At 47.3% G+C, this 144179-nt stretch overlaps 1 protein-coding gene across 1 annotated transcript; it reads right to left on the reverse strand.

Moving 5' to 3' along the window:
• Window positions 1-10423: 10423 nt before the first annotated feature.
• Window positions 10424-98021, reverse strand: LAMTOR5 (late endosomal/lysosomal adaptor, MAPK and MTOR activator 5). The gene is made up of 4 exons (XM_086923594.1): window positions 97919-98021; window positions 95166-95227; window positions 93637-93754; window positions 10424-10692 (listed from the first exon to the last, which is right to left on the reverse strand). Exons 1-4 carry the CDS (start codon window positions 97981-97983, stop codon window positions 10632-10634), a joined length of 306 nt encoding a protein of 101 aa, XP_086779720.1. The 5' UTR covers window positions 97984-98021; the 3' UTR covers window positions 10424-10631.
• Window positions 98022-144179: the final 46158 nt, after the last annotated feature.

Consider the following 144179-nt stretch of genomic DNA (forward strand, 5'->3'; position numbering starts at 1 on the left):
TGTCTCGTCTGTGCTTGAACCAAACAATGTCTTTTGATCAAATGGTTTGTTCAGTAGGGCTGTTTGTACCTCTTGTTTGAATCCTGAGATTCTAAGCCATGCGTGCCTTCTTAGCATGACACTAGTGTTAATTGACCTTGCTGCAGTGTCTGCTGCGTCTAATGCACACTTAATGGAAGTATTTGTTATTATTTTACCTTCCTGTATTAATTGGTCTGCCTTCTTCTGATGTTCCTTTGGGAGATGTGTAAGAAGTTTTTCTAGCTCATCGTAATGTGCCCTGTCATAACGTGCGAGTAGTGCTTGTGTATTGGCTATACGCCAGCTATTCGCTGCCTGTGATGCTACTCTTTTACCTGATGCATCTATTAACTTTGACTCCTTATCTGGTGGAGGAGCCTCTCCTGTAGATAACGAGTTTGCTCTCTTACGAGCGTTTGAGACCACCAGCGAGTCTAGCGGTACATGCCCTCTAATAAATATTGGGTCCTTTGGAGCCGCTTTGTATTTTTTATCAATTCTTGGGTTTAACACCCTGGCTCTCACTGGGTTTTCGAATATCTCATCTGTGTGAGTAAGAAGACCCTTCAACATAGGGAGAGTACCTGATGTTCTTTGTGCATTAGGTAGAGTCTCTAACAAGAAATCCTCTATTTGAGGTTCTGTATGTATATCTACTTTATGGTATTTCGCTGCCCTATTAATGAGCTGCACAAAACCTGTGTTATCATCAGGTGGTGAAGGCTTTGAGGGATATAGCTCTGGGTCGTTGTCTTCATCTGACCCTACATCATAATTTTCCCATGGATCCTCCTCATCTGGGATAGTTTCGTCATCCCCTTGAGGTTCTCCCTCCCCCAGATCACTGTCTACATCTGACTGAGGTGTAGCTGGTCTTGGTGTGGAAGGTGTAGGAATATTTGGCCTATAGTGAGGAATAGGAGAAGAGGGTGTTAGTCTAGGACGAGGAGAAGCAGGAGGAGTTATATTCGTCCCCATTGTTCTCTTTTTTGAAGGAAGAGGTTTATCTTCTGACTGTTCACTCTTTCTCTTCTTCGTGACCACTTTCCCAGTTTGTGGATCAATAAACAAGATCTTTTGTTTGGGATCTGTCTGTTGCTCCTGAATCGGTACCGAGGGTCCTGGTTCCGAGAGGTGCTTTTGTTTTCGATCGTCAGATCTTGTTGTTTTCGAAACCGAATGTTTGCTCGGTTCCGACTTTCTTGGTATCGAGTGTCTCTTGGGCGATAAGTCATATTTATGTTTCGACATGGAATGTTTCGATCCCGAGCTGTCCTTTGTATGTAGCCTCGGTGCCGAAGTCGATGTCGCCCTTTTCTCGGATCCGACATGGTGGGAGTCCGAGTGTTTCGGTTTCAGTTTCGGTTTCGTTGCCGGGCCCGAAGGCGGGGCGTCGGAAACTTTTTTCAGCGGTTTGACCGGGCCCGAGGGCGGGGTCGTTACCGCACGGGGTCGGTTTTTCGGTAAGGGGACGTCGTCACTCACGGTTTGTTGCTCGATGAGTTCTTCAGCCTCCGACTGGTCCCCTTCCGACCCCGACCGGTCCTCTTCTTCCTCGATTTGTTCGTCTCCGAACAGCTCCGGGATTGCTTCCGCCTGCATTCTGGAAACCTCGTGTCTTCGAGCTCGACGATTTCTAATCGTTAGCTTGGAGGAGAATGCTGCGCAGGCTTCGCAGTCCCTGGATTCGTGTTCAGGCGATAGACAGAGGTTGCACACCTCGTGTAGGTCCTTGTGTGGGAACTTAGCACCACACGTTGGACATTTTTTGAATGGAGTCCTTTCCATGGACTCCGGGCTTGACTGCGTCGAGAAAGGCCTCCTGTTCTTCGACGTAGTTCCAAGTTTTTCTCTTCTATTTTGAATTTGTAACGCGTCGGAATGGAAATGAACGCGTTCGAATAACAATACCGTCGAATTGGAAAGGGAATACGCGCCGAAAATCACTTTCTTGCGAAGTTGATCTGGAGCGTCTCGATCTTCATCCGAACCCGATGGCTAAGGATGGAGCCGATGCCCATGCGCACTACCAACCAAGGGAGGAGTCACCAAGAGACAAAAGACTCTCCAAGAGAAAAACAAAGTGCAATCATCCGAGCCCAACACCAGATGGCGATCTATTCATAATGTACCATCTGCAGCCCATATGCCTCGAACAGGTATTTCGCAGTTAATGCTTTTTATGTTGTGTATGTTTAATTTTTTTTAATGTTCCTCCAACGGGGCCACGGCCATCATATTATTTTATTAATGATTTTTTTTATAAACAAAATCTAATACGTTTATTGTATATTTTTATGATGTTCTAATGTGTAGTGTGACCCCTGACCCTCGGGTAGGTCACTTCCCCACCGCTGCAGCTTCGCCTGCCTGCCCGCTGCTTCGCCTGTTTCCTCGCTACGGTTGGCACTCTGCCCGATCGGCAGCTGGACTGCCTGGGCCCTGCACAGTGCCCGTGTGCCTGCCCGCCCCTTCCTCTCTGGCCGAGTGTGTTTGAGTCTGCCTGCCCGCCCTGTTTATCATTTTGTACCCCCTGTGTGTTCTGGTGTGCCTGCCCGCCCCCTTTTCTCCTTCTGTACCCCTTGTGTGTGTTAGCATGCCTGTGATTGCCGGAGTCTTCTCCTCCCACTTCCTCCGTCTTCTCGCCGCTGCCTCCCATGCGGCCCGCCACCCCCGGCACCCATTGGCTATTCCCTCCCGCCTCCCAGCTGACTCCTCCTCCCCTCCTCCTCCTCCTCCCCTCTTATGGCGACCGTGGCGTGACCGCGCAGCGGGTGTGCCGTTTGTGCGCCGAAGGCGCGCCAAAGGCAAGCCCGTCCGTGCTTGGACCGCGCCCAGTGCCAGGACCGCACCCAGCGCCAGGACCCCTGGTCCACGACGATGCCAGCGCACCCGACGAACTTACAACGACGCCGCACTCAACGCCGGCCGGAACACCGCCTGCTACCATGCCACCCCGAGGAGCACACACGGACCCTTCACCTGCCAAGCCTGCAAATTCACCTGCCTCAGGACCTGCACCGCACCCGCCAAGCCGAGCAGCAGCAACAACCACCTCAAGTGCATCCTGCTCAACACCCGCTCAGTCCACAGGCACGCCGTGGAACTCTGGAACCTCCTCGACACAACATCACCAGTCATCGCCTTCTTCACGGAAACCTGAATGAACGACTCCTCGTCCCCAGACATCGCCATAGCCATCCCAGAGGGCTACAAGATCACCCGGAGGGACCGCGTCAACCAAACCGGAAGAGGCATCGCCATCGTCCACAGAAACACCATCCGCATCTTGACCAACTCCGACGACACCCTCACCGCCGCCGATCAACTTCACTTTCAGATACACACCGACCCCAAGACCACCCTCAGAGGCACCCTCATCTAAAGACCCCCGGGACCACGCACACAATTCAGCGAAGCCATTGCAGGCTTAGTCAGTCCACACGCCCTCACCTCCACAGACTACATCCTCTTAGGGGACCTCAACTTCCACCTGGAGAACAACAAGGACTGCAACACCGCCGCCCTGCTGGACAACCTCGCCAACCTCGGACTCAAGCAACTGGTGAACACCCCCACCCACTACGCCGGCCACACGCTTGACCCCGTCTTCTCCTCCAGCAAGCACATCTCCTTCAGCCACTCCACCGGACTACACTGGACAGACCACAGCTGCGTCCACTTCAACTTCAGGAGAACCACGACCCACTACCACCCGCAACAGGTTCCCCGCAGAAGCTGGAGCAAGATCACCGCCGACCAGCTCACCACCTCCCTCAGCCACAACCCACCCACCAACACGACGGACCCTGACGAAGCAGCCCGCAACCTCACACAGGAGCTCACTGACTGCGCCGACGAACTCGCACCACTGAAGAACCCTCCCAACAGACCCGGCAGCAGGAAAGCCTTGTGGTTTACCAACAACCTCAAAAACTCGAGGAAAACCTGCCGCACCCTCGAGAAAGCCTGGCGCCACAACCAGACAGCAGAGCACATGACCGCCCTCAAGAACGCCACCCGTAAACACCACCAGCTGATCCGCACCACCAAGAAGACAGCATTTAAATAACGACTGGACAACAACACCCACAACAGCAAGGAGCATTTCAGCATCGTTAAAGAGCTCTCCAACCCCAGCGCCTGCAACACCGACATCACCCCGTCACAAGACCTCTGCGACTCCCTCGCCTCGTTCTTCCACCGCAAGATCGCCGACATACACCACAGCTTCGGCGCGCTGACCACCCAACCAACCACCGAACCAGCACCCCCCACCACCACCCTCTGCACCTGGACCCCTGTCAGCACCGAAGACACCACCCGCATGATGAACACCATCCACTCCGGCTCCCCTACCGACCCCTGCCCACACCACATCTTCAACAAAGCCGACTCCATCATCCCACGCCAATTCCGGAACATCATCAACAGCTCCTTCGCATCCGCCACATTCCTGGAAAGCTGGAAACATGCCGAGCTGAGCGCCCTGCTGAAGAAACCTACCGCGGACCCCACGGACCTCAAGAACTTCCGCCCCATCTCGCTCCTCCCTTTTCCTGCCAAAGTCATCGAGAAGACCGTCAACAAACAACTCTCTGCCTTCCTCGAGACTAACGGATCCCTCGACCCCTCGCAGTCCGGCTTCCAAGCAAACCACAGCACCGAAACCGCCCTCATCACAGCTACCGACATCAGGACCCTGCTCGACAATGGGGATACAGCTGCCCTCATCCTCCTGGACCTCAGCAGCCTTCGACACCGTATGCCACCGCATCTCATTCCTCGCCGGAAGAACCCAGAGAGTCCGCCTCCTCCCCTTCCGATCTGCGGTCATCGAAGTCATCTGCGGCGTTCCTCAAGGATCCTCGCTCAGCCCCACCCTCTTCAACGTCTACATGAGCCCTCTCGCAGCCATCGCACGCCAACACAACCTTAACATCATCTCCTACGCTGACGACACCCAGCTGATCCTCTCCCTCACCAACGACCCCGCCACCGCCAGAGCCAGCCTCCAGGAAGGAATGAGAGACGTCTCGGAATGGATGAAACTCAGCCGTCTGAAACTGAACTCAGACAAGACAGAAGTTCTCATCCTGGGACCATCCCCCTCTGCCTGGGACGACTCCTGGTGGCCCTCTGCGCTGGGCAGCGCCCCCAAGCCCACGGACCATGCACGCAACCTGGGCTTCATCCTGGACTCATCCCTCACAATGACCAAGCAAGTCAACGCCGTCTCGTCATCCTGTTTCAACACCCTGAGCATGCTCCGAAAGATCTTCCGGTGGATCCCCACCGACACCAGGAAGACGGTCACCCAGGCCCTCATCTCCAGCGGACTGGACTACGGGAACACCCTCTATGCTGGAACCACAGCCAAACTCCAGAAAAGACTCCAGCGCATACAGAACGCCTCTGCACAACTCATCCTGGACATCCCCCGTCACAGCCACATCTCTGCCCATCTGGAAGACCTGCACTGGCTCCCCGTCAGCAAGAGGATCACGTTCAGACTCCTCACCCTCTCCACGACATGGGCCCCAAATACCTCAACAGCCGCCTCACATTCTACACACCCACCCGCCAGCTCCGATCCGCCCGCCTCTCTGTCGCCGCTGTCTCACGAATTCGAAAAGCCACCGCTGGAGGAAGATCCTTCTCCTACCTGGCGGACAAGACATGGAACTCCCTCCCCACCCCCCTACGGCTGACCCAGGACTATCTCTCCTTCAGGAAACAACTCAAGACCTGCTGTTCGAGCAGTAGCGACTACCCTCCCTCCCAGCGCCTTGAGACCCGAACGGGTGAGTAGCGCGCTCAACAAATTCTTTGATTGATTGATTGATTGTATCAGAACCAGTTTGGTGTAGTAGGGGTGCAAATTACTGGTCATTTCCCTAAACACACCTCTGGCTGGCCCACAGCCTTCCTTCAGGCACAGAAGGTCAGTGCTATCATGGATTCCCCTAGAATAGTGCTCTCTGTGATAGTTTGCAGGAAAGCAAATAGGATGTGCGCAAAAATTGGTAAGCTTGCTCCATGGAACTTTTTCCTCGTTTATTGGTCACCTCACCCACTAGGTAGTGAAATTTATAAAGCTGGCACCTCATTCACAGCTCAACAGAACCCTTTCTGGACCTACAGAAGTGGACTGTACCAGCTATCTCAAACCTGTGAAGAGGCCTGAAGGGCTGGACCTGCTCCTACTTGTACCCACGAGAAAGAGGTGCAGTCCATGGGTCTGTTGGCTGACCTGTTTGGCTACAGGGACATCAAAAGCTTCAGGAGGCCTTTTTTTGGAGCAAAAAGTTGCACCAGGAGGAGGACTGGACTCTGCAGCTGGCCTCCGTTGGAGTGAGTCCTGACCCAAACCTGCTGCCCCTGTGGTACTCTGAGCTCGGGTTGCATCCAGAAGGACTTCTTCTGAAATCTCTGAAATATTTGGACTTCCAGACCTTCGAAGTATTGGGACCAACCACCCAAGTCAATCGGCCCAAAGCGCAACCTCGCTGGGTAATAAAATCATGTGAGACTCACTTGGAGAGTTTTGTTGCCTAAAATTCCAGTTCAATGAACCCTCACAGTGGGCCCCCAACTGCGACAACCGCATGCCTTTCCGTGGCAGCAACGCCGCCAAAGAAAGGCTGGTTCCCGAAGGCATTTTAATATGGATGGCGGTGTCTAGAAGACACTGCCGCCATATTGAACACTTTTCTTCCCGTCCACCGCGGTACCCCCGCCATCATAATATGGCAGGGGAAAATGGGAGGAGGGTGGGAGATAGCGTCGGGCGGATCGCCACCATCATGCGAGCGGTGGTGATTCGCCCGACATTGTAATAGACCCCTTAATGTATTTTTAGACAGCATTTGCACTATATCTATACTTTAAGAATAATTTGAGTGTTATTGGTCCTGAACTCCCAGATGTGTTTTGTTGCCTCATAGTGCGAGTAGGCAGATTTGTACAGGAGGGCTTCTGTTTAATATAATGTGTAGGCCTCTAAGAAAAGCATCACATCTACATGGTTCAGGTTGTTGGTTCAGGTTGTTCCCACTCCGAGCTTTTCTGCAGCAGCAATCCATTTCAGCGGGATATCATGGAGTCGTGTTTGGCTACAGCTAGCAGCCTTGCCTCTCAGGAAGAATCTGAGCTTCAAAAAATTGAATATGACAATGTGGCAGATGGCCTTCATGCCACCCTGTCTAAGCCGTACTTAGACTGCCCACCAGATTAGTAGTTTTTTTCTGGTCTGGTGGGCGGTGCTTTGGCAATCCCAGGCGGGGAGGCTTAGAAAAGCACTGCATTGGGAATGCCAAAGAAAGTTCCTGCACAGCGTGGACTTTCAAGTCCATGCCGTGCAGGAACTTGGGGTGCAGGAATACAGGGGGGCACACCATGTGCCCCCTGCATGCTTCCCCTTGACCCTGAGACACCAGGGGGCAGTTTCCTCACCACCACAGTTTTTACGGCTGGCTCACCGCCACAAAAACTGTGGCTGTGAGGAAACTTACAATATGCTTGGCGGTGCTGCAGCAGCACCATCAGCATATAGCTTGGTCAGACTGCCACGCCACACATGCTGTGATCCCTCGGTGGTCGAGGAGATCCTCTGGCAGTGGGACCGCTACACTTGTAATGCAGTGGTAGGACTGCCAGTGCGGTGGTTCGTGCCACGCCGCCGCGAGTTTAGCAGTATTCGTAACCAGCCCCTAAGTCCAAAGAGAGAAAGCGTGGAACCAATCTCAACCACAGCCTGCTACCTTGCCCCATTGCGGATTTTTGACTTCTTCTTCAGAGACCAGTTCAGAAGGTTAAACTTTCCATAGGATGCACCTGATCTCTGTTTCTGAACTGGGCTCAATCACAGTCTGCCTTAAAGCTTACTCATGTCACAGTCTAGCGAGATGACTTGGCGCTATTTTTCTTTAAAACTCTCAAAATTAAATATCTCTGTTTCCCTGATTAGATGTCCATTTTGGCGTCATTTTGTTAATTACAATAGTCTTTAGTTTTTTTAATTGGAGGGGGATTTTTATAGTGTTGTGTTTTTGACTTTTTAACTATTTTGATGCTTCTAAATCCTTTTCACGTTTTCTTAAGTTAAGCCTGTCTGCTCTGTGCCATAGCTACTAGAGGCTGATATCAGGTTTAAATTACTGAAACCTTTATTGAACCGAACAGAAATAGTGACGTTAAATGTGGTGGACTACCATCCACCCCAACTAATAATCCACTTTCTCACACAGTATATTCAATGCACAAAAACCTGGTGGTGGATGAACCAGACAAATTCAGCACGGTTAAAATCAGCTGGTGGAAAAATTGTAACAGTCTGGCCCCAAAGGTGACTTGAAGAAGAGCAAGTCCTGGAAAGCCTCGTTGGTGATGCCAGTCTTGGTTGTCTAATGGAGCAGGATAAAGGTGAAAATGTGGTAGGCCTGCAGTTGTGAAATGACTGACCTAACTATATGCAAGGGGAACAGCTGTATCTTCAGTGATTCAAAAAAAGAAAAAAAAGGAGACTCATGTTCCAAATTAGCTCGTGTTGAGATGGTTGGGCTGTTAACAGACTCTAAATGGCAGATCAGAGGCTTCTGGTTGGTAAGTTTGGGAAAGGGTGGTTAAGAAAAGTAGGTAAATGAGCGACTGTGCAGCATCTTGTGGACTGGTTTTGGAACATGAACAATCCCTGCATGGTGTACAGTCATGTTGCCCTGTCCAGAGTGCCTGGCAGAGTATTTGGAATACTGGTTTTTGATTTAATTTCAGCCATGGCAATCCAGTGTGCATGTGAGGTCACAGGTTATAAAGTCCACTGATCCACTTATTATTTCAGTTGAAAGTTATGTAGCATGAAGAAAGGGAGTGCTCCACAGAGTACTCCGAGGACTGCTGTGCAACCAGAGCTAGTGTCAACCGGAAAACCAGGTTTACTGACTTTAGGGGTCAGCACCCTTACCCCTTGCTGCAAGAGCTGATCACCTGTTCTGAAGTGCCTAGAAGCCAGTCTGCCTGCCTGCTGAGAAAGAAGGAACAAAATCACATGTGTTGTGCTCCTGTAGGAGGAGTGACTGTCCAGTAGGTACATCACGACCCCAGTATAGTGGGTCTCCAGAAATAGAGGACTATGGAAAGCGAACTGCGTGCCCTCTAATCCAGCCCAAAATATCTAGGGTGTGGTTGCACTGCACATCACTGGAAAAAATAGTAAGCCAGATCTCTCCCAAATTGCCATTAACAAGCACGAAGAGGGCCTTGATTATCTACCAGCTCACGCTCAGCCCAGAAGAGGAGGAGAGGCTGAGCTGAAAAAGAATAGGGCAGTCACTGAGATGCCAGCCCGAACGACAAATTCAAATATTTATTGGGTGGCAAACAGTGACTAAACTCAAAGATGAAGTGCTATTGCAAGAGAGTTGGGGGTAATCTAGAGCCTAATCTCGCTACGTTTTGGCCAAAAGAAGGAATTCACCTGAATCAAAGGGGCCAACCAGGAGCAACAGCGGAGAGCGGCAACAGTGCACTCTAGCGCGGAGACACCATAACTGCATTGTGTGCATATGGATGTGTAGCATTGCACGCGTTAACCCCTTCGCTGCGGCGGCTATTCCGCCGCAGCGCTAAGGGGGAGGTGGGGCCGCGTGGCGCTCCCGTACTCATGACGGAACCGCTCCGTCACGCCCCACGGGTGAGCTGTGCTTGTGACGGAACGGTTCCGTCACGGCCCGCCCGCTCTTTAGAACATCAGCGCAGGCACGTATTTTGCGCCGCGCAGGCGCACCGAGCGGGCCGTGACGGAACCGTTCCATCACCAGCACAGCTCACCCGAGGCTCGTTACGGAACGGTTCAGTCACAAGCATGGGAGGGGTTAAAGTTCTTTTCTTTTTGAAATTCATGCACTAGGCTGGACAATCATATATTATCCTGATGTGTGCTTGTTAAATGCAAAGTTCAACAACTCAAACATTACCTCCCTTAGATTCCTGTGACTACTCACCATTGGTACGACAGAGTGTAGTGCTCTGAGTGTTGTACTGAAACAACAAGGCAATGGAGGGAATGCGTGAATTAACCTCAGCCACTTGCACTCACTTGATCTGCATTCCGGTTGATTATTTTCCCCCACCATGTCACTCTAGATAAAGTCCCGTCTTATGAAAATCGGTACTGAAACTGCTCCTCATGGGAACAGACTGTACTGCCTGTACTTGACCCAGTTTGCTCAGCCACAGTAGGACAGACTCCGGGGCATCGGAGGCAAACAACCTCAAACGTATGGCTGAGGTGCAGTAGTCCCTCCTTGGACTGTGCTCCCATGAATGGGACCCAATCAGTGTTCTTCACACGAGTGAAGAGAAGAACGGTGTGGGCCCTTGCAAAACAGACTTTAGACACAGATTAATATTCTCAAGTTTTATACAATTTATTCCAGTTTCCAAAGGAAAGCTCATTCTAAGGAGAGACTATTGTGTCTTAAAATCATCTGGTGTTTCAAAAACCAAGAAAAAGTTAATGCTTGGACATATGAACATTGATCAAATCATTTTAATTCACCATAAACAATGTAAACAGCTGAGAAATGGAGGACGTGAGGAAGGTGGTCGCTTCAGGATGCCACTTTGTGAACTGCCACTGTGATGCTGTCATGTCTCTGGATCATGATGTTTCTGAAAGAAAATAAACAAAGAAGTGTCACACTCTGAAGTTTCGATAATTTTAGTATGTACTATTTTTTATTTTATTCCATTGACGTACTCACAATGTTGGAAAACCATCATCAGCATCTACAATGTCCCTGAATTCGCTAGGACTGTTACATTTATAGACCAATTGGTAAACTTTATTCTGATGGTTATTCATGAGATGAAAACAAAGAGATACCCTTTAGAACTGTCCTAGTAATTATTATATATAGCATAGAGCCTTGGAAGTTTTTGATGGACTCTGTACTCAGCTGTGGAATGTAATAAAGGGTCTTCTGAAAATAGCATGACTACTTCTGTATGACAGTGAAAAAGCAGGATGATTTCTTCAGTTGAGAAAGCACTCTATCCCAGAGTTTTTTGTCAGGTAGCTATGTTTTAGTAGGAAGACCTAGGGGAAAGCCACTTTACAGCTAGCTCTACAACCCTGACTGCTGAGATGGGAGGAGTCCTGGTGAATACATTTAAGGCTGTTGTCCTGTGAGAGTTCCACGGAAGAGTTCTGGAGCAAATGTGAAGTAATTCACCTTGCCATGCTCGCTCACAGAGCTGAATGTAAGCGACCTCAGGTGAGTTCACAAATGGAAGATGCTAGATTGCTCTTAGAATAAGTTCTAATATTTCACAAGAGGCCTTCTTGAAGCGAAAGGTAAAACCTAAACAGAGTACCTGGGGTGTAAGAAATCTGTTTGCTTGGGATCCGGATCACCCCCAAGAAGAGGTCAGTGCCCAGGAAGGAGGTTACAATCTTTTCTTTTTTTTATATTTCTTTTTATTGGAACTTAACACAGTAAACAGTCAGCGTTAATATACAGTGTATGATTACATTTTCAGACATAGAGGAGTTCATACAGTTACAGATTACGAAAAAGGGCTGCATGTTACATTTCCTATAAAAGTTAATATGTACTGAATAATTTAGTTCCTGATCATCAAGGTCGCTGCTGCGGGGTGGGACTACAAATGTCGCCGCAGTATGTGTTCCAGGTCCCCCAAATTAACGACCACTTCTTCGGGCACCCCCTCACTACGTAGACAGTCTTTTCCCTAAACATGCACCAGTCCATGCTTTTCTCCCACTCTGCCAGCCCAGGAGGCTGGGTGGCACCCCAGTGTTGGTCTATGTTTCTTTTCGCAATCATCAGTCCCAATGTTACCCAGATCTCTCCCATTCTTCCCACGTCCGTAGGCTCCCATACGTTCAGTAGACTTTGTTTCGCCTTTAGGCGCAATTCTAGTATTTTGAGCCGGACAAGTCGCAGTCTGGCTGATATGGCTACTTCCCTTGGGGAGGAGCGGGCCTCCAGCTACTCCTTGTCGTCCAGGTCAAGTCCGTCTCTTTCCCACTTTGCCCTAAGATCTTTTAACGGCTCGGCTACGTTAGTAACCAATTTGCTATAAGTACGGGATATCGTCTTTTCAGGTAGGTAACCGTCTAACAATCTGTTTTCAAGTGGAGTATATTCCGGGACAGAGAGCCCGATGGTATGTATGCCTGCAATGCGTGGCGGACCTGCAGAAATCGTAAGTACTCTATGTGTGAGAGTTTGTATTTCTGCTGCAGTTCAGGAAATGTTATCACTGCCCCCCTAACCCATAAGTCGCCAATGTTCGAGATCCCGATAAGGTCCCACCTAATGAAACCCTTTGTCTTCCAAAGAGCCCCTAGAATCTCAGAGTACCAAAGAGGTGTAGCTGCAGTTAATTTACGCTCCCAAACTATAATCTTAGTGGCCTTATGCCAGATTTGTGCTGAGTGTTTCGTCGGTCCCATCAGGGGAAAGCGTTTCGGTTTGGAGTAAAGTTCACTGTAATAATTCCCTCCCGGGAGTATCCAGCGGTCCATGGCAAAACCAGGATCATCTACTCTATGGTAGGTGCAGTGATTGATTGCCACTAGGTGGGCCACCCAATAGTATTTTCTAAGATCAGGGAGACTGATACCCCCATCCTACCAGTTAACACTATCCTAGGCTTACCATCCCACATAGCTCTCTGCAACCCTTTAATCTCTCTAAAAATTGCTGTCCGGGTCCGGGAAGTTCTGTAGGACGTACAAAGAGCGGGGCAGAGACATCCTTTTGAAGAGCGCCGCCCTCCCTAGGAGTGAGAGTGGGAGCGCCTTCCAAGCCACTCTGTCTCGTTTTAACCGTTGCAATGGTGGGGTCAAGTTCCGACTAGTTCGGAGTCAGACGTCACGTATATTCCCAAATATACAAAGCCCTCCGTGTTGACTTGCATTTGGCAGTCCCTTGAAATCGTGGGACAGTCTCCGTGCAGCACATATAGTAGAGATTTACTCCATCTGACTGAGTAACTAGAGAATCTCTTCAAAATTGTGAATATGTCTAGTAATGCTATCAGCGACTTTTTGGGGGCGGGCAGGAACAACTGGATATCATCCGCATATAAGGATATGCGGTTCTCCCACGACTGGGCCCATTTTAAACGTCGAATGACAGGATCCCTTCGGATCCACGCCGCTAGAGGCTCGAGTGCCAGAGCAAAGAGAAGAGGGGATTGGGGGCAGGGGGGGGGGCGGGGGGGGGGGGGGGGGGGTACACCCCTGCCTGGTGCAACGTCCCAGCTCGAATGACGCGGACCGTTTGTTATTCACTACAACCTGCGCCAGGGGCTTAGCCAATAGGAGACTTATCCTCTGGATGAACCCCTCCCCAAATTTAAACTTCTTTAGTACAGCAAACAGATCGGGCCACTCAATAGTATCAAATGCCATTGTGGCGTCTAATGAGACTAGAGTTGCCGGCTCTCTCAACGTGTCCAACCTTCCCTTCACTCCATGCAATCGCTGGAGGTTCAGGGCTGTATTCCGGCTGGCCATGAAGCCAAACTGATCCGGGTGGACCAGATCCCCGATCACTTTGATCAGTCGGTTGGCTAGCGCCTTTGCGAGAATTTTGGGTTTTGCATTGAGAAGTGAGATGGGTCTGCATGATGCACATGTCAGTCTGGACTTGCCCTCTTTGTATATTGTTACTATTATGGCTACTCGCTGGTCTAGTGGCAGGTCTCCACGCTCGCTACTTTCCATGACAATAGCCCTTAGTCGTGGGGACAGTTTTTCCAGCGCTAATTTATACAGTTCTATGGGTGCCCGCCTGCAGGCTTCTAATCGCTATTGCTATTTCATCATTGGTGAATTCGCCGCCTAGGAGTGTTTGCTCCTCGGTTGACAGCCAAGGGAGGACAATGTCCCTGAACATTGACTGGGATTCCTCCTCAGTTTGCTGCATGTGCGATTCGTAGATGGTACTATAATGGGCTGCGAAGTTGTTCACGATTGCTTGCAGGTCCGTGAACGTGTGACCATCTGTGTCCTGTATTTCTGGCACTAATCTGGGAGCCATTTCTCTTTTGTCTAACCACGCAAGGAGTTTCCCGGCCTTGTCTCCAAGGTCATAAACTCTATCCTCCGATTCCCTTGCAGTGGATTTAGCCCTATCCGTTGCTATGGCCTTGTATTCGTCTTTTTGGAGCAATAGGGCGTGGGTCTTTTTGGTCGTAATCCCCTCCCCCAAACATATCTCTAGGTCAAGGACTGCACTTTTCACACTCAACAGGTCCTTCATTTTGTCTCTCCGTTTACCCGCTATGAGGGAGAGCGCCTGCCCTCGGAGCACCGTTTTAAATGCTTCCCACAGTGTCTGAGAGGAGTCAACTGTGCCTTTGTTCCCTTTGAAATAGTTATCTATGCTCTCTACTAGGACCTTACGAACGGGGGGGGGGGGTCTCAGAGGTGCCACGGAATGATCGGGTCCACCCTGCCCTCCTCCTTCCAGCCCAGCGCAACCTGCATCCAGACTGGAGAGTGATTGGAGATACCCCTAGCTAGGTGATGTATTTCGTGAATATGCGTTAGTTGCGTGGAGGGGACGATAATTTAGTCTATTTGTGAAAAACTGTTGTGTGCCCCAGAATAGAATGAGTGTTGGGTACTGTCTGGATGGCACACTATCCATGCGTCAGCTAAACCAAGTGTTTCCAGAAAATCTGGTAGACATCTCGCCCCCGTTCCCACATCTCACAGAGGACTTCTGTCTTGTACTCCCGAAACCACTGAGTTCAAATCTCCTCCCATTACCACTAGGCTGTCTGGCAGCGAGAGCAGTACCGCTCCAAGGTCCTCGACATAGACTGACAGGCAGGAGATCGTGTCTCACTCCCACTGACCCGTAATGCCTATGTATCTCCCTAAGTCGTCTGTCCAAGTGGATTGGATCATGAGGGGAAGGGAGTAGCGCACCATTATTCCTTCTTTCCGGGAGCTGGTGGTAAAGCCCGCGTGTGCCGCTAACTTATACCCCCATCTGTTTAGTGCCCTACAAGTGTTGTCCACCAGATGGGTCTCTTGAAGAAGGACCATGTCTGGCGCCAGTCTCTTGATGTACTGCAACACCACACTGCGTTTGATCTGGTCTTGCATTGTCCCCCATTTACGTTTCAGCTCAGTACCTTAAGATTTGGGACCTTCCCCATGAGTATTCAAAGTATCCATGCTGAATTTCTCTCCTCCTATTGCCGTCTTATTTTGTGCTGACTTCAAACATACAATACACTCCCCTGTGATCCAAACCCAACGACCCCCCTCCCTGCCCCCCTGCACTTTGGGCACCAATCCACCCATATTCGAAACTTACAGAGTGCCTGTCGCCCAACTTAAACTAAAAGTAGTAATACAGGTGTGTAGGAGTTGGTCCATCCCTCCATCTCCCCCCCCAAAAAATATAATTAAAATGTCTCATCTGCTCCTCCGGATAGCTAGTCCCTAGATCCGGGTCTCTCCTTGCTCTGCTGGAACCCTTGAGGACGCCGTCCCTCTTGTGTTGAGTCCGGAGGCCTTCGTCCCCATCTGAAACCATACAATAACATCTTGGGTATTTTGCGTCCTGATCCCTTGTCCAGATTTTAGTCGGGTTAGTCTTTTAGTCCGCCGCTCCGGTGCTGTGCTCCCTGTCTCTCCGCCAGACCTCCAGCCAGCCCGATGCAGATTCCGGGGTGTCGAAGAACCACGTTTTACCACAAATTACCTCATCTGTAGAATCCTGGGGAGCACTCTTTCAAACTGCGAAAACCTTCATTTCTCAAAAGGATTCACACCTACGCTAACTCTCTCCGGGATCCTGATCTATCGCCCCCAGGATCTGTAGGCCAATTCTGTAACTCACTTACAGACACCGTCTCCAAACTAGCAAGTTCCACTGGTAACTTTACCATTCTTGGAGATTTTAATATTCATTTAGACGATGTAACCTCTAAAAATGCAAACAAATTGAATTCAGATCTAGCTGCCTTACAGTTTACTCAAAAAGTACTGTCAGCAACACACTTAAAAGACACCTCCTAGACCCTATTTTTTCAGGTCCCCAGTACCTATTCCTTGGTCAGATCACTTCCTCATCACCTTCTCCTGGTCTCCTACCCAAGCCACTAGTACAAACTAAGTCCCGATGCTGGTCAAAACTCCCAATAGACACTTGGATATCAACTGAGGTGAGATCTAGGCCTGCTCCTGACTCTGATCTGATAGTGGCTATTGAGAAATTTGGCAACTGGATTAATAACTCACTGGATTCAGTCCTTCCCAAAACAACAATCAAGCTGCATAAAGGACCTAATAACCTAATAAAGCGGCTTGGTACACTCCAAAGCTCAGAGAACTGAAACAAATTTGTAAAAAGACAGAGGCTGGAGAAGGAATTTTTCCCCAGACAAGAAGCAGGAATATAAGAATGCCATCAAAACTTATAAAACTGAAATCAAACACCCGAGCTCGATTATGAGAAAATCATAGCTTCTTCCACTAACTCATCTAGTGAAACTTTCCAAACGGTCAAGAAATTAATGAATGTTCCCTCTCTTCCAGACACCCCCACTATCTCAGATCTACGCTGTAATGAAATGGCAGAATTTTTTCACAACAAAATTAAGAATATCGATGGATCCTTCTCTTCCACTGAAGACCCCAATCGTATCTAGTATGATAAGCCCTATACAGAGGACAAGGAAACGTGCCTAGAAGCCTTTCCTACAATGGACTATAATTGTCTGTTATGACTGCCAGCTGAGTAAAAAGCAGATCACCTAGTGACCCTGCCCTATTTAGGATTCTCAAACAAGTAACAGAGACAGTTGGCCTGGTCATTCTAGACTTGGTTAATTCTTCCATCTTATCCGGAGTAGTCCCCTTCCCCCTCCTGGAAAAAAGCTATGGTCCGGGCTCTTTTGAAGAATCATACAGCCCTATGGAGTGAACATCGTAACATACCCTGATGATACTCAACCAGTGGTTTCACTTAACCATCCTGATCCATCCACATCCCGCCTCTGTACTTGTCTCGAAGAAGTGGCTATTTGGATAAACTATTCCTATTTGAAGCTGAAGGGGAAAAGACAGAGCTCATGCTCCTCGGTGACCCGTCACTATTTAGACCAAATGAGATGTGACCGACTGCAATGGGACCAGCACCCATTCCAAATAAAATATAAAGAGTTTGGGGCTCTGGCTGAACTCACACCTTACTCTTAAAGTCCAAACCAGATAAGTAGTCGCTGCCTGCTTTAGCATGCTTAGAATGCTATGTAAAGTAGTTCCTCTACTTACATTTCAAGCCAGGAAACTTGCAGTCCAAGCGCTTATTCTATCACGCTTGAACTTCGGAAATTTACTTTACCTGGGTGCCCCAGAGGCAGTATTTTCTTAACTCCAAATGATTCTGAACTGTGCGGCAAGAACCCTTATGGGAATGCCCTACTGACAGTCAGCCAAACCTACCATTAAAGGTCTACACTGGCTGCCCATTCGGGAGAGAGTCCATTTTAAAGCTCTTTGTATCACTCACAAATTGCTTGGAGGGAATGGACCTAAAATTATCTCCCCGTTAGTCAAACCCTATCAAGCCAATAGGCCTTTACAATCGGATGAACTGCACCTGGCCTTTGTACCAAGGATCAAAAGAGCCAGAAGCGGAGGTCGGCTTTTTTCCTAGAATGCCGCCAAGCTCTGGAATTCTCTTCCTCCTTCAGCTGCGGAAAGAAACCAACCATCTGGCCTTTCGCAAGCTGCTGAAAACCTGGCTCTTTCCCAGATAAGTTTCAGAAGCTTCCTTCACTTCCTAGCGCTGGGATGCCCATGGGTAGCCATGCACTCTATAAATGCCACTTCTATTCTATTCCATCACCTTCAACTCTTAGTTTACCAGGAAACAGCATAGCGTATTTCAGACCTCCGTCCCTAAGCATTTTCTTTACCCAGGTTGGATCTACGTTGCCGCTGTACTGCCTGTGTGAAATCCAAGAAAAAGGAGATCGTTGCGTTGTCATCCCAGAGTGGTGGACCTGCTCTAGCATTCTGGAGGATCACATCCCTGTCACGATAGTTTAACACCCGCGCTAACATTGGCATTGGAGGGGCTCTCAGTTTTGGCCGACCACCAGGGACTCTGTGTACCCTTTCTATAACAAAGAATGTTGAGAGGCTTTTAGGTTGGAGGTGCTGGAGTATGAGGTCTTCAACAAATATGTCCGGGGTCTGCCCCTCCGCGCGCTCCGGCATGCCCAAAATGTGCACGTTGTTGCAACAAGTGCGCTCTTTGTAATTGTCGAGTTTGCTTTCTGCGAACTTGCGAAAGGTTTGAAGCTCCCGTTTGTCAGCTTGCAACTGGGAGGTGTCGTCGACCAGGCTCGTTGTAGTGATCTCCAGCTGTTTGACCTTCTTGCCCATTTTCGCCAGATCCGCTCTTATCATCGTGACATCAGTCCATCCTTTGCTCCAGGGACGCCCTTACTCCAGAGATGGCCGCCATAACGTGTTTGAGCGTGGGCTTCATTGGATTATCCTCCACTCCGCTTCCCGCCTTCTCCTTGGTCCGCTGGTCCTGGGGTGAGGCTTTCAGGCATGTGCAGCGGTCCAATTTATTTTGCTGGACCATTCTGGACCTCTTTGAGTTCAACATGTCGTGGGGGTGTTGCTGCGTCACTAGGGTTACTCTGGACGGTTCCTTCTGTGGTCTCTGGCGCCTCCACGCAACTGTACTGACCTTGGTGTCCTGTGTTCTTCATCCCAATACCGCTGTTATGCTGTGTCCTCTTCCAGCTGGCACTGTGGGCGTGTCAGTACTGCTTGACCCTATAGGCCCTCCTTACATATTCCTCAAAGCCTCTGAAGTGGACGGCCAGGTTCCCTGTCGCCTTCTCTTGTGGCCAGTCCCTGGTTGCTGCTCTTGAATGAGGTGCTCCCCTTACTGGTGAGTGGCTGATTGGGGTCTGGACTCAGTGGGGGAGCTCCTCTGGCAGACCCGACCCGACCTCCGGGGTCCGCTCCCAGACAGCGCCGGCATGCTTGATCATGCACGCGGCCGCCTTCGCCACTACAGCTCCCAGCTTCTGTCCCTTGGAGGCCTCCACCAATACTCTGCAAATCTCCGAGTTCCCAGCTTGCACAGTCGCGGTGAAGACTGCGTCTTATGTAGCAGATGTTCCGGTTTAATTTTGGTGATGTTTGGTTTGGATAAGTGAGGCGGATCAATGTGGGGGAAGGGGTTCAAAGTTGGAGCTCGCCGAACCAGTGTCTGCCATCGATCGCCGCTTGGCCACGCCCCCTACAATCTTTTCGCAGAGTGTGTCAAAATACTATGAAAGTTGGTCAAAGTCTCTAGTGTACCACCACTATCTATTTCAGTAGAAGAGCTTTGCTCTCAGACAGTGAAAGGGAACCTCTAGAAAGCCATTATCTTCTCTTCCCAATTTATACAATATTACCCGAGATTAATTTGCATGAACAATTTCTGAAACTACATCAATGCTATCACTTACAGAAAGCAGATGTCAATCCTCAAAGGCACCCTACTTGGGTGCGGAGCACACTATACAAATACAAAACCAAGTTCACAAAGGAGCACAAAATGCACAGCACGTTAAAAGATTGAGGAAGGAGTCTGTACTGGTTTGCTCAAACATTGCTTTCATACGTGCTGGTTAGCACATTTGCGGTTAATGACAATAGGAAGTGAAGCATTTCACGTTCAAAGTCAAAAATGTTATCTGTAATCATGTACTTTGGTCTATTGCTTTATTCTGGCTAGATCTATTGACTCCCAACTCAATGCACATGACACACAAGTGTATACTGTTGTTACAATGACTTGTACTAATACTAACTGTCCATATACCAAACAGCAGAACTCTTAACCCCTTCGACGCTCATGACGAGCTGAGCTCGTCATGTAACGCAGGTTTTTTTTTTAAACTCAGCGCACAGCGGGAAAACGGCCCGCGCGCATGAGGTTACGTAACCTAGGAGGACCAACCTACCAATCCAATCAATTCTTTGGGAAAAATGAGTGAAATATATGTGAAGGGTATGTGCTTAATATTTTATGTTGTGATTTTTTTTCACAGCTTCAGGCACCTCACCTATAGAACACCAGTGTTGTATAGCCTAATTCGTTTTTGCACAGCCTCTGAAATGCTTAGGCTCCATGTGACAACCCGGGTTATGCAGCTAGCATGTAATGGAATATGTTATTATAATTAGTTTGAGTTTGCACATGCTGTACAGTCTTTTTCCACCTAGTATTATGTTTGGAATAGAAGTTTTTCTTCAAAGAATGCTTTTGATGATGCAGCAAATGACTCATGAACACGTCCTGAAAACCACAATGCCATGAGACAAAGACTCATCCTTAGAGTGCGTGTTTACCTCTGCTATTGGGAACATGATCTGTGTTAGGAGTGCATAATGCAAAAATTAGGTCAATTTCTAGCTGTCTTGCACCCAGGGAGAAGGGAAAGTGAATGTACAATGCTACAATTTGAAGCAGGAGTAGTTTTAAATCGCATGCTGCATTTAGACTGCTAAGTAGTGAATTTCCTTATTTAAAGTGTTGTCTTACAGAAGTAGAGGATGTGGTCTCAACAAGTCCACTATAGCATTCTTTGGGGATGCTCAGTAATATATGTTTGGCTCTAACACAAAGTTGAATACACATAATTCCAACATTAAAAACCGCATATTCTAAATGCAGCTAGCTAAACGCTACAAAACATTGGTTAGTCCGTTAACATGCATGTGTAGGCTCAAAATACTTATGAGCTCTTCTTGTGCCTAGAGTGTAAATATCTTAGCAAGAGCTTGTGGTCTTGTGAAAAAGATTGGTAGCTCAACGGACAGGTTGATTTGAAAACAGTGAAAACTTTTGGCTATAAACATGGATTAATTTATACTGTTACCATGCCTTTGTGTAACTGAACGTAAAGTTATTCCACTGATAAAGCGTGCAACTCACTCTGTTAAGATATAATTACAACTGAGAGCAAAGTTTCATGAAAGGAACATAAGTAGAATGTATGGGCTGAAAATATGGGCCCATAAGATGAGTTAGTACGACATTCAAGTTCCATACTGGTACTGGGAATTACCTGTGTCGGACTATTCTCTACAATCTCTGCTACTGAGACTTTAACAATGGACTAGAATTCCCTTGGATGCAAGTATGCTGCTACTGATGCCAAATGAATTCTTACAGATGTGTATTGAATTAGATCTTGTATTGTCACTTGCAAAGGTCTTGCTGCAAACTAGTATCATACGGTTCCTAATAATTCAGTAACACGGTGTGTTCGGGCAACATAAGTGTCAAGAAGACTAAGGGCACTATGTCCACTCATACCATCCAAATATGCGGACCTTGTTCCTGGCTAGCTCACAGTGCACCATCTGGGCCCCTAAACTTATAGGTGTACCTGATGGTGTCTGCTTCCTCAGAAAAGGAAAACCCTAATTCCCCCAATGAAATTGTGGAAACAGATTTACCCTTTCGTTGTTATCTCAGGTAATCCCAAAGGGAAGCCACTAGGATGGCTTGGGCCCGGTCATTCTTGATCTTCTTGATACTCTGGACAGTGTGGTATCGGTAGAAAGGTATACTGGAATCCTGAGCTCCACTAGAGATGAAATGCGCCTCGGAATGAGAGCCGCCTTGGAAACTCCAGCACGACCAAGTGCTGACATTGCACGCTCTCTGCAGTAGATGTAACCAAGGTTCTACCCTATGTTTGAAGAGACCATACACCATCTCCGATGGAGACGCCATTTGTGATATGCCATATGCGACGGCTGAGTACATCTGCTCTGGCGTTTAGAGAGCCCGCTAGATGTTGACCCACCAGGAAAATTTCCTGTCGATCCAGCCATGTCCAGGGCCTCTTGTCACCGGGTCCACGACCCTACCCTACCTAGCTTGTTGCAAAACTACAAGGCGTGATATTGTCTGTCAGCAACTGCACCAGTCTTCCCTTGAGGTTTACTGGCAAGATGCAGGAGGCCATGAGACCCAGCAGCCTCAGAGTCAGTCTCACTGAAATCCAGGCTTAAACAATCGGAATCTGAATATCCTGCACTTACTGTCCTGGAGGATAAGCTCAATACTGCACAGTATCCGGAATAGCCGATGAAAGGGAGCACCTGAGAGGGATTCAGGTGGGACTTTGGCCTGTTGATAGAGTTTGGCCCTTGGAATCTGATGGCATCGGCCTACAAGAGGAAGAGGAGGAGCTTCAGACGAGCTGAGCCGTGGGCAGCCAGTGAACCAGCGACCCCGTGCCCCAGCCAGTGTCTGAACAAAGAACGCACTACCAGAGAAGACCTTGAGTGGTGGCCGGTGGGCCCAGCAGGCTGGTCGCAGGCTGTGGGCAGGGGCAAGGGCAAGGGCAAGGGAACCAGTAGCAAGGGCACCAGTGGCTACGGTTGCTGGGAGTTGTTGACCGGCATTTGATGGTTGGCAAACGCTAGTGGCGATGGATGAAGGTAGTGGGCAAAAGGGGGGTAGTGAGAGCGTGTAGGGTTGAATGATATCCCCTCCTCCGACCACTCTCTCTCTCTCTCTCTCTCCCAGTGATCTCCAGGTGCCGGTCTAGCCTCTGTCCAGCCTCCACTGCCCCACTTACGTCCCCTGCCTCCACGTGATAACCACTAGCCACCTAACTAAGGAGCAGGGAGTGAGGAGCAGGGTGCAAGGTCCTGCGAGAGAGAATTACCACTAGTAGTGACTGGAGAAGTTTGTGGTGTTAGTCCCCACACGGACAGTTGGTAAAACCCAGTGTTGTGGAAGCGGTTCAGCCAGGCCTGGGTGCGGCTTGCAACCAGGTGAGCTTCCTCCCTCCCTCCCCAGCAGAGCAGTTCAAGCGGCCAAACAGAGGCTGAAGAGATCAACCCAACGTTACACTGTTCCAACAGGCATTCTGGACTGAGCACAGAGTAGCTCCTAGCATGCTCCTGCCCCCCCACATCCTGCCCCAACACACAATTGAGTAAGTGGCTTTCAGGAGAAAAGAGGCCTGAACAAAAGTACACAATTTAAATTTGACTTAACCAGGAAGCAATAAGCCTGCAAGACAATCCTTGCATGATCCTTTTTCTCTGTACTAGCAGGCACATTCATTAGGTATCACATCTCCCTCACATAACGCAAACAGAATGAGATAAGGCAGAATGAGAGGCCAAGCTTTAGTATCCAATAAAAGGAAGCAGGAGGCAAAGACCAGTGAAATAGCGATGAAAAGGACAGCTAAAGGAGCAATAGCCAAGAACTCCTCAAAGGGCAAACGTTATCTGGTCGTAGAGGGGGACATGGATGTAGCAGGTTGTCCACAGGGTAAAGAAATTGTGGAAGTTAGCCAAAATTCAGGATGGTCTAAAGGACTGGCTATTTCACTAAAAATGACAAAAATATCAGACTTTTTCCAGTAACTAAGCATTGAAGGCGGAAGTGACTCAGTGTAGGCAAGTAACAGCCAGCCTGATGAGACAGAGGTTAATTCTGCCATTAACCTTATACCATTTTCTCGAGTGGCATCTGATCTCAAAATTAATTGGAACAGCTTGGCCATAAATGGAGAATCCCTCTCAGATTCCTTGGTCACCCATTGCTGTGATCTTTAAGGACCAATTTCTCAGTAGCTGGTCCTCTATGATTGAGCTGATTGGGGCAGAGTTATGTGGCGATCCACCCAAGGGGTTGGAGACCACTGTGGGCTGGCACTGCACCCAGACAACTCCTGAACAAGTCATAAGCCTGACCTGGATACCACAAAAAGTTCCTAGCCCACCTTCTGCTCTTTCCCAGTGTTTAAGGCTAGCAAAGCCAGGGGGTTCAACCTGCTGGAGGACAGTAGCAGCATAGGCAGCCCTTGTTATATGAAGATACCGGAGCATGGCTGTGCAAACGCACCCCCAGAGTGGTGCCCAAGCTGAAAGGCAGGGATGGAGGAGCACAGTGCAGGCATTTAAAGTGCGACTGAAACTAATCCGTTTTGGGCAACACTTTTGAATTCTATGCAAGCATTGGCAATGGCACTAAATCATCAGGAAACAAAATGGATATCCAGGTGGATCTACTCAATACCATGACAATCTTTGTATTAGGAATCTATGATAAACTCTAAAAGCTAAACACCCTAATTACTTGCCAGCGAATCAGTTTAATGACTTCACCTTATGTTCTTGCAAGGAGGTGGTCGATAAGATGGTGCTTCTTCTGGTGATTTTGGAAAGAATACAAGGAGAAGTTAAATCCAACATTGCTTCAAGGGATGCTCACTCAAGCCCTTGCTTAGGCGTTACACTGCCAATATATCCCCAGGACATCAGGATCCCCTTGAGAAGAGGGATAGAAGCCCCCCCGACCCCCCCAACACACACCTGTGGACCCCGTAGGCGATAGGGCAGGTCAAATAGAAGACCCTAGCCCACACCGGAACCCAGTGCGTGCACCTAGCCTACATCATAACACCAGGATGAACCCATATGACAAAGAGGGAATGGAAGCAAGTGAGGCAGGACAGAAATAAAACCGCCCCAAGGCCTGCCTGAACCTCAATTGCAACCTCAACCTGGCCACCAAGGGAGAAAGAGCCCAGATCAGTTGAGCCTGTGCCAGCAAATAATGTAGGGTTCCAAATGCAGCAGGGCGAATTCCGAAAGATAAGGAGCGCAACAAGGGCGGTAGCCCGGTATGAAAGCTCAAGGAAGTGGCAATTTAAACCACAAACAATGTAGACCTCATTTACTCTCGAGGGTGGGTTGACATCCTGTAAGGAAGTGGCCCCCTGTAAAAGTGAAGGGGTGCCCAGAAGCCAATCGAGTCAGTAATCCCAGACCAAACATCAGGAAAGGACTACATCACAGCAGGCCCCAGCCCCTCCAGGCTATGGGACAGGCCTTGCGGCATGTGAAGACCAAATGATCCCAAACATTTACCTACTGAGTATAAGAACCAGGGGCGTCTGCTCCTATGGATCCCAGACTTCAAATCCAGGGGCTTGCAAGACGTATTAAATTGTGCAAATGTTCTAAAAGTGATATGAGCATTACCAGGTCTGGATCATGTGGTAGCAGATGACATTCTTTCCAGAAAGTTTCTACCAGCTAGAGGAAGACAGATCTCGGAGCCTATGCTTGCTACATTCTCCGCACCGGATCTGCCAGCCCAGATTCTATGATCAACAATAGAGGGTTCTGACCCATAACCAGTAAGGCTAGGCCAATCTACATAAGCTAACAGCAGGACGCATGCCAGTACTGATACAAGTTCAACCAATTACTTCCTCAAATCACACCTCATTGTGACTGGAAAGAAACCCATTTTTTTTCCTTTGGTTTCCAAAGGAATTTGAGATCCGATTTAGTCAAGCAATCTTATTAGTTTGCACAATAGTCTATTATACGATTTTTCATAGACCACAACAAATTACGTCACATACATAACATATATTACATATGATGTTTTTACATATATTTTAGACAATACTAGACATTACGTAGACAACAAATTTGTTCTAAATAAACAACGATAAAGCAAGCTAAGGTTCAAGAACGAATTCTTGCAAAACAAAGAAATAACAAAAATTAAAAGGAAAAATGAAAGGGAAAAAGACCAGATAGGTTGGAGAGTATTTTTTTGGAAATTCAAATACTAATTTTCAACCCAATACAGGTCTAAACAGTGGCTAAATACTGTACTATTCAGTTAACCTTGGTGGTTTCTTTAGTGAAGTGTTAACATTTTTTTTAACAAAAGTACATAAAAGGGTTAGCCTGATAATGAATGCATGTTCACTCATTTGGTCCAAAATAGTGGTCAACACGTTTCAAACCTATTAGATTTGGGGGTCTCTAGTTGGCAGAGGTAAGTACCTTTGTCCAAATAGGGAACCTTGCGTCTAGTCAGGGTAAGGGGGTACACTCCTAAAATAACCCCTGCTCACCCCCTTGGTAGCTTGGCACGAGCAGACAGGCTTATCTCCGAGGCAGTGCGTAAAGCATTTGTGAACACATACAGTCACGCAGTGACAACACTACAGATGGACATCACAAAAGTTGTAGTATACAAATAAGTATTTTTATATAGATTTAACTAAAGACCACAAAATACAAAAATCCACAATACTGTACTTGGAAAATGGTAGAATTAGCTTAGTTCTCTTAAGATGTAAAATGCAACACTTTGAGTCTTAGGATGAGTAACGCTATACAACGAAAGTGCTGCAGGGAAGGTGATGCGTTGGGTCCCTACTGATGGGGAGGTGATGCGTCTGTTTCCTACTGCGCTTCTGTGACTATGTGACCAGCAGTGCCGTGATGCGATGAAGATCTGGTGCAATGAAACAAAAATTACGTTGTTTTCTTGATGCAGCACGATGCGTGCACGCCCGACGGCTGTGCGGCGACTCAACGTTTCTTCTGAGCCGCGACAGGCCATGGGACACACTTCCCGGTGATGCAGCAGCATCTGGTGCGACGTCGATCCTCTTCTCCGGCGATACGCTTTCCCAGCAATGCTAGGACAACGGCTGCTGCGGCGACACGCTTCTCCCATGATGTGGGGGCATCTGGTGCAACGTGGATCCTCTTCTCCGGCAACGCGAGGAGCTTTCGCGTTGTGGAGCGACAGTGGCAGTTCAGCGAAACGCTTCTTCGTGAGTCGCGCTTCCAGCTTCTTGTGACACGCAGTCCCTCAGAAAGCCCCACACAACTGCAGGCACTTCGAAAGAGCTCTTGGGGAGCTGGTGGGCGAAGTCTGTTGTCCCTGAGACTTCACAAGTTGAATGAAAGTAGCACAAAGCTCCTCTCTCCTTTCTTTGGCAGTCAGGCAACCATTCCAGGCCAATCCCCCAAGGAGCACTTCAGCCGAGGGATAGTGTCTCCTCAGTCTCTCTGGTTCCTCTCCTCCGCAAAGGGTTCTTCTTGTTTCCCAAAAATGATCTAAAGTTTTCAAGTCTGGGTCCCAATATTTATACTAGCAAATCCTTTGTCCTGTACCCAGTCGAAACCAGTTCTGTGCAGTCCTGGAGCACTTTGTTTACAAGAGTCCTTCTTCCCCTTCACAGTGCAGAGCAGGGACATCAGACGTACCACAGGCGGTGGAGCCAGCATTGTGGAGGGAAGGCACAGCCTTATTCAGGTCCCAGGTGCAACTCCTCCCTCCTGTCTGTATGCAGATCTCTCTATTCAGCCCTATGCTGATTCGCCCTGTCTCCTGGAATCCCCCAGCCCCTGTCACTCAAATTCCAGGCAAGGAATACACAACCTAGCAGAAGCAGGCTTGGATGGTTAGACAAAAAAATACCTACTTTCTAAAAGTGGTATTTTCAAACACAGAAAGTTAAAACCAACTTCACTAAAAGATGTATTTTATCATTCGGAGTTCAGGCATACTAAACTCGAATTTCTACCTAGTTCCCCGAGTCAGTTAGGATTATAAGATGTAATAATCAAACTGCCCATTCTGGCCTGTGGGGAACAGGAAGCCTTGCAATAGTGAAAAACGAAAATGGCTGTAATTCACTATTAGGACATGCCATACACATCAGGGCTTATCCTACCTTTTACCTATCAATCAATCAGTCAATCGGAGTACTTGTAAAGCGCGCTACTTACCCGTGAGGGTCTCAAGGCGCTGAGGGGAGGGGGTGCCGCTACTGCTCGAAGAGCCAGGTCTTGAGGAGTCTTCTGAAGGGGAGTAGGTCTTGGGTCTGCCATCGGTGGGTAGGGAGGGTGTTCCAGGTCTTGGCGGCGAGGTAGGAGAAGGATCTGCCGCCGGAGGTTGTTCGTTGGATGCGGGGGACAGCGGCGAGGGCGTGGCTGGCGGAGCTGGCAGGTGGGGGTGTAGAAGCGGAGTCTGCTGTTCAGGTAGGCTGGTCCGGCATTGTGGAGTGCTTTGTGTGCGTGGGTGAGGAGCTTGAAGGTGATTCTCTTGTCGACGGGGAGCCAGAGTGGGTCTCTCAGGTGGGGGGGTGATGTGGCTGCGGCGGGGGACGTTGACGATCAGTCGGGCGGAGACGTTTTGGATGCGTTGTAGTCGTCGTAGGTGTTTGGCTGGGATTCCTGTGTAGAGTGCGTTGCCGTAGTCCAGTCTGCTGCTGACAAGGGCCTGTGTCACCGTTCTTCTTGTTTCGGTCGGGATCCACTTGTAGATCCTGCGGAGAATGCGGAGGGTGTTGTAGCAGGAGGAGGAGACGGCGTTGACCTGTTTAGACATGGAGAGGGAGGAGTCGAGGATGAATCCTAGGTTGCGTGCATGGTCTGTGGGTGTCAGTGCTGTTCCCAGTGTGGTCGGCCACCAGGAGTCGTCCCAGGCTGAGGGGGTGGGTCCGAGGAGTACCTCCGTCTTGTCAGAGTTCAGCTTCAGACGGCTTTTCCTCATCCAGTCAGCGACGGCCTTCCTTCCCTCTTGGAGGTTGGTTTTGGCGGTGTGCGGGTCCTTGGTGAGGGAGAGGATGAGCTGGGTGTCGTCGGTGTAGAAGATGATGTTGAGGTTGTGTTGGCGGGTCACTAGTGCGAGGGGGGCCATGTAGACGTTGAACAGCGTCGGGCTGATGGATGAGTCCTGGGGGAACGCCGCAGATGATGTCGGTGGGCTCGGATCGGAATGGCGGGAGGCGGACACTCTGGGTTCTGCCGGAGAGGAAGGACGTGGACCAGTCAAGGGCCTTCTCTTGGATTCCGGCTTCTAGGAGGCGTGTCTTTAGAGTGCAATGGCAGACCGTGTCGAAGGCGGCTGACAGGTCCAGGAGGATTAGGGCTGATGTTTCGCCGTTGTCTAATTGGCGCCTGATGTCTTCTGTGGCGGCGAGGAGGGCTGTCTTGGAGCTTTCGTTTCGTCTGAACCCAGACTGGGACGGGTCCAAGATGTTGTTGTCTTCCAGGTGGCGGGCCAGTTGCATGTTGACAATTTTCTCGATGACCTTCCCCGGGAACGGGAGCAGGGAGGTGGGCCGGAAGTTCTTGAGGGCCTTGGGGTCCGCCTTGGGCTTCTTGAGGAGGGTGTTGATTTCGGCGTTTTTCCAGCTTTCCGGGAATGTTTCTGTTTCAAACGAGATGTAGATGACCTTCCGTAGTTGGGGTGCGATGGCCGCGTCTTCTTTGTTGAATACGTGGTGTGGCCACGGGTCTGACGGAGAGCCTGAGTGGATGGAGTTCATGGCCTTGCGTGTCTCGTCATCGTTGATGTTGGACCAGGAGGTTAGGCTGTTGGTGTTCACAGGGGAGGTGGGGTCTGACGTAGTCAGGGCGGTCATGGTGTTGAAGCTGTCCTGGATGTCAGCGAACTTGCGGTGGAAGAAGATGGCTAGTGAGTTGCACAGTTCTTGTGAGGGGCGGTATGTCGTTGGTGTTGGCGCTGGGGTTGGAGAGTTCCTTTACGATGCTGAAAAGCTCTTTGCTGTCGTGTGCTTTATTATCCAGGCGGTCTTTGAAGGAGGATCTCTTGGCTAATCTGATGAGGTGGTGATGTGTGCCGGTGGCGTCCTTTTGGGCTGCATGGTTGCCCGGAATGCGTTCGTGGAGCCATATCTTCTCCAGTTTCCGGCATGCGCGTTTGGAGGTCTGGAGCTAGTCGGTGAACCAGGTGGCTCTCTTGCTGGTGTGGTTGTTGGAGGGTTTCTTGAGTGGGGTGAGGGTGTTGGCGCAGTCGTCGATCCATTGTCTCAGGTTGCGGGCTGCGGTGTCTGGGTTGGTGGGTGGGTTTTGGGCAAGGGTGGTGATCAGCTTGTCTTCGGTGACTTTGCTCTAGCAGTGGCGAGGTAGCTGTTGGGTGCGGTGGTGCGTGGTTGGTTTATTGAAGGTGAAATGGATGCAGCGGTGGTCGGTCCAGTGGAGTTCGGTGGTGTGGTTAAAGGTGACGTGGGCGCCTGTGGAGAAGACTGGGTCCAGCGCGTGGCCAGCGGCGTGAGTGGGTGCGGTGACGAGTTGTCTGAGGACGAGGTTGGCGATCAGGGTGGCGGAGATGGCGCTGTTGTTGTTCTCGAGGTGGAAATTCAGGTCCCCGAGGAGGATGTAGTCCGTGGAGGCGAGAGCGTGGGTGCTGGCGAGGTCGGCGATGGAGTCGCTGAATTGAGCTCTGTTATAAAGTAAATCGACAAGCATGAACATCACCGGCGCCATCTTGCCTAACAAGAAGCCACTGTCCACGCGTAAACGGCATCCATTTTAGGTGCCGCGGCCATCTCGCGCTTTGCAAGTCACCTGTGATTCACCCTGACCCTGCAACCATCTCCGGTGCCCTGATTCAGCATGACCAAATGCACTAAGTTCATAAAACCTTGTCAGCCTGACAAAGCCCCGGAGCCACTTCCCACCCTAAAGCACATTTGTCCTTTCATCCCCTGCACATTAGCCAGGCCTTCTGATAACCCCCAACTGCACCTGGCCACTTTACCTTGTCCCAGGCTGTAAACCAACCCTTGCGGATGTACTTTGTTGCCCCCACGCAGCAAGACTTGTTGCACAAACAGAAATGCTTGATCTTATCACTTGCACAACCTTTAGATCTGACCGATCCCACACACTTCTGTCCTGTTGGAAAGTCCAGCTGCAAGATGGCAATCATCGGTTAGATTTGGGAGGGGGAACGACAGCTGGTGGGTCTGTGTGGGAACCGTTTGGAGGCAGGAATTCCTAGGATGTTTGACCACCAATAAAGTCACTGCAAAATGTATAAAAAGGAGGGCAGCAGAGAAATTGTTAGAGCACCCCGAGAAGACATTTCGTTTGTCCGAATTGACGGGTTCTCCTCCGGAGAAATAAACCTGTTCATCGCTTTCCAGTTTCCAGCGCCTGCCTCTTTATTTGATTAGCTGATAATCGAGTAGATCAGATGTGATTAACGCCAAAGCAGTGATTGATGATAACTAGAGAAAATCTGCTTTTCTACAGCTCAGGGTCAGGGGGGTCTGTAGATGTTCCTCTGAGGGTGGTGTTGGGGTCGGTGTGGATCTGGAAGTGCGGGTGTTCGGCGGTGTTGAGGGTGTCGTCTGCATGGGTGGCGACCTTGAGGGTGGACTTGTGGACGATGGCTATTCCTCCTCTGGTTCCGTTGGCGTGATCGCTGTGGGTGATCTTGTAGCCGTCCGGGATGGCTATGGCGATGTTGGGCGCCGAGCAATCGTTCCATCAGGTCTCGGTCAGGAAGGCTACGTCTAGGGCGGAGGTGTCTAGCAGATCCCAGAGCTCGACGGCGTGTTTGCGTGCAGAGCGGATGTTGAGGAGTATGCAGCGGAAGTGGTTGGGTCCAGTCCTTGGAGGTTTGGTGGGTCTGTCGCAGGTGTCGCTGCAGGTGTGGTAGGAGTCCGCAAGTCCGTTTCGGGGCGGTTTGGAAGCAGGTGTGGTTTCAGCCGGCGTTGAGTGCGTGGCGGGAGCTGGCGTCGTAGCGGAGTCTGGTGTTGTGGCGTTACCGGGTTCCAGGGACTCTGGTGGTGGGCGCGGTCCAGACGCGGACGGGCGCAGAAGGGCTTGCCTTTGGCGTGCCAGCGGAGAGCCCGCTGCGCGCATCTGTAGCGCGCCCTCCATAAGATGGGGGTAGGGAGAGAGGAGCAGCTGGGAGGCGGGAGCGGGTGGCCAATGGGGAGCAGGGGGGGTGGGGCCTCAGGGACGCAGCAGCTGGAAGGAGCAGGAAAACAGCGGCAAAACAGGCGGGCGGCAGGGAGAAGGCCCGAGGCAGCTGGCGGCCGTGTGGTGACGTGGGGAGTGACCTGCCTGCGAGCAGGGTAAGAGGTCGCTCCTACACCACTGCGCGGCCTCTTTAAGAGGGGGAGAGGGAGCGAGGAGCAGCTGGGAGGCGGGAGAGGGGTGGCCAATGGGGAGCAGGGGGGCAGGGCCGCAGCGGTGGGAAGGAGCAGGAAAACGGCGACAAAACAGGCGGGTGGCAGGGAGCAGGCCCGAGGCAGCTGGCGGCCATGTGGTGGCGTGGGGAGCGACCTGCCTGCGAGCAATGCACCCTGCCCCTGGGCCTCCCATAGGGGAGACTAACATGTAGAAAAGGCGAGGTTTAGCAACTGGCAAGTGGGTGTACTTGCTCAGTCAACATGGCAGTACCAGACTGCACACAGGCTCTGCAATGGCAGACCTGAAACACCCTTTTATAGGCTGCTTCTGTGGGGGGCACAACCAGTGCTGCAAGCCCACCAGCAGCATTTGGTTTACAAGCCCTGGGTGCACTCAGTGCCCTGTACTTGGGTCTGACAGTAAATCAAATAAAACAATCATGGAGTCACTAATCTGTACATCAATTTACAATAGGAAGAGCACATGCACTTTAGCACTGATCAGCAGTGATAAAGTGCCCAGAGTCATAAAACAGCCAACAACAGGTCAGGAAAAATACAGGAGTTGGCAAAAAGTTCAGGGATGACCCTGCAAAAAGGGCCAAGTCCAACAGAACCCCTAAATACTTGGGGGGGAGGGGGGTTCTCCTCAGGACATGGAACAAAAACAAAGCTAAAAAGAAGAAAGGGGTAGTAAAAAGTGATGTGTTATCACTTGCAACACCAATTGTTCAAGCCTCACCTGCCCTATGAACTCCAACTATAATGTCCCTTGTGCAAGATTGTCCAATGTCTAGCCAAAAAATGAACGTTTTTGGTTATACCGTCTGGGTTTTGTTTCAAGCCTGTGAAAACGTGAAAAGAAGAAAGCCAAGCCATTTCGTTTTTTTACTGTGAGGGAGATTCCAATGTTGTCCATGCTTTGGAGATGCACTTACTTCAGGTAAGCTAAATTTGGCTGAGAATTGTGGAATTCCTATTTGGCGCTTCAGTTATGTTCAGTGTGGTAGGGAAAACACTGTGCTTTTTGAAGAAAGATGCTTTGGAAAGAAGAAAAAAAATTGAAGATTTTACAAAAGCTATAATACTTTTGTAAAGTTGAATTGAAGGGGTATGGTGTGCCCATAACTTGTGGCATACATCAGTTTCCTTAGGCTCTGGCGTGAGGGTGCGTTTATAATCCTTTGATTGCATTGTGGTGTAAGGCGCATTTAATGGTGTTTGCTAAAAGAGACAAGGGAAAACATGTAAAACCTCTGTTTGAGTGTAAAAGGAACTCAGTACCTTTGTTTGGGTAAAAGAACGGTTCCAAATGAGTGAGGGCACTAAGTGTCGCGTGTTCAAAGTAAATTTGTTGTGATCATTGGTTTGACACGATTAAGATGAGTGAGAGCACAGTGCGTAGCATGTTAAAAACAAGCGTTATGCTTTTGTTATGCTCATTGGGTTTACACGATTAGCTTTGGTTGTGCTAGACATTTAATAACACAGTCCACTTTAGGTCGTTTACGGTGCGATTGTTGTCTAACCAATGATTCACTAATGGGGCATTAACTGTTTTCTTGCGAATCCTTGATTTATGCGGTGTTAATTGTGGTCTTATCTCCTGATTCGTTTTTCCTGTGTAGAGCTTAGGGCATGGGCACAATATGCCATAGACTACATTTCTCATTATAAAATTGGAGAAAACGTCATGTTTCCATTTGGTGCTTTTAAATGAAAATAGTGATCCTTAGATCGTTTGAGGGCAACAGGTGCCACTTTTGTGGTGTCCAACAATCGGTGGTAAGCTTAGTTATTCCCTTAGTGTGCTTCTATTTGGTGCTCGTGGCAACGCTGCATGAGTAATTTGGTTGCCAATGCTTCTCTCCTTTTTTAGGGAAAACAGTGGTTTGTGAACGAAGTATATAGATTTTGAAATAGGTGCCAATTCTGAGTAATCACTTTTTTCAAAGAGTTGGTGCATGGGCAAAAGGTGGTTACACATGTAAGACGTTCAATGTTAGCTTTTACTTTTTTCTGCAAGAGGACTTCTCTCGGTGTCCACCAACCGTTTTCAAAGCATGCTTCAACAGTCTTTTGGGGGAAGCCTTGTAGTTTTAGTTTCTCAAGCAAAATGGTTGCATGATGTATGTATTCTGATTTTAGTGTGCAATTGCGTTTGATCCTAAGAAATTGCCCCAACGGGAGGTTATCTCGAAGACTTCGTGGGTGGTGACTTGTGTAGTGCAAAGCTTTGTTCCTATCGGTTGTTTTTCTATGGAGCATTGTGATAAGCATTCCATCCGAGACGTATATCTCAACATCTAAAAATGTCATCCTGTTTGAGTTCTAGTTTAAACTGAATTTGATGGGGCGTGGCCAAGATGGCGGAGTGAGCGGACGCATCTCCCCATCTCCTCCGACACAACCAGGCCCGGACCGTAATCCCCAGCATTTCTCCCCCCGTTGAAGCATAGCAGTGGGGGGGATAACCTGTAGTGAACCCCTAGCAGCCTGGAAGACGGCAGAGGCAGCGGGCTGAGAGGCGAAAGCGGTATCCCGGCGGCGCCATCAGAGACCGGGGACGAAGCGCGGGTGACCTTTAACGAGCGGCAGGTACTGGGCTGCCTCGCACGGAAGGGGGAGCCTTTCAACTGTTCCGCCGCCCCCTGCGGCAACTCTGGTGGCGGCTGGGGCCCCTCCCGGGGTCCCGGAGATGCGGCGCCCATAGACAGGAGAGCGGCGCGGCCCAGCAGCTGAAGGCACCTGGCGCGGGCAGCGCCAAATCGAGGCCGGGGTTGAGGCCTGGCACGGCAGGAATCCAGGCCGGCAGAATCTCCGGCGGACGCTTGAGGCACAGCCCTGCGCGTGGCGCCCCCACGACGGAATCACGGCCTCAAAGATTCACCACTACGGCGTGGGCAGCAGCGGCAGTCCCGGTTGCCTGGGGGTGCCGCGGCGGACCGGCGGGGGCCGCGCTGGGGTGCCGCCATCTTGACCGCCCTAGTGCTCCGGTCCTGTTGGGCTCGAGGCTGAGGTCGCGGCCTGGTGTCGGTGGTGGCTGTGTTTGCCACGAGGCCTGGACTGGTTTGGTCAAGAGAACGGCCCCCACACTGCAGAGCAGTGCAGCGGCCCCCGACCCAGCAGCGTAACAATGGGGAGAGCCGGGCACACAGGACCTTTTACCCCCCACGGACTGGCCTTGTCAAGCAAGGTGAGGAGCGGTGGAGAGTGCGGCAACAGACGTGGGGGGCTCTACATCGCCGCCGGGACCCAGGCCGGGGGCGGCACGCACCGAGAAGTGGCGGGACTGAGGAACCCCATTGCCCACCCGATAGCGGAGGAGCCCACCATTCGACATAACCCCATCTCCCCTTAAAGCGGTGGGACGGAGCCCGGGTCCCCGAGCAGGGAGGAAGTAACGGAAGAGAGCCAACTCCGCGACTCACTGCAGAAGTTTTATACCACCTACACCCATAGACCAGGGATACAGGGAGCCTGGAAGGGGACCAGTCCGGCAGACACGCGCCTTTGACTCTACCGCTCCCCCCTCATAGTCGCACGGGGAGGTCCTCTCCAGAGGGGCATCAGCGGTGGCCCCCTTCACACACAGCGCTCTGGTCTGGGGGTCGTCGGGGACCCGCCTGGGGCACAAAACAGCATCAAAGTTCAGCACGATCTGTGACCGAACGGACAGTGCCCAATGGCGGGCCTGCGCAAAAAGGGGAAGCGCACTCTCCCGGAGATGCTCGGCAGAGGATAACTTAAGGGAGACAAGGGACAGGTGTCCCCAGGCGCACCCAAACAAACCGTTGACTCTACAGAGGGCGAAGTACCCATAACCAGATCCTTTCTTGAAAGCCTATTTAATTCCCTTCTGGAGGATTTCCACACCCTGAAACAGGAAGTAGCTGGGGAAGTCCGCGAGATCAGAAGAGAGGTGGACAGTCTGGGGGAGCGAGTAGCCGCCATCAAGGAAATGGACACGGCCCGCGGCGAGGAAGTGGAGCAGCTGCAACAGGAGGTGTTGAGATTGAAAGAGCAGCACGTGGACCTGCAGGCCCACGCAGAGGATCTGGAGAACAGATCGCGACGGAACACAACGGTCCGGAGTGTACCATCGAAGGAAGAGGGGTCGGACATCATGTGCTACTTACAGGCCTTATTGCGCGAGATCCTTGGAGAATCTAGGGGGGCTTTGAAATCCAAATTGACAGAGCGCATAGAGTGGGTATGGCGCGCCGAGCGTCGGGACCCCCCAGATATCTTAGCTTTCCTGCCTGACTTTCCTCTTAAAGAACGTATCCTAAGAGAAGCCAGGAGGCAGCAACCCCTGAGGTTCCGTGACCGCCCAGTTGCACTCTTTCAGGACCTGTCGGCAATCACGCTTTAGAAGCGCAAGGCCTTCAAGGTTGCCACGTACTTCTTGAGGAGCAAGGGAGTTTCCTACTCATGGGGACACCCATTCCGCCTCAACTTTAAGTGGGATGGCGCGGTACAACAGATGCGCTCCGTTCAGGAGACGTGTGCATTATTGGGCATCGACCAGAAGGAAGACAACACGCCGTCTGAGGCTTCCCGGAAGCCCCCCGGAGATGGCTGGCAGCAAGTCACCCGGCGACGGTCATCGCCACTGAACTCGAAACCGGACGCACAGACCATTAAAAAGGAGATGGTCAATGCCATTCAGGAGGTAGTCAGAGACACGGGGTCCGCAGAATGACAATCTCGACGGGGAGAACACTTCAGCTTTGTTATTGCACGAGTCTGGGGGGTGGTTGGAGGGGCGGAGGGTTGCAACATGGCTGCACGTTCCAGTGAGTACTTTACCACAGCCCTGTGCGACGACTGAACAGGTCTGGGACAATGCCTTTTTTCGGGGGCATTGAGTTGGGGTTTGTGGGGGGAGAGGGGGAAGAGACGGGAGAGGGAGGCGAGGGGAGGGGGGAGTTGAAGTTGGGGGAGTTTCGTGGGGGGGAGGAGAGAGGGGGTGAGAGTTGGGGAGGGTGAGTAGGTGCTTGGGGGGGAGTGGAGGGGAGAGGGGGGAGGTATGTCCAGTGCTCTGCATAGGATTATGATGCTCAAATTGACGGGTTAACCCCAATGCTGCAACCGACTTTCCATTGCTCATTCACACACATACCTCATACTCACTCGGGCCCGGAGATTAGCATGTCCCTTCACCAAGTGATTCATGCCACCCACAACTTTTAGGGTTCTGACTCTCAATGTGCGAGGCCTAAACAACCCCATTAAACGGCGCGCGATTCTGTCCCATTCAGAAAATGCCCAGGGAGATGTTTGCTTACTGCAGGAGACCCACTTGTTAGCCCGTGACTGCCACAGGCTCCGCTCACGCAAATTTCCAACTCAATTTTTCTCCTCTTGCTCCACTAAGACAGCGGGGGTGGGGATATTGGTGGCACGACATTTTAGAGGTGAGGTCCTTCATAAGAGTCCTGAACTGAAAGGGAGATTGCTTGCATACCGCTTTGCGATAGGGGCATGACGCTTACGATTGTGTCTCTTTATAGCCCTAATGAAGGCCAGGAACACTTTCTACACTCTGCCCTTACAGACATCACGGACACATCAGATAGGCATAATATACTGGGGGGAGACTTCAATATGGTGTTTGACACGAATCTGGATAGGTCCGCTCAACGCAGCCATCAAGCTGGGACGTTTTCGTCCAGCTGCATTGATCGACTGGCCGAGCTGGATCTTCATGATCTTTGGCGACGCTCACACCCACGCGACAGAGAATACACTTACTACTCAAGACCTATGCCAGACTGGACCATCTTTTGGTCTCTAGTCCTGTTCGCACCCTCTCCACCTCAACAGAGATAGGGGAGAGTGAGATGACGGGTGCATGGTCCGAGAGACCATGCACCCGTCACCACAACACTCTCCTTGCCACCAGCGTCGAATCCTCCTAGGGTCTGGCGCCTTAGAGACACCTTACTGCATAAGAAAGAGTTAGTGAAACATGTGCAAGACACAATCCAGGACTACCTATCTCACAACGCTAACTCCGACACGACTCTAGCGACACAATGGGCGGTCATGAAGGCGGTTGTTCGGGGGGAATTTCTGGCTCTTGCCTCCGCAGTGAACAGGTTCAGGAAATGCAAGCGTGAAGAACTCACGCAGCAGGTGCATGAGCTTGAGCAAATACACCAACGCACCTCTGATTTGGAAGCAACTGAAAGTCGCACAACAACTTCTGGCAGTCCTAGACACGTACCGAGCGGAGTTCGCGGCCTTGCGGCAGCGCCATGCCTATTACACTGTGGGGGACAGGTGCGGCCGTCTTCTGGGGAACAGACTGCGAGCAGTACGCCAACTCCAAGGGGTTAAAGAGCTCTCACGCCCAGATGGGTCCATGGCCACGGAGGACGCCCAGATCGCGGAGACTTTCTGTAGCTTTTACGCCACTCTTTACGCTGGCAGCCCATTGGTCGCTCCAGCAGCGGCCGAATATCTGGACTCTGTTAAACTCCCCTGTTTTGAGCCCTCTCTGGCGGAATATCTTGAAAGAGATAACCGCATTGAAGAAGTGATTTCGGCAATCGCCAAGCTCAAGCTGGCGAAAGCTCCAGGCCCGGATGGCTTTACAGCCCTCTTTTACAAAACATTCTGCACTACGCTAGCACCAATCCTTACTCGTCTTTTTAACACCTTCTCGGACCCAGGCGCCATTCCGCCTAATCTCTTGCGTGCATCCCTTACGGTCATCCCCAAACCGGGAAAGGACAAGGCCAAGTGTGGTTCCTACAGGCCGATATCGCTGCTAAATGTGGACCTAAAACTATGCACGGGAATTCTAGCGGCCCGGCTGGCTCCCCACCTGCCGAGCCTTACAGACCCTGATCAGGCGGGATTCATCCCAGAGCGCCAGACAGTAGATAATACCAAAAGGGTCGTCCACCTCATAGAAAAAGCCTCCCGTATACCTGGGGAGAGAATGCTGTTAGCGGTGGACGCCGAGAAGGCATTCAACCGGCTCCACTGGCCCTATCTGGAACAGGTTCTGGCGAAGGTTGGCGTCAGGGAGAAATTCCGCACCCTCATATTTAATTGCTATAAGTTCCCCTCAGCTGTAGTACGAGTCAATGGTTACAGCTTGGAGAGTTTTAATACAGAGAGGGGTACGAGGCAGGGTTGCCTGCTGTCGCCACTATTATTTGCCCTCTATATGGAGCCGTTCGCTCAGAAAATCCGCCAGAATCGGGACGCAACAGGGATAAGATTTGGTGGCTTTACGCATACCATTAGTCTCTATGCAGACGATGTCCTGTTGTCCCTGGAGAACCCGCGGACGGCCCTGCCGGCTTGCATGGCGGCGCTAGATACCTTCGCTAACGTGGCCGGGTTCAAGATGAACATGGACAAATCCATAGCCCTCGATCTGTCTCTGGACCCCTCCACACGGGCCCACTTGCAACACCTCTTCTCTCTCCAATGGGCATCCGACACAGTGCCATATCTGGGGATCCAGCTAGACCCTACGCTTCCAGCTATGGTACAGGCCAAATCCTTTATCTTTTCCGGGCATTACCGCTGCAACCGCCGATGGGGTGGATCCAACAAATGCAGGCGGACCTCGCTCACTTTATCTGGCAGGGCCGAAGGCCGAGAATGAAGAAGGCTCTAGCAATGCTGAGTCCAGAAGCAGCAGGCCTGGGGTTACCGAACCTGCTTAAATACTTCCAGGCGGCACAACTACGCTGATTGGTGGAATGGAGCAAGTGGGAGTCGGGTTCGGCACTGGCTCTTTCAGGACCAGGCGATTGCAGAGCGCCCGCTCCAAGAGATACCCTTTGTTCGTAAAGCCCACAAACCTGCTAATCTTTACGCCTCGTTCGTCACACGGGTCCCCTTGGTAGTGTGGGTTGCCACTAACGATTCTTAGCGTGCTTATTGCACGGGAACCCCTCGATTTAGGTTACCTCGCTTTAGGTTACCACTGGTGAAGAATTTTCACCTTGTTGGACCACCACGTGTCAGTATTTACTGCGAAAGAGTACCATTGACTACACTCTGAGCTGGTTAGCATAGTCCTAGGCACCAAATCCTCACCCTTTACCAACATGGAGGATATCCCGGGTCTAAGCTTCAATGAGGACACCATAGCCGAGGCATTAAGAACAACGCCATCAATACTTACCAACCCCCCAGTCTCCACATCTGGTGCATCTTCCGATGAATGGGCCACACTGACAGAGATGAAGAAGGAACTTATAAGAATAACGATCCATGGGATCATGATGACGGAATATTTGAGAAGCAACATAGCACCGCAAGGCCTAATTGTCAACATAATCCCAAGACTCTTTCTGGATGATAAACGTTTTAAAGTAGACTGGTGCCAAGTTTCTTGGAAGTGCACCAAGGATCTACTTTTTTTGATCAGCCAAACAGCGAAACGTCTCTCTGATGCATTGCAAGAGAAGATCTCAGCCCTAGAAGCCACTATGAAAAACGCAATCTCTAAGAATAACAAGACAGCTTTCACTACCAAATTATCGGAGATCAACCAAGAAATGGCTGACCACCATGAGTTTTTACTCAAACAAAAGACAACAAAACTTGAAAAGGATATTGCCAAATTTGCGAAAGAAAAAGTATACCCCTACCTGAAAGATGACTTCAAAGGGAAGAAGAACAACTACTCGTCTGATGAGAACTCAGGGAGTGATAACAGACGCGGATCGACAAGCAGTGATTCCAGTGGCGGCTATCCTTCTAGGAACTCACGACCACCACGTACATGGCAGCAAGGCTACCATCAAGGCCCAGTATTCCACGGACCACCCCATATGACACCACCGTGGCAATACCCCTTCTACCCACAGGGCCCCCCGCAATTCTACCCCCTTAATGCGCCACCTTTTCAAGGCAGAGGTTGGGGCAGAGGAAGAGGGCGAAAGCGAGGCGGGCAGAAAGGAGTACAATGGCAGGACCAAACACCAGTACCAACTGCGATGGAGAACAGGAGCACAACATCCAGAGGGAGACGAGTCTGATCGTTAATTTGTCAAACAGGATTCTTTCACCAACGGAAAAGAATGTTTTGGAGAAAGGCCTTGGGTTTGTCCCCACCCCTACCCCGGATACCTTCCAGGAAATGATTGAGCTCAAACAATTCTTTAGGAAAATACGCCTTCGTGCCTTCTTCGAGAATCGACCCGAACTTCCCAGTCAAGACACAGGTCTAAAAAAGCCCTCCACCTTCACCCCCACTGATGGGATGGTACCACCAGAAGTCTTAACTTTTGAGCGAGCGGTGCTCAGGAGCCTGCGGAACAAACCAACCATCAAACCTTCCCACAATTTATCAGCTGCAGAAAGACTTGCATCCAACTGCCTGGGCAGGGATGACTCCATTGTCATCAAGCAGGCAGATAAAGGGGGAGCCACGGTCATACAAAACTACGAGGATTATGATCGTGAATGCAGACGACAACTGGCAAATACGACACATTACAGACCACTCACGGAGGACCCCACCAAACGGCTCACCACGACCATCATGAGTCTTGTCATTGAAGCTGAGACAAATGAGTGGATAAGTAAGAAGGAAGCAGAATTCCTGGTGACATTGGACCCTGTCACACCTTACTTTTATACCCTTCCCAAAATACACAAGGGTATCTCCCCAGTCCCGGGGAGACCAATTGTCTCCGGCATTGGATCAGTGTTAGAGCCTTTGTCCCAATTCTGTGACGCTTTTTTCCAACCTTTGGTGAAACAAATCCCATCTTACTTACAAGATACCAGAGACGTCCTTCGTCTGATCGCTGATATTGATGGAAGAGAAGACATCGACCTACTTCTAACCCTTGATGTAGAGGCGTTGTACACTAATATTCCGCAACAAGCCACCTTAGAAGCGGTTGACTCACTGATGCGAGAAGAAGAATGGCTGTCTCCTACACCTATAGCGTTCATTATGGAGCTAGCCCACATTGCCCTCACTGAAAATTTCTTTAGATACGAATCCCAGCTGTATCATCAAGTCAGTGGGACCTCGATGGGTTCAACATTCGCGCCGAGCTTGGCATGTATCTACATGGCCTCGTTCGAAAAGAATCATATCTACCCTCCAGAACATAACCCATTTCGAGAAAATCTTACCTTCTGGCGTCGATACATCGATGACATTTTGGTTTTCTGGAAGGGGGACCGACCCAGTTGCGAGGCCTTTTGCGTTTGGATCAACCAACAAGACCCATTCCTAAAATTCACGGGTACAATCTCTGAAACATCGATACCATTTCTAGATCTAACGATCTGCTTAGATCCGGCAACAATCAGTACCACCCTCTTCAAGAAGGAGACTGACAGAAACAGTTTACTCCTCTACAAAAGCCACCACACGAGAGCTCTGAGGGACAACATGCCCTTCGGGCAATTCCTCCGCTTGCGGAGAAACTGTAGTTCTGTCCAAAACTTCAAACAAGAAGCAAGGATTCTGCAACACAAGCTCCAGGACAGGGGATACCCCACACGCCTTTTGAAGACATCATTCAAAAGAGCCTTGAATAACAACAGAGAGTCCTTACTTGAAGTTCATCCAAAAGAGCAAGATGACACAATCACCTGTGTGACATCTTACACCAAGCACTCGACGTTCATTAAAAAGACTGTGAACTCACACTGGGGGATCCTAAAGTCCGCAGGGATGGAACTATCGCGCCCACGCTTTGCATTCAAGAGAACAGCGAACCTGAAAGACACACTGATCCAGCACTCAACCGGTCAGGACCCTTTGGGACCTCCCACCAGTAACTGGACATTACCGCTGTGGCTCTTGTGCTCTATGCCCCCAAACTATCCAGGGGAAAACCATTGAATTGCAAGGGGACTTCACCTGGACCATCAACAGACACACCAATTGTAACAGCTCAAGATGTATCTATGTCCTTGTTTGCCCATGTAAGATGCTCTACATTGGGATGACGATGCGCCCTGTGAAACAGCGCATCATGGAGCACAATAGTAACATCCGTTGTCTAAAGACACATACTACACTCTATGACCACTGCAAAGAACACAACCACTCTACGGAGAATATGCGATGGACTGTCCTTGAGTGTCAAGCTGGAATAAACCAACAAGCCCTCTTCAGATTGGAGCAAAGATGGGTTCATCGTCTACGTACCGACGAACTCGGCTTTAATGATGCGGTGCCTTGGACAATGCTAACCAGATAGCCCGAGACTCGGACTTGTTTGTCCTTCTCCCAGCAATGACTAATGCCATCCAGCAAACTATTTTCCCGTTCCAAGATGGCGCCCATCGTTACCCTCCCAGCCAGGCGGGGTAATCATCGCTTTCCACACCCGCGTCACGTTGCTTAGCAACACGCTTTGGACACGCCTCTACGGAGCCCGCGCTACTCGCTCTCTTAAGAGGCGATTGCACTTCACGGCTACAACGGCTGTCCTGCGATCATACCGACGTGGGTGGAGTAGGTGACTAGATGCCTTCTGCCAGCAACTAATAAGGTAAGGTGCACTGATCCAACGTAAGGACCTCCGCGAGCGTTTCACACTGATCGCCGTGGTTATACTCCATGCGGCACCACACCAGACGGTAAGCCTCACCGCTAAATAACCCCCTGACCTTGCAGTGATTTTTTACTCGTTTTTAGGTGTTTTACATATAGTTCTGGCCCCACCAGGTCAGCCTGTGGGATCTCCAACCGGGGACTACGGGTAAGATTACCATTCTTTACTGTTTACTACTTCCTTGCGAGCCTAATGGAACGTTTACCACACTGGTGCGAGGCACTATTTGCCGTATTCCATTAGTCAGAGTGTTAATACGGTTCTCTTTCCCTAATTTTCTTATTTTTCTTTATTCTTTCGCGTATGAATGCACACACTCACTGATGCCTGTGTGTCACAGATACAACACACAGCATGTTGTGGCATGCGTCATCTGTAAAGACTATTGTGCATGCCAATTTCAGGGCACACATGTCGCATGCCTTCTTCAATGCACACCTATCACATATAGAACGCGGCAACTCCTCGTTCATACCATCCTCTAACCTACTCTCTCACACGAGTGCCACCTCATTAATGGGGTCCTTGAATACCCCTCCACATCCCGTAGTACATCACCAGCATTTAATCTTTGCATATCAGGATGTTCTCAGGCAACAGACATATTAATGACTTTACCCTTCTTTTGTTTCCTTCCTAGTTCCAGGTAGGGCCTCATTGAAGGGTTGATCCTACGACATACACCAGGTCGTATACTTGATTTCTCCAATCACTGAGAGATCGACAGCAATTATATGAGCACTTTTGGTCCTGATGAATTGCCTTAGAGGCAAGAAACATGTCGACCACACTTTCACTAAGGGTGGAATGAGGCTTGATTACTTAACCGTCTCGCCTCAATACCCCTTAACTTTTAATAAAGCAGTGAGCCATGCTATTAAAATTTCGCCCAATGGACTCCACTGACTTTTTTTAAACCACACTCACGCTTGCACTTTTTTAGGCCCCTCACACTCACACACCCATTGGCAAAGGAATAAAAGAACTCCGCCAAAGTGCAGCATCCTGTGCTGCCCGACGGGCATTGCACCGCCAGCCTGTCGCAGGGGCAGGATACCGATGATGACGCTGGACTAACATCGGGTGGGATGACAAAAGTCGTTCAACCGGTGACTTGTGTGAGGTATCCTTAATTCCGCAAAGGGTTCACAACATTCACTTTTTCTGTTAATGCCAATGAGAGAGAGGTTAGTTGTAGTCATTTAGTTGACTCTCTCCGGGGAACTCTGTACTCTTTCTGTTGTTTATTACTTTATAGGACATGTACATTGGACCCCGTTAAAAATTGTCCATTTCTGTTCCCCCTCTTTGATACAATGCCACTAACGATCACAACCTTACCACATTCTCTTCCCCACTCACCCCACTGGTTGATAATCAGGATTTCACTCCAGGCCTGGCGAGGGGTGCATTCACACATTGGAGGCCCGCGGAGTGTCGAGTTCTTCACCATGTCTACGGCCCGGACGGGGTTCTTCCTTTTTCGCTCTTTAAACAGGAATATAACCTCTCGGAGACGGACCGGCTGCGTTACATGCAGGTTCGACACTGGGCACTCTAGCCGCAGATACGGGAGTCGGCGGATAGGAAACTCCGACCTTATGAACGATGGCTTCTAAACTGATTTCAGTCCTCTACAAATTCCTACAGCCCTCCGCACTACATTTCTATAACCCAGGCAGGGAACGCTGGTAAAGCGAATTAGGCAGGGCACCGAGTCATAGGGAATGGGACCAGATCTCGTATAGGGCGCGCTACTCCGCATACCATACCGGACTTACGGAGACACTCACTAAGGTCTCCACGTACTGGTATTACACCCCAGAACGGATGCAGGAGATGGATCGCAGTAGAGACAAGCACTGTTGGCGGGGTTGCGGACACACAGGCACCTTGTTGCATCTCTTGTGGGACTGCCCACTCCTCCAGGATTACTGGAAGCAGGTGATAGACGACATTGAGACTCACTTTCAAACGGAACTGCCCCGCTTCCCTGCCTATGCTTTTGTAGGGATCCCTAATCTGTTGACATATCCCTTGCGCTCGTGTAGGGGGCGCCAGATGTCCATCGCCCTGGGTTCTGCTGTACAGAACATTCTTACACATTGGCGTACAGCTACAGTCCCCTCCGCTACAGGCTGGTTGCATAAATTGTGGTGTGTGTTGGGGATGGAGAAACTCTCGCTCACCCTAGCGGGAGACATAGACCAATTTGACGACCTCTGGCAACCGTTTCATTCTCTGTTGGTCACTGAATTTAGGGAGCTCACCTGCCCGAGATACTTTCGCCTGTTGCAGCTTACAGAGCCCAAAAAGGTAGACTCCTAAGGAGGTACGGATGAAGGATCACTCACGAAAGGCTGTGCGGGAACTACAGGTTGGCGAATATGAGCACTGGACGGGGGGGCATGGGGCGGGGGGGAGATGGGGAAGGAGGGGAGGTAGGGGGGGAGGGCTTTCTTTTTGGGGATAATTGCTGCACGTATGGTCTTTGCATGCCTTTGCTGGTCAAGTTGGCCATTGAATATTATGCCCACCCCCCTTGGGGTTGTACTTAGCTTCCACTTGCTTTCTGTCGCTACTGGACCGCATAACCTGTGCAGTGTATGTTTTGTCTTGATGGTGTTGCTCTCAATAAAAAGATTTAAACCTAAACTGAATTTGATGTCCAGTGTGGGTACACTCAACCAGATGTGAAATTGTAATAGTTTGCTTTCATCACCGGTCCATATTAAAAACACATTGTCGATGTAACATATCCAATTTGAAATATGTTGAAAAAATGGGTTGTTGTAAACAAATCTATCCTCAAATTTTGCCATGTACAACACTGCTAACTGGCGCAAAGGGCCAGCCCATGGCAGTCCCTTTGGTTTGAAAATAGTAATCATTGTTAAATCTGAAGTAATTTTTCTTAAGGCCAAAGCTGGCCAGTTTCAAAATTAAATCAGTTGGAACACTCAAAGGTTTTTGGTATTTGCTCCCAAAAAGTCTCAATTGCAGACAGCCTGTCATATTGAGGAATCTGGGTGTATAATGACAACGTCTAACGTGACCAAGATTTGATCACTGGATCTGAACTCTTGGGTTTCCATTTTATTTATAAAATCTGTGGTGTCCCGAAGGTAAGATGGCCCCTTTTGTAGGAATGGCTTTAGGGGAAAAAAAATTAACATATTTTGATATAGCCTCTAATGCGGACCCATACCCAGAGACAATTGGTCGACTTGGAGGATGGGTGTATTGTGTATTTTCGGCAGAATGTACAACAAGGGAATCCTAGGGTGTTTTTTGTTTAAGAAGTCAAATTCTTTTGGTTCGATTATTCCTTTGTCTAAACAATGTTTGAGACGTACCAATAATTCTCCCTGAATTTCAGGTGTAGGAACTTTTTCGATTTTGCTGTGACATTGTGTGTCCTGTAACTGTCTTAATACTCGTCTGGTAGACTGACGTTCCCATAATCACTTTGGAACCTCCCTTGTCCGCCGGCTTAATTGTTATAGACGGATCAGTCTTCAATGTAGATATTGCATCTTTTCCAACTTTTGAGATATTGAGTTTGACAAAGTTTATTTTACCCTCCATGTGGATTATTGCAGACAAAACCATGTGTTCAAAAGTTAATATCTCCTTTGGAACTGTGTTGGTTGGAGGACAAAAAGTTGATTTATTTCTCAATCCAGTTGGTTCCATAGTCATTGCAGAATAATTTTTTTAAAAGAAGGACTTCAGTCAAATTTTTCTACAGAACTCAATGACCTCCGTTTTCATTTTGACGGTTAGTTGTTTATGTGGGAACAAATGAGACCCTTTCTCAAAATAGATTCTTCCACCTCTGAGAGAGGGCGATTGGATAAGTTAACAAGCATTTGCAATGCAATCGGTCTCGCTATTGGGACCTTATATGCATTTAGCTATGTAGCACATTAGCCTGGGTGCTGAAACATCTAGTGTTCTTTAACATGGAAGGAAAGTAAGCACCAAACTGCGAAACATGCCAGGTATGGGAACACATGGAGAGAAATATTGCCTTTTAGCGGGACATTTTATAGTCCAAATCTCTGTTTTTAATATAAAATAAGGGCCTTCCGTGGTCATATCACTGAAAATACAAGATTTGAAAAAAATATTATTGTCTACGGGTGTTTGAAGAAGACAATTTCTATGGACTGGAATCTAGAGAATGCTGAAGTGATTCTGGTATAATACTGACTTCTACTGGTCGTTTCTAACAAGACAGTTAACTAGAGGCAGTTGCCAGAAATGTTTTAAAAATAAATTCCCGCAGCAGAAAGCAATTCTGGTATTTCACTGCCATCTACTGGTCGTTTTCTATCAAGACAGTTAAACAGAGGCAGTTGAACAGAAAGCCAAAAGTCCCTAAGTGGAAGCAGACAAGTAGTAGGGCTCATCTCCAGAGCCCACAAAGTACATAAACATATAAGTATATAATAAAGTATATTCAAGAGGTCTCGAATGCTTGACCTAAAAATAGGGGATGGATCTATGTCTTGTAATATTGTCGTCTGGTTGACATCTCCCATGGCTGGTTTTGGTACCTATTTCGTTCTCATGGCTTCTGTTGGCCTCTTCCTAAAAAAGACCCAGATTGCTGTTGTTGATTATTGGTTCGGGGGGTTGACTGTTGGTTACCTTCTGAGGTATCAGTTTCACTACCAGAGGAGGATGATGTATCAGAAAAGGAAATTAACTTATTCCTCGACCTTCCTTGGAAATCAGAGAGATATCTTCTTTAATCTGGACGGGAATAAAAATAGGCTTTTAAATAAGGATATGTTGTTTCCAGTGAGAAGTTATTTTTATCTTTTTCAAATTTTGACCCTTTTTGATTTATCGTTAAACCCTTGTATTCCGCAACCTCTTTTTCCACTTTAACCAATAAAGTCTTTGCATCTGTAATTGGTTGGCTGTCCTTTATTTCTTGCTCTAAAGTAGACATTTCAAATAGTTGTTGTTGTTGTGAGAGTCGTTGTGCTGTCTCAATGGTCAAGACCATTAGATCCCTGCTGCATTTGGACCTAGATGAAACTGTAGCCTTTTTATGTTAATCGGGACTTCGGTGAAAATTACAGGAATAATCCGTATTTGTAATCATGCTGGGATTGTGCCTGCTTTCAAAAGTTCAAATAAATGACTGATTAAATCAGTCCTAATTTGCTTCTTCTTCTTATTATTATAGGAGTTTATAAAGCGCCTGGTGACGCCTCCCGGCGTGTCCCCGCGCTAAGGAGAGAGTGTTGCTTGGGTGGAGGGGCAGCGGGCAGTGACTAGATAGTGAAAAGATAAGTTTTTAGTTGTTTCCTAAAGGATGTTTCGTTTTTTTCCTGTCTGATATTCATGGGGAGGGTGTTCCACTTTTTGGCTGCGAGAGTACGAAAGGACCTGCCTCCAAGTCTGGCCTTTTTAGGGCGCGTTGTTTTAAGCAGACCTGTTCCCTTAGAACGTAGGGATCTGTGGGGTTCGTAGAGTGAGGCTAAGTCAGACAAGTAGGAGGGGGCTCTTTGATGAATGATCCTGTGGCACCATAGAAGTGCCTTGAATACTATCCTCTTGCTGATGGGCAGCCAATGCAGAGAATCCAAAGAAGGTTTCGAGGGAGCTCTGCGCGGGAGTCTTAGCACGAGACGTGCCGCTGAATTTTGCAGGACTTGCAGTTTTCTAATATTTTTTTCGGAAGTGCCCAGCAGCAGCACATTCCCATAGTCTATACGGGAAGTGATAAGAGCCTGCGTTAGGGTACGCCTGGAACTCAATGGAAGCAGATCCATGATGCGGCTAAGCGTCTTCATAACTCCAAAGCACTTTCCAACTGTTTTTTCGACATGACTGTCATAGGAGAGTTTGTTGTCTATCCAGACACCCAAATTCTTGGCCTCCTGACTAGGGGTAGGTACTGGTCCCAGACATGTGGGCCACCAATCTTTGGTCCATTTGGTGTTGTTCCCCCCTATTATGAGCACCTCTGTTTTTGTTCCATTTAATTTGAGACAGTGCTCATTCATCCACACAGCCAGCTTGCACATGCTTCTACTTAAGTCTTTCAGATTAGTTTTGTTGTTTAGCAGTAGCACTAAGGGAAAGGGAAGAAAATAGGGAAGGTGTACTCAAAAGTTTTTGAATGTGGTCTTCTGTGTAAGCAAAAGTGTATTGTTCTGTCATGGTCAATTGAAAACTGTGGTGGTGCAAAAGTGTACCATGAAAGGAAGTGATTTAGAGAAAAAAGGATATTTCGTTTAAACTCCAAAATTCAAGTGGAGTGGAAGAACCTCGCGAGTTGGCACCCGCTACACTATGATCAACAATAGAAGGCTCTCGCCCATAATCAGTAAGACTAGGCCAATCGATATAAGCAAACAACAACACGCATGCCAGTACTGATACAAGATCAAAAAATTATTTCCTCAAATCACACGTGACACTCATTGTGACCGGAAAGAAACTAGTTTATTTTTTCTTTGGTTTCCAAAGGAATTGGAAACCAAACCCACAAGGTATAACCAAGAACTTTCATTTTTTGGCTAGACATTGGACAATCTTGCACAAGGGAAATTATAGTTTTAGTTCATAGGGTAAGTGAGGATTAAACAATTGGTGTTGCAAGGGAGAACACAAGCACTTTTTCCTCCCCCTTCCTTCTTTTTAGTTCCGTTTTGGTTCCTTGTCCTGAGAAGAACCCCCCTCCTCAAAGTATTTAGGGGTTCGAAAAACGTTGACCACTATTTTGGCCCAAATGAGTGAACACACATTCATTATCAGGCTAACCATTTTATGTACTTATGTTAAAAAAACGTTTACAATTCACTGAAGAAACCACCTGGGTTAACTGAATAGTACACTGTTTGGCCACTGTTCAGACCAGCATTGTGTTGAAAAAGTAATATTTGAACTTCACAAAAAATACTCTCCAACCTATCTGGTCTTTTTCTCTTTCTTTTTTTCGTTTCATTTTTGTTATTTCTTTGTTTTGCAAGAATTAATTTTGGAACCTTAGCTTGCTTCATCGTTGTTTATTTAGTACAAATTTGTTGTCTATGTAAGGTCAAGTATTGTCCAAAATATATGTACAAACACCATATGTAATATAGGTTATGTATGTGACGTAATTTATTGTGGTCTATGAAAAATTGATTAAAAGACTATTGTGCAAACTAATAAGATTGCTTGACTAAATCGGATCTCAAATTCCCTTGGAAACCAAAGAAAAATTTAATTAGTTTCTTTCGAGTCACAATGAGTGTTACATGCATGTGATTTGAGGAAGTAATTTGTTGATCTTGCCTTAGTACAGGAATGGGTGTTGTTGTTAGCTTAGCCCAGGTTCTAGAGAGAAAGAAACTGCTGAAGTCCTGGGGCATAGAAGTGATCGTGTTCAGGGGGACCGGTAACCACACCCACTGATAGATCAGCAGCACTTCACCAAGGAGGCAGACCCTTCAACATCTGTTCTGAAAGGTGCGATTGCGGGTCATCCATCCATGGTGCAACCCTCAAGTGCTGCAATGAACTCCCGTTTTACTGTTCAAATAAGCAGAATTGAGGGACCTATCAAGCATCAAAGGACTATAACAATGCAAGATTCTCAGACTGGCTGGAGCGGGTTGCTGGCTGACCAATCAGTAAAGATTGAATGGTGGCTCAACCAACTGCCTATGTACAGTGTGGCTTAACCATCTTATCTTGGAATATGGGGGTGGGGGGTTGGAGGGGGCGTGGGTGCAGACAAAAAGAACCCTCCGTAGGGGACTACCCGAGTTCACTTGATATAATAATGATACAGGAAACATGGGCCCAAGTTAGTGTTCCAATTTGCTGTGTTCTTAAAACCCTATAAGTGAAGCAGAAAATGTGACCCTTTGGAAGGGCAAAGGGCTGTTTGGCAGATTATGTGCGCTCCAACCTGTCTGCAAAGGTCACAAAAGTAAAACTAAATGAACCTTAGCTTCTGGCCTTGTGCCTGGATAGAGGAGTTCAGCCTTCATACGAATCCCTTGTGCTTGTGAATGTGTACATCATTCCTAAGCGGAAAGCCACAACAACAGATGCGACTTACATGCTGCACTAGCCAGTACTTTGTACTGGCTAGTTACTGGAGATTTTATTTGAAACTTGTTTCACAAACCAAGTGAGGAGTATGTTGAGGTAATTAGGCCCCTTCCAGTCCAGAGTTTGCTGTGTTACAAGTGAGGAGATCAGGTCAGAGAAAAACTAGCCAGAGTGTGTGAGTTATCTAGCCTTTTCGTCCTGAACGGACGCACGCCCTGTGATATTCTGCCAACATGGTGTGTCCCTCCTTAATCCTAATGCAAATAATGTAACGTTTTACACATCCAACCTTATCGTAGTACACCAGAGGAAATTCCAATTGGAACTGCTCAGTCACCGTATCCACTAACCTTACAAGCACCTGAGGAGTTAAGCTGGGATCAAGAAAAATTCCCAAATGTTTCTGGTGTGGCCAACTCAAAATAGAATCCCCTTAACCGGTACATATACTTTTCCCAAAGCACAATTCCTTTGAAATTCAAACTCTGCAACAAAGTAACCCATCAGTTCTGCAGGTTTACCCCCATAACTATAAGTCATAACATCAGGAGGATTGAGAGTAATTTTCCATTTGAAACAAGAATCGTACTCCTCATCAGAAATCAAGGTCAACTTGGGCCCCGAGTCCATTATCATGACTACATAATCCATTGTGCTTTGTACATGTGGGTTCACATCCCATCCTTGTCGCCAGCGTGGAAATCAAAGTGTCATGAAGGTAAGGTAGGAAACAAATGCTCCACGCAAGCTGTAATGAGAACTTCTTGTTTATTCCATGAAATAAACTCGAGCCACCGCCATCAACTGCTACACATAACTTCTCTTTCCAGTTTCCTTAACAACCGTTTCCAACTCAGAACTCTCTCCCATAGAGAAGGAGTTTGTCATGGAGACTGGGTTATAATGAAAACATATCCCAGTCCATATGAGAACTACTTACAAATATATAGATTACCAGACACTAGGTCATCCAGCAAATCTGTATCTTACCTAGATTGCACAATGGTAAACCATTCATTATACAACCGGGCAGTAGACCGTAGAATAACTCTCAGTCAAGAGAGCGACCACCATTCACAGGAAATCTTGATTGGGATCACCAAGTGTAACCACAAGCCAGCAACAGCCCTGTTGGCAGATGTCCACACTGAAAATCGCCTAACGTGGTGTTCCAGAACAGTAAAAGATCTGGCTAAAGAGGCTGTGGAATCCCTCAAGTTCATTGCCCATGGGGATCCCAACCCAATATCAGCCTGGGAAACCTTGATTGATTACTTGAGAACTAAAATACCCAGCCAAATGTGTCAACAAGGAGAGCACCGTGGGCACTGTAAAGTCCCAGTCATGCCGAGACCTGTCCACTTGATGAGAGCGAACGTTTGAAGAATGGTTAGGCAATTATGGTGCTCTGCAAAGGACCAGTGACCTACTACAGTCCCTGCGAAAGGAGAGACGGTTACCAAACAAGATATACTATGGGCCGAACTGCACGCTTCAAGGTCAGATGACTAAGAAATTCTGGAAGATGATCAATGACATCGATAAAGTCAAAGGGCCAATACAAATATAAGCGAGAATGGCTGGGTGGATCACCTGATGTCACATCTAAGACAGTGCGCATGACGCAGCTGCCTAGAGTGGTCACAGGTGAATAACCGGGTAAATTATGCCACTAGAGTACACAGACATAGCAATAACCAAACTCATCGAGAAATCCCAGCCTGACTGCGCCCCCGGCCCAAATGGAATCCCACAAGCTCTCTTTAAACATAAAACCTCACGGTAGGCCAACTTCTTAGTCAGGATATTTAACACCATACTGACAGAAGATCTATCCTGGGAAGTTGGAAAGGTGCAATTATACACTTAGACTTTAAAGGAGGAGTTGCCTCAACACCAAGTAACTACAGTTTAATTGCCCTACTGGATGTAGATCTAAAGAATTTCTCAACCTTACAACTTCAAGACCTAGAAGCATGGGTGTTAGATTCAAACAGACTCCCGCCAAACCAGACAGGGTTTACGAAGAAGCAAGACCCAGTAACAAACCTCATGGCAGTAGGTCTCACTCTCAGCAGAGCAAAGGCCACTGGCACACAGCTATATAGGTGCTTTGTGGACTTTAAGGCTGCATTTAACCGTGTTCCATATGACAAACTGTCGGCAAAAACTCCAGCAGTGGTGAATCCTGCCTAACCAATTGAGTGCTATCAGGTTGCTTTTAACAGACACTTGAGTCAAAATTAAGATCAGGGATAGTACCCATCCATCAGGAGAAGGGAGAACCTCGACTGACCTAAAGTAGGGGTGCGTGCTTGTACCCCTCTCATTTAATCTATGCATCATGTATCTTTCTCTGCCATTAGATGAGTTGGTATCACATGCCCGAGCCTGGGCAGCCACCTGCTGTCGAACATCCTGTACACGGACGACTTGCTATTGCTTAGTAAAATCAGGATAGGTCTGCAGAGATTACTAATTTGTCTGAGAAAATATGCAGAGGCCAATGGGTTGGAGATAAACCCTAACAAGACTAAAGTCATCTTGTTAAATCGCTGTATCTTATATCATCGCAAATGGCACCTCAGTGGAGCTATGATTGATGAGACACCCACTTACGTCTATCTCGGCATAAAAGATAGACTCAAAGGCCTCATCAATGCCCCAAAGATTAAATTAAAGAAAAAGTCCTAGCCCTAAATTTTGCTTTCGCAATATTTGCAAATCCCTCTATGGGCACAACCTTCAACCACTGGCTGCAGTAATACCGGCAAAATGGATACCCACCCTTTCTTACAGGGACGAAATGATGATGGGCACAGAAGCCAGTCTTTTGGACAAAATTGTGACATAAACCTACAAGCAAGTATTTCAGCTGCCGAGATCAGCATTGCCTGTTCAACTTAGGCAGGAGTTTTCATTGGCAAAGCCGGTTCTAGGTAGGCCTGGAGCATTTGTTAAATGTTCTCATAAATTGATGTCCGCTGCTGAAGGTTCACAAGCTAGCCTGGTTTGGTCTGAAATTAACCTCAAAAGAGGAAAGGGCGAATACCCAAAATACCTCTAAGAAGTATAGAAAAAGTTAGGTTGAACGAGCTATGGAGACTAGACACACCCACCCTAGTATTTGTAGGGGCGCTAAAAAAACCCACTAAGCTGCAAAGCAGCAGTGCCTAAATGGACACATGGGTGGCTGGTGCTTAAATCTTATGACAATTAAAAGGCGCTTCCCCTACTGGAGGCCACCTATTCCCTGTAGGTCAGGCACATACTACTGTTGCTGAGATTGGGAGAGATCCCCACTCTGAACCTCATACCAAATTGGCATGTAGAAGGCCAAAGCGGGGACATGAAATGTTTGTGTAACCAGACAAATAAGATACTGCGGCATCAGCCCCCCATACAGGCCACCAGCATAAAACCCGGTGAAGGAAAGAATTTAAGGGATTAGGAGCTGCAGAACTTCAGTAACAGTCATTGAACCCACTGAATACAATGCTCTACACCCGTCTGGTACAATGTTTGAATATTTTCAAGGTATTTGTTAAGGACTTCCATGTTCAGTCAAGGGCCAAGTCTGTTGGCTAAGAGGGGTTCCCCAACAACCTATGGAAACTCCCCATGTTAAGGCGGGCTGCTAGGGAGAATCAAGGCTCATCGGTTCCCTATCATACAACACTGGGTGTTGGTACCCGTACAACCAGACACTTGCACTGATGTACTTTACGCGTAAATTTGCACATATGGGCAGGGCTCAGTTAACTACGCAATGGTAAATGCTCAATTGCTAGATGTACCCGTTACAAAATTCTTTACATCTGGTGCCATTTTTTTTTTTTATTGTGTGTGCCCGTGGGTTTATTCCCTAGCATTTTATGCCATATTGGGTGTCAGCAGTACTATTATCAGACACTGTCGAGCTTTTTTCGTGATTTTGCGCATATGGGTAGGGCTTGGTTAACTACGCAAAATTGACCAAGAATATGGGTCAAAACCATGCAACGGTGTCACTTTTGATAGACTCCGAATCTCTTGGAGAGAATTACTCCACTCACGTTTTATTCTTGTTGAGCCACTATCTTACCTCAAAAATGTTCTTGCCAGAGTCTTTTACAAATCTGAAGTAAAATTCAGTTAACGAAAGAAACACCTTACATCGTCCTCGCATGTAGGTGGAGGCACATTACTAATAGCTTCCAGTAGTTCTATTTGTTTGGCAAAATACTAGAATTACTAAATTTAGGTCCTAGATATATATAATTTTGAACTGCAGTTATAAGTTTTCTAATTCTGCAGTCAATCCTTTGCTTTCCAACACATGACATTAAAATGCTTCATCCTCTACTGGAATTGTTTCCCCAACATAGCTGAAGAAATAGTAGGTGACATCACTTGTGAGTCTCTTAAGTGGCTGAGACAGTTCTTAAAGGTTTTATACTGGGAAGTCTAACTATATTTTGTTAGCTAGAGAAAGGAGTTTTATATGCAAGGCTGGACTATGAATTGTTGCATACTTTAATAAGAAACAAAACATTGTGTAAGCTTATTGTCCAATGGATGTTTCGTCTGCAGGGTGTGCATACTGTGAAAGAATGGTTGCCCATTGTCTGTTAGGTAACAATTTACACCTAGGTAGCTGTTTGGTAAAACTCTGTAAGACTGTCTCCACCCAATTAGCACTTCGACCTACCACTTGTGAGTTTTGCAATTTAAAAATTTGAGTACATTGGCTAACTAACACATTTTAAAACCTGTTACAGTATTTTAACTGGGAGTGTTATTTATTTTTTAAAGTAGATTAATGTGGATATTAGGCTGTGTTAAATCATGTTAAAGTATGGCTACAGGTAGCTTTAGAAGCCTGGATGAACTATGCCGTTCATTCTGATTTAGCAGAGCTACATTTCATGTTTATGACAAGTACATGCGCATGGTAAGAGGTTGATAGTGTGAGCCAGTGGAGTGTGTGGACTGTGCTAGCATCTGTTAGAGGAAACAATGTTGGATTACCATTGAATGAATGCTGCACAAGATGGAGGTCAGAGGCACTCTGGTAGATCAGCATAGTTCATTACTAGCATTCCTGGTGATTTTTATGATACAACCACTGTTATGTCTAAGGTATGCTCCTAGGCGGCAGCGCACACAGCAATCAATCTCTACGAAGGGGGCACACTGTATCACACATTTTAATGGAGAGACCTTTAACCCCCTCGCTGCGGAGGGAATTCTTCCGCAGCGCTAAGGGGGCGGGGGGGCCGAGCGGCGCTCGCATGCTCGTGACGGAGCCGCTCCGTCACGAGCCGCGGTTGAGCTGTGCTCGTGACGGAGCGGTTCCCTCATGGCCCGCCCCGCTCAATGGAACGTCCAGCGCAGGCGCGAAATTCGCGCCGCGCAGGCGCGCCGAGCGGGCCATGACGGAACTGCTCCGTCATGAGTGCAGCTCAACCGAGGCTCATGACGGAGCGGCTCCGTCATGAGCATAGAACGGGTTAAGGTCTAAGTGGAGAAATCAGGCACACAAGTAATAAACACAAACAGGGCTAATTACACCTGAAAAGAAATATCTTTGGATGCAGCGATCTCCATCATATTTGGCGGTATTTAACTTTAATTGCCAACAGACTGGAATGCAAAGACAAACGTTGCCAAATATGATGGATATCACCTCATTCACAGAAGCAAAGTATTTCTTTTAAATACTGGCAGCGCTCAGACCCCTTATTGCATTACTAGGGCTGATGGAGGAGGTGGGGGGGTCTGAGGACGGAGGATGTCATGTTTGGTTGCCAAGCGAGATGTGGTCCGTGCCTGGAAGAAAAAACAACTACTGACTGTTAGAGGTTGGCGTTCAAGAGTGGACTGGTGTGCACACCACAAGAAGCCAATATTTTAGGCCTCTGGTTAGCCACAGAAGCATGCCAGGAAATAGTGGGTGGGACTACTATGGCATAACCATACGATGAACTGCTGTTACCAGAGTTTGGTGCTGGAGCGGGATACTATACCGTACTTGTATGTGAATCAAACATTGTACTATGTTATGCAATTTTTTGCCCCAAAACTTTCTATAAACGCTGGTTATATAAAGAAAAAGTATATATTTTCAGCGCTCAGCTTTTGTAGGGTCATTCCCCATTAATTTATTAGCTCCCTGTAATGGCTGACCTTTTCTGGCTCCTTTAAGAGGGAGAATGATGGAGTGACTCCAGTCTATCACCCTTATAGCATAGGGATTAGGACTATAGATAGGATCTCTGCCTTTTATATAGTAGAGTATTTTCGTGTCCCTTTCTTTAGGGTAGGGCTTATGAATTCAAGCTAGGGGATAGATATATAAGTATTAATCATGATTTGCCCATTTGCTAACGTGTTAGGATATTTTCCATGGAGTTATGCGTATTGTGGGCCCTGTAGGCCTTAAACGAGACAGACTCCATCTTGCCCTCTGCCTGGTAGCTCGAGAGGCCTTCTAGGTCAAGTGTAATGTTTTAGTTTCAAGCTGTTGTTCGCTTGGAGAGAACCGGCTCAGGCTGGCCCTTATCGAAGGAATGTATTTTTCTCCACTCCGAAGACACAACTTCAGGCCGGCCGGCTGGGAACGTGTCCTTGGTACGGGGAGGTACAAGAATTTGGTGGGCGGCAGGTTACTGGCCGTAGCTTTCCATGAAGGAACAGGCTTTGATATTAGCGAAGGTGTTAGTTAGTCGACAGTCAGTTCGTAGGCGGCATCTAGCCGTTAGCATCTCTGCCATTAATTATTTCATGGCGGACAGTCGCCATCTTTGAAGTCCGAGAAAGATTTAAGACCGAGACTCTCTGAGAAAGACTGAAGGAGAATTAGCGCGGAGCGCACTGAAACAGAGAGAGAGAGAGATACGGTAGCTAATAACCAGCAAGGTTCCAGTGGCCTGGAGGGAAGCAGACGAGGTTGAGCCTAGCGGTGCAGACGTGTACTTGTGACGGCTGGGGTGTGACTGCGAGACGAGCCAGGACACAGAGACGAGAAGGGAACCTAGATGACTGCAGAGTCCCGACTTCACATTAATAAGGTGATATCCGCCCTTTTCATAATAAGTGCGCATTCTAATCTTTGCCTTTTCTTTGCATAATCCGTGTTGCATAGTACTGTGTTATATGTTTATTGACAATAAATACCCTAGTTCCTAGTGAACTGATATGTGCCGTGTATTCTTGTTCAATCTTGGTAAACGTGGTTCCTAGGTGGTTGTTGTTTATATGAATGGATGAGTAACCCCAATCAGGTAAGTGGTGATCACATAAATAGGGAGCGAAGTGGACCTTTGATGCCAAGGATAAGAGGCACATTATACTATTTGGAAATCGTACTAAATTCTATTATTATAGTTTTATCCCAAGTAGACAAAGGAGAAATTGTTCCGATAGGTGCTCATAGGAATGTGGTCGTCGTTGATATACGGCGTTAGTGAGAGCGTTGGGGTGGATTACCAGCGCGTATACCCACAGGATTGGGGCTTGTGTAAGTGAGAGCGCTGGGGTGGATTACCAGCGTCTAGGTTTGCCGGATTGTAAACCGTTTGGAAAAGAGAGCATTGGGTTCTGCAGGCCCATGTGTAGACACACCGGATTGTGTGTCATATCTGCCTGGGGTAGATCGGTCTGGGTCGGAGTGGCCGCGAGACTAACTGATGTGAATAAGATATGGTAGAAAACCTATGCATGTTTATTGCTATTCCCCATCCTTAGGTACGACTTGTACATACATATATATATATATATATATATATATATATATATATATCTATATCCATTGTGAATACGTTCTAAGGAGGGAGGTGAGTACGTTCTGGCTGGGTTATAGGGGCCCCTAGGGGCTGATCCCATCTAAACGGAAAATCCGGCCATTACACTCCCCCACCTGTACAAAACTTTGGGATTTAATGACACATCTAATGTTTAAAAAATAAATACATTTGGAAAGTGAAATTTCACTGTAGCGTTCAGTGAAACTGAAAGAAACCAGCAGATTTTAGCAAACCTCTAGGAGCATACAATAAGGAATCAACTTCACTGCACGCTACACTGAGATTTCCATTTCCACATAGGTTTTTGGGACGAGCCTGCAAGCGCATGTGCTTGCTTGCAACACTATTGTGTTCAGTAAAGGACTGTAAGCCCGCCTTTGCTTACCATTTGCTGTTAGAGCTTCAGTCTGCTTTGCTGCCAGAGCAGACTAAAAGTCAGTTCCGCTTGTCTCGGTGGAGCAGGGACCAAGCACAGATTAATCAATCTAAATCAGTGCCTGTCCACTGCTACCGACGTGATGGAGGTACTATTTCTCCTCCCTACTCCCCCACCACGCTCAGTTCTTCCCCTCGCCGAACAGCACCGAACAATTGCTGCCCATTGTGCACAAAACATGAGGGAGAACTAATCGACTAACCGGAAGCTTAGGTGACGGTCCATTGAAGTTTCTAGTGGGTCAAAGCCAGTGAGAGGTCTCTGTTGTGCAACTTATGACCCCCAAATTTCAGCTTTATTAGTCTTTAACCTTCAAGACAAAGAGATCACAAAGTATGAGTCTGTTCAGTGAGCAGTTTCTGTATGGAAGCAATACAAATCTTTACATGTGGACTTTTAAATAATAAGCAAACGCCAACTTATTTAAAGATACTTCATTTTTTCCTTCAAAATATGAAAACAATTTTAGCACGTTTTAGCGTTGGATAAATGCAGTCTTACATAATAATAATTTTTAAAATCATCGTTTTTTTTCTCTTATTGCTTTTTGATTTGCTTCTGTGTGAATTGAAAATAGACCGGTAAGCGGCCGCCATGGCATGGCGACTCCAATTTTTGAGATATAGACGGCTGTTTGTTTTTGTATGTCTTTCTTTTATGTTTTTCAAAGGCAATACTTAAACACAGCATGCGTTAAGAACTAGACTGCATTAACTCTTCTGAATGATTCTGGAGGTCTTTTTGGTTGCCTGACTCCGTGATACCCATCATAGCCTCTGGGTAAAAGTGTGTCTGGGGTCAAGAGGAAGAATGCATACATTTGTGCTGAAGAGAAGGTTCACGTCTAATTTTCTGGCAGAATCCCTGAAAAAGAAAAGTGGACCCGCTTGGGCAGAGGAGAGTTGAAGATTCCCATACGGATATCTGCCTCGCATCAGACATTATCTCTCAAGCCTTTTATCATCAGTGTGTTTTGCTCTGCAGTCTGCTACGTTCTTGAAAGGACTATCTGCATTTTTCATCTAAAAATGAATATGTGCTATTCGGTTTATTTCACTTTTTATCCCCTGATCAGATTAACAGCCACATCTCTGACATGCCTTTGCAGCAAGAGGAGCAGGGCCAGTTGTCCTAAAGACAGTTGTGGTTTGATGAGATCCTGTCAGCTGTGGACAGCTTGTGGTGTATCCATAGAAATTAAAGAAAATAGAATGTCTAGGAGTGGGCAATGTGAGCAAGTTTTGAAAAAATAAACGTATTATTGAAATTAAGCTATTCCTCTGCTTTAAAAAAAGAGTAGGATCTTTTCTTTTAGATTTATCAACTGTCAAAGCCAAAGTTCTTTGAAACATATGCCTTTCAAATTACAAAAACAATCTTAGACTGTGCTTCAGCTTGTTACTTCTACGCAGAGGAAATTGATCAAAGGACCCTCTGACCTGCGAGAGACCCGCGAGAAAGCCTACCTCGCCCCAGAAAGCCGCCGTGAATCCTGGTGCCTGCCTGTTCGCGTCCCCCTCCCGCCGCTGCAATTAAGATCGAGTAGCGGCCGCCGAGCGGAGGGGGGCTCAGAACTACATCTCCCGCCAGGCTGTTCAGCGGGAGACGCCCAGCACATCGCGCCAGGCGGCGCATAAGACCAGCATCACCCCACGTCGCGGGAACGCCCGGGGCTAAGCCCGGGCAAAGGGCGGGCCCTCTACGGCCCTCATCGGCAGGAAGAGACAGGGACAGGGCCCTGAACTCTGCTCAAACCAATTCCAGTAAGTCATTTATACCCACATCGTATCTGCATTTGTTATAAAGCCGCCTAGAGCTCTGTCACTACAGTATTATCCTGGAGCCATCCCCCACGTTACTTATCATCATGTCAAAGGCAAAACCGACCCCAACAGTCAATACTATTGATAACTACATGGTCCAGCAGGTTGCCAAGATAAATAGCGACAGGAGATCCTCGTTGGGGTTGAGTCTCTCTCCTGAACTGCCTTTGACGACACGCCTCTACCTACTCCTGCTTTCGATATCAGCAACGAGGTATTCCAGACACCTGAAACTAATCCCTTAACCCAGTTATGGTAGCTATTGCAGATTCAGCTTCTGAGAATACACCTGAGGAGGAAATAATAATGCTAGAAGAGGAGCCCCCAGCCCCGGTACCAGCTCCTAGAGCTATCAAAGGGGGGGAAAAGAGTCTTTCAAAACGGGGCGGCTTGCGCTCAAGTAAAAAACGCCCTGATGTATCCCCTTTAGAAAACATTGGAGAAGAAACAAGGGGAATCCCTGGAGGGAAGATACTCTTGGATGAAGACCAATTCAAAAAATTGCTACACGCCCTAGATAGTAAAATTAAAACTATCACTAAACCTCTCCTAAGTAAAATAGACCATCTCGCAGAAGAAGTGAATAGACTGGGGGGTCTTCTGCAAAAATCTCTTGAAGAAACTGCAAATATTGCTAAGCAGAAAACACTTAGAGTTGAATCTAAATTCACACAGACCGCTCCAAGGATAGAATTGTTGGAAAACATTCCCCCTATCCCTATGTTGACTATTGATACAGATGGGGGGGTTGCTAGGGGTTCAGTCATTAATATCGGTGATCCTGAAGGACCAGGTCAAAGGGGTAAGGAGGCAGACTCAAATGTAGAGAAGGGGCATGTAGAACTAATTGTAGAGGCATCTCCTCTGATACTCGTCCTGGCAAACGTTCCCCTCTTAGAACCTGGGCAAGTAGAGAACACTCCCTCCTTGATAAATAAATCACTCCACTGGTTATCAAGGAATATGGCCTTCACCCCGGGAGGTATGGACCAGCTGGCAGAAGAAGTAGTAAAAGCTAGAAGAGTAGAATGGATCGGGGGTGGCACTTAAAAATTCAAAGGGGACTGCGTGGTGCTACACCTTTCTGATCCAGAAGTGCTCCCAAACATCCTTGCAAATATATATCCCCCGCAGCGTAGATCCACAGAAATAGTACCACTAACATTAGACTTCTTCTATGCAAAAAAAGGGAACTTATTAAACCAGACAGTCCTTAAAACAAAATGGAACCCTGTAACAAAAAAAGGTAAAATCGCTCATTATAAGAAATAACTGGGGCATACCGATAGAGAACAGATTCTCCGCCCTTTCTGGTCTCAATGAGTGTGATTGACTGAAAGGTCGGATGAGTATAGCCATGGATAATACTGCAGGGATCCAAGAAGGGGGTGTAGGTATTGTTATGAAGTCTATTATAACAAAACCTAGTAATGAGGGGACACTCAGCTTTAGTGGGGATTATTCCAGTAATGTGGGGCACCTGACATCGTTCCAGCGCAGTATTGAATGCAGTGGGGAAACAAGCGCCCCATCCAATCTGATCAACACCCCGCATGCAATACCACTACATGGGAGGGATAGGCAGTTAAAGACAGGTCTCAAAATTCTTTCGTGGAATCTGGTGGGAATCCATCATAAACTAGAGTCCCCTGAATGGTGTGAATTCATAGATAGTCATGATGTAATCATGTTCCAGGAGACTTGTAATCATGTTCAGGGGGTTTAATTATATGGGTACGCCAATCATTGCAATGTTCCATTAAAGTGAGGCCAGTTAACAACTATGATTTACTTCCAATCGTGATATCATGGGCCGATGGTCAAGACATGGCCCTCTATAACATCTACGCCAGGGGAACTCAAGGGGGTAAAGCTGCCGAGGTGGTAGTAGTATTAGATAATGATCTAGAGAATCTTCCACCGCACACCACCATCTTAGTGGGGGAGACATGAATACTACATTTGAACCACTAGGCAATGAGGATAATGAAATGTCCCTAGAAGAAGATATCAAATGGGGACTTCCTCATTTGGATCTACCAGTGATTAAGAAATGGACTGAGGTGGCTATACAGGTCAAGAGTATGTGCTTGGCTAGGGGGTTGAGGGCAATAAACGGCCGCACCCCCTCAGATCTACAGGGTGTGCACACCTTTGACAATACAAGGTCAAGTAGTCGGATAGACTACATCCTAGTAGATGTCAGAGTCTGGAGCAGGATAATAGACATGAAAGTGACGCCTAGATTGGAGAGCGACCACAACCCACTGTGCTTGCTCTTTAAACTGGACCACAGTAAAAGCTCACCTAACCAGGAAGGGGGTGTCATGCCGCTAGATGTCATCCCAACTAATAACCTTCGACATATCAAATGGGCAACACTGATGGATAAGCCAGGGGATATGCAGGAACTACTGGAGGCTGTCGGAAATGAGGTTAGCAGATTGCAGGGTTACTGTAATGAACTGAATTTTAACAAAATAATTGAAGAGTCACATCCTAAGTTTTTTGTTAAGTTACAGGGGTTTTTCCTAAAAAAGGTACATAAGGGGAAAGGTGCTGGCCCCCAGAGACATCAAGGATGGTACAACCTTTCTTGTAGAAAGGCACGACAGAACCTTAGCCTAGCGCTGAGGACCAAAGAAGGTGTACTGAAGCCCAGGGATGACTATAGGAAAGCTCAAGCTAGGGCAAAAAGGTTGTGGGACGAGAATCGATGGTTAGATCTTAAAAAAGCCTGCGCAGCTAAACAACAGAAAGAGTTTTGGGCCATTTTAAAATGGGGTAGGGGGGGGGAATGGCAGAGTGTCCGAAAAATCATGTTGCAAAGGAAGCATGGGTGGATTTCTTTAAACCACAATATGCTGATAACCTGACCTCCACACCCCTTCTGCTCCCTAAAATGGTCTTTTTTAGCCATGAAATATTCTCTTTGAAAGATGTAGATGTTGCATTGGACGGGGTGACCAGAGGCAGAGCTCCAGGCATTGATGGAATACCGGCAGATGTCTTTTTATCTGAACGGGCTAACTGGTGCCAATACTTCGTATGGCTTGCGAATTCTATCGCACAAGGAGCCATGATATCATCCTCATGGAAGGGTGCGGAGATCATTCCTGTTTATAGAAAAGGGGATAAGGCTTTACCAAGTAATTATAGGCCCATCAGCCTTATCGACTCCGCACAAAAGCTGATGGGTAGAATGATACAGAACAAAATACAAGCCTGAATAGATAAGGATTTCCTTTCCCCGTATCAAGCTGGCTTCCGACCCTTAACCAGTTCCGTTGATCAGGTATTCCATTTCTTACCTCTTTATTGGAAAAACGTGTCTTTGACAAATGGTCCATTATACGCGGTCTTCGTAGACTTGAAGGCAGCATTTGATCTAGTACCCAGACAAAAACTATGGATTGTTTTGAGTGATCTTGGCATCAGCCCCCAGCTTTTGACTCTGCTCGTGCGTATGCTCGAAAATATCTACGCAAGAATTAGGTGGGGAGCACAGGGAGACGTCACAGATTCCTTCCCCGTGGAGCGTGGGGTAAGGCAGGGATGTGTCCTGGCCCCCGCCCTATTCTCTCTCTATATTAATGACGTAGTAGACTTTTTAAAGAAATCTCCAACAGATGCTCCATTGCTAGATGGGGAGCGGGTTCCAGTATTAATGTTTGCTGATGACACTTTACTGGTCTCACGAACCCCCAGTGGTTTACAAAAGACAATTGATGCATTTGGAGAATTCTGTCGGATTCGGGGGTTGGAACTAAATACTACAAAGACCAAGTTTATGAATTTGAATCTCGCTAAGCAATTCAAGGGAAAAATATACTTTAATGGGTGCTCTTTGGAAGAAGTGAACGCTTTTACTTACCTTGGTATTTCTCTCCAGGGTAACATGAATTGGAAATCTCACATGGATCTCGTGGTATTAAAGTTCCACCAACTGGCTGGGGCCATTGCACTGAAATATAAATCCTCATTAACAAAACCAATTCAGCCCATAATGGAGATTTATAGTATGAAAGTGCTGGGCACCTGTCTCTATGGATCAGAGCTATGGGGCTTCACCAATCTGAGCGCTTTGACATTAGCAGAGAAAAAATTTCTTCGCCGGTTGGTTGGTGTCCCACAGAGTACTCCATCGATTCCGCTCCTTTACGATCTTGGGGGGAAAAAGATAGAGGATATGGCTCGATTGCGCCCACTTCTATACTGGAGGCGCATAAAGAAAACGCCAGAACTGAGTCACTATGCAACAGCTCTTATGGACGTTATTAATTCTGACCGGTTCCATAAAAAAGCTTGGCTCAACGAAATCAGGAACTTGCTTCTAAAGTTGCATCTACTGCCACTGACCCTAACGCCTTTCCATCTAAGGCCATACTGAAAAAAATGTATTGGAACAATGTATGTCATTCTGCTCTTATTTCCAATCATCCGTCCGTGATGGTATCCCAGTACCTGGAGACCAAAATAACCCCAAAATATGAACAGTACTGGGACGATCACAAAACCCATGGACCGAAAGCTGTACTTCCAGTTTAGAGTTGGTTCCCTACCATTAAATGCTTTTACTTTTAAATGGTCACCAGGCAATGTAAAAACATGTTGTTACTGCAAGATACATATTGAAGATATCCCACACTTTCTGTTTGTTTGCCCACTATATGCTGCCCCAAGAAGTAGATGGTTAAAACCAGCTTGCAGGAATCTGGGTGTAAGAAAGCACTTAGAAGCACTGAGAATATAAAGATCAGATTGTGCTCCCAATCTTGCAATCGCTATGGCCAAATACTTGGGATGGGCCTGGATAATTCGCTTGCGTACTTTAAGTGAAATTGATTAATTACGATGGACAATATTTATTTTAGGATCAGCCCTACTACTATGAACTAGGTATTGCGACTCCGATTTTCTTTTTAAATGTATGTATTTTTAAACTGTAAGTACTCGCCAGCATTTTTTGCATCTGATTGTATTTAATCTGTATTTTAGGTCGATCTTAAGTTTAGCATAGCATTTATATTTGTATAGGATAGGGTAAAATGCTTTTATGACAATGCTGTTGAATAAAGTATTGAAACTTGAACTTGTTACTTCTACATGTATGGTAAAGTCTGGTAAGTGAGATTTTTTTTATTTACTCTTTTGACTGTTAGTAAATGGGGCGTAGGCACGGCAAGGGGGGCTTGTTTCTTGCTGCTTTTTCACCAAGAAGTGTTTTCTTATAGAATACAGCTAAAACCAGTTAGAGGTAAGCTCTTTCTTTAAACAAGAAAAGAAAAAAAGAACGCAGGCTCGGTCAGTGACTGATCTTTCTTTAATGTTTAATATGCACCAGCTGGAGATAAGAAGAGGGCCATTTCAAACTGAAGTTTGTGGGCTCCTTTATCATACCAAACACTACCCCTATGAATAATCCCACGCAAAAAATGTCCATTGATTTTGCTCATCGCTTTCTTTTGAACGAATGGGGTATGTTAGGACCACATTTTACAATCTTCCTTTCACTCCTTGTCGCTCTTCTCATTTAGTGTTTATTTTTTAATAGAGGCATTCTTTTCCTTCAATTCCTGTATCTCTACTAGCGTAGTTGATTTTCTCTTTCACTCGGGCTCTAACTATGTAGTGCTGATTTTATCTATTTACCCTTTTTCTTTCTGCGTTTCTCTGACTTTTCTGTCACTATCGCTCAGCCACTTTAACCTCTATCTAAGTCACAAATGGGGGTGGGGTCGCACACTATTCACACACCGGCGGTGTCGCCCCTAAGGACTCTGGTCAATGTAGGAAAGTGTTCGCGATGCATCATCTTTCGATCTTCTGCTATCTTCGCTGTCTTCGCCATCCCTGGACACGTGTTTCGGGGTATTACCCCTCATCAGCAGGGATGGGCAGTGTTCTGGGGTGGCCGATGGCTGCCAATATCTGCCAGGTATAGTACCACTCCGGCGCGTAGGTGCGGAATCCCAGGCTCGTCAGCCCGCTGCTCAAGGGAGCTTTAAAGTTACAAATGGGGGTGGGGTACTATACCTGGCAGATATTGGCAGCCATCGGCAACCCCAGAACACTGCCTATCCCTGCTGATGAGGGGTAATACCCCGAAACACGTGTCCAGGGATGGCGAAGACAGCGAAGATAGCAAAAGATCGAAAGATGAGGCATCGCAAACACTTTCCTACATTGACCAGAGTCCTTAGGGGCGACACCGCCGGTGTGTGAGTAGTGTGCGACCCCACCCCCATTTGTAACTTTAAAGCTCCCTTGAGCAGCGGGCTGACGAGCCTGGGATCCCGCACCTACGCGCCGGAGTGGTACTATACCTGGCAGATATTGGCAGCCATCGGCAACCCCAGAACACTGCCTATCCCTGCTGATGAGGGGTAATACCCCGAAACACGTGTCCAGGGATGGCGAAGACAGCGAAGATAGCAGAAGATCGAAAGATGATGCATCGCGAACACTTTCCTACATTGACCAGAGTCCTTAGGGGCGACACCGCCGGTGTGTGAGTAGTGTGCGACCCCACCCCCATTTGTAACTCTATCCAAGTCACTCTACCTTTATATTTTACAGTCCCCTCACCCTACACTCTTTCGTCCTTTCACTATGTACCGGTTACTGTCATATCTTTCTGACACTACTCTGTAACACAACCTCTCATTTGGGTGAATCACAGAATGGGAGCAAGGCTACAAGAGGTGTGCACCGATCCGAGAGACTGTTTGTAGTGGCTCACTGCTATAGGGCGGAGTTGGCAGTTCTGATTGTGGGGGTATATGGACCCAACTATAATGACACACAGTTCTATCAGTCACTTAGCGCTTGTTCGCACCAATGGGGTGACCTAACACAGATTTGGGGTGTGGGGGTAGACTTTAATTGCATACAAGATCCTGCACAAGACCAGTCAGGTGGCCTACCAGGAAGACACTCTGCAAAGACAATACAAGATATAGCGGATCACATGGGATTATTGGATATATGGAGGCACCGCCAAGTGTGAACCATTACCGCGCACCTACCCGGACCACTCACTGGTAGTATTGGACATGGAACTCCACATATGTAAGGCCTCTGCTTTCACCTGGCGCTTCCACCCGTATTCACTACTGGACGCACCCTTTAAGGCTGAAATCGTGCAAGCCATACTTGAATTCTTTCCCAATAACATAGGATCGGTCAACAGTTTTGCCACAGTATGGGAAACCTTTAAGGTGTATACTAGAGGCATCACAAACTCAAAACATAAGGGGGTCCTCAGATCGCTAAGGATTAGACTGGCATACTTGGAATAGGAAATCGCAGAAATGGAGGGGAAGCTTCAGAGTTCGGGTGATGACCATATCCTCAGCGACATCAAGGCTAAGATATTGAAATATTACGACACTGACAATCGTGACGTCAAACACATGGGTAAATATGCAATTGCAAGGACGTATGGGAAGCGGGAACACCCAGGGGCCAGCCTGGCAGCGTGGATGCGCCCAAAGAGGGAGACAGAGGTGATCAAGGAAGTGCTGGACGAGAGCGGACAGCGGTTGCACAACATAGACCAAATAGCAGAAAGATTCCGCCGCTACAATGCTCACACGGGATGGTACAGCCACTACTGATTATCTAGAACATACAGCAATGACATGGGTCACTGTAGAGCACAGGGAGCATCTGATGGTGCCACTGAACCCCGTGGAAGCATGCAGGCCTTCCAAAATTTACTCATAAAAGCACTTAGTCACACTATACGAGGAAATGCTACAGTAAGGAATATTGCTCCTGGCGATGCGCGAGACCCCGAAAGCTGGCAAACAACCTAACAATTGCTCCTCGTATAGGCACTTGTCTTTATTAAATGTTGACACCACATTATTTGCCAAAGTGCTAGCTAACAGGCTGGGCCCCACTTTTGCTGGGACTAGTGCGCCCTGAGCAGGACGGATTTGTGCCAGGCTGTAGTTTAACTAGTAATCTCTGAACATTGTTTGGGGCGTTGCAGCACGTAGACTTGGGGTGAGGAAAGGCGCCATCTTTTTAAACACTGACAAAGACATCAACTCTGTGGAGTAGGAGTTTACGCGGGTGCTCAAGCAGATTGGAGTGGGAGAGGTATTTGTACAATTAATCACAGTACTGTACACTGCCCCGGTAGACCGGTCACCCGTATTCATGTTGCTAATGTCATTAAGCCCACAATTTAGATTACAAGAGATACCAGACAGGGTGCCCACTATCGCCATTGCTGTATGCAATGGTGGCAGAGCCACTGGTGTGTCTTACGTGTGCCCTCTGAGAATACCATGGGCACAGGGGGTTAGGCTTCCCTGGCTACAATCTTATAATATCAGCATATGTGGATGATGTTCGCGACCCGGAGAAAGCTCTCTCCTCTGTACTTAGGGAAGTGGGGAGGTTCGGGGGACTCTCAGGTCTCAGTACATTATTTTCCACCTGCCCCCTCTATGACACTAACAACACTAGAGTTCCTCCTGGACAATGGTCTCGGTGCATTATCTGGGTATACAGATTCATACTAACCAGGCGATAGTTCTTTTGGACAACTATGGGAAAGCGGTACATAAACTGGAAGACAATGTAAATCCTTGGATTAAGCTGCCATTGTCTCGAATGGATGTATAGCCCTCATGAAAACGACTGTTCTCCCAGATCCCTATTTCTATTCCAAACCATCCCCATACGCCCTCTGCCTATGGCTTTTACCGTTTTACTCTCTTTGCTGATTAAACTGGCCTGGGCAGGGAAACAGCCGAGAGTGAGATGGGAAGTCCTCGCTCTGCCCTATGATATGGGTGGTCTCAACGGACCACATTTGGAATTATATTACAAAGCAGCAAAGTGTTGGTTTGCCTATTACTTGTAACATGGCCCACATGACCTGCCACATCTCTAAACTGAAAGAGGTGCTGCAGCCCCTCACACGCTCCCTCAGATATTACTGCACAACCGGAAATGATGACAGAGTGTAGTTGACTTCTTGAACACTACAACACATTCTTGGTGGGGGTTATTGGAGAAACAGTTTGACTCCCAGCTATACTCCCGCACATCACACTAGAATGGTGCTCCTGGTTTCCGGTGGGACAGGAGAAAGGCGTTAGGATTGTCTTGCACACATTGAGAATAACTAATAAGGGGGATCTTTTCCAGGGTGGTGTGGGTGGTGAATGGGAGACAATGTAAGATAAGGAAAACTCGCCATCAACCCTCACTCGCTATCATTATTATAGTGTCAGACATGCACTGCAGGACTTACTGGGGAATGAGAGACAAGAACCACCACAAATGCTAGCACTCATTTTTTAGTCAGAAAGACGGCCCTGCTAAATTAGTAGCGTCACTCTACACATATGCGCAAGACGCGCGCAGGCCTAGTTTGACAAAAGCGAGATTAGAATGGTAGAGAGACCTCGACAAGGCCATTCATAATAATTTCTGGTGGTACTGTTGCTCTAAGATGGAAGAGATATTGTTGAATGGGAGGCACCGTTTAACACACATTAAATATGTAAACTGTGTTTACTATACACCAGAAAGACTGTTACGATACGGATTGCGCGACGCAATAGGAGGCCAACAATGCCATATGCAAGTGCTGGGTTTATACACACTTTTGGTACTGTCCAGGGGTACAGGAATTCTGTAGAAAGGTATTTTAAGAGCTGGGAGTTATTGTTGGTTCTTTCCTAGAGATGGATCCAATGCTAGCTCTGCCAGGTTGCAACAAGAAAATAGACAAGACGGCTAGGAAGCTGGTAGCTATTGGTTTATTACTCGCTAAGCACCAAGTGGCTATAAGATGGGCTAGAGGCCCCGCCTGACACTATAGGAATGGAACACAGACATGATATATTGCAACACGCAATCAGATATATATAGCGAGCGTCCTCCGCCACAGAACCAAAACAAGGATTACTGGGGGCCATATAAAAAGTATTTAGTGGGAAAAGAAATGGGAGAAGCGGAAAGAGGGCAAGAGTAGATACTGCACAGTGCTGAATGACGGGGGGAATTTAACAATGAGTTATCACGGTTTCAATGGCACATTACCACATGTGTTTAACAGTACCCCCATCCTCTTAATTGACCTGTTTGGTTGTAGAAACTTGGAGAGGAAGAGAATGTTTAAGTATTTGTCTGACATTGCTGCACAGTACGGTATTGAGTATTATGACATTCTGAACATTTTCATTGCGGATCAGAGTCTGATTTAGTTTTGGAGTTATGCTCTCTGTAGCATGCAGGTGCAAGTTCTTATTCACTGTGACTTTTGGTGACTGGGTGAGACTGGAGTGCATAACCATATTCCTCATTTGATATGGATGTCCATTGCCCAGCAAATAAAGGATGTTGTAGTTAGCTGACAATAGCAAGTACAATTAGATTTAAGTATAACTGATTTTGAACAAGTGAAATAGTAGGTAAAATAAATAGTAAGCTGGAAAGTGAAGACGAATGAGGGCCTTATTATCACACTTTTGTGCCAATCCAGATTTCAAACCCATAATCACAAGGGGTGTGGTAAGTAGTCAGTGTATAATTTGCACCCAGTTAGGAGTTGCAATCCTCTGAATAAGGAAGGAGTGCAAATTGCACATGATATGATGATGGACGCAGGTGGTAGAGCTGGTCTGATCCTACTGGACTTGTCCGCGGCCTTCGATACGGTCCACCACAAATTATTGGTGGACCGATTGAGGGCCTGTGGGATCCAAGGAAAGGCACTTAAAATCTTGCAAGCCTTTATATCCAGCAGGGGAACCTGGGGGATTTTGAGTCGGACCCATTTGTGCTCCCCTGTGGAGTCCCGCAGGGGTCTTCCCGAGTCGGACTCTTTTTAACGTGCAGGTCTCCACCCTCGCCCCAATCATCAGATCCTTTGGTTTTAATCTTACATCCTACGCTGACGACACGCAGATTGTGGGCTCGTTGCTTCCGGGTGAAATGGAGAGCACGGCAGATAGGTTCAGAGGCTGCATGCAGGAGATCAGCATCTGGATGGCAGCAAACTGCCTTAAGCTCAATTCAGCAAAAACCGAAGTGTTGCTGTTTGGGTCCAGAGAGGACTTCTGGTCCCCTCGTTGGTGGCCAGAGGAAATGGGGGCTCCTCCCTCCCCGGTTTCAAAGGTCAAAAACCTGGGTGTTGTGATGGATGAATCACTCTCTTTCAGGCCACATATCAATGCACTGTCCTCAGCCACCCACTGTGTGTAGAAAACTATTCGGAAAGTCCTACCGTTTCTGGCGGATGAACACAGGAAGACAGTGGTCACTGGTCTGGTGATGTCCCGACTAGATTACTGGAACAGCTTGCTGCTGAATGCCCAACAGGGGCTGTTAAATAAACTTCAAATCCTACAGAATGCAGCAGCTCGTCTGATTACGGGCACACCCAAGTTTGCTTCGGTAGCTCCAGACTTGGTGAAGCTACACTGGTTACCAGTAAGTAAAAGAATAATTTTTAAAACGCTCTGCGTAATTTTTAAGGCTTTGCATGGTCTAGGCCCCCAATGCATGATGAAGCTCTTCCAATGGTACAAGCCTGTAAGAGCATTAAGGTCAGCAGAGCAGGAGCTGGTGGTAGTCCCAAGAGTCAGACAAGCCCGGTGGGGAGGTAGGAGCTTCTCCCTGGGAGCGGCGAAGACATGGAATGCGCTGCCACTGAGCCTTAGACAGCTTCCAGATCTGCTTTCATTTAGGAAAGCCCTTAAAACATGGCTCTTTACACACTAACTCCCCATTTTATGTGCACTAGTGATCACTCAGCGCCAGGACACCTTCGGGTAACAGTGCGCTTTAAAAATGTAATAAATAAATAAATAAATAAATAAATATCACCCAGTCTGAGGTGTGCAAGGCATTATTTTGCACTCTAACCCCCAATTTGTGCAAGATTTTTCTTGCCATAAACTAAGGGTTCAACCCCACATCTCACACAGTTTGCCCCAGAGCTGGAAACCCAGTTCCGGAGCAAAGGGAAATTTGCACACGAAAAAGTATTGGCTGCCATATGGTAATCAGGACCTGAGTGAGCTAACAACTAAAAGACTATGGGTGAATCCATTACAGTGTTAGTTATGAGACAGAAAGCAAACAAGAGCGACTTAGAATAAGAAATACATTTTGAGCATGTTTAGTACCAAAATGACACATGGATCTCAGCAGTACCTAATTTGAGTTGGTGGTGGCCTGCAGGTAGTGATACTGATTGTTAAATCTTAGAAGTATTTTACTAGTTTGGCCAAGAACCAAAATTGCGAGAACAGCCAGTCAGTCTGCATGGAGTCTAAATGCATGTACGCATTCCACTCAGAAACAGACCATGTACCATGCTGCACTGGTGTCTTATTTTTCTCTCAGAGGTCTAGCCCATGACCCCTCTCCAAATGGGAATATGAAAGAGACCTTTACAGTGATCTTTGGGCGAATAAGAGTTTTTTGGTAAATATATGTCAAAATTGGGTGTAAGATGCACTATTGGACACTATGGGGCTTATTAAGATGTCGATCAGAGTTGCCTCTGACCGACACCGTCTCGGGCCCACCAACCTCCAGTCGGCAGTTACGACATGTACGATGAGACCGAACAACTCACATTTCTCTAAGGGAGTTTGTGTTACAGCAGTAAACCAGCCATATTAAAGGCTCCCATAAAGAAATGGGTGTGTGTAAAACCCTGCACCCTGTGACAGGCACCCCGTGGAGCCTGCCACATAGTGCACAGATTTACAGAGGGGCACCCTAGGTACCCCCTCGCCCAACAACCGTAGGCTACAGGGACCCCAACGGATAAAAAACTTTATTTGCCACTAATCCGCAAATCTGTGGCAAAAAAAACACATCCGGGCTCCCGTGCTTTCTTTAAAATAACCCCCAGTGACAAGGTCCCAGAGGCATATACTTATTATAGGAGGGGAGCGCAAGAGGACCCCTGCCTAGGGCGTATCAAAGCCCCAGGGACCACCATCACCCCAGGGGCACTTTTGATAATGAATATTAGTGGGCCCACTAGGCCTGCCCGCAGCTCCCGGGACCGCCAGCTCGCCAGGGCTATTTCAATGGGGTGGAGGCCCTCCTGCTTCGGGGACCCTTACCTCCCTGTGGCTCATTAAATCGATATGGGGGTCCTCCGCCCTGCACCCTGCCTTGGGGACTGGCACCTTCCTGTGGCCAATTAAAATTATGAGGGGGGGCCTTGTGGACCCCCGTGCCCCGTGGGCCTCCACCTCCCCGGGGCACAAATGCACTCACTAAGGGCATCCGTTGTGGCCCCCAGGGGACCACAACCTCCCTGGGGCAAATGTGATTTGAAGAGGGGGGCTCTAGGGCCCCCCTCCACTGCCATCCCCGAGGGCCGGCTCCAGTGGTACCCTGGGTTCAGACCCCCGGTTCATTGCAGTTTACTACGGCTCTATGGCACTACTCCTGCAATGCCATAGCAAACAGTGTGCTCCATTTTGAGCAAGCAAAGCTTTTTGCTCTCGCTTGCTCAAAGCGAAGCACTTCACTTTTTACACACAGGGAGCTGCATGTCAGAAGCTCCCTGTGTCTAAAACACAATACCAGCTCCTGCAGGACGCAGGGAGCTGGCAGGAATAGCGAGCCCTTCATGCTCTTCTCGCAGTCCCCAATGAGGTGGCCATGCCCCGGCTGATGGGGTCCCCGGAGACTGAAAATGGCCTCAGGAGGGAGGCTGCGCAGCCCCCATCCCATTTAAAAAATATTATTTTTTTTTTAAAAAGGGTAGGCCCCGGGGGATGGGGTCCTTTGGGCCAAAAATGACCGGGAGGGGTGCCATGCCCCCCCCTCCCCTCCTGTGTTTGTTATGAAAAAATTGAAAAAGGGTCAGTGCCTAGGGGATCGGCACCCCGGGGCGCAACATGACCCAGGGAACGGGGCCAAGCAGCCCCACTCCTGTTTTTGTTATTAAAAAAGTGGAAAAAGGGTCAGGCAAATGCAGCCCCACTTCCTAAGATAGAAAGAAAAAACAACTGGAACTTGCCGGAGGGCGCGCCCCTTTTTTCCACTGCTCTGCCAATGCGCATCCCGACACGCTTCTGGTTGAAGGATGAAGTTCCCATCACTGCTGAGGGTCCTTAGGGGCCAACAAGACCTCCTGTTACCTACATTAAGCTCCACACAGCGGGATTGCGGAGAGGTGGTAGGAGGCCACGCCCCCTTTCTCCACCACTCTGCAAATACGCCTCTCAGCACAAATCTGATGTGGGGGATGTGGGGGGGGGGATGTGGTCCACTTGCCTCCTGAGGGTCTTAGAACTAAAGTGGACTTCTTCCCCCAACATATAGTGAGCCAAGAGGCATGTCTGCAGAGTGGTGGAGAAACGGGGCATGGCCTCCGACCACCTCTCAGCAATCCCACTGTGTGGGTCTTACAGGAGGTAACAGAAGGGCTAGTTGGCCTACAAGGGCACTCAAGAGCCAAGTGGACATTATCCCCCCAACTAGTAGTGTGCCAGGAGGCTTGTTTAGTGAGTGGTGGAAAAAGAGGGCATGGCCACCAAAATTATCCTAGCAAACCCACTGTGTGGTACTTGCTGGAGGTAACGGGAGGGGTAGCTGGCCCTCAAGGACTCTCAATAGCCAAGGGGACTAGTAGTGCGCCAGGAGGCGTGTTTGCAGAGCGGTGGAGAAAGGGTGTGTGGCCTCCGATCAGGTCTCAGCAATCCTGTTGTGTGGGAATTACTGGAGGTAATAAGATTGGTAGTTGGCCCCAAAGGATATCCTTGGGGGCCAACTACCCCTCCTGTTCTTTCCAATAAGTCCCAGATAGAGGGACTGCTAAGTGGTCTTCGGAGGCCACGCACCCCTTCTCCACCATTCTGCAAACTCTGCTTGTGGTGCACTACTGGTTGGTGGATGAAGTCCACTTTACTCTTGAGGGACCTCGGGGGATAAGAAGCCCTCCTGGCACCTCCTATAAGTCCTACACAGCATCATTCCTGAGAGCTGGTCAGCTGCCCAGCCCCTTTCTCCACCACTCTGCAAACGTGTTACTAGTTTTAAAAAAAAACATACAAATTCACTGAAAAAAAATAAAGGTTACAGGGATGTTATAGATAGGAATTGGCATTTAAAAAAAATTATACATTCATACAAAAAACCAAAGGTTACAGGGACATATAATCATTAGGAAATTAAATAAAAAAATAAACAGTAATTTACTGAAAAAAGCAAAGGTTACAGAAACGTTCTAGTTAGCCTCAGGTTTCACTTGTACAAAACCAGAGAAATTCAGCAATACACCGCTCATGACCTCACATATTACTTCACTCATAACATAGTCAGTGACATCACAGATGACATCATTCAGTGACTATGAGTGTTTTTAAATAGTTTAATTTATATACGAAGGTGTATTGGTGAATCAGTGGGTGCAGGAGTATCTGTATCGATGATTCAGTGGGTGCGCAAATGACTAATTTATATTTATTTATTTAAGGAGTTTTTTATAGCTTTGTCGGGCCTGAAAGTTAACTGGGCCAAGGCTATAGTTCTTCCGCTAACGCCTGTCACGGAGGAAATCGAGATGGAATATCCTCTGCAATGGACCACAGACTCGGTCCGATATCTAGGGATTCAACTACATACAGACTCTGAGACGGTATTGCAGGAGAACTATGGCAAAGCAATAGATAAACTGGAGGACGATGTGGAGGCTTGGTGCAGAATTCCTCTTGTCCTGGATGGGAAGGATTTCAATTATAAAGATGGTGGTGATGCCTAGGATGCCGTTTCTCTTCCTTAATATACCAATAGTACTATCACATGCCTTTTTCCAAAGACTTACACAGTTGATGCTGAAGCTGGTGTGGGCGGGCAAGCAGGCGAGGGTTAAATGGCGGGTTCTTATACTACCTTACAGTATGGGGGATCTAGGAGCACCAGATTTTGAGCTTTACTATATGGTGGCACAGTGCTCGCATCTACATGCTTGGATCCACGGCGAGGCAGGTACACCATTCCTGCATATGGAAAAGTTGTTTGCCGCCCCACACTTGCCACCGGCGACTATATTTGAAGACCCTGATCATAGAACCGGCTTCCTTGATTCTATGAATGCTACCAGGCATGCATGGCACTGCCTGTTACAACAATAGGCGGCAGCATTACTATACACAATGTCCATGCCCATAGAGTGGGCTCGCTGGCTGACCCCATGCAGGGACAGAGGAGTTATTCGGGCACTGCGAGAGCTGAATATAAGGGTTGTGGGCAATCTTTTTAACGAACGGATAACAAAAACCTGGGAACAGGTGGAGGAGGATGTGGAAGCGGCCACACAATTGCAGCGCTTTCAGTTTCACAGGGGGAGCCCGGCCATGCTAGAACAGTTCGGAGAGGATATGCAGGAACCTCCGGCAATCCCTGAACTAATGTATGTCATCAAATCCAGCTCCGCTCGCAAGATAGTAACCAATATCTACAGAATTGCGATGACGCATAGAGAACACGAATACACAACAGCTAGGTTGGCATGGCAGAGGGACTTGCAAACAGCAATAGATGAAAAGATGTGGCAATACTGCTGCTTGAACAAGCAGCGGGTTTCACTTCATGGAAAACACAGGCTAATTCATTTTACATTTCTTAACAGAGTATACTACACGCCAGAACGGCTATGTAGGTATGGACTCAGAGAAGAGGCGAAGTGTGAGCGGTGTAGTGCACAGAGAGCGGATTTCATGCACCTAGCTTGGAACTGCCCTGGTATACTATCATACTGGGAAGAGGTTTTCCGGGGGCTGGGGAGGATAGTGGAGATGGAGCTTTCCCCGGACCCAGCCCTGGCCTTGTTGGGATACTCCAAACCACTGCCCAAGGCCGTACGAAGACTTGTAGACATGGGACTTTTAATAGCAAAAAGGGTAGTGGCACTACGTTGGATGAGGGGCCGGTACCAACAGTGACGAGATGGTCACATGACATGCTATACTGCTGCACCCAGACAGAGACTTATAGTGAACTGCTCCCACCACGTAGTAGACCTAAGAATTTTTGGGGATTATATAGTACGTATGAACAAGGGGAGACGGGAGTGGTTGCAGACGCACACACAGGGAATTCCAATCTCAGTGACGAGGAGACGGCAAAGGGTCGAGACGACAGTCGCTGAGCTACGACATTTCACAATAGAGAATGGGGACACCAGCCCAGGGAAGAGTGTGTCATAGTATTGTGTAATAAATGTCGCCTGGATCAGATGGTACTGAGACTTGTGGAAGTCGCTGCCTGCCGATGCTGGGTTGTTGGCCCAAAAGCTGTGTAATTAAGAGACTCATGGGAATTTTCCGTAACAGAGAGCTATGGGAATGTATGTGCTGAAGGTGTGCAAAAAGTGTGACACATGGCAATAATGTGCTGAACGTTTTATGTCTTGAATCTTTACAAATACATTAATAAAAAATATATATATATATATATATATATATTTTTTTTTTAAAGTGTGCTGAGCAAGATCCATACAATAAACAGTATTCGGACATATATGTTTGGTAGTCCAAGTGTGCTGAGCAGCATTAAGGTAGTACGCGAGTCCTGGGATAACCTCGTATTGTGCATGTTGTCTTGGGGTTGATACAATATAGCTGGGTTAAACAAAATAGGTTCGGAAATCCAAGTGTGCTGAGCAGCATGGAGGACATCCGTGAGTCCTAAGATAACCTCATAGAGAGCACGTTGTCTTGGGGTTGAAACCAATTTAGGGCGTTGGGAGTAATTGGAATAGCAGGAAGGAGGAGAGTCTTAGAGCTACTATGTCAGGAAGAGTTGAGCAGCATTAAGGTAGTACGTGAGTCCAGAGATAATCTCTTAGTGCACATGTTGTCTTGGGGTTGAAACCAATTCAGGGCAGTGAGAGTATTTGGAATAGCAGGGAGGAGGAGAGTCTTAGAGCTACTATGTCAGGAAGAGTGGAGCAGCATTAAGGTAGTACGTGAGTCCTGAGATAACCTCTTAGTGTGCAGGTTGTCTTGGGGTTGATACAATAAAGCAGGGTTTAACAAGATAGGTTCGGAAATCCAAGTGTCCTGAGCAGCATTGAGGTCGTCCGCGAGTCCTGAAATAACCTCCTAGAGAGCACGTTGTCTTGGGGTTAAACCAATTAAGGGGGGGGCAATTGGAATAGCAGGGAGGAGAAAGTCTTAGAGCTACAATGTCAGGAAGGGATGACGAGCAGGGAAAAGTGTATTGATGGCAGCTATCCATTCTGGAGGGAGTGGTTGAGGAAAAGGATTTTAAGTTGCTTTTAGAATTTTTTGAAGAACGGGATGGTCCTGATGTCGGCTGGAATGTCGTTCCAAATTTTGGGTGCATTACCGGTGAAGGATCTTGCAGCAGTTTTTTGTTTGCGTGTTTTGAAGGGGAGGAGTAGTAGGGTACTGGAGCTCCCGAGGGTCCTTATCTGACCAGCCCTCTTGAGTTTGGCAGTCAAGTACTCAGGTTTACCTGTGTGAATGGCTTTGTGTGTGAGGCAGGCAGTTCTGTATCGGACATGCAGTTCTATTGGGAGTCATTTTAGTTCTCAGAGTGCTGGTGAGATGTGATCGTACTTCCCGATTCCAGTGACCATTCTGGCTGCTGCATTGAGAGTGGTTTTGAGGGGTGCTAGGTGCGATATTGCTGTACCAGTGAGGGTGGCATTCCCATAGTCGAATCTGGATAGCACCAGTGATTGGCTGGCTTGTTTGAGGTCATTGGTTGGGATGAATGGCTTTTTTTTGTTAAGTAACTTCAAGTTGATAAAGGCACTCTTTGCAGAGTTCTTGGTGTGATTAGACATGTTGAGTTTTGAGTCTAGGGTAATTCCTAATGACTTAATGGAGTGGGTCAGAGTGTGATTGCTGTTGAGAGCATCCAAAGCTTTCAGCCATTCTGAATGAGTATTTTGGTTTTGTCTTGTTTAAGTTTTAGGTGGTTAAGTGACAGCCAATGTTGTATTTCTTTTAGAGTGGCATTTAGTCTGTGGATGTCCTCGATGGAGGTGGTTTCAAGATAGATTTGGGTGTCATCTGCATGGAGGTGGAAAGGGATGTTTGCCTTTTTGAGTATGGTGGTGAGGTGTTCTATATATATGTTGACCAGTTGGGTTGAAAGCACTGAACCTTGGGGGACGCCCCTTTTGATCTGGTGTAGGTCGGAGGTAAAGTTTTTTATTTTTATCCTTTGTGAGCGGCTGTGTAGGAAGGAGGAGAACCAGCGTAGGACCACCTCATCAGCTCCGAACCTTTCTTGAAGCGCCTCGATGAGAAGTTGGTGATCAACCGTGTCAAAAGCTGCCGAAAGGTCTAGGAGAATCAGGAGGCAGCATTTGTCAGTATCGAGGCATTTGTGGATGTCGTCAGTGATGTTAAGGATCGCAGTCTCAGTGCTGTAGCCTTTTCCGAAACCTGATTGGTGGGGGTCAAGAAGGTTGATGTTGTCCATGTGCTGAGTCAGTTGTTGGAGGACACATTTTTCCAGTATTTTGGATAGGAGGGGGAGATTGGAGACGGGTCTGAATTTGTTCAGTTCCTTTGAGTCAAGGTCTGTTTTTTTTAGTAGTGGTGTGACTTAGCCAACTTTGAGGCATTCATGTATGATGCCGGTTCTCAGGCAGCTGTTAATGATCTTGCACCAGAACGGAGCTATGGAGAGACTCCGTTTTTTGGTCAGTTCGGTAGTAATCGGGTCAAGGACCTGAGAGGCTGGTTTGGAGGGGGAGATTAGTTTGAGGATCTCTGATTCCGGGATGGGAATGAAGGACTTCCAGGTTTTAGAGGGGTGCTTGGATGAGCTATCTATTGTCACTGGAGGCAGGTTTTTGCAGACAGGGTTGACGTTGATTTCCAGTGAGAGCTCAATCGTGGTGATTTTTTCTTCAAAGAAGTTGGCGAAGTTTTCACACGTCTTTGGAGGCCTCTAGGGAGGATTCCAGGGGGTTGAAGGTTTGTTGTTTGAGGATTCTGAACAGTTCGTTGGGCCTGTTTTTTGCGTTGTCCAGGGCCTCACAGAAGAAGGTTGATTTTTCATTGCTGATGTGTTTTTAGGTCTCGCGACCTATCAATGCGCGCAAGCGCATTGAGCGGAGAGAGAATTCATGTCTTGAAAATACTCGTCAAACCAAGGGCTTTGTTCCTGCGGTTTCCTTGAAGTTCACATGAGCAAACAATCACGCGCATTCACGGCCAGCCCAGCACATCAAAGGGCTTCTCCTCCCCTAATTATTCATGGCCGGCCGCAGGCCGGCCGTACTTTCAGTTTGCCGGCATTATCAGGTACGTGTTGCTTTTTTTCCATTCACTTTGTCTCCGTGCTTTTAGCTTCACTTCAAAGGCTGCTTCACACCGCATTTCTCCTCCCCCCTCCCCTTCTCTGCCTTCCCTCAGCATGTGCTTTCATTCGCTCTGTTTCTGCTTTCCTGTTTTTGAACGCGATTTCATTTGGCTTCAGCATTGTTTGAGTGTCTTTACAATTGTTATGCGCTATGCTCACTAGAACATTGATTTTAGGTATTGTGCATTTATTTGGTTTTCTCTCCACATTTGGTGCTTTGTTTGGGATCGGCATGTTTCTGCCGTAACACCATTGTTTAAATTTGAATTAAATTATTATTCTATAGTTCCAGAGCACAGCGAGTGGTGATTGATCACTAATTTTCTTTTAAAACTCATTGGTAGTATCAATTAATGGGGTTTGGGCATCTGCCCTAACCCGAGCAACTACTCAACATTACAGGACTGCCAGAATGCTATGGTGAATGCTTTTTAACTCCAGTATGGACCGTACGATTATCACTTTTGAATAGTTTTGACACAACTTGTTTTTCCATTCTGGTATTCTTAAGGCTACAGGCATGCATAGGTTGCGTGTCTAGTAATCATACCAACAAAAGGTGTCTGTTGAACCCTGTATTTTGAGATTTTTTTTAAAAAAACACTGGCTGAGCTAAAGTGATGTAAATAATGTGCAGTGCTCCAAAAGTGATAGATTAAAATAGACTACCAGGGCTTCGCAGAGCGTTGTCAAAGGAAGAAATCAGCGCCAGAGAGTAGTCTCACCATTTGGCGTGTTTTTAATTGTTGACACTTGGATTTCTTCCTTTGACAACGCTCTGCGAAGCCCTGGTAGTCAATTTTAATCTATCACTTTTGGAGCACTGCACATTATTTACATCACTTTAGGGTGTCACAACAAGACCATGTTCTTTTCAACCCCTTACGCATTGACACTATATGGTCAAACGTGGGGTGGTAAGATAAGTAATTCCCACGTGACGTAAACTCCACCACATGGGTGGTCTGATGGGAATTACCTTAGCCTTCTGTGACCAATAGTCTCAATACATTTATTAGTTATGTGTACAGCCCTTGGTCTACATACACTCACCTCCAGTGCCTCACGGTTAACATTACAGTTACACACTGTTTTCAGACCTGGTCTGCTCTTTTGTATGTTTTGCATCTTGTTCAGGGGAGTGAGCAGAAAGGTCATTAAATATTCCCCCCGACCCCCCCACACACCTGTTTTTTCTATATGCTCCCAAGCACAGCGATAGGATTTTCTTATCCGCGCGCGTCTGGTGCTCAAGACCGGGGTCCCGTAGGCCCAGGAGCACAAAGGCCAAAGAGTTCTCAATAGGGTATCGCAGGATATCCTTGATATGGGAAAGAATTTCATCCCAGAACGGCCTGATTATTGGGCAATCCCACCAAATGTGGCGGAAGTCCCCCAGAAGGCCACAACCCCTCCAGCACTTGTCCGAGGTAGCCGGGTAGATACGATGGAGCCGAGTCGGAACCATATACCACTGCGTGAGAGTCTTTAAATGAGCCTCCCGTAAGTGGATCGAGTGGTTGAATTGGGTCATATCTCTCCACAGCGCTGACCATTCGGCGTCGGCGATATACCTCCCCACCATCTCCTCCCACTGCTCCATGTAACATGGCCTAGGTGACAATTCAGATTGATGAGGCAGCTGAGATAAGTAATTCCCACGTGACGTAAACTCCACCACATGGGTGGTCTGATGGGAATTACCTTAGCCTTCTGTGACCAATAGTCTCAATACATTTATTAGTTATGTGTACAGCCCTTGGTCTACATACACTCACCTCCAGTGCCTCACGGTTAACATTACAGTTACACACTGTTTTCAGACCTGGTCTGCTCTCTTGTATGTTTTGCATCTTGTTCAGGGGAGTGAGCAGACAGGTCATTAAATATTCCCCCCGAGCCCCCCACACACCTGTTTTTTCTATATGCTCCCAAGCACAGCGATAGGATTTTCTTATCCGCGCGCGTCTGGTGCTCAAGACCGGGGTCCCGTAGGCCCAGGAGCACAAAGGCCAAAGAGTTCTCAATAGGGTATCGCAGGATATCCTTGATATGGGAAAGAATTTCATCCCAGAACGGCCTGATTATTGGGCAATCCCACCAAATGTGGCGGAAGTCCCCCAGAAGGCCACAACCCCTCCAGCACTTGTCCGAGGTAGCCGGGTAGATACGATGGAGCCGAGTCGGAACCATATACCACTGCGTGAGAGTCTTTAAATGAGCCTCCCGTAAGTGGATCGAGTGGTTGAATTGGGTCATATCTCTCCACAGCGCTGACCATTCGGCGTCGGCGATATCCCTCCCCACCATCTCCTCCCACTGCTCCATGTAACATGGCCTAGGTGACAATTCAGATTGATGAGGCAGCTGATATAGGAAGGAGATGGCTCCCTTCATGGTGGATGTCCTTAGTAGAAAAGCCTCAAATTTCGAAGGAGGCCTCGTGGCTGCCTCCAGCACTCCTGGCGAAGGGCCCAATGTAGCAGTTGGACATGCCTATATCTATCAGTTTGCGGCACCTGGTAGTCCCGCATGCAATTAGCAAAGGTCAAAGGATCAGAGCCGTGAAACAAGTGAAGCAGCGCCCTGCATCCACCCTCCCTCCATGCGTCAAAGGGCCCCTCGGCAAGCGCCGGCGGGAAGGCCGGGTTGAAATGCAATGGTGTGAACGGAGATGGGAAGGTCGTCCATCGCTCATCGCCAGCCAAGGTGTCCCATACCTTCAGCGTAGTGCCCGTGGGGGTACTGATGTAAGCATTCACGGGGCGATCTTTCTTCGGTTTCCAGGCTAAGTCCCAGATGGACCGACCCGCCACGCTCCGGTCCATATGCAGCCAGTGTTTTTCAGAGAACTGCTGCGACCATTCCACCATGACCCTCAGTTGGGCAGCCTTATAATAGAGGCGCAGGTCCGGGAGACCAACCCCACCTTCCGACCGAGGTCGGCGTAGAACCGCGAAGGACAGACGCGCTCGGCCCCCTTGCCAGACAAATTTCAATACCATCGTTTTGAGTTGCCGGAAGTAAGCGCTATCCAGCGGAATAGGCAAGGCCTGGAATAGATACAAATATTTGGGAGAAGAACCATTTTAATCGCATGCACCCTACCTAACCAGGACAGGAATTTAGGTTTCCACCTCTCCAATTCCGCCCGGGTCTTCCCCAGGAGGGGCGGGAAGTTGGCCGCGAATAGCCTACCCACCGTCGAAGTCAGGTGGACTCCCAGATAGACAATCGAACCCGAAGCCCAAGCCAACGGCGTCAACGCCCGCACCTGAGCAACATCAGCCTGCGATAAAGTCAAATTCAGAATGTAAGACTTGCCACAATTTACTTTAAAGCCAGCCACATCCTCAAATTCAAGCAAAATGTCCCTAACACAGGGCAGAGAACCAGCCGGATCAGCCACTGAGAGCAGGACGTCGTCCGCGAAGAGAGAGATTTTGTGTTGCTCTCCCGTGAACGGTATGCCCTTCACACCTTCGTGTTCCCTCACCGCCATCGCCAGGGGCTCAATGCTGAGTGCGAATAACAAGGGGGAGAGGGGACACCCCTGTCTGGTGCCCCGCGAGTGTGCGAAGAAGGCCGACAGGTGGCCATTCACTGCCACCCTCGAACGTGGGCTGCAAAAGTTCGCCTGCACCATGGTAATGAATTTATCAGAGAAGCCGAAAGCTCGCAGCGTATTAAACAGAAAGCCCCAATCCACGCAGTCGAAGGCCTTCTCCGCGTCCAGACCCACCAACACAGCCGGAATGCGGAACCTGTCCGCTTTTTCGATGAGGTGAACCACTCTACGGGTATTATCGTGGGTCTGGCGACCCTTAATAAAGCTAGACTGGTCTGGGTGTATGATCGCCGGCAGCAGATCTTGTAGGCGGCCAGCCAGAATCGCCGAGTACAGCTTTGCGTCAATGTTAAGCAAGGCTATGGGACGAAACGAAGCACATTGCTCCGGGTCCTTCCCAGGTTTCGGCAAAACCGTAATCACCGCCTCGGCCAGGGTCCCCGCGTTCATCCTGGACGTCGCCATATCATTAAAGAGGGCAACCAGAAAGTCACACAACTCAGTAGCGTACGTCTTGTAGAAGACCGCTGTGTAACCATCCGGACCCGGGGCCTTGTGTAATTTCAAATTTTTGATGGCGGAGAGAACCTCTTCTCTCGAGATCGGTGCTTCTAACAGTTCGTTCCATTCCCTAGACACTCGGGGTAACGGCAAACGTTGTAGGAACTCCCGCTGTGACTCCGCATCCAGGGCGTCGCCCGTATACAACTCGGCGTAAAAGCGCCCAAAAATGTCCGCCTTCGCTCCATCCCGATGGTGCAACACTCCTGCGGCATCTCTGATCCCTCCTATGTATTCCCGCTCCCTCCTATCCCGCAATTGTCGCGCTAAGTGTCTACCAACCTTGTTGCCGCAAGAATACGTTTGACGCCCCAGCCGCAGAAGCGTAAGCTCGGCCCTATTGGTATAGTGTGCCTTTAATTTGCCCCTCACTGCCGTCAACGGGCGGAGAGTCACTCTCGAGGGGTTGAGTTTGTGAGCTCGTTCGAGCTCGACCACCTCAGCCTCCAATGCCTCACGTTCCTTCCTCCGCAATGTATTAATCTGCGAGTTGAGTCCCAGGCATGTGCCCCTGATCGTAGCCTTAAAGGCGTCCCACGTGGTCGACAGTGAGGTGTCCGATGGGGGATTGAGGTCAAAGAATTCTCGGATAGCGAGGCGCAATGCCTGATGAGATACTTCGTCCCTAACCACCGACGCTGGGAAATACCACTTCCGATGCAATGCATCAGGTGGCGACCAACGAAGATTAAGCACCAAGAGACTGTGGTCCGATACCGAGATTGGAAGAATGGCGGCATCCATCACGTCCCCGCGTAGGGACTGACTAAGGAAAATGAAATCTAAACGGGAGTAGGAATGATGCACGTGGGAGAAAAATGTGTAATCCTTCGTGGTAGGGTGGAAAAATCGCCAGCCATCAACTAGTCTCAGCTCCCCCACCCCTTGCTGTGCCAAATCAGAAAACACTCCCGTACCCGCCCTATGTCCCCCTGAGCTATCCAGATCCCTGTCCCACACCAGATTGAAATCCCCCAACAGGAATAAGTGACCTTCTGCAAAGTCCCCCACCTTCACCAACAGATCCTGCAAATACTTATTTTGACCAACATTGGGTAAATACACCACCACGAAGGTGCACAATCGACCTTGTTTAAGCCCTTTGACCATCAACCAACGGCCCTCCTTATCGTGACGGACCTCCACAGGCTGAAAGTGCAGCGCAGCCCGGAAAAGGAGTGCCACCCCCCTGTGTTTCGTAGCAGCGGAAGATCTATAAATAATGGGATAGGCCCTATGGCGGAGCCGCATCTCATCTTTCCGCGCCAGGTGGGTTTCTTGCAACCCAACAATGTCAAGGTGGTGGTCCACTACATACTTCAAAACCTTCTACCGCTTCTGTGGCAAATTCATGCCCTTAATATTCCATGTCCCTATGCTAATCGGCATAACAAAGACGAACCCAGAAAACTGCTCTCATCACTCCAAGTGTCCCACTCCCCACAACTAGGCCAACACTCATACAAGAGACGTCCAACCCCCGCCAGCCAACCATTGCAGTGATATCTACAACGCCATTGTAAACACACACCCGCAGCCACACATCAAACAACCCCCCATTCCAACCGTCACGGGTCCCCCCCCCCCAACACCCCAAACTCCCCAACTCCCACCCCTCCCCCAGTCGAAACACAACCAAAAACAAGAGCAAAGGCAAAAGTGTGAAAGCAAATACAGTACTCATCGTGTCCAGAAGGCCGGAGTCCGTAAGAGGCCTTCCCTCCAGGAAGCAGGCCGGGGGGATTAATACACTATCCCCCATGACCACAGTCGAGGGTGTCTCCTCCAAGAGTACATTCATACCCCCAGACCAGAAGGCCTGAACCCCTCCGGCGCCGATCCATCAATGATAAGGAGGTCACGCCGCTCCGGAGCTTTGCTGCGTATCAGCCAATGTGGCCGAAGCCACCGATGCCACAGCGTTGCCCCGCTCCTGCAGGCTGGTAGTGAGGTCCGGCCGCCGCCGGTCAGGTGAAGCGCCCACCCTATGCCAGGAAGACGAGCGGTGGCGCCTCCGAGATGGAGAAGTAGATGTGTCCTGCGAGGGCGGCACATCCTCCAGGCCCAGAAGGTCTTTTGCTGCCTGAAGCGTGCAAATTTGTGCGAGACGATTCTGCCACCGAAAGATGATCCGAAATGGATGCCCCCAGGAATAAGCGATGCCCCGTTCTCTCAGAAAGGCAGTCACTGGGCGGAACTCCCTTCTTTTCCGCAGGGTGGAGGCCGCCAGATCCTGGTACAGTTGAGGGCGGTGGTCCCTAAATTGCAATGACGTGAGTGTTCTGGCCTTGCGGAGGATCCGCTCTTTCACCTGGAAGTCATGGACGCACACAAGGATATCGGGGGGACCCCCCCGCGCCTGGGCAGCTCCACTCTATGCACTCTGTCCATTTGGATTTCCCGTGTATCCTCCTCAACAGATCCTGGACATAACCACGCAGGTCCCCTGCCTCACCATCTCAGGGCACAGCCCGGATACGAATGTTATTCCTGCGGGAACGGTTTTCCAAATCCTCCGTGTGCGTCTGTAAGTCCAGGTTCTGCTCAGTGAGGCGAATGATATCCTGCTGCAGCAAGTGCACGTCGTTGGCCATACTTAGATCATGGTCTTCCAGGGTCGCCACCCTCTCGCCTAAACCGTCCACATCTCTCCGCACCTCCCGCAGATCAGAGGCCAATTGCGCCCGGAGCTCGGAGATATCCTCCTTAATGGAGGCAAAGAGTTCAGTCATGAAAGCTTTCGTTGCCGGCGCTTCATCGTCCGATTGCTTCGACGACCCACTAGCTCCAGGGGACGCCGGCTGTTGGGAGGATTTCGAAGTGCCATCCTTCCCCGGGCGCCCTTTGCGCTGCGCGTTAGACATGGTGGCAAGCAGCGCTCCACCCAAGCGCCACGGGGCCGAACAAGATGGCGGGTCTTGTCGCTCGGCCTGCGATATCAAGTGCCAGGCCTCAAACTCTAGTCCGCAGCACCCCTGATATGACTGATATGACTGATACAACGTTCACAGTATATACCGCAGCTCGTGCCTTAGGCGTCACAGGTGCACGGGGCAAAGCTCAGGCCCGCGGATGAGCAGGAGTCCAATGGCGGCCATGCATGAGTGCCGTCGCTATCCCCTAAACTGCTTCCGTCCCACACGTGGCCCGGGCTTCACCGGAATCCGCTGATCTGGCACCGCTCACCACCACAGGTCTCGGCCAGGGTAATCGCCACCGCTCAGGTTCACCGCCTCCGGCGTTCAGACATCTCGGGCCACCTCTCGACCACCACCGCCGGCCGCTGTGGAGCCTTCTCAGCCAAGCCCCGTGGGTCTGCTGCACCTCACAAGCCAGGGGACTCCAAGCCACCTCCGTAGCAAAACCCTCCGCTTCGCCGATTCAACGCGACTCTCCACCTTCCACCAGCTCCGGGGTCTCCAGGCGGGTTCTCAGGAGCTCCGCCCTCCTCCTACACCAGCCGCCGAGATCAAGAGAGGCCGGGGTCGCGCAGGCCGCGGAGTTCAATCGATCTCGTGGGCGATCTCGGAGGTTCTCCGCCCCACCGACAGCACCAAACCCCTCCGCCACACCAGGGAGACTACCACACCACTTTTGAAGCGGGCCACTCCCTCAGGACCGTGCTATTAGATGCTTTTGCCGGAGCGGCACGGAAAGGCGTCCTACTCCGCCGCCATCTTCTGAAAAGTCTGCATTCCTTTTTAGTAGATTATAAGGAGCAGTCTGAAAATGAATGCCATATAATACTACTGGGGGACTTTAATATCCATAGATGTCCAGATAAATGCCTGTCCAATGATCCCTTTGCCCCCATCGAACAGGTTGATTCCCACTTCGAGCATACGGAGCAGGGGATCCTATTGGAATACATCTTAGCTGAAAATGGTTTAATGTTACCCATGGGGGACGAGGTGAACATACCAACTTTTAAGGGAAATGGTAGTGGGTCAACCATTGACTTTATTTTCACAAATCTAACATTAGGGAGTAACATAGTTGATTATTTTCCTGTCTGGTCCCATTTTAGCAACCATAATCCCATTTTTTTGCGTGTTGGAGGCGTTTTTAGTAGATCCGGGACGCAATTAAACGGGGTTGATAAACAAGATATTTGGGCCACAGATCAGGCGCAGAGAATTAAATGGTGTAAAATCATCCCTGAGGATTTCCTAGGCAACCTCTTCAATAATAGAAGGGAGGAGCTGCGCATATGCATGGACAAGGAAGCAGGGGATAGTGAGGTAGTGGAGGCATACCAAAAGGTTTGCCAGCAGATATCGTCTGATTTAACGCATCCCAGAAAAGCTAAAGAATCAGGGCCATTTGGCTGGTTTAATAATAATTGCTCAGTAGCAAACCACAAACTGAAGGAGGCCCTGAAACGTAAGCCTGTTGATAGAAAATGTGTGGCACTCCTAAGGAAAGCATACAAAGCAGCAGTTGAACAGAGGAGGCGGGAGATCAGGGAAGATGCCTGGGCAGAACTGACCTCTATTGACGTTATAAAAAATAGCGCCAAATTCTGGGAGGTGATAAATCAACCCTATTTTATCCACATCAGTGCTAATGCAATTCCCCTTGAGTGCTGCAGATCCATGAATCCCATTGTTCATGACGAGCTCAGCTCATCATGAGCACACAATCAGTGTACTGCATGACAAGCTGAGCTCGTCATGAGCAGCGAAGGGGTTATAGATTCGAGTAATAATGTTTTAGATTGTGGCATACAGGAGGATAAGTGGTTCTCACATTTTAAGTCAGTCTACAAACATGTGTCCGCAAGGGCTGACAATTCAATCTTAGGGGCTACTCATCCATATACGCGGAGGTAACAGAAGCCATCTGTAAAATGACAAGCAATAAGGCCCCCGGCACTGATGGCGTACCAGCCGACCTCTTTAAGTCTAATACAGAAATATGGTCTAAAGTTTTATCTAATGTTTTTAATAGAATTTCCATAACTGGTATCCCAATGACTTGGTCACAGTCGGTAATTGTACCCATCTTTAAAAATGGTAATAGAGGAGAGCCAAGCAATTACCGTCCAATTTCCCTTATAGATTCTGCTGTGAAGGTCCTAGGCAGAGTGGTTCTGTGTAAATTATCTGACTGGCTTGAGGACACAAACTCTCCGTCAGCTTTACAGTACGGGTTTCGAAAGGGGCCTAGCACTATAGACCAGTGCCTCAACCTCCAATTACTGATTGGGAAGTATACCCTAGTGAAGCAAGGTTGTTTGTACATAGCATTTATGGACCTGTCCTCGGCCTTTGACAGAGTTAACAGGTCCATGCTATGGGATTTGCTTTTAAAGATGGGTATTGACGAAAACATAGTATACTTTCTAGCTGATCTTCATAGGGACCTCACAGCCACAGTGAGATATGATCGCAATGGAAATTGTACGGGCAAGATAGGTATAACTAATGGGGTCAGACAAGGCTGCATTTTAGCTCCCTTATCATTTACATTATATATTAACGAGCTAGCTAGTGTTTTGGGAGCAGCTTGCAAGGACATCCCTAAGGCGGGTAAGTTGTCTCTTCCCGCGTTACTATATGCGGATGATGCCGCACTTATAGCGCGCACACCAGTAGGTTTACAAAGTCTTTTAAATTCTTTTTATGAGTTTATGTCCTCTTTGGATCTTAGCATTAATTACACCAAATCTCACGTCATGGCTGTGGGTACAAAGGGTAGGCATAGGAAGCTGATGTCACTCCACTGTAATGGGAACAAGTTAACTAGGGTAACCAGATTCCCATACCTTGGGGTGGTGTTTGATGAAAGTTCCACCTGGCTTCCCCAACTGTCCGAGAAAAGAAATGCGTTTGTACGGTCCATCTCTGCTGTCTTGGGTTTTTCCCGCAAATTGGGGGTGAAGCCACTACAAGCAGTGTTAAAGGTTTACGACGCAAAATGTGTGTCGATAGCAATGTATGGCGCAGACTTATGGGGTTTTAAGAACGTTAAGCTGTTACAGGTGGCAGAGGACACATTTTTAAAGTCTATCTTATCCGTACCACAATCGACCCCAGGCTTTATAGTTCACCAAGAATGTAGAGGTGGAATACCTAGAAGATCGGATCGCCATTGCGCCCCTTTTAAAGTGGATTATGGTCTGGTTGAACCCACAAGTGGATGTGAATAATGAGATCCTGGCGGACTGTTTTAGCCTAGAACATTGGGAATCTATCCCGTGGTTAAACTATGTCAGAAATATTGCAGTCTTACTGGGGCGTCCAGAAATATTTGAGGAACCATCTAAACTGGTTAAAGGAGATATGAAATGGGTCAAGACAGCTTTTAAACGGCATAGAGAGATGGATAGAGAGGGCTTTGAATTGACCAAGCCAACTGTGAGAGCCCATCAGTTAGTTGTAACATCAGAGAATGACCTAGAATTATATCTGAAAATTGTTAACAATGCCAACCACAGATATCTACTAACCAAGTTTAGATTAAACAAAATCCATTTACTCATTTCAGGGCGCCCTTGTTGGACTAAGGCTATAGACTTGAAATGATGTACTTGTGATGGTTTTTCTATAATGGACACTGCCCACTTCATGTTCTTTTGTGGTTTTTTTAAGGATATACGGAAAAAAATTATTGTACCCCTACTAAAGGATAAAGGGTTCAAACAAGTGAAACCTGCCCTATTATATTTCCAACTGTTGTCCAATACGTGGGAAATTTTTAATGTTGCCACTTTTTTAAATATAGCTATGAGACTGAGGAAAAAATGAGTTAGTCTTAGATAATATTTCTCTTTTATGTGATTTATTCTTAGAGTCTGTCATTTACTGAATTTTTAACTAAGATGAATTGTGTATGTTTTTAAATTTACATATGAATTTGCTACTTAACTCTTATTGTTTTAAACTTTTGTCACATATTCCTTCCTTAGTCGATGTGCTGTTGTCATTAGTTATCCATATTGCAATTTGAATGTCTTCTCCCTTTTTTTGGACCTATGTATACTTTTGTGGTTTTTGTTATGAACCGTATAAAGTATTTTGACTGATTGATGTAAAAAAAAAAAAAAAGTGCTCCACCACTTCAGTGTGTGCCCCACACCACCACCCTGATTACGCCTTGAACTGCTTGCCTTTTTTACCCCGAGAGTCAAGATCTAAAGGGGTGTACTTGGACATCAGTTTTTAGTGGCTATAGGAGGTCAGACCCTAGGAAATCAGGGGTAAAAAGACTCAGCCCCCACAGTTGAGGAGCAATAACCCACGAGTGCCACCAATTCCCAAAAAGGTTCTGACAAACAACAACAGTTTAAGATGTAATTTTAGGTCCTGTAAAGTTATGAATCGAAATCATTAAATCAATTCATAAAAGACTGGGAGCAAAAGCACATAATAAGTAGTAAGCGCCTGCATCATAAAACTAGTCAGGGAAACAAAGACTAGATTGTCAGACGAACCGTACCTAGAATGAAATATTTCAATTTTTTACTAAATATTGGAAGGTTATAGCAGCAAGCTATTTAACATGGTTCTCCCCACCCTTCGTAGAAAAAGCACTCTAAAGTACTCAGACAGCAGTAAAAAGGAAAAAGTAACACAGGTTGCATAACAGAGTTCAGTGTAAACTTAGCAACCAGGTGGGAACACAACAAAAAACTCACCCACTATCCGACTCAAGGCAAACCACTGGTACATCAGTAGGGTCGGACGAGAGTTGGGCGGCTTGCTGAGCAAGAACAGAGATCACACCAGCATGCTCATCCGAAAGGCTCCCTCGACCTAGGACAAAAAGCAAATCAATATGGGTATGCATATACTAAATAGCTATTAAACTGTTGTACAATGATCGAGGTTTCTCAGGGCTAAGACTAATATGTAGCTGTTCTTTGCCCCATCTGTTAAATAAATCTCTATTGTTTAGTAAGAAATGAGGATATGACTCGTGTTGTGTGACATGTAGTGTTTATACCAATATAGCCACAGCCCCTAAACAAAATACATGGCAAACATTTTGTGCATGCGATTTTCCAGGCACATGGTTTGACATCAATCGCTTTCTGGTCAAGAAGATATGAACTGTCAGAAAGATGGAAGTTTGTTTTTTTGATGTTAAGATAATCCTTTAATTGTTCCAAGTATCAAGACTGCTCCGTACCGAGGCACTCCTTCACAATACGACCTGTGGAGCTGAACAAGAAGTTAACTACCTAGAATCAGAAGTCTTTATAACCCATTTGATAAGGTTGGAAATTTTATAAAATATTTTAAATTTAACATTTATCTATGGAACGTATGACAAAGTAGCATCCAAAGTAAAACATTTTAATATGACTCAAGTCATAGATAGAGTGAATTTAAATAAAATCATGGAATACTAGTGCCTGAATCCTACTACAACCTTCCATTATTTAAACTCACATAAATATAAAATGAGCAACGAGCCCAATTAACAGCACCGCCCCTTTGCCACAAAATAAATAATTTCCAAAAGAACGCTGTGCACCACCTATGAGCACCAGCTGCTCAAAGGTGCGACCTAAGGCCACAATGGAGAAAAATACATATCGTTGTGCACCCTTATTGAAACCCATACAGTCATCAGATCTGACCTCTGAGAGATTGCAGTGAAGCTGTGGGCTTCAAGATGGGTTCCATTACTGTAACTGTAACCATTACTCCAACATACACAATCTTTTAATGTAGTACTGGTACCATATACTGCCTTCTGAAAGTAGTTCAGAGCATTGCATGGTCTTACACATGACCATCCTCCTTCACTTGGTGAGGACGTACGTCTTCAACAGCTCCACCCTTATACCCAGATTGGTGTTCACAGAATCCTGCTTCTCTCACACTCATCACAATTCTGTAGTACTGGGTATTTGCATTATCTGTGTATTTCCTGCCCCACCCAGTCTTCGCTCCCTAATACTTGGCACAATCAGTCTATGCAGCAACGATCAGGTTCAAGTCATGCACAAAGTGCCTCAGTTATGTGCAGCAGCAGGTTTGCAAAATGTTGTATAGTCTAGCCAGGAAATAACCATCTGTCACATTACTGATACTTTTTTCACTTCTTACATACATTTCATTTAATCGCTAATGCCTGGTAGGAATTGAGTGTAGTGTAGTGCCGCCTGTTAATGATTGTGAACATATTACGTGGTGTGGTAAGAACATGGACACTTACAACCCAGATTCAGCCCTTGTGAGTCAGTACACAAGATCCCAACGATGGAGGGATTCTTCATCCTAAGGAGAAAGACAAGTTTCAGACATAAAAGGCGATCCTTTCTTCCATTTGTATCATACCTTCACAGTAATAAAGTGTTTTAATAGCAGTATAAGTCAGCAAGATGTTGCCAAAGTCAATATACAGAATGCATGAAATAATCACTGCTGTCTTCTACAGAGGGTTCTACGCGATATCAAATAGGCAATAGTGAAGCTCGAACTGTCTAGGTCTTCACCTGGAACTGAAAAGTGGGAAAACACAGGTTATTGACAGCTATCCATGCACAGTCCTATGCTCCCTCCCTCAAATCATGTTCTGCTCCCGAGACGATGCATTTAATCAGCTGGACAAGGGTAAATGAGTAAGGGGATCCATGACAACATGGCCTAACCTCCTCCACTCTCTCCTACCTAAAAAATATAATATAAACCACAATCAGCTGCTTCTGGCATTCTCCCTCACTCAAATAATTTTAGAAATACCTCACATCCAGCCATGCTCCTTTAGCACCCTAGTCTCCGCCAAAAACACTTCGCATCCTGGCACCATCCATCTGTTTTGCCACCAGTATTTACATATTTGTAATGATATTTTTTGCATTTAGCTTTGTGTTCATTAAAGTAAATTTCGGTTTTGAACGAAAAGACATTGCCTATCCAATGATTTATTGAGTGATTATTATATGTGCTTTGGAATGCTAAATTTCCAACCCACATCAACTTCCTGAATAAGCCTTGGACTGCTCTGATCTACCCTCCTCAAGAATCAAGCGTTGAAGGCATATGCTTGGTTTTTCAATTTGGGTTGACAACAGTATGAGAAGCCTGGGACATCAGTGGTAAACAACCTTACTTAATACAATTGATGCCCTGTGACCCGAGAATGCTTAAGCTCTCTACCCTACCAAACTCACAAAACACATCCTTAGAGTCACACATATCTATTTGTTATACGATGGCTCAGTGGGTTAATACCTCAGTTCCGAGATCTTTATTTAACCTGCATGCCCCTAATTATGATCATATGAAATAGTTCAGTAAGTTCGGCAACCACCTAGATGATTTACATGGAAACTACAGGGCATACTTTTTGAATCCTTATAGGATTTAAACAATTGTTTGTTAAGTCAGTTAAAATGTGATCCATTGGGTAGTAATACAATCTAGGTAATAAGTGTTGAAAGTATTCACTTGTAATGTGTCTTATATAAATGGGTATTGGCGTACTTACACACGTAGAAACACTCAACATTATCACAATGTACATATTCCTACTTTTACACAGAGCTTGCCTCAAAATTACTTTTAAACCTCAGTGTATCCCTTGTACCTCAAACCACTTCAAGGAGTACAGAGAACCCAGACAAATTAAATTAGGGATTTCCAAGAAGTGAGCGATTTACCACAAGCTTTGTGGAAAGATAAGCGTCTCGCCTTCATCGCCACTCCCCCTTATTCGCTGACCTGGCAGCCCAGATTTGCCGGGACAGTCAGGGTTTTTCACCAAATTTGGAACATGTCCTAGTTTTCAGAGAGGGTTGACTCAAACAGTGGGAGGCATGTTTTTATGTGTTCCAAAGCTGAACTAGTTAGCCGCCGTTGTCGGAGAGCATTTTAAATACCAGATATGAAATAAGGTTTAAACATTGGATTACATTTATTTCCCAAAAGCCTTGTCTGTGTTTTAATGTCAGACATGCCAATAGACCCAATTCAGGCAGGAAACTCCAAAAATGGGTTTTATTTTGGTTGCTCCAGTCTGAAATTGCTCCTCCTTCAATAGAAGTCAATGGGAGAAATGCTTTCGCCAGACTATTTTTTCAAAATCTCCCGCTTTCCTCTTCTAAAATGTTAGCATGTGTGTTTAGTTGATGAGCTCTGTCCTTCTGTGCCTGATGTAAAGTTGTAGTCCTCCTAATTTTGCGAAATGCCACGCTTTTTGGTTTTAAACATCTGGTCACCCTAACTACATGGCGAAGGAACTGAATGTGTGCGAGTCCCTCCATGTCTTACATTGTTAGAACACAGCAGTCGGGACACTGTCTAGCAGATTCACTTTGGGTGGAGCAGAACAGGTTCTAGAACAGCTGCTGGACACAGAATTCAGCTGGTCTCAGCACTACATCCCAGCTGCTTCATCTCATAACCTGCCTACCACCAGCACCCACGCGACCGAACAAATACAACTGCTATAGCAGTACGAGTTTCCCTCTGTGTGGAGGGCTAAGCATCTTAAGTCTAAGGTCACCCAAATATGATTTTTTTCATGTATTAACACACTACATTTTCAATACGGAAAATAAATATCAACTGGTTTCACACAGGCTTGCTTTCCCTTATCCGGTTTCCCACCCCTTAACTCAATTTCCGTAGATACCTCTTCAGCCGCCTCCTTCCACAGCACAGCTACTAGAGCTGCCTGCATGGTGCTGTCATTTCTACGGTTCGTGCAGCGTCCTACCCATAATCCGTATACTTAATGCCTTCCGACTTGTTCTCAATCTCACACCTCCTCCAGCGTAGTCCTGCACCTCATCTCCTTTATGTTACCCTCTCGAGTTTCCTAAACGCTTCCATCACTCCTCACCCCCATCGCACCCGCCACTCTTCCTCCTTCTACCTTCATTTATCTATCCCTCGCTTTCCGCACGCCTATTTCAACCAGACGCTGCTACCATGCCTCCATGCCTCCCCCTGCCCCGTCCTCACGTCTCCTCCAGATGCTGCTCCAGAGCTGATTCCATGCTCTCAACACCACTTCTCCGCCTGACCATGTATCAGCTGACTGCACACAGTTAGTTCCTATTCAACCCACAATTCTTTGCGAAACGTCATCTGTCACTCGTAAAGGACCGAGGTCCAGCGCCATCTTTGAGTGGGAAAGTGCGTCGTATTTCTTGTCGTACTTCTGTTTTTCTAAATCTCTCTCAGTGATGGCCCTACGGGTCTTCCCAATAGAGTAACAATACACTGCTATTGTACTACTTTTTGGTAGTCCTGAACGGTCAAAGTGTCCTAACTCTCGTATTTGCTACTGAAGGTATTTTTAACATGGAAAAGGCAAAAAAACAACAACAATTGGTACTACCAATGCTTGCTTTTCCGCCCCCTTGCACCAACCATTAGTCTTTCAATTTCCGTTGATCCTTCTTCAGCCTACTCCTCCTCTCTTTCCACCTCATGTCTCTACTACAGGTGCCTGCAGGGTCGCAACTCGAATCGAACTTAATTGGGGTGGTGGTGGTGGGGCCTAAGAGGTCGGCCAATTGAGGAGGGACTGACACCAAGAGCCAATAAAGGATAACAGAGTGATACATTGTGTACATTGTGCATTTGTAACATCTTGCTTAAACCTGGCAGGATTACATAGCTGCCAACTTTTCAGAACGCCAATGTGTGACATTTTAGGGCTAAGGATAATAAAGATGACCGGTAAGTAAGACATTACTCAGAAGTAATGACTTCCTGTTGCATAATTGATTTCAACATTGTCAAAAAATTGCTGGAACCATTAAATGAATTAAGCTCTATCTAGCTGCTGGAAATTGGACCTGAACTATAGCCTGTGTGTTTCTGATGAATTGGCACCACCCTGTGGTCGCTGTCACACACTGCAGATATGTAGAATGACGGTACTCTTGTTTCTTCCCGCCTATGCTGCCTAAATGTTTTCATGCAACAGCGAAATGGACAAGATTGAACTCAGTTCCACTCGAAATCCTACACTTGCCAAACAGTTTAGCCAAAGAAAAAATTGCGAGGCGAAGATTCTGAATTAGTTTTGAGACCATATGAATACATTCGTTCTGGAAATGAATAAAAAATTTGACAGCATTCACACAAAGAATTTTCAATTCTATTAAAGACACAGAGGTGAAGATTATGCTTCTTTACGGTCAAATTTTCAGCAGTCAATAAAACATTCAAAAACCAAAACAAACTACATTTCCCATGACACCATGCTGTGTAACCACCAGTTCTTCTGTTCATACAAGTAACATTAACCACATCTCGCAAGCCTCCTTCTTTGCAGCAAACAATCAATCAATCATAACATTTGCAAAGTGCACTACTCACCCGTGAGGGTCTCAAGGTGCTGGGGGGAGGGGTGCTGCTACTGCTCGAAAAGCCAGGTCTTGAGTAGCCTCCTGAAGGCAAGTAGGTCTTGGGTCTGCCGTAGGAGGATGGGGAGGGTGTTCCAGGTTTTGGCGGCAAGGTGGGAGAACGATCTGCTGCCGGTGGTCGCTCTTCGGATGCGGGGACGGTGGCGAGGGCGAGGTCGGCGGAGCGAGGTGTAGAAGGGGAGACATCTGTTGAGGTATGCCGGTCCGTTGTTGTGGACTGCTTTGTGAGCGTGGGTGTGGAGCTTGAAGGTGATCCTCTTGTTGACGGGTAGCCAGTGCAGGTCTTTCAGGTGGGGTGTGATGTGGCTGCAGCGAGGGTTGTCAAGGATCAAGCATGCAGAGGCGTTCTGTATGCGTTGGAGTTGTTTCAGGAGTTTGGCCGAGGCTCCTGCGTAGAGGGCGTTACCGTCGTCCAACCTGCTGCTGACGAGGGCCTGGGTGACCGTTTTTCTTGTTTCGGTAGGGATCCACCTGTAGATCTTGCGGAGCATGCGGAGGGTGTTGAAGGAGGAGGACAAGATGGTGTTGAATTGCTTGGTCATGGAGAGTGTTGAGTCGAGGATGAACCCTATGTTGCGTGCGTGGTTGGTCGGTGTTGGTGCACTCCCAGTGAGGTCGGGCACCAGGAGTCATCCCACACCGAGGGGATGGAGCCGAGGATGATGACTTCAGTCTTGTCTGAGTTCAGCTTCAGACAGTAGTTCATCATCCACTCGTCGACGGTTTTCATTCCTTCGTCAAGGTTGGTTTTGGCGGTGAGGGGGTCCTTGGTGAGGGAGAGATCAGCTGGGTGTCGGCGTAAGAGATGATGTTAAGGTCGTGCAGTCGAGCGACGTGAGTGAGTGGTGCCATGTAGATGTTGAACCATGTCAGGCTGAAGGATGATCCTTGGGTTATGCCTCAGATGATCTCAGTGGCTTCGGATCGAAAAGAGGGGAGGCGGACGCTCTGGGTTCTGCCGGAGAGGAAGGAGGTGGTCCAGTCCAGTGCTTTGTCTCGGATCCCTGCGTTTTGGAGGCGTGTGCGTAGGGTGCAGTGGCAGACAGTGTCGAAGGCGGCTGACAAGTCCAGGAGGATAAGGGCCGCAGTTTCGCCGTTGTCCAGTAGGTGCTCTGGTTGCTGCGAACCCGGACTGGGACGTATCCAGGATGCTGTTCTCCTCGAGGTAGCGGGTCAGTTGTCTGTTGACGGTCTTCTCGATTATCTTCACCGGGCACGGGAGCAGGGAGATGGGTCGGAAGTTCTTGAGGTCCTTGGTATCAGCCTTGGTTTTTTTGAGTAATGCGTTGATCTGGGCATGCTTCCAGCTTTCCGGGAAGCTCACGGTCTCGAAGGGGATGTTGATGGCCTTGCGGAGATGGAGTGCAATGGTGGTGCTGGCTTTGTTGAAGATGGTGTGTGAGCATGGGTTTGATGGAGAGCCAGAGTGGATGGTGTTCATGATTTTGATGGTGTCGTCGTTTATGCTGGTCCAGGTGAGCAGGTGGTCGGTGAGGGATGGTGGCCGTGAGGTCGGAGGTCTTGGTGATTGTTGGGGCAGTCAGGGTGCTGAAGCTGTCGTGGATGTCTGCAAACTCACGATGGAAGAAGGTGGTGTGGGCGCCGCACAGGTCTTGCGAAGGCGGGATGTTGTTGGTGTTGGAGCTGCAGTTGGAGAGCTCCTTCACGATGTTGAAGAGCGCTTTGCTGTTGTGTGCGTTGTTGTCTAGGCGGTCTTTGAAGGAGACCCTTTTGGCAGATCTGATGAGGTGATGGTGTCTGCGGATGGCATTCTTGTGGGCTGTGTAGCTGTCTGGTGTCTGTTCGCTGTGCCATTTCTTCTCTAGTTTTCAGCAGGTTTGCTTGGAGGCCTGGAGGTCCGCGGTGAACCAACTGGCTTTCTTGTTGGTGTGTCTGTTGGAGGGTTTCTTGAGCGGGCGACGGTGTTGGCGCAGTCGTCGATCCATTGTCTGAGGTTGCGGGTGGCGCAGTAGGGGACGGTGGGGTCAACGGGTGGGTTTCGGGTGAGGGTGGTGTTTAGCTGGTCTTCGGTGACTTTGCTCCAGCATCGGTGAGGGATCTGTTGAGTGCGGTGGTGCATGGTGGGTTTCCGGAAGGTGAAGTGCATGAAGAGATGGTCGGTCAAATGGAGTTCGGTGGTGTGGCTGACAGAGACGTGGGAGCTTGCGGGTAAGATGGGGTCAAGCGTGTGGCCAGCAGAGTGAGTGGGTGTTATGACGAGCTGTCTGAGTCCGAGATTGTCAATCAAGGTGAAGGAGTTAGTGTCGTTGTTGTTCTCGAGGTGGAAGTTCAGGTCCCCCAGGAGAATGTAGTCTTTGGAGGCGAGCGCGTGCGTACTGACGAAGTCGGCAATGGCGTCGCTGAACTGTGGTCGTGGTCCGGGGGGTCTGTAGATAAGGGTTCCTCTGAGGGTGGTTTTGGGATCAGTGTGGATCTGGAAGTGCAGGTGTTTGGCGGTGCTGAGGGTGTTGTTGGTGCTGGTCGAGACTCTGAGGGTGTTCCTGTGGACAATGGCGATTCCTCCTCCTGTTCCATTGGTGCGGTCCCTGCCGGTGATCTTGTAGCCGTCAGGGATGGCTATGGTGAAGTTGGGTGCAGAGGGATTCATCCAGGTCTCCGTCAGGAAGGCGACGTCTGGGGAGGTGGAGTTGAGTAGGTCCCAGAGTTCGTTGGGAGTGTTTCCTGGCAGAGCGGGTGTTGAGTAAAATGCATCTGAGGTGGTTGCGTCCTTTCTCGGTGGGCGGTTTGGTAGCTCAGAGGCTGGTGAAGCTGCAGCTCCGGCAGGAGAAGGGTCCTTGGGTGCACTTTGGGGTGGCTAGGAGGCAGGTGTGTGATCGGCCGGTGTTGAGTGCGTGACGGGGTGCTGGCATCGTAGCGGAGACGGGCGTCATGCCATTCGCGGGGGCCAGGTGTTCTGCCACTGGGCACAGTCGGGGTGCGGATGGGCGCAGACGGTCTTGCCATTGGTGCGCCTTTAGCGCCCCAGCGGCGCGACTGCTGCGCGCGTCTGCCATAAGAAGGGGACGTGGGAGGGAGGAGCAGCTAGGAGGTGGGAGCGAACAAATGGGCGAACAAGGAGGCGGGGCCGCAGGGGACACAGTGGTGGGAAAACGGGCAAAGGGTACAGAAGGCAAAAGAGAGAATAACAAAATCGGGAAAAGGGGAAATAAAACTGCACAAACCAGAGAAGCATTACAATATAATGTAAGGCAATAGCAATACAATACAATGTAAGGCAACAGAGACAAACTAGAAAAACACTATAACAACAATACCTACGGTCTACCACTGGCCACCAGGGATGAGGTGCAGGTGGTAGCCTGTAGGTGGAGGAGGACCTCGAACTCTTGTCAGCAGCAGCAGCTGGGGCTCAAGGGCACGGACACAAAGGTGGTGCTGTGTGGCTTGGGGAGCGACCTGCCAGGAAGGGTCAAGGGTCAGGGGTCACTGTAAAAATGCCAGCATTGATAGCCCTCTCAGCAGCCATCCTCGATGTGAACAATAGTTCAAACGTGAACCAGGACACAAAGTATCAACCTTGACCAAGGACTTGAAAAGGATCACTCTCCGTTTTGTTCTGCACCTGAAGGAAAACAGGGACCTGTAATGTCAGTGGAAAAAACCTCCCAGAATATATGGGCAGGAAACATATTATAATAGGTATGATAATGACAAATGGGCGGTTTAATCTTCGCCTCTGTGTCCTTAATAGAATTGAAAATTCTTGGCTCGAATGCTAGCACATTTTTAGGTCTCGAGTGGTGTGGCAGCGCATGCGCTGCTCGCCTCGCGAGACTTATGGTTAACAAGGACATTCATTGGCTGGCGTCATCGTTTATGCTAAACAGTGGCCTGTCATTGGAAATGAGGGTTTTCTGTAGACGCCCTTTCGCCTCCGAGTCGGACTCGGTGGCCTGCTTTGCTCCTGTCGTAGACAAGAGATTGATGCTTGTTGCAAAAGTGAACTTTTTTTAAAGGAAGCTACAGTCTTCAGATGATGGTAGGTGCATAGGTATGTGCTCAATCTTTTAAAGCTTTATTGAGACTGAGAGTATGAGAGTAACAAAAAGATTGTGCCAGAGAATGAGACGCTCCTGGTGATGGTGGAATGATAGATATGTAGCATTGCCATTTTTTCCAGGAGGCAGTCCAGAAGGCGGAACGTCAATTTGTAGACAAAATCACCTTGCTCCTTCCCGCTTCTAGTATCATTACAGGGTGACCAGACTATTACGAGGTTTGTCGCCAGGTCAGGTAATATGTAGTAGTTTGCGCTCGTTTATAATCGGAATCACTGTGATTTGGTTCTGGTCTTATCAAAGCACTTGTGCTCTTTTTAAATTCACTACCCAATCACCGCACCATGCACAGTGACCAATGGCACTCAATTTCAATGTAACACTAAAGTGCACCGTCACCAATGGCTCCTGCCGCCCGCTTTCATCTCAACACGGGCGAGCACCGTCAACAATGGCACCCACTTTCACTTTGACCAGTAGCACGCCGCCCGCTTTTATATCAACATTATGCAGTGGAAACAAATATTTTTCCTTTCACAAAAGATGATTACATAGTCCCATACATGCTTGCATAATTTAGCATTGAGTAAGTCATTGAGTGTGATGCTTTGCATAGTCTCAAACACGGCTTCAGGGCGCTTCGGACTGAGACGTTTATACAACAATTAAAGGCCTGCACAACAGGATGGATTCTCTCCTCACGGAAACAGAATGGAGAAGGCTTCCTTGGCCCTTACAGAGCCAGTACAATGTCGAGACAGTCTGCTTCCCGATGAGGGTTTATTGGCCAGCAGCCATAGTACGTTGCGGGGCTTCACGGTATGTGCTGTACCCATTTTTCAGACCTCCAGGGAGATTTTGATTAGGGTTGCAAATTGGTATTATTAACCAGCTCAGTGTCCCAGTCCTGGAAGCAGGAACAACTGAGTCAGCTCTGGTATGCTTGCTGGTGGATTAAGCAGCATCTCAGTAGCAACAATGTTACCTGCAAGCAGCGGCATTCTGAGGATGGAGGTTAGAGCTTGCGCTAAAGTTGGGATGACTCATTTTCATAGCTTGTAACCATGCATGATAAAATGTATACTAGGACAGATTGTGAACTTGTCAGTAAAGGCGTAATTTATATTGCTGTTTTATTTCAAACACGTGCTATCAGTGGTGCTGGAACATAGGGTGTAGGCCATCGACATCACTGGACCTTAGTGCCTTGATTGTACTTTCAAAGTAGCTGATATAGCTTTAAAGATAGATGTACTTTACTTTGTAACGCATGCACATCTATTTTTTTTCCCCTGTTACAAAACCTCTGAAGTGCTCTGACTTTCTCTGTTCCCCTTTATCCCATTAAGAATGTCACTAGTAAAATAACAAAATATCCTAAAAAAGCGGTTTGAGACCCGAATAGTAGACACACCTTCCTGCGTTTAAATAATTAGCAGCACTCAAAGGTGCCTGTCACGAGGCAGTTTGAACTTCAGCACACAGTAAATGCCTCAGGACTGATAAATTAAGGGATGTCCATTGATAATTCTCTATCTGAACTACAAGGATGTATGAGTGGGCTGCAGCACCCCCTCTTCCAGGGTCACTGTGTGCTGTTAAACAATAATACACAGCCCCCCAGTTCCATCGACTCTCATTTTCAATGCTGGGCCCTGGTGCATTAATTTGTTAATTCCAGGCCCCCTGGCAACAGCGCATTCAGAGGTAGACACTTGCCTTTTTTTTCAAAGAAAAACTACAAACTGGGCCTTTTCCCATAAACTAGCGAATTTAAGCTGACAAAAGACATTGTGTGCCCGGCTGTGTGTAGTGTCGTCAGCCCTAGTGCGCACTCCAGCCGAGCCCTCGCATCTTTCCTTAACCCTGACCTGTCAGACTGATTTCAGTGTCTCTCCCGTAGAGCAGCTCTGTTACTGACAGGCCATCCGTATGTTGACTTTGTCAATACAATGTGAAAAAGATTTGAAGTACCGAAAAATAAATTACAACCCAATAGAGCTATACCTACAAATAGCCCTAATACCAATTACCAATAATCAGTCAGTTGGCAGTGTAGAAGGCCCAATCGTTTATTATAACAAAAAAACTCTGCCAGAGGAGCTTCTCGCGACCTAACCCCTCGAGGTCCGCCGAGAAGACTGCTGGCACATTATCAACAGATCACATATATACTGTTACATTTCGAAACCGTTACCTAAGAAGGAAAAATACAAGTTGGTACAGGTTGGTGCAAAGGAAAGACCATATATGGAACACAAAGCTTCCTTAGTTTAGCTCAGCTCGTTATAGCAAGGTCGAGAGGGTGACTCCCTTCTGCTAGCTCCAAGAGAGTCCGCACAGTGCCTCCTGCAATGTGCTTATCCAGCCTACCCCCACCTATAACCTTGACAGGCCTAACGTACAGAAGCAGCAGCTTGTTACATTTGTCAGACTATTTCTCAGGAGAACGGTTTTAGCTAAGTGTAATGGTAGGTTTCCACTAATGCTGCAAGCAGACTAGGCCACAAAACGGCGCTGATCGGGTCAAGCTATATTGCCTATAAGTAGATGAAAACGTGTAATAAGGCATATATTAATCCCTAAGATATTACATATGTGAGCTTATTAATGTTTGAATCCCTATATGTGCCTAATAGGTGCATCACGCTAATTACTAATAGTGGCTACATGTTTTACCGGGATTAATTCAAATTCGGTTCCTCAGATTTTGTTAGCCATAAATAGTAAACAAAACTCCTTCCAGAGTGAATACTTTACCTGTCAAGCCGAGAAATCTCACATCCGAAGTACGGCGACAAGCGGACAAGCACAAGAGCTTGGCCAATTTGTCTGACAATTGTTTTTTGGACAGCTGATGGTTGTCCGTCCATTGGATGAATAAAGTTAATACCAGGGAAACATTCCACAAAAAAGAATACTTAGCCTTAGGAAGATTCACCACTCGAATACCAAGAAATGGCAGTTCGAAAGTTATTCACCGACCTGTACATAGACCCTCCGAGGCCTTAAAAAAAAATTATTATCAGGGGTAGCTCAGCCTCCACGGGCTCCACCTGTCGTTCCAGGCACCAACCCATCCAGCCTAGCCAGGCTGAAGAACATCGCTACCGGTTAGAAGCTGCTCAGGTTTTTTAGATGATTTCGGAAGCTGTCTCCCAAATACCTGGCAGCGTCCACTTTTGCCTGAAAGCCTCCAGGCCATCAGGGACAATTGCCCCGACATTATCATCGGGTGTAATTCCCTCTGAGGGCCCTGGAGCATCGTCTGAGACCAGGAAAGAAGTGGGTAATCGCATGCTAGCTCCAACAGCATCGAAAGCCAGGGTTGAGACTTCCACAGAGACATGACCAGAACTATATCTGCCAATTGAAGGATGATCTGAGCCGCCACTCTGGGGATAAGGATAAATAGGGAAAACACGTAATTCAGAGTCGCCGACCAGTTCTGCGAGAATGCATCTGTGGCTTTCCCTATAGGATCCAGTCTCCAGCTGAAAAAGATCTGTAGCTGGTGATTCAATCTGGAGGCAAAATTGTCTATTACACATGGGTACCAGGTTGACTGGATCATTTGAAACAGAGATGGATGAAACTGCCAATTGCTGTAATCCTTCAGATGCCTGGAGTTCCAGTCCTCCATTGTGTTGGATTGGCCCGGGATGCACTCCGCTACTCCGGGGATTTGATTGGTTAAACAGTAGTGCCAGAAATCCTTAGTAATCACCTCCAACAAAGGGTACCTCATGCCCGCCCAGTATGTTGATGTATCTTACTGCTGAAATGTTGTCCATCCGAAGGAGGATGCAAAAAGAGACTGACTTGGGTGAAAGTGTCCGCATCGCGAAAGACCATGCCAAAAGTTCCAGGCAATTGATGTGAAGGGACAATCGGCAAAAGTTCCAGGCAATTGATGTGAAGGGACAATTCCTGAAGAGACCATCTGCCTCATTTTGATTTCTCCCCACAACAATTCTATCACTATTTCCGGAAGGGATCCGAAGATGGCCCCCTTTCCACATCTACGTGTCCCAACCAGTTTGTCTCTCACTTCGTCCCTCAGAGGAACCTGGTCCTTTCTGGAGATGACAAATCTTCTGGCGTTGGAGAGCCCGATAGGGAGGGGGCTCTGGAAATATGGCTTGAATCGATGATGCCAGAAGTCCGACCAGGTGGGTAATAGCCAGCAAGGATACCATCTGCTTGGAAAGGGTTGACCGAATTTCCTTCTTCACATCGCGCAGTTTGTATTTGGGGAGTTTCAGTTTTGCCACTTGGGAGTCTATCACAAACCCCAGAAATTCCATTGATTGGGAGGGGCAGAGAACTCATTTTGAACTGTAGATGATGAAGACCAACTCCTGAAGGAGGGAGATCATCGCCTGTAAAAGAAGTGAGGCCAGGGACAGCGACTGGGCCATGATAAGTATGTTGTCTAAGTAAATTATCAGGTGTATACCCTGCTCCTTCAGATGGGCCACCACTGGCTTCATCAGTTTTGTGAAGCACCATGGAGCTGAAGAAAGTCCGAAAGGAAGGACCAAATATTCTGGACACCTGTACTTCCACCTGAATTGCAGAAAACGCTGATGTGCAGGATAAATGGTAATGGTAAGGTAGGCATCTTTTAAGTCCAAACGGAACATCCAGTCCCGTTTTCCCAGTAAATCTGCAAACAGATGGATACCTTCCATCTCAAAATGTTTGTAAATGATGAACTGATTGAAATCTCTCAAATTCAAGACAATCTGTGTCTGCCTCCCCTCTTCTGCCCCAGAAAGACATTGCTGCAGAAGACCACGGGACTGTAGTCGCAGTATGCTACCGTGTTTTTCTGAGGCAAGTCTTCTATTTCTGCGTCTATAAAGAGTTGTCTTGTTGGGAAAAATGTAGCTGATGGGGATGATTTTCCTGATATGGAGTCTGATGGAACTCTATCTGGAAGCCCTGAATCAATGCAGCCTGAGTGATGGTTATCCATCTGGGGAGGAAATTTTGGACCCGACCCCCTAAAGGTGTGGAGTAAGAAATGAGTATCCTTACCTGAAGGGAAAACTGAGTCTGGAATCCTGCTCTTTGACCTCCTCGATTAAAGTAGCGGCGGGAGAACCTCTGCCTGGTTCCACCTCTGGTAGTGTCCTGCAAGGCCCTCATGGGGGGCATTGGTGGTAATAGCTGCCTGGTGAGGGGCCCATGCCTTGCCCAGCCCTGCCAAAAAGCCTGCTTGGAAAACCTTCTTGATAATAGACTGGGCTTTGTCAAAGGATATAAAAGTCCCCACATATTTTGACACATCCTTGATGAATCTGTCCCCAAATATCCACGGAGGTGAGTTTCGTCAGGCTTGTGTCCATCCTCATAAGCAGTGATTTGCACCTTTCCGTGGAGATGGCGCAGTTAGCGTTTCCTAAGAAACAAATGGCTCATTGTGTCCAGCATGCTGAATATCTGGATTCAGCTGGGAAACTGCGTCCTTGGCCACTAGAGGCGTCAGCAGATGGGACAGAATAACGGTGGTCTCCTAATGGGGCATGAGGCCATGTGTACGACTTGGTTTTCGCTTTTTTAGGCCTGTCATCAGACCCCTGCAGAGTACCTGAGCCCTCTAGGTGTTGGAGCCCATGATGCTTAAACAAAACGTTCCAATTGTGCCATAATCTGTTTTAAAGAAGCTGCCAGAGCTTCATTGACCCTATGGGGAACAGCCGTCTCTATGGCTCTGTTAACGGACTGCTGGACAGACGCATCAAGGGCATCCACCAACTTGTCTTCAAGATAGGGTTCTTGCTGCTCCTCATAGTAGCCATATTTCTGCTCCCCAAAAGTGACCCAGGCCTCCATCCTGAGAGGTTGACAATAGATTCCACAGACAACCAAGACTATTCCAGAGGTATTATTCAGATAGAGTCAGCCCTCAGTACACTAAAAAAAATGTAAGTCAGACAGTATGACCCCTCAGCAAAGCTGTAGCCTAAATATTTACAGCCTTGATCTATAGGGCATCGGGAGCCAACAATGTATGAGCTTGCACCCAGCTCTAAGGCCAATTTGGGTTTTAAAGCCTGAGACAGGCATAAGCACCACTCTGTCTGGTTTCAGTTGCACTGAGTGGTAATCGGCAATCAAAAACTCAGATCGAGGAAGGAAAAAGGAGCCCAAACATAGCCCAACTGGGCTACATGCGGCTCTATGTAACAGGCACCGCTGGCTTGATGAGGGAAGGCTCTGCATTGAAAATACAGATGCAGTGGACCGCTGCAACACAAACAGGTGAGAGTGCCCTTAAGGGTAAGGAGCGCTGGAGAAATGTTATGAGGAAAAGATCGCAATCCCGCGGCGCGGACAGCGTAGGCAGTGGGTGACAGGCAATAACTATTTATTCTGTAAATATGCACCAACAACATTAAACCACTCAGAAAAACAACAAGGAATACAGTGAATTATAACTCCATAAAACAGGAGAAAAGATGAAGCACTTAACTCGGCTGTGAGCAGCGAAGCAAGAAGCTCACGAGAAGGACTGTGATTGGTGGTTACACAACATGGCGTCATGGGAAATGTAGTTTGTTTTGTGGTTTGAATATTTTCATTGGCTGCTGAAAATTTGACAGTAAAGAAAGAGAAGCATAATCTGAAGCCTCTGGTCCTGTAATAGAATTTATTCCTGAAAAAATGGCCCGGCAACAGTTTGTGGTGACAGCACAAAAAAACTTACACAGTGGAAAAGCGTAAAAAACTGACATTAAGTATCATAATGAATAAATAAATAAAATAAGGAAAAAAGTAATTAGACCATGAGTACAACTTTATAGAAGGCTACATACATAAGCTAAAAAAGGACAGACAGTAGACCTACTTGATTTCAGTTTTACTTTCCCTATCTGACAATATTCTGCGCCTGACTGGACACTAATACTTGTACTTGTACATACTACCCTTCCAGAAAATACATAAATCATGTTGGTGTTATGCTATTTCATAAACATCAGTGACTTGAAATCCCATATTTCAAGAGAATTATTCTTTAAGGGTGAGATATTTTCCAGAATTCTCATAAATTACATTTTACACACCAATTAAAGAATTAAATCAATAGGTAACTTATGGAATTAGTTATATGACACTTTCTGTAGGGGAATGAATATGCCTTCCATCCCATGAAATCATGGACTAAACATCACAAAACTATCTTGAAATGTAATACCACACATGGCCTAGGATATCACATAGTGAACAGATCTCTTAAAGTGTTGACAGTTTTTTATTGGCTGTTACATAGGCCCTCTTTCAGGAAATATATAGAAAAAAACAATAGCCAAAATTCACCAGAAATGACTAATTCATGGACCTACGGCAGGGTTAAAAAATGGCAACAATTGGGGCATGGCTAGGTGCGCAGTGAAGATGGCAATTTTATTCTAAGCTCTGTAAGGCCTCTGGTGTACGTGTTGGGACGCATGACCGCTTTTACCTAATAAAGACATGATCCTGTGGTGGCAGATATCGTGATCATGGGGGAGTGACTGGTGGACTTCAAACTGCACCAGCTACGGCTTTTTTAGACTGACAAATCCTCAAGAGGCTGATCTAAGATGGCAGCACTTGCTCGTTTCCTCAGTGCTCTGCATCATGCCGACCTGTCAGCTGCGGTCAAAGCACACAGTAACGGGACCGACTGAGAAACCAGACATACCCAGCGTGTGGGATCTTTCCAAGACATCATCAGATAGTGGCGGTAAGAACTCAGTGCTAATCCCCTTCCACACAGCTAACATGAGTCAAACAGCATCACCCTGAATGCGCACCCAACCCAGGGCCTTAGTCAGCGCCCACTACTGCATGAAATGACGCCAAATTGCCTCACATCAGGCAGGAAGTGAGGACCTCCAATGTGGTACTGACTCTGCTTCTGGAGTTCTAACCCATTTGACCTGCCTTGTTCAAGTGACGGCTCTGCTTCAGGCAATTTCGTGCTCTCTGTTATCCCGATGAAATGGCGGCAATGGCCGGATCCCTGTTTCTCTAACCTCTGATGTTGCATGTTTGGCTGTCTGAGGCCTTTGAAGTTCTGCGTATGGGCATATTCACAAGGTGGTGACACCTGCAAGGACTATTTTTGGTCAGATGGACTGCTTATGCTGTTTTTATTGCTAGGCCTCTGTTACCTCATCCTCCTGTGACAAGCTATGCGAGCGCTCCATGTTCTCTATAAAATGGTGGTGACTGCATGGGCCCAGATCCTATGACCTCTAGTGCCTCACACTCACTCCTCCGAGACCCTGCCTAGGGGCAGATTTACGAGATTACGACCACTAGGAGGTACCTTGTGATAGGTGACTGTTCATCTTCCTGGCTTACCTGACCCTACCCCCTCAGCACTCGGATTACTGGGTCAGCACATTTATACGCTGGCCCAACCATGCATCCCATCTCCAGCGGCTCTGTGATGACATCACTAATCTGCACACACAAGTGAGTGAAGGAACTCAGTTTTCGCAGTGTAGTGGACTTACCTTCTGATCCCCAATTTCAGTTGGTTGCAGGAAGAGTGAACTTTCCATTTTAGCACCGTCTCCACACACCAGCGCTGCAAAGACTACACTCAGCCACGATACTGAGCCCGAACCAAGTGGCCTAGATTCCCACAGGAGATAATTTTATCTACAGACAGTCGCAGCTATTCGTGGGACTACGGAAGCATCCTTCGCCTAGCTGTGACCCAGTCCTAAGGAATCAGGCTCTTCATTTAGTTGTAGGATGCCTGCTCCCTCCAAAGGATAGGTACATCTACAGAGTTTAGTCCATGGTACCACACCTCTGCAAACTGGTTTGGAGTCTTACTTTCACAATATATCAGACATCAGAGATGGAAACATGAAAGAAAGAGATGCCAAAGCAAACGTAAAGTGCTCCGAACATTCTCCCCCTATTCCAGAGTCACCAGTAAAAGGAAGTCCAGAATCCTCTTTCATTGTAGAGGCAATACTCATCAAACTCAATACTGTACATGTCATAGCTCAGACACTAAAACAAGCATTGACCTACTCCAGGTTGAAGTAGCTGGGAACCGCATGGACATAGCATTAAGAATTTCAAATCCTGAGACAAGAATAAGTACAGTGGAAGACTATTCTATTGTTCAAGCCAAGCACCTGCAAAACCGTGAGTGCTCCATCTCCTCACTGAAGAGAGAACACACATATCAGGAAGAACGCAATCGAAGGAGCAACCTTCACATCTTCGGATTGCCTGAAGGTATTGAGAACTCAGCACTTCAGTAGCTGATTTCCTAATTAGTTGGATCCCAGAAGTCCTCCAAATCTCCTTCAACAAAGACTTTCAGATTGAAAAAGCCCACAGGGTTCCAGCTTGTAAACCCAAAAAACATGTCAGCTCCAAGACCTTCGATCTTTGAACCTCTATGCCGTCAACAAACAAAGCAAATCTTGGCACGTATGATGACTAAGTGGCAAGAGTACAACATCTCCATCTCTCAGGACTATGCTAGAGAGACTGTCATTCGTCGAAAAGGCTTCCTGGCCCTATGGAATTAGCTCATAGATATAGACATATCATTCTCATTCCCTGGCCCCTCAAAATTCTGAATTACGTTCAAAGGTCACTCAAAAATCTTCTCGGAACCGGCAAACCTATTAGCCTTCCTAGACAATAAATCAGAATCACGCCTGGACTCAGACTCTCTTCCTGGTATCTCTAAGAACCGTCACACTGCCTGATCTTCCTGAAGATGTGTCTGTGCCAACATTGACATTACTGATACATCCTATGGTTGTCAGTCAGAACTCTCTTGACAGAGGTTTATTGTTTCTAACTCCAGGACACAACATCTTTTCTACTTGTGCAAATGCTTTTATATTTCACATAACATTGTGATGCCAGTCTCAAATTTTTAACACCTTGGCTGCTTGCGCCGGCCAACAGCCGTCGCGGGCACTACCTCCGTAGTGCTAAGCACGTCCGTTGGCCGACGCACCCCCGCCCACTGCGCTAAACTGCCGCAATGCGGCGGAATTGCTGCCGCGGTTAAGCGGCTAAGGGATGGTTACAGTCACACATTTGGTCACGCACTCAGGATAATAGGTGTAGTATTAAGTCAGACCCCAACTTTCTATTGAAAGCACTGCATTCTCATTGGGACACATGGGGCCTCTACTGCATGGCGATCCATTGATTCCATCCTGCTATCGCACTTGTGATCTGTTAGAGCTAACATACACTTCCAGATGCATTTCATTATATAGGTAGCTGCCAATAGCCTGCTTCCATGCCTGGAGGAGAAGAGAGGACACGCCACGGAGTGCGCAGGGGGGACTATGGGCCATATGTAGGTAATCACTATTTACCGATTTATAAATACCGAATTGTACCGTTTCGGTATTTGAAAATCGGTAAATAGTATGTAGGTAAATATTTAGTAAATTTTACCGAATCGGAAATATTCGGTATTACCGATTCGGTATTTACCGATTCGGTAATTCCCATTCATTCCTATGGGCCTGGAGGCCCGTATGAATGAATGGGAAGCCATTCAATATTACCTATTTGGTAAATACCGAATCAGTAATAGGAGGAACATATTCAAGGGTGGCAGGGTGTCACATTGACACCCTGTTGTACCCCTGAATCGTGCATGTGTGCACATGTGGCAGACATACATGCCCTAAGGGCATGTATGTCTGCCACATGGCACGGACAAAAAAGCAAAAAATAGCTTTTTCCAAGGTATTCGGTATAATAACAAATCCTGAATGCTAAAATGCACTCACTTGAGTGCCTCCTACATAGGAATTAAGGATTCGGTAATTTACCAAATCAGTATTTTAAGAATTCGGTAATTTACCGATTCCTTAAATTACAGATTCAGTAAATTACCGAATCCTTGAAACCTGCCTCCTACATTTCTAATCCCTAAATACCAGTCAGTAACGGTGAAATTCGAACGGTGAAATTTACCGAATTTCACCGTTACCGACCGGTATTGCCTCACCCACATATGGCCCTATGTCTCCCATCACCCCCTGTGGGAGGAGAAGTGCTCTAAAGTGCGTCACTTCCCCACGGCAGCTGTAGCCGCCAACAGCCTATTTCCCTGCCTGCCTGGAGGAGGAGGGAGGATACACCACAGACTGCGCAGGGGGGACTACAACTCCCGTCATCCCCTGCGAGAGGAGAAGCGCTCTAAAATGCGTTGCTTCCCTGGGGCAGCTGTAGCCACCAACAGCCTGTTTACCTACCTACCTGGAGGAGGAAAGAGGACACGTCACAGACTGCGCAGGGGGTACTATATCTCCCATCACCCCCTGCGAGAGGAGACGTGCTCTAAAGTGCATCGCTTCCCCGCGGTGCTGGATGCACCTGGGCGGTGCCTGAATAAAGCCCAGGCCAAGGGCGGGCTGATCCACGGCCGTCGGACCCCATTCCTTCTTTGAATCTTTGAACCTTCTAGCTCACTAGAAGTAAGAGAAAATCTCCTGCAATAGAGGAGGTAACTGGGACTTCTTTAGATACATTTTTGGCCAAAGGGGGATCAGGAGGGTCACTGGGGCGATTCTTCAAATCCATCTGTGGTTATTCAGTTGCTTCCTGCAAATCTACAGACTACCTCCACATTAAATGGGAATCCATTAGTTTTAAGTACCTCAAATGGAAAAGGAAAAGAGGGCCAGTGAAACCACCTTTATCTGCCCTGCCAAGAAGACCAGAAAGACTGCCACATCAGCAGCACCCATATGTAGGATTGGTCATATACATCCATCCAGAGACTACACCCCCCTAATTGGGGCAATCTTTTTGATAATTTCAAACAACTACTGGAATCCATCTATGCCTGTTTAGGCTCCATAGATCATACTTTACAAAGTTTGCTAGAGATCAATAAAGTGCAATATACGGCACTAGATGCATAATAGCAGCTCTGCCAATTGTAGCCTCCAACCTATTACTGGCGTTAATTCCTCTGCTGCCTGTAAAATTTGTAAATTGGACAAACATTGTAATTCTGATTGTTACAATTTGTGTGTGACCTGTAAAAATAGGCTTACTGGTTGTGAGTTAGATAAACCATCCTCCACTCCTTTTGGCCTTCCTTGTGCAGTAAAGCAGAGGTTTCCTAGTCTGGATCCTCTTTGTCCAGCCCATATAGGTTTGTCCCTAGGTACTGTCCACCACAAGTGTCCTCTCAAGATACAACACAGAGGTAGTGTTGTAACTTAACCCTTGGTACCTCCTGTCCCCTCTGCCACCCCCTTGCCCTCTCCCCTGTTGGTCCGCTCCGTTGTCTCCCTTGAAGGCAGCGATAGAACGTTGAGTCAGGCACTGCTACCTGATACGACAAGCTGGGAACACCTATGTTAAGATACTTAATAAATAACTCTTGAACCTTATCGGAGTGGACTTCAATTACTACATTTTTGGCGACGTTGGACGGAAGCTGGGCCAGGGACAGCCGGTGTTCCTCCCTTGGTGCATATTCTGTATCTTGTCGGATAAAAGTAAGAAGAATTGGACTTACCATTTCGGTTTTGAAATTCTTCAATCGGAGAAGAGCAGGGTGAGAAGACTGTTGATAAGAGGAAGAGGAGTTTTCACCTCGGCAGCAGCGGTGAGGGGAGCTGCAATTTGTGATTCTTGCCGTTTGATTGATGTGCGGCGATAAATACAGAGACATTCATCTGCTCGAGTCTTGCTGGTAGCAGGGTAGTGGGAATGCGAACTTGAGTTATGTGACAGAGGTTTTCCCCATGGCAGTTTTCGTGAGAGAAGCCACGCTTTAATGAAATCGGGAGGAAAGCGGAAAGCGGAGAGCGGCTTCGTGGGTCCGTGGTGAGTCTGCGGCTGAGGCAGTTAAATTGTCCCGAAGGTCAGCTGGTGAGTGGAGTGCGAGTGACGAATGGCGCCGTCAGTTTCCAGACGAGCTGTGTAGTTGGAAGTCAGCCCTTATCGGTGATGGTGTTGCACGCGTCAATGAATGAGTAAACCGCTTCAGCTAGCGGCTAGCGGGAAAAAAGTAGTGCGAAGGATTTCTTTTCTTCGAGGTGTTTAGACGAGAGCAAGGCGACCTGCGTATCAGAGAAACTGTTTTCTGAGGAAACTGTAATCCCCTCATAGGAAGTTCCCGCCTACAGACTTCAGGCGTCCCAATTGGATCTTTGTGGGAAACTCACTGAAGAAAGAAAGAGGACTCATATCCTTTACCTCTTGATGAAAAGTTATGTTGTACTGTTCCTTTATAAAGTGTTGAGTGCTGAAGAAAAGTGTGTAAAAAAGAAAAAAATATTTCCTCTTTTGCTAATTCATTTAAGCCCTTTCAATTGAATTACATAAAGACTTTAGGGGGAGTATTTGGTATTTAAGGTCCTGCTGTTGGAAGGTACATAGGGACAAGTTACAGGTCTCTTGGGAGGAACCCTATCTTGGATGGCCATGGCAGGAGCAGGAATGAGCCAGCCTCCCCCTTTCCTAAATGATCTGGGCGAGCCTGACATACCATGGAAAAGGTGGGAAGGTATTTTCAAGTCTTACCTCATAGCGATAGGGGGAGGTAATTACAATAATGTGAAAAAACAACACATATTACTACATAACTTGGGGATTCATGGCAGGAAGTGCTTTGAAGACATAACAGGTAGACAGGTAGACGACGAACAGGAGGAGGTAGAAGGTACTAATGTCTATGAATACACTTTGAGGAAATTGGAGGAACATTTTAAAGTTAAGCTCAATGTGGTATTAGAAAGACACACATTTTACAAAAGGGTGCAGAAGAAAGATGAAAAAGTCACTAGTTATGTTGCCGTCCTGTGGGGTTCTTCTGCTACTTGTGAGTTTGGGGCTTTAACGGATTCGATGATAAGAGACCAGATTGTAAGATGTACAAATGTTCCTAGAATACAAGAGGAACTTCTCACTAGAAATCCTGATCTTGAAGAAGCACTAAGTATAGCAAAGGTATTAGAGCACACAGCTTTGTGCATGAAGGAAATGAGAATCCATGATGGCGTGAACAGGGAAAAAAATGAGAGCAAAATGGTACATGAGGGTGAAACTGTTTGTAAGGTGGGCGAAAAAATGAAGAGCAATCCACGCAGTAATGTACAAGGATTATTATGCTATAAGTGTGGGAGTCCTAATCATTTGGCAAATATTTGGAAGTGTCCAGCCAGGGATGTTTTGTGTAGGAAATGCAACAGGAGAGGCCATTTCTCGAAAGTTTGTAAGAATATCAATCCCAAAGTACACATGGTTGAAAATGTTGAAATTGCAGAAGGGGGTGAGAAAACATTCATATTTCAAGTGGGGGATGATGATGCAAATGATAGTAATGATTATCCCAAATGTGAAATTACCCTAGATGGTGAGAAATTTGAGGTCTATGCTGATTCGTGCTCCCCTTATACATTGATTGACAAGAGTTTATTTGATGGTAAATTTTCCAAGTATGGTGTGGAGTTAGAGAAAGCTGACATCAGTCCTGTTGGATACTACAAGGAACGAATTCCATTAGAGGGTATGGCAAGAATGAGAATCACATTTAAGGACAGGCACACAGTGGGAAAAGTGTATGTAACCACAAGAGGATCTAGCCTCCTTGGGTGGAAGCACCAGAAAGAGTTAGGGATAAAGCTGGACCCCAACAACAACTAGCAAGTGCTGTTAGTGGAGCCACCTAGTATTGCTGAAAACCTGACCAGTGAGTTTAAGGAGGTTTTCAATGAAAGTATTGGTGTTTTAAAGAACTATATGCACAAAATAACCCTCAAAGAAGGAGCTGTACCGGTGGTACATAAAACACGGTCCATTCCAGTGCGCATGAAGGAGCCATTGAAGAGTGAGTTAGAAAAGCTAGTTTCTCAAGGGGTGATAAAGGAAATTAAAAGCTCAGCATGGTTGCCTCCGGCGGTCATCACGACCAAGGATGGAGGGAAGAGCATTAGGCTATGTGTGGATTTGAGAGACCTTAATGCCAACATTCAAGTAGACAGATACCCTCTTCCGAGAATTGGGGAGATGTTGAGCACCATTCAGGGGCAAAATTCTTCAGTGTTTTGGACCTATCATCGGCCTATCATCAGATAGAGTTACATCCTGAATCACAAAACCTGACGGCATTTACGACCCCTTCTGGTAATTTCAAATTTCTGAGGATGACTTTTGGATTGGCGTCCGCGGCTGCGGCCTTCCAACGAGTCATGCAGCACATCCTCAAAGACTGCACGAAGACAATGTGTTTCCAAGATGATATCCTGATCTACGGATCTAATGAGATAGAACACAATGAAAATGTCAGGGGAGTGCTAGGAAGACTGAGAGAAGTCGGTTTCACCACCAGAGTGAGCAAATGCAAGTTGGGGGTGAGCTCAGTGGACTACTTGGGCCATACCATTTCAGAAGAAGGCGTCAAACCAAAGTGCGACCTAGTGAATGCTGTTAGATATGCCCCCACGCCACAAAACAGAGAGGAGGTGGAGTCATTTCAAGGACTGGCGGAGTACATGGCAAAATTCATTAAGGATTTCGCCACTATGTCCTATCCATTAAGAGAGTTGGTAAAAAAAAACAGCATCTTCAACTGGGGAAAAGATCAAGAGATGGCGTTTAAAGAAATCAAAAAGGCAATCATACACGCTCCTTTCATAGGAAAATTTGATCCAGAAAGAGACATAATAATCTCGACAGATGCCAGCAACAGAGGAATAGGAGCCTCTTTAACTCAGAGGGTGGAGAAGGAACTAAAGGTAGTGGTGTTTGCGTTCAGGACCCTTACCGGTCCTGAAGTTAATTATTCAACAGTGGAAAAGGAGGCTGTATACTGGGCAATCAAACATTTCAAGTACTTTGTGTGGGGAGTCCAATTCGAGGTACATATAGATCACAAGCCTTTGGTGCCTTTGTTTACAAAAAAATATATGGAAAAAATGACCCCGCGAATAGCAAAATGGGTTTTGGGCCTACAAGGTTTTAATTTCAGAGCGGTATACATTCCGGGACAACAGAACAAGGTGGCGGATTTCCTCTCAAGGGCTCCCATCCACAGTGATGCAGAGGAGGAGAAGGTGAACAATACTATCCTGGAAATAAGTTTAGCAGCAGTCGCAAAGGAAGATTGGGAAACTCATATGGAACAAGACGAAACCTTGAAGAGGGTGAAAAGATACATCATATCAGGATGGCCAAACAGATGTAAGGAACTGGATACCGAAATTCAACCCTACTGGAATGTAAGGGATGACTTGTCGGTGAGAGGAAAATTCATCTTGAAATCTGGAAAACTAGTCCCACCAGAGGGATTGAGGAATCAGGTGATCTTGCTGGCCCATGAAGGTCATTTGGGCAGAAGCTTATGCAAATCAAGGTTACGTGCAGACTATTGGTTCCCAGAGATGGATCGACAGATGGAGGGAGAAGTACGCGACTGTTATGCGTGCAGCCTGAGCGATAAGTCAAAAGTAACAAAACATTCTCCAATGATCCCGGTGGAAGTTCCAATGGCTCCCTGGCAAAAGCTGGGTTTTGATATTACGGGCCCAGTTCATGGTAGAGGCTCACAAGACTTGTACCTGTTGGTGTTGATTGACTATTATTCTAATTGGATAACTCACAAGATGGTATACAACATCAATACCAAGTCGTTGATTTACTTCTTAAAGGAAGTATTCTCAAGAGAAGGTCTTCCTGCAACAATACTAACTGACAATGGCGTACAATTGATCTCGGAGGAGATGAAAGAGTTTCTAAGAGACTGCTCGATTTCCCATATCTGTACACCTCTATATTGTCCAAAGGCGAATGGCAAAGTAGAAAGGGTGAACCGCCTTCTGAAGGAATGCATGAATCTGGCCAGCAAGTCAGGAAAAAAGGTGGAGGAGGCCATCATGGAAACGTTGTGGGCATATCATACTACGCCAAACTCCACTTCAGGACAATCACCATTTGAGTTGCTGAGACGAAGGAAGGCAGGTTCGAAGCTTTCCCCAAATTGGATTAGCAAAAATGCTCAGGTGGAAATTGATCAAGAGGAAGTGAGAAAGAAAATTGAAGACAAACATCGCAGATACAAAGATTGGTACAACAGGAAGTGGGGTGTCAAGGAGAAGAAACTCGAAGAAGGACAGAGGGTGTACATCAGAAAGCCTGACAAGTTAGGAAAAAAAGGAGACAAATTCTACGCCCCAGGAAAAATTAAGGAGGTGAAGAGTAATGTGGTAGTCATGGAAGATGGAAAAATGTGGAGCCAAGACCAAGTAGTTCCTGTTACATTTAGGGACAATAAAATAAGTGGGGGGAACGCTGAGATAGGGGTCAGAAGGATGGAAAAGGGGCATAGGAGAGAAGGTTCCAGACTAAGAACATCCCCGTTCTGGCACAGGCAGTACAGCATGAGTTAATCTTTTAGTTGCTCCACACCCCTGTATAGGATTTTGTATTCTGTTCCAATGCTCAAGCTTTCTTAGGGAACAATCTTGTGGTCTTATGTTCAAGACCGTGAACACAGGGTGTCTGCGATTCCCAACCTGGGTAATGTTATATTTGTAGTGAACCTTGTTCTTACTTCTTCCCCTTCTCCCCCCCCCCCCTTGAGATCCTTCTTCTTCCTCCTCATTGTTTTCTCCCTAGGGAGGATGATGTGTTGTAACTTAACCCTTGGTACCTCCTGTCCCCTCTGCCACCCCCTTGCCCTCTCCCCTGTTGGTCCACTCTATTGTCTCCCTTGAAGGCAGCGATAGAACGTTGAGTCAGGCACTGCTACCTGATACGACAAGCTGGGAACACCTATGTTAAGATACTTAATAAATAACTCTTGAACCTTATCGGAGTGGACTTCAATTACTACAGGTAGCAATTACAGCACTCCTCAAGGTTACATGTTAATTCAAATGCCCATAGCAGATCCAATCAGTAAATCATGAATCTTCCTTCTGCAGTTTGTTCCTATGTTTTAATTTTAGTTAATGTGCCTCTACTCCGCCCGAACCAAAGAGAGTCCACACTCCAGCTAATGGCCAAGGCTCTGCAAATGATGACACAAAATTCAATTAGTGGTCATCTCATCCAAAATCACATGGTTGTGGACAGAAGAACGCCTTGGATTGGGTCTGATGTAAAAATAACTAGTAATGATTGTTTCATCTTGAATTTCGACAATGTAAGGCTTGTGAGGGACCTACTGGGGAATTTACTGGTTGCACCTACATCTCAATCCCAGATTTATGTAGTACCCTTGTTTTTTTTTTATAGGCCTACTTTAGTATGCAGTTCTACCACACACGTCCAGGGCCACTTTTCTACGAGTATTGGTCACTACCCAGAACAGTTGTCCTCTGATATTCCCCCTTTTCAAATACCAGAGTACCAAATAGGTAGTCTCCGTTCGAAGATGTAGAGGCCTGCGATTGACTCACTTTATCTTTTAATCAATTGCCTCTTCAATCAGTTCTCCATCACCAATATCTAATGGACTCCTCTTTTGTACCCACTGAGAGTGCACAGACGGCTGCTCTAGTCTCGCAAAGTAGTAATACGCTTTTTTGTTATGCTAGCACTTCCTTCAGTAGCAGGTAGATCTAAAGGGGGCCTACTTACATTGATAGCAAATACGATCCCCCTAGGTAAGGTGACTTTTATTAATAATTCACCTTACTTTCACATTATTTTGCCTGAGGGTTCTGGGGAAATTGATTTTTTATTGATAAACTTTTATAATATTAACTTCCAGAATTCCACTAGTGATAGAGGAGTTAGGGGGGGGAAATGGATGCTTTGTTAACTCACCAACACGTTCAATTTTTATAATTTTGGCTGGTGTTTAATGAGCACTGTTGTACTTAAAAAAGACCAATGTATCTATGGGGTAACTTGTGGTAAATAAAATTACCGGACTATTTTTCTATACATTAAATAACAATAAGGATAGCTCAATCAAATGAGAGGCAGAGTCCGTGGAATCTGAGTCATACGGGCTTTAATTAAGTGGCTCGAGTCACTGGACATCGGGTTCCATCACCACTAAGGTTCAGGAAGGGATATTCAACATTTTATTAACATCACACAATATATATAGTAAAACCATATAATTGAAATGAATACAGTAGGCGTAACAAGTGAAAAGAGAGAGATAAGAACACATATGCGTAAAAGAAGGCGTGTAAGAAGGCGTACACGTAGGCGTGCACTGGGCGAGTCAGAGAAACGTCACAAGTGGGTGGATGCTTAGAGAAAGTTTGCAGGATCAGCAGAAACCTTTGGCACGTATGCGCGTGCAACTGAGCATGACGTGTAACTGGGGAGAGCTGGGGGCTTGACTTTAACACTAGTAGAGGAGACTAATGTCTGGGATGTCAGAACGACCTGTACCTATAGCATATCTGGTATCTTGTGTTTAGAGGATGTAGTGTCTGAAGTAAAAGGTCTCTCGGGCAGAGGCCGTTCATCACTGAATGCTAGTGCGTGCATATGGATCTTCATGCAAAGTACGGGGGCCATGGGCCTACCATGGTAACGAGTGCAGTAAATTACTTGCATGGAGACAGGAAGGCAGGGCCCTTTGCTCTGCAGCCGGGAATATGTTTACCTATTTCACTAGGCTGGAATGTGTTTTTGCGGAGGCTGAGCAGATAACTGTAGGCAAAATACCGTCTTGGCACGCAGGCCAGGCCGAGCCGGGCACCGCTCGTCTGGGCAGGATGTAAGGTAGAGGTCAGGGATGCATACCTAAACTACAGCTTTCAGAGGCAGAAGAGACTCGAAGCCTCAATTAAGGGCCTGGCTCGGCTGAGCCAGAAAACATGGAGAAAACGTGTGCAATATTCAAAAGCGTACCATGTAAAGACGTTGGCACCATAGGCCTAGAAGCCTAATTAACGTGGTTTTCTTGGAGAACTGAATAACTGACATGTTAATGTTGGACGCAAATGCATATGCGTCTTCCTGGCAGGCACGGAAAAGGAATTACATGACATACATGGGACACGTGTGTATGGATGGGGTACGAGTGGGGGACACATTGGCTACCTAAAAATTTCTATTTCCTCATTCCCTCCTTGGCCCATACTTCACCCTTTAGGATATATCTATTTTCATGAGACCATCTATCTGTTCATATAACATCATTTGCTCTTCTTTCTTCATTCGGGAACGGGAACGTGAACTTGGACGGGGAATACAAGCTGTGGCTCACAAGCCGCAAATCGCTGGCCCACATTGTAGACATAGACAACAACTGAATAGAATAAGCAGTATTATTCCTAGGAATGACAGTACTTTCCATCCCCAGGCAGATATCACACTCCAGAGCCAACCGGACCAAGTCCAGGTGCCTGGATTTTGGTGTATCAGGTGAGCAATTTCATGGAGCCTGGTTATGGCTTTATACACGGATGGCGCGTTATTAGGAATAAACACGCAACAACTGGATCCAATCACTCTACAAGCCCCGCCCCTATCGGCCAGGATGACTTCAAGGACAAGGCGATTTTGAAGAACAACGAGTCTCATAGCAGATTGCTCTTCTGTCAGGTTACCTAAAGCAAACGTAGTTTCGTTCACTACTGCTTCAAGGGTTCTTGTTAACCTGCGTATTATTTTACTGTTCTGGATAGGACCTACGAACCAGAAGTATCCTTTGATGTAATCCTTATACTGGTCCCATGCTGATTCGGAATAATCGATAACAGGAGGAAGGTCTCTTTTGTGTCTGACATGCATAAGGCGTGAATTTCGATGATAATCAGGCGGGGCTAGAAAAACAGGTGGTAATAGGAACGCAATATAACACGTTCCATCCCAATCGAGGGGTAGATGTACATAAGCTGTCTGACCACAAATAAAATAGGAATGGCGAGAGGCTTTGAAAGTAGACTTTCCTTTATCACTGAATTCGACCACAGTATTACAATCACTGTGTCCTAGATGTACTGAACCATTCTTTCTAACTCATAATTCGCCTTTCACTGGTAACACTGTTATAAACGGCAAGTCCGAATTAGTCTCGGACTGGACGTTCAGGATCATGAGATTGAGGGAAAAATTACCTAATTCATATACTTCATTTTCTAGATCGGTCCCTATCCTTTGGGGAAGACCGTCTGCGTCTGGGAAACATGCTTTATTCATGACTGTATTCAGGTTCCCCCATATCCAATTGCCTTGGGAAACTTTGGACTTACTGTCTAAAGAAGACATTAAAGCAAACCATGCTCCACATGAACCATTATGTGTAAACGGGTAGGGAAAGAGGGGCAGAGCTCCCTTGTATTTCTGATAAGGTGGGAGTCGGCCACATACCCAGCAATTCGTGGCATTGCTGGTCTGGTGAGTATGGTGTAACATACGAATGAAGGTATTGTTGCGCATCGCTAATCGATAGGACAGCTCATGAGGGGGCAGGTCGCTGAAAGTGTGCTCTACGGAGTCATTAGAGAAAGCATGTACATGTGAACCAAGAGGAGGAAAGAAAACATGTAGCATCAAGCTTATGCATATAATCGAAATGCTCAGAATAAACATAAAAATTAATGTAATAACGCATCTGCTATGCAGGTTTTTGCAATATTTTTCTCTCTTTTCGATTCGTCTATCTCTCTGACTACTTGGGTCTATCTTATACATGTCAGAAACCTGTCTAACCGCTTCACCCAGGGGGACTTAAACAATTAAACGCTGTCTGACTTAGTAGACCTTAGCTTAGCTCGGTACTCTTGTTGTGGAGTTTTTTCTAACAGGGGGAGTTTGGAGTCAGTATCTGGGCAGTCCTTGAAAACAGTCTCTGGACACAGTCCATGAAATCTCTTGATGTGGCTGGAGTGGAGCCACCCTTTTCTGCCTTCCACTTTCACCGCGGTCCTCGTGGTCATCAACACCAATTTCGGCTGCTTCCACCTGGGCTCCAGAGGGCTTGCACGATCAAAATTGCGGACGTAAACCAGATCTCCTGGAACGATTTCATGCGGTTTCACTTGGGTGTTGTCCGGGAAGGCAGCCGCGACCTGTGAACGACAAGATAGTAGTGCAGACATCAAGGAAGCTAGGTAATCTGTCAACATGTTACTATCGACATCGGCAATTTTACGAGGCATAGGCGTACCCCACATGTTTGGAGGTCTGCCGAAGACTACCTCATAGGGAGATAGTCCGGTTCTGGAATGAGCTACCATACGCATGTAAAAGAGGGCAACTGGCAGGGCTACTATCCAATCTACACCTTTTTCTGCACAGACCTTTGCTAATCGTGTTTTCAGAGTCTGATTGTGTCGTTCGACCAAACCAGCTGCTTCGGGGTGTCGTACACAGTGAAATTTCCACTGGTAACCTAACAGGAGTGATACCTGTTTCATGAGTTCAGACGAGAATGGCTGTCCATTATCTGAGTACACGACACGGGGCAAGCCGTATCGTGGGAAAAATTCACGGACCAACCGTTTGGCAGTGGTCACGGCAGTGTAATCTGGGACTGGGTACGCTTCTGTCCATCTGGAAAGGGCGCATACAACTACGAGGACATACTTGAATCCTCGACATCGGTCCATCTGGATATAATCCATCTGGAGGACTTCGAAAGGGTGATCAGGAGGATGGAATCCACCTTGTTCCACGGGAATGCCTTTGCCTGGATTGAACTGACAACAGATCATGCAGGTACGCACTTTCTGTTTTGCTGCTGCACGTAAATGTTTGTTGGACCAGAGATTTTGAATGCTGTCTAACATGGCTTTCTCTCCTAAGTGTGCTGGACTATGTGCTGTATTAATGATAACTTGAACCATAGAGTCGGCGAGGAACCATGTGGCTCTTCCCTTCGTCATCCATCCCTGATCTGTTTGGATCCCTCCTTGTTCAGTCCATTTCTTGATCTCGTCTGGAGTGGCATGTGTCTGTATATCGAGTACATCTAGAGTGGGATCCTTCACTGTCATACAATGTGTCTGTGAGGATACTTCAGTCTTTGTCGGATTTGTCGGTATGTCTGTTTGAGTCTGAGCTGTGAATTTAGCTGTTCGATCTGCCAGGTCGTTACCCTGGGAAATGATGTCAGTAATTTTCGTATGTGCTTTGCACTTCATGATAGCAATGGATGCAGGTAAGTGTATTGCATCTAACAGAGCTTGAATGAGTGGACCATGTTGTATCTTGGCGCCATGAGAAGTTAAAGAACCTCTTTCTTGCCAAAGAATACCGAAGTCGTGAATGACTCCAAATGCGTACTGTGAATCTGTGTATATTTTTACTTTCAGGTTCTTGGCTCGTATGCAGGCTTGAGTCAGAGCGATGAGCTCTGCTGCTTGGGCCGACAATGTGTCAATACGATGTGGTTCTATGACTTCAGTTTCAGTGGTCACTGCATATGCGGCCACTAACTCTCCTGTGCTTGTTCTCATACATGAACCATCCACATAAAGTGTCAGGTCTGGGTCGGGCAATGCAATGTCTGTCAAGTCTTGTCTGGGCTTTGTTACAGTGTTGATGACTTCCACGCAGTCATGTGGTGTAGGGTCAATTGTGCTCGAGGGTAACAATGTGGCAGGGTTTAAAGTGTTACAACGTCTGATCTCTATGTGTGGCTGAAACAATGTCAATTCATATCCTGTCAGTCTTGCTATGGTCAGGTGTTGTGTCTGGGTTCGGTTCAGAAGAACTTCCACGGAGTGTGGAACTTGTACTGTCAGGGGATGTCCTAACACTATTGAGTTGCTTTGTCTGATTGCTAAAGCTGTTGCTGCAACTGATTTCAGGCACGCAGGCAGGGCCTGGGCCACTGGATCTAATGTACTAGAAAAGTAAGCACAAGGCTTGTGTTTTCCTGCTTGATCTTGTGTGAGAACAGATAATGCTGTGCCATCGCGTTCGGTGACAAAAAGTGTAAAAGGTTTGCTGTAACATGGTGTCGCTAAAACAGGTGCTTGACATAAGGCTTTCTTCAATTCGTCAAAAGCTTGTGTGTGTTCCTGAGTCCAAGGGAGGACAGTCGAAGTTGCTGCCTCCTGTGTTGTCAACTGTATGAGTGGTTTGGCTAGATATGCATACTGAGGAATCCATTGTCTGCAGTAAGAAGTGAGGCCAATGAAGGCCCGTACTTCCTTTTGTGTCTTGGGTTGTGGCAGATGTGCAATTAACTGGATGCGGTCTGGTGTCAACTGTCTCCCCCATTTGGACAGCAAGTGCCCAAGGTATACCACTTGCTGGGCACAGAATTGTAGCTTCGAAGGGGACACTTTATGCCCCTTTTCGGCCAAGAAATACAAGACAGTCAGTGACGCGCGCTCGCAGTCACGTTCGGTCCGTGCTGTAGTTAACAGGTCATCAACATATTGGAGCAGGGCCGTGTCAGTAGGCATGTGAATACTGTCTAGTTGTCGTTTCAGGGCTTGACTGTAAATACTAGGACTTTCCGTGAACCCTTGAGGAGCACGTGCAAATTTGAAGCTTCGGCCATTTAAACAGAATCCGAAAAGATACTGACTTTCCGGATGAATGGGGACACTAAAGAAGGCGTTCTTGAGATCGATAACAGTGCTTCGGAATTAATGGCAGTCAATAAGGAAGAAATTGCTAGGAACCACTGGGTACTGGGGTATGATGCATTTATTTAATTCTCGAAGGTCGATCACCAATCTGTAGACTGGTGGTGCATTTGGGTCAGTTCGTTTAAGAATCGGAATGATCAGAGAATTACATACTTTGGAGTCGGTTTCTACAACCACTCCTTGGGCAATCAGTTCGTCGATAATTTTCAGTAAGGCTACTACAGCCTCAGGTGGTAATTTGTATTGTCGGATTCGGGGTAGTACAACTCCTTGCTTGAGTGTAACACAATATGGTGTAATGTGCATACAACCTACATCAGTTGGACCTTGTGCCCATAAATGCTGTGGTACATTCTGCAATCTTGGATCAAAATCTCTCAACACATAATGTCCTTTAAAATCACGTAAAAACAATCTCACTCCTTCCGGAGAACAACATATTACTGCTCCTAGTGCTTTCAACGTTTCAATACCAAGCAGATTCTCAGGACATGCTTTCGTAAGTAACAAGTCTGTAGTACGGGACAATGGACCAACTTCTAGGGAAACTGGCTTTGACACTTCGTTAACAATAGGCTTTCCTGAAAAACCCAGGGAAACATTCTGTGAGCCTGAGAGGGGTGCCCCTGGAACCTCGTCATGACTGATGGTAGTTCTGCTCGCCCCTGTGTCAATCAAAAATTTTCTGTCTTTCCCTAATACCTGACTATGTACATAGGGACCCTCTTGATCTACAGGAACCTCGATAAGAGGCAAGCCAACCTCCCTCTCTAGGCTGTTTCATGAGTACTGCTGATAATCGGGGTAATCTGACTGTGCATACTGGTACATTTGTTGCGTGACGTGTTGCGTGGCAGCAATGGGTTGGGGTTGGGGTACAGCTACTGTCTGTTGTGCATTCTGTGGAGGTTGCGTGTTCTGTGGAATATGCTGTGGAACATGTTCTTGTCTAGGAGGACACGGTCTTTCTTTCATCCTGCCTGTAGCAATATTGTATTTCAGAACAGTACATTCGTTTATATAGTGACCTGGCTGCTTACAGTAGATGCAATTCCCTTTAACGGGAGCTGCAGAATGACCTGGCGGTGCCGTACCCTTCTTCTGACCGTCAGCTGGAACAGACTGAGCAACTAGTACTTTCATTTTCGTGTCTTTAATACGTCTCTGTTCGTGATCGTGTTCCTCTCTAATTCGGTTCTGGTGATACTGTAACATTTGTAACATTTGGGAAGGGGTATTAGCTTGCCACGTACTCTCGACTTTCAGTACTCTATTTTTCACTTGTGGTAAGGAATTCTCTACTAATTTGGTCACAAAAAGATGTGGGTATGATTCACTACTTGTTTTCAGGCCGCTATTAATAATGAAACATTTCTCGAATCTGGAATAAAAATCACTAGTGTCTTCGTCTTGTTTCTGTTTGCAGGCTGAGATTGCATCCCAGTCTTCCTTTTTTGTAGTTAGTAATCTTGGCAAAACCTGTATTAATAACTCGGGTAATGCTTTGGCTTTTTCCCCGAGACCTGTACCTGGAACTCGTGTATTTTCTTCGTTTTCTAATACTGTCCAATCAATCTTTTTCTCTCCCACCTCCCATTCTTTTTCTTTAAGTTTTTCATAAATGCCGGCAGGCAACAGTACTTTTAACATTTTAAGGATATCGGGATATGTATACTCCCCCATGAGGAGCATGTCTTTTAATTCACGGTGAAACCCTGCTGGATCTTTATCATGACAGGGCACTAATTTCTTCATTTCCAATAATTCCATTTTGGTCAAGGGTGTGTATACGAATACTCGTTCAAGCTCACCGTCTGTTTTCCGGACGGGATGAACTTCTCGTAAGGGATTTTGTCTGTCTATGTAAAATGTTTTCCTTACTGGGGGTGGAACGGGAACGAAATGTGGAGTCAGGAAAGTTCTGTATTTGTGTCGTTGTTCTAGAATAACGTTAATTAAATCGGTACCTAGGCCTCGCCATCTAGCTAGGAGTAACTCGTCCAAAATATTATATAGGGGACCTGGATCAGAATGCTGACTCTCATATAGTATAATGAGATGTTGGATCATGTACATACCAGCTAACCGCTGTTCGTCTGGGGAAAGATTAAAAAATGTTTGCGCTACTGAATCATCTTTATATACGCTGGTATTTCCAGCCCATTGTACTGCTGACCGTGCTAGTTCTTGTTCACGCATGGTACTAAGTTCACTGTAACCTATTCGTTGTTTCAGTACTTTATCAGTGGCCTGGAATAGATGCTCAAGAGAACATTGTTCTGGTATGGGAGAAAGAAAACGTTTCTTACTTTCTGGGCGAATGGGTCTGTCAAAAGGTCTTGCTCTACCTACGTACGCTATTCTATCTGGGTCCTCTGTATCATCTATATCATCGTCCTCTGAGATTTCTTCCTCCGCTTTCTCGGCTTCCCTAGCTACTTTTTCTTTTGCGTGTATGTCTAGAATTTCTTTACGGATCTTTCTGTACATGGATTCTATACAACTTTGTTTACTATGTTTACCATTGGATATATTGTCACTCCATTTTATCAGGACTTGCATCTCTTCTTTGCTTTTACCTGGCCGATCTTGTTCCCTTATCAAACAATTTATCAAAAACTGTAAGATCATGCTTTGTGTCTCCACCTTGTTGTGTGCCATGGCCTCATGAATGCATTCTGGTCTCTCCCCCGTTCTAATAAAATGATATATGTTATCTAAATGTTCTCTCATATTTGGTAAAATAGACAAATAGTTCGTGACTTGTCGTAAACGTATTGAGTATAGTATCATCTGGTCTTCGCCTGGTACTGGATCATATCTGCAATCAGTAAGGTACTGTCTAAGGGCTGCGAATGCAGTTACTTTTGGTGTGCGTTGTAATGCTGCTTCTCTAAGTGTTAGTCGTTTTACTTGAGGCGGGGTGATAGGGAGACCTCCTACTGCACCTCCTGAAGCTGAAGCGTGACCGTCAACTATTACTGGCTGTGCTGTCGCTACTGGTGTCATAGCTGGTAAAGTAGGTGTAGGTAATGTAGGCAGACTCTGGGTTGCGGGTGTAGAAAAAGGATTCCCAGGACCAGTAGCAGGCGGGACAGTAGGGGAAGTGACAATGGGTGGGGGAATCGAGTCTTGAACAGGCTGAACAGGCTGAAGATTATTATTAGCAGGTGGTACACGTACATTGGTATACTCTGGAGCAACGTCATCTAAATAGGAAGAAAGGAAAATGTCCGCTGCAGTCTGTTTATGACGGAGTTTAGTCGGGACCAATGGTGGTGGCAAGTTACGGGGTACTTCCGGGGTCGCCTTGGGTAGGCCCTCGGCGAGAACAGGATACAGACCTGTAATAAGAGCATTTCTTTGTCTGTCTACTTGTTCTATTCTGACTCGTTCACCTTCTTCTAGTAACTCTCTTTCTTTAGCTTTTTCGGATTCTTCTCTACTTCCCTCTGCTTTCCTGATTTCTTTCTCTGTTCTTCTATGCGCTTCTTTACGCCATAATTCTATGGCATCTTTCTGGGATTGTCTGGCTTTCTTTTTCCATAATGCTTCTTCTACTCTCATAATGCATTCAGCATCCCATGTCCCTGAGACAGGCCATCTAAACTTTTCCTCCAGATCCTTAGTATAATCAACCCATAAGTCTAAATACAGTATGGCATCTAAGCCATGTTTCTGGTACATAAAATGTCCGGGAGTGTCCCTAGGCGGGACGAGAACTGCTTCTTCGAGTATCCCTTTCCTGGTTCCTATTTGACGTAATTTCGAGAACAGTGGCATATTTGAACGGACTTGTACGTGAACACAATAAACACAGTAATGAATTGCAAACAATCATTCATACCACGACATTAAACACATTACAACATTTTCGAACAGATTCTATCTAGTACATAGAAAACACAATTCTGAAAATTTCGAGATGCAACACTAAAATACTGAATTACTAGATGCACTGCTAGAACAGTACAGACATACCGGTCCCATAAAGAGACACGTCATACCGTATTCACCTAAGTGAACACGTCTGGACCGAGTCTGTGTACCCAGACCTGTCTTGACCGGGCACAAATTAATGAACCCGTCTAGATGCGTTCCCAACAACGGTACTCACCGGGAAGCAGAAACTGAAGGCCTCAGAAACTGGACTGGACTGGACTAGACTGCTACGACTTCTACTACGCATGCGCTTCGGAACAGGTGGGCCTCCGGATACCTCGGACCTTGCTCTCTCGGCTTGGGGCTCTGGTCGGGATCCTCCGCATTCCTCACCGCCTCGTCTGGATGCCGGGTCGCAGTCTCCGTCTCCTCCGTGGGCCTGAGGGAGATAGCAGGAAAACCCGCAGGTGTGCACGGAATCCGTCACGGCTGTAGAAGGGGTCAGGGGCCTGCGTTACATCGCCGGCGAGTGGGGAAGGGGAGGGGTCCCTGTTCGGGTGCCACATTTATGTGGTAAATAAAATTACCGGACTATTTTTCTATACATTAAATAACAATAAGGATAGCTCAATCAAATGAGAGGCAGAGTCCGTGGAATCTGAGTCATACGGGCTTTAATTAAGTGGCTCGAGTCACTGGACATCGGGATCCATCACCACTAAGGTTCAGGAAGGGATATTCAACATTTTATTAACATCACACAATATATATAGTAAAACCATATTATTGAAATGAATACAGTAGGCGTAACAAGTGAAAAGAGAGAGATAAGAACTCATGTGCGTAAAAGAAGGCGTGTAAGAAGGCGTACACGTAGGCGTGCACTGGGCGAGTCAGAGAAACGTCACAAGTGGGTGGATGCTTAGAGAAAGTTTGCAGGATCAGCAGAAACCTTTGGCACGTATGTGCGCGCAACTGAGCATGACGTGTAACTGGGGAGACCTGGGGGCTTGACTTTAACACTAGTAGAGGAGACTAATGTCTGGGATGTCAGAACGACCTGTACCTATAGCATATCTGGTATCTTGTGTTTAGAGGATGTAGTGTCTGAAGTAAAAGGTCTCTCGGGCAGAGGCCGTTCATCACTGAATGCTAGTGCGTGCATATGGATCTTCATGCAAAGTACGGGGGCCATGGGCCTACCATGGTAACAAGTGCAGTAAATTACTTGCATGGAGACAGGAAGGCAGGGCCCTTTGCTCTGCAGCCGGGAATATGTTTATTTCCTCAAACTGACACTAATGAATCACCGTTGGTTAATTTTATTCACTTTAATTATGGAAATACTCTAAACAGTGTATTATTAACCTGGGACCTAGTTATAATAAACCTGTGTCACCACGCTTCAGGTCAGCCTCTCCCTACCTTTCACCAATCCGGGGCTATTTCGACAATTGATTTCACAATTATTCAAGCTAACGTTAAGAGATGTATTAAGTCCTCTATGGCTGGGTTGACAGAATTCAGTGGTCATGCTTTCCTCCTTTTCTGCTTTGTTTGGCCTCTTTTTCCTAAGATTAACCCTCTATTTGCTCCAAAACCTATTCTAAGCCAAAACAATGGATTCGCCCATAAATGGGGAGAAATTCATTCAACTTTCTTTCTCCCAAAGGTTGTAAAGTAGGTGTTACTTTAGATTCTATCTTGTTTAGATCCACACCCTGATAGCTACCAAGTAGTAACAGCATTTTAATGTATTTTAACATCTATAAGTGCTAATCTCTCATGCCCAGCAACATACTCCACCGGTAACAAGATGGTACAAGGCAAGCTGCTCAAAGGCCTCTAAACAACTCTGATTGCTCTCAAAATACACCCCAGAAATAAAGCCCTGATAAGGAAGTTATGTGCTGACGACAAGACAGCTAGAGAGGTGCGAAAGAAGCAGTTGAGGGATAAAGCATGGGAAAATGTGTGTGAGACCTCAGGTAACAAAGACCGCAAACCTTTTTAGAGGGTGGTAAATGCACCTTTCCTGCAGGAACAGGGCGGCCCCTCTCTTGATCTTCACATGGATGAAGCCTCCTGGCTGGCTCACTTTCAGAACATTTTTCATGTTGAATGGGATAGTACCACAAAAGAACTAGAAGATCTGATGGTGGTCCAACCGGGGATGAAAATATCCTTAGAGGAAATTGAGTGTGCACTTTCATAATCACCTGCCTTGAAGGCAGCGGGTCTGGATGGGGTCCCATTGGATGTTTTCTTTGTTCATAAAAATTTGTGGGCCCCACTCCTGACCCAAGTTTTCAATGCTGTTGCCAAAGTGGGTCCCCTGGCATACTGGAAACAATCAGTGATTATTCCTATACATAAGAAGGGGGATCCCTTGAACCCCGCAAATTATCGCCCAATTTCCTTGCTTGATAGTAATTCTAAATTAATGAGGAGATTGCTTCTAAATAGATTGGAGGAGTGGGCATCGGAAATCAACTTTTTAGCTGAGATGAATATGAGTTTAAAAAGGGAAGGAGCACGATCGATAAAGGACTTAATCTAGCTTTACTTGAAGCGAAATATGTCCATGGAAACACGGGTCAGTTTTATATTGCTTTTATGGACTTGTCCGCCCCGTTCGACTGTGTGAGCCACACAAAATTGTGGTAGTTTAGTCTGCCCTGTTCCCATGATGCACTGGGCCAGGGACAGACTGATTTGCATATAGCCAGGTTCTGAGCTGGGATGGGGCAGTGAGATAAATAACGGTGATGGATCAAGCCCTGATCTTTGGACTGGGTAAGAGTGGTCTGTTTAACTCAGACACTCTGTTCATCACCACCCCCTTTTCTAAATCGTTTTTGGCCACTATAGGTGTGGCAGGGTATACTCAGACATGAGTCCCTTTCTCACTGCTCCATCAGGATTTAAGCAAGCCGGGCCGAAGAAGGCTGAAATGCCAGAAACCGGTCCCCGGTAGCTTGTCTCCTTTCTGGTGAAGAATTGGCTTGGTAGTTTAGTCTGCCCTGTTCCCATGATGCACTGGGCCAGGGACAGACTGATTTGCATATAGCCAGGTTCTGAGCTGGGATGGGGCAGTGAGATAAATAACGGTGATGGATCAAGCCCTGATCTTTGGACTGGGTAAGAGTGGTCTGTTTAACTCAGACACTCTGTTCATCACCACCCCCTTTTCTAAATCGTTTTTGGCCACTATAGGTGTGGCAGGGTATACTCAGACATGAGTCCCTTTCTCACTGCTCCATCAGGATTTAAGCAAGCCGGGCCGAAGAAGGCTGAAATGCCAGAAACCGGTCCCCGGTAGCTTGTCTCCTTTCTGGTGAAGAATTGGCTTGGTAGTTTAGTCTGCCCTGTTCCCATGATGCACTGGGCCAGGGACAGACTGATTTGCATATAGCCAGGTTCTGAGCTGGGATGGGGCAGTGAGATAAATAACGGTGATGGATCAAGCCCTGATCTTTGGACTGGGTAAGAGTGGTCTGTTTAACTCAGACACTCTGTTCATCACCACCCCCTTTTCTAAATCGTTTTTGGCCACTATAGGTGTGGCAGGGTATACTCAGACATGAGTCCCTTTCTCACTGCTCCATCAGTATTTAAGCAAGCCGGGCCGAAGAAGGCTGAAATGCCAGAAACCGGTCCCCGGTAGCTTGTCTCCTTTCTGGTGAAGAATTGGCTTGGTAGTTTAGTCTGCCCTGTTCCCATGATGCACTGGGCCAGGGACAGACTGATTTGCATATAGCCAGGTTCTGAGCTGGGATGGGGCAGTGAGATAAATAACGGTGATGGATCAAGCCCTGATCTTTGGACTGGGTAAGAGTGGTCTGTTTAACTCAGACACTCTGTTCATCACCACCCCCTTTTCTAACACAAAATTGTGGGCACTGCTAGAGGCGATGGGCGTGGACAACTCCATAACTCTATTTATTTGAGAGTTGCATATAGAGGTACAGGCTGTTATTAAGTTTGAAAAACAGGGGGAATGTACAAAAATGTTAGAATTGAAAATGGGGTCCAACAGGTCTCTGTTGCCCCTTTTCTTTTCTCCCTGTATACCAACAAACATAGTGAAGTCCTGACCACACAGTGTAGAGATGTTCCATCTACCGGTGGATTTTCTCTGCCAGCTCTTCTCTATGCAGATGATGCGGTCTTGATGGCCAGAACACCGCTGGCCCCACAGCGATTGGTTGGCAATGACTCAAATTATATAGTTGATCTGGGTTTGTATGTCAACAAATCAAAAATCTTTGTCATGTCAGAGGGGTTGGGAAGGAAAAATGCAGTTTCAGTCCAATTGGATGGGGTCCTCTGGAATGTGTAGAGTCTTTCATGTATATAGGCATTCTTTTTTTTCCAAACTTAACTGTTATGATAAAAAAAAGAACAACTATGCTGAAATGAAGTGTAGCTGTACTTTGTAAATTTGCTTCTAATCTGGGTAAAAAGACATGCAGGGAAGTGGTAGAAGTTTATCAGGGAAAATAAGTAGCTATAGCTACCAATAGTACTGAAATGTGGGGCACAGCTCAAGTAGGCACTTTGCAGGTAGCGAGGGATAGATTTGTTAAAAGTATCTCTCAGTGCCTCCAGCTGGTTTGAATTTGCTTGCCCACAAAGAACTCGCCTTGTCTATTATCACTGATTTGATGGTTTAGAATTTGGAAGAGGGACCCATGATAAATCAAGTGATATTAAAAGATATATTTAATCTTGATCCTTAGCATATGTTAAGCAGTCCCTCACAGACCTTGGCTTAGCTTTTTGTATACATCACCCTCAAAATGTCTGTCTTTCCCAAAATCCAAGTTGAGAGGCCTTTGTTAATAAGTGTGAACTAAAAATATGGACCTGTAATCAAAGGAAAGTTATGGTGTTATTTCATCAGACCCTGCCTAGTGTAGCTATGGGTCATGATTCTTATCTCTCTTTTGCTTCCAATACTACGCATCAATACTTACTAACAAGGATGAGACTACATTTTTTCCCTAGCACATTCATTAAATCCTTTATCGCTATGCCCATGTGATGACCGATCTCCACAAAATATGTCACTGATTTTATTTTCTTGCTATTTTTATAAATCGGAAAGGAAAAAGTTTATTCTATCAATGATAACAAAATTGTGTTTAACCTCTCACTCCTCAGCCCGTGTAGTTATCAATACTTTAGAAACCCCGTTTGTCAGTGTTATGACTGCACATTTTCTATATTCAGTTTTGCAAACCAGGAAAGGTTCTTCTGAGAGGGGGGTTATTTTATTGGATTAGTCCGAATTGCAGATTTTGTATTGTCTAAAGAACTAATGTAAGGAAGTTTAATATAATAGCCATTGTTTGATATGGGATCAGGTAGACCCTGTGTAGGTGAGGTGCTGTTTTAACTCGCTTGTTTTAAATTTCTGGTTTTATTTTTCTACGTGTTGAAAATGAATGCTGATTGATTTTTATATCTCAGTAAGAGGTGCTGTATTTTTTTAGCATTGCATATTTCTGAGAATACTGTTAGTTTACCAAATAATCAATTGACGATTTTAACTCGTTCCGTGCTCGCGTCGGCCAATGGCCGATGTGAGCACTAACTTCTGGGTGCTGCAACGACCGTTGGCTGGCGCAGCCCCACCCACTCAGTAGAACGCCCGCACCATGGCGGAATGTCCCCCGCGGTAAATGGGTTAACATGTTTTCTCATTTTGCATTGTGATTTCTCTTTGCACTTTTATGCATTTGCTAAATTCGAATAAAGTAAATAATTGAGGTAGTGCATTTATAGGTAGATCATTGGGTCACGCACGTATGTACTAGGTGTGGTCAACAAACTTAATTCACAGTGCTAAACATAAGATACACTCTGTCACTTTACAGGCGCTTGTTAACACGGAACCATATGCCTGTATTTGTAACTCCCTGTGCAAGGAGGTTTTGGCCATTGCCACCAATGCCATGCTATTGAACCAATTCACAGGTATAGTCATAGGCTGGTCACAGTCACTGCTCTACACCCGTGCAGCTCCACAGTTGTGGGAATGCCCTTAGCTCGGCATGAGCTCCCTGCCAGGTAGGTGTTCAGAGCCCTCTTCCAACCGCAGGCTCCTGCTTGCGCCTCATCTCTGGTAAACTAGTGGAAGAACTTTCTCTTCTGCTAGTGCACTCTGTGTGTGACCTTCTTGCCTTTTTCCTGTTTGCCGTTGTGTTTCGCCTTTCTCCTCTGTGTTTTTCCTTTTTTCCCTGCCTCTTTCTATTTGCCCTTCTCTTTGCCTCCTTTCCCTTTCCCTCGTGCTCCCTGTCGCTGCTGCCCCTGCGACCCCCCAGCGTGTCGCTCCCGCCTCCCAGCTGATCGCCCTCCCTCAAACCCCTACTTAATGGCGACCGTACCAACGTCAAGCCTGTCTGTGTCCTTCTGTGACCCGATCACGACCAGCGCTACAGACCCTGGCCCCCAAACCCCCTGCCACTACGACCCGAGCACTCTCCACGCACTCAACCCTGGAAACAACAATTGCGAGTTCTTCACGCTGAGCAACACCCAAGGCCCGATCTCCTGCCGACAGTGCTGCTGCACCTTCCCCCACCTCCAGACCCTGGCAGCTACCACCAAATCCCCAGACGCCACTGCACACAAGCCACTGAGCTGCATCCTCCTCATTATACGCTCCCTGCACAGACACACCTTAGAAATCTGGCACCTCCTCAACACTCGCACACTTGAAGTCATCTTCCTCACAGAGACCTGGACCAAAGCCAGCTCCACACCCGACATCACAACTGCCATCCCAGACGGATACAAGATCCTGAGAAAAAAACATCCCAACTTGCCAGCAGGAGGCTTCGCCATAGTCCACAAAAGCTCCCTTTGACTCACTACCACCAACTCGGATGACGCATTGCCATCCATGGAACACATCCACTTCCAGATCCAGACCGAACCCCAGAATGACGTTCCTCGGAACACTCAACTACATACCTCCTGGACCCTGCACTCCCTTCACCAACATCATCTCTGACCACATTGCACTCCACGCCCTCACCTCTGTGGACTACATACTACTTGGAGACCTGAACTTCCACCTGGGCAATTACAGTGATCCCAACACCACCGCCCTCCTGGAGAACCTCACCAACATAGGACTGAAGCAACTTTTCTCCACCCTCAACCTACAGCAGGACACACACACACACTCGACCCCATCTTCACCGAAATAAACAACATTCGCCTAAGCCACACCACGGAACTGCTCTGGACAGACCACCACTGCATCCATTTCTCTATTACGAAACCCACTGCACACAAGCACACGCGCTTCCTCCAATGCAGAAGCTGGAACAAAGTCTCCGAAGAACACCTCACCTCCACCCTCACCTGCACTCCTCCCCCAACTATGACAGACGCCAACACAGAGGCAACAAACCTCTACTAATGGATCGCCAACTGCGCCAACACTCTTGCCCCCCCCTCTAGAAGATGAGACGACACAACAAAAAAGCCAACTAGTTCACCACAGATCTCTAAAAATCCAAGCACTCCTGCTGACGACTGGAGAAGACGTGGAGAAACAGCAAAACCAGAGAAGCACCCTCAATACAGCCATCATAGCACAATACCAACTTATCAAATAAACAAAGAAAAACTTCAGCCAAGACTGAATCCTTTCCAACGCCCACAACTCCAAGGAACTCTTCACCATCATACAGGATTTTGACAAACCCAACAGCGAAACAAACACCGTCCCCCCACCCAAGACCTCTGCAACAAACTCAGCTCCTTCTTTCACCTCAAGATCAAGCTGTCAACGACAACTTTGATGACCAAGACCACAACACCATCTCAACTCCGACCCCCAACAACGCCATCCAACAGACCCTTCTCACCTGGACCCCTTTCACCACTGTAGACACCTTAAAGACAATGAACAGCACACACTCTGGAGCACCTTCTGACCCCTGCCCACGCATATCTTCAACAGGGCTGGCACTGCCATCGCACGCAAGCTATGCCCTCGAGACCGCCACATTCCCCGAAAACTGGAAATGCACCTTAGTCAACCCCTCCTAAAAAAGCCATACGCAGACGCGATGGACCTCAAGAACTATAGGCCCATCTCACTGCTTCCTTTTGCCACCAAAGTCATCAAAAAAGTCGTCAACACCCAGCTAACACACTTCATAGAAACCAACAGCATCCTGGACACCTCTCAATCCGGGTTCCACAGCAACCACAGCCCAAAGACCGCCCTATGATATGTGCACCCTCCTGACAAGGGGCACCCAGCAGCCCTCATCCTCCTGGACCTATCAGCAGCCTTCGACACCATCTCCCACCACACACTAGCCATCAGACAACACAACAAGGAAAAGCCTTAGACTTAGACTGGATATGATCTTTCCACTCAGACAGAACACAAAGATTAAGACTCCAGCCCTTCCTGTCAGAACCAACAGAGATGAGATGTAGAGTACACCAAGGATCCTCCCTCAGCCCCACATTCTTCAACATTTACATGGCCCCCCTGACAACCATTGTCAGAAACCATGGGCTCAACATAGATCTTCTATACTGATGACACCCAGCTCATTCTCTCCCTCACCGAGGAAGCTGACACCACCAGGCGAAACTTCCATAAAGGGATGAATGCCGTCGTGACCTGGATGAACAGCAGCTGCCTGAAGCTCAACGCAGAGAAAACTAAAGTTCTCATCCTCGGGTCTACCCCGTCCGCATGGGACAACACCTGGTGGCCCCCCACCCTCAGAAACCCAACCCCTCAATGGACCACACATGCAACCTCAGCATCATACTTGACTCTTCACTCACCATGAATCACCAGACCAACGCCATATCCTCTGTGTATCAAGTGGATCCCCCACAACTCCAGGAAAACCATCACCCACACACTCATCACCAGCAGACTGTACTACAGAAATGCCCTCTACGCCGGAATCAACAAAAAACTCATCCGCAAACTCCAGACCGTCCAGAACCCTGCAGCCAGACTCATCCTCGACATCTCACGGCACAACCACATCACCCAACACCGGACCCCAATACCTCAATCACTGAACATGGCAGATATTCCGGATTACAGGCACTGTTGTGGTCTAAGTAGTGTGTTGCTGCAATGTGATTGAAGAGTGTGGTGGTAACCATGTTGATTAAGGCATCCCCTTTACTGCATTGATTGGATTGTTTTGTCCTGAAGATGACAGTAACAAAACCCTTCATCTCTCTCTCATGCAGAATCTCCAGTGGACATGGAGGAGCGGGAGCCAGAAACCAGTGGTGGCGAGAGTGACACAGAGCTCACCAGCGCATCTGAAGGGGACCGTAGTATGCAGGAGGAATCAGTGGCTGAGACACAGAGTACTACATCATCTGATGCCAGCGGTGATGCATCCATGTTGGCAGGCACAGGGGGTGGGGAGTCTGCAACATGATCTACCACACAGCGGCCAGTGCCCAGCCTCGCATCCACTTCATCTGGTGCTGCCCGTGTCTGTGTCAGTAAGAGGGGATGAGTTACATTCACACCTGGCACAGCTGAGTCTGTAGAGCTCCTGCGCCAGCTTTGTGTGGGCCAGACCACCCTGCTCAATGCCTTCAGTGACCATGACAAGAAATTAGGCCAGGTGGTTGCCTACATGGAGGGCATACACTATGATGTGGGTGGGCTACACCGTACAGTCCAGGCTTTGTTATCCGCAGTTACGTCTGCCCTTCAACAGGCACATGCTCCCATTTCTGCGCAGGGGCCTTTGTTCACTCCCCAGTCAGTGGCCACATTAGATGAGAGTGACCACGGTTCGCATGCATCACAGACACGATACAGCACAAGGAGCACACAGCAGACACAACACAAGCGGTCCCACCCATAGACACCACCCCCACAGAAGAGCAGAGCCAGTCCAGAATGTAAAGACAAGAGCCCGTCAGGGAAGAGCAGGGCCAAAAAAGCAATGAGGCTGACATCAGGCTCACATGCCTCAGAGGCATCACCAGCAAAGAAGTCTCCTGTCCCTAAAACTTCACGCAGAGCTTGGCGTGCAGTGTCTGTGCCCACTGAGGAGGCTTTGCATGGCAAGGGTACACCTAGGAATGGTAGAGGGCCACACCCCCCCACCACATCAACTCCAATTCCAAGCCCAGTGAAGCAGGTGGAGGAGGGCACTGTAGGGGCTAGGCCTGGCAAACAGGCAAAGGAGGGCACTGTTCGGGCCACCCCTGGCAAAGAGGCAAAGGAGGACACTGTAAGTGGGACACCTGGCAAGCAGGGGAATGTGGTTAAGAGGCGTAGCCAGACAAAGCGTTCCACAGGATCCAGCACGTCACCAGAGGGAGTGCCAGTGTCTGCACCTGATGCGGGACAGTTGGTGTGTGTGCCTGTTGTGTCATCACCAGTTTCCATTAACCCCAAGACAGGGAAGCCATTTCGTATTCCAAAGAAGTGGAAGGGCACCCCTCCAACCTCCCCCACCCACACTGTGTCACAGGTCTGCATGACTCCACCTCCACGTGCCACTATACCACCTGGTCCAAACAGCCCTCCAGCTTGCCAAACCACTGAAAGCCCTACATCACCTGGCCCTCTGTCTCCCCAGTCAAGTGTTCCTGCTGTCCCCAACACACAGCCAGCTCCAAGTCCACCTCCCAGCCAAATGTGAGTGGCAGTCCCCCTTATACACCTGTCTCTCATACAGGTGTGCTAGTTCTGCCCATTGTTTGCCACCTGGGTGTGTTGCTGATTATGGACGGGTACAGTCAAACACACTCACTGTGCAGCTTCTCATGTCCTGACTCTGCACTTCTCACTGCATGCCATGTCAGTTTGGGGGGACACTGCCAGCCCAATGTGTGATACTGTGCACAGGTTTGCATGCAGGGTGGGCAATGTCATGATGTATGTGTGTTATTCCTGTATACGTGCCCAGCTGTGTATGTGTATGGTCATCTTGTGTTGGTCCTTAGTCCTGGTCCCCTGTCCTACATGAGATGTGTGCTCTTGGGTGGTCAAGAGGTGTGCAGTGTGAAGGGTGTGACTTTGTAGTGTGTGTGGCTGTGTGAGTGTGTGTGCCCCTGGATTGTGATAGGCACACATGTGTCACTCAGGAGTTGTGTGCCTGTTGTTTGGATTGTCCTGCCCTGTGTAAATGAGTGTATGCAGATGTGTGAGTTGTCTGTTGTGCACTGTGCAGTGTGTTGGAGAGTCCATGCAGTTCTGTGTGATTCCTCCTTGTTGTTTTGGTCACTTATGAGTGTGCAAAGTGTGTGACTTGCACATCAGTGTTGTGCTTGTTTGATCATCAATGTGTCTTGAGTGTGTTTGTGTAGACTGTGTGTCCCTGCTATTCCTCACTGGCATTGTGTTTGTATTTCTCATGCATTGCAGGCACATTTTGCCTTTTCTCCTCCTGTATGGCCTGTTGTGTGTGGCATGGCGTGTGTGGTGTAATGCCATCCTCTATGTGTGCCACGTGTGGCTAGCCATTGTGGGTCTGCACTCCCTCTATTTGTGTATGGTACACCCTTTGCATTTCTACTACTGACATGCAAGTCAGTTGACTTTGATGTCAGCTGTGTCCTTGGTTTGCATGTGTATGTTCCTCACCATTATTTCATTTGTGAGACTGTGCCTTGTGGTGCAGTTCTTGGGCCAAAAGTGATGTTCCACTCTGGACATTGCCCCAATGGTTTACCTGTGATGTTCTTGTGCTATTAATCAGTGATGATTGCTCATGTGCACTTCAGCTGTGTGTGCTGCCCAGTGCTCTGGTGAAGATGGTTCTGCTCTTGTATCCCAGAGTGGTGCATCCTGATGTTGTTGTGTTGGATGTCTGTGTGTTGGCAGTGGTATTGCTTCATTTCCTGGGTGTGCTGTTGTATTTGTGCTGTGCTGATTTGTGGTGTGTGTGTTGAAGTTGTGTCAGTCATGTCTGTGTGTGGCTGTTGTGCTTGTTGTGCACACACTGCTTGTTGTGCATACAGTTTTGTGTGTATGTGGCCTTGGCACTGCCTGATGTGCATCCCCTGATGTCCTGTGGTGTTTGTTGATTTTAAATTCATGTGCATCTGTGGTTGGTTTGATGTGGCAGTGAAGTTCTATGCAGGTGCACTTCTTGTGTGATTTGTGGTATGTTGTGTGTGTTTTGTTCCTGATTGATGATGTTGTGCACTCATGTTGTGTCTGTGCTCCCATTGCCTTTCCACAGTTTGGCTGAAAGGTTATGTCTGTTTCTGTTGGGGTTCTGTGTGTGTTCCTGTGGTGTTTGTGAGTTATTTTCGGGCAGGCATCTGTTCAGGCTTCCCTGTGTGTGTGTTATGTTTGTAGCTACACCCAGAGTGTGTGTTTGTTTGTGTGTGTATGTGCTGGCAAGGATTGTCAGCCTTCAGTGTGTGTGGC

This window comes from Lissotriton vulgaris, chromosome 5, assembly GCF_964263255.1.
Source record: "Lissotriton vulgaris chromosome 5, aLisVul1.2, whole genome shotgun sequence".
Lineage (NCBI taxonomy): Eukaryota > Metazoa > Chordata > Amphibia > Caudata > Salamandridae > Lissotriton > Lissotriton vulgaris.

Coding starts and splice junctions, on each gene's coding strand:
- LAMTOR5 (XM_086923594.1), bottom strand. CDS start 97,983: ATGGTCAGGCGGAGAAGTGGTGTTGAGAGCATGGAATCAGCTCTGGAG. Junction 95,228..97,918: donor GAGCAGCATCTGGAGGAGAC/GTGAGGACGGGG, acceptor CTTTCTCCTTAG/GATGAAGAATCCCTCCATCG. Junction 93,755..95,165: donor ACAAGGGCTGAATCTGGGTT/GTAAGTGTCCAT, acceptor TTTTTGTCCTAG/GTCGAGGGAGCCTTTCGGAT.